Consider the following 132,244-nt stretch of genomic DNA (forward strand, 5'->3'; position numbering starts at 1 on the left):
CACTGAGGTCTGGAGTCACAAAGTGCTACAGCATTTGATGGGTCTTGATACCCTGAGCAAGGGCCCATATCTCCATAACTGATCCCTGCAGGGATGGAGGTGGCAGTCAGGGTACATCTGAATACATGGCAGTTGCCTCTGTCAATTCTACCCCCCAGGTTTGCTGTTTTGCAATATATTTCAGGAAGTCCACAGGCTACCTGGGGATGCAGTAGGAATGATGCACATGGGACTGATTCCTCCCTGGGGTAAAGTTCATTGGAGTTAATTGATTTACACCAGGCATACACTTGGTCCTAGAAAGAGCTGTGTGGTTAGGCCAAGTTGAGGTGTGATTCTGGATGGCAAGTGCTGTCAAATATTTTTCTGATTTCCTGTGCACTTCCTGCTGGTGAAGGGCTGGAGAGACAATTCTGGAAATTTAAGTTCTCCTGTTTATCCATAGGTCGGATACTTCACTGTCAGCAGGAGGGAAACTTCCCAGACACTGCCCTGCCAATGAGTCTCAGCCCTGAGCTTGAGAGATCAACCTTTAGCAGCGAAAGGCCACACTGGCCTTGAGCTCTCTGCTGGGACTGCCCACAAGGGCTTGTCTTCATGTACCGCACCCCAGGAGCACTCAGGTGAAGACACTACTATGCCGATGGGAGAGCTTTTCCTGGCAGCATAGTTAATCCACCTCCCTGAGAGGCGGGAGCTGTGGATGGGAGAAGTTCTCCCATTGACATAGCACTGTCTACACAACGGGGCGGGGGTGATTAGGTCAATGTAACTATGTCACTCGGGGTGTTTTTTACACCCTTGAGCGATGTAGTTGTACCAATGTAGGGCTGTAGTGCAGACCTGGCCTCAGTCATGTTATTCTAATGACGATAATGCTTTAGTTTCTCACTTACATTGCAACATGATTTTAGTCTCTGCTATATCCTTGAGCACCACTCAAGTTAGAGATGCATGCTCCACACCAGATGACAGCTGGAATTCCAAGGGAAGCAGCTTGGAGGCGTGACAGCCTCTCAACAACACATATGTAAGAATTTTTTTTTAACATGGGCTTAGCCTTCTTCTCAGAAATGGCTGAACTGTTTTAGCTGAAACGTTAAATAAAAACGAGGAAAAAAATTAGCTCCAGGTTGACACCCAGCATGGAAACTTCAGCCTGAATGGTTGAAGTTTGGTCAAGTTGAAAACGACTGAAAAGAGGATCTTATCGTGGAAAGCACTGGGAACCCTTACCTGTCGGTAGCGCTACCAGTTCAGTCTATAACAAAGTGCCTGGGGCTCCTTTAGGGTAGAAGCATAATCTATTTAGAGGGAAACCCAAACCTAAAGCCTGGATCAAAACATTCCTGAGTTTGAAGGTCGGCATTGGAATCCAACAACAGCTCTTCTCTAACTGGCTAGCTCTGAACATCTCTCAATTTTGAGGTGGTTGAAATCTGCCCCTGGATGTGAATTTTGCAGCGTGGACCCATTGCTGTTGTAACTATTATCAATCATAAAACAGTCAGGATGATAAGGAGACAACCTACTGTTGCCTATCTAGGCTGACTTTTCCTATGTATCCTCAAGATCTGCAATCCCCTAATGCCTGCTCCCAAGCCTCCCTCGTATTTGTCAGTGTGTTGTTTTAAGAGTCCTGGCTCTCTGCTTAGCACTGTAAAAATGGAGGAAAACAACAGGCTCTGAAAGACCTTCTGACAGTCACAACTGTCTTTCTGAGGCCCTTGGCAGCCTTATCGGAGGGCAACAAGGTCAGCAAAACATTTAAAGGGGGGGAGACACACTAACAAAATTACACTTGAATCACTGCATCAGCAACGCTTCCTTCCATCACACTGTATCAAATCTGCCAGTCTCATTTTCCAGCAACTGTAGGAGCAGCAAGAGCTTCAGGCCCAGCTGGAAATGGATACACAAGCTGGCTATTCTGCCCATTGCAATCCCCGTCCTCTCCCAAGAGGACTATGCCGCCCCCCCCCCCCCCATGATCACAGCTGAAAAAGGTGGGGATCGTTACCTAGCAGTGGATTAGTTAATAAAGGGTCCAGTCACCCAAATGAAAGGCCTCCTTTTGCCTCCCTTAAAGAAATGTTAGTGTTTTGCTGTAATAGCCTGGTGCCATTTGGGAATGTAAAATATCAGTATCAAGTTATCCTGCAGTTACCCCAGAGTGTGAGAACCAGCCCCAGGGCAGACTGCTAAGAACCAGGGCACAGACCCCACATTGGCTAGAGTTCTGTACTTAGATTTCACCTACCAGTTACCAAGTGTAAACACCTCAGGCACCAAAACAGCCTAAACATGGGGCATGTCTACACTGGCAGACTACACTGGCATGTCTACACTGGCACGCTCAGAGCGCGCTGAAGGGACACCGCTGTTGTGTGTTCACGCTGTCAGCTGCCTGTGCAATAGCATGTTCACACTTGCGTCACTTGCAGTGGTATTCGGAGTGGTGCACTCTGGTCAGCTATCCCACAGAGCATCTCTTCCTCTTCTGCCGCTAAGAGTTGTGGGAAGACAGAAGGGGTCGTGGGGCATCCTGGGTCCTGTCCCAATGCATCCAGCAATCCCTGTGCTTCCATCTGCATTCGGTGCCATCTTTCAGTGGTTTGTGTACTGCGTGCTCTGCCTCTGCAGTCTGCAGGAATGGACACTGAACTGTTGACCAATATGCTACTCGCTCTAACACGTCACGAGTGGCAGTGGAGTTACTCCTGAAACTACAAAGGCAAGAGGAGTGTGACATTGATCTCGCCACACGTAGTAGCTACGACAGGAGATTGCTTGTGGCATTCACGGAGATGCTGACCACAGTGGAACGCTACTTTTGGGCTTGGGAAACAAGCACGGAGTGGTGGGATCACATTGTGATGCACGTCTGGGATGACGAGCAATGGCTGCAGAACTTTCGTATGAGGAAAGCCACATTCATGGGACTGTGGGTGGTGAGTTCGCCCCATCCCTGCAGTGCAAGAACATGAGAATGAGAGCTGCCCTGTCACTGGAGAAGCGCGTGGCGATTGCACTGTGCAAGCTGGCTACTCCAGAATGCTACCAATCTGTCACTAACCAGTTCGGAGTGGGAAAGTCGACCATTGGACTCGTGTTGATGGAAGTGTTCTGGGCCATTAATCGCATCCTGTTCCGAAAAACCGTGACTCTTGGCAATGTGCATGACATTATGGATGGCTAGGCACAAATAGGCTTCCCTAACTGCAGAGGGGCGATAGATGGGACGCATATTCCAATTCTGGCACCAGACCACCTAGCCACCAAGTACATTAATCACAAGGTGTATTTCTCAATGATTCTCCAGGCACTTGTGGATCACTGTGGGCGTTTCACTGACATTAACGCAGGCTGGCCCGGAAAGGTGCATGATGTACGCATCTTTCAGAACACTAGCCTGTTCAGGAAGCTGCAAGCCGGGACTTTCTTCCCAGACCAGAAGATCACCAAAGGGGAAGTCGAAATGCCCATTGTGATCCTGGGAGACCCCACCTACCCCTTAATGCCGTGGCTTATGAAGCCATAGACGGGGCAACTTGACAGCTGCAAGGAGTAATTCAACAACAGGCTGAGCAAGTGCAGGATGACTATTGAGTGTGCTTTTGGCCATTTAAAGGCCCGCTGGTGATGCCTATATGGGAAGCTGGACCTGGCCAATGACAATATTCTTATGGTTATAGCCGCATGCTGTACACTTCCCTCAGGGCTGGACCACAGACGCTCAGCACCTGGAGGATAAGTTTGAACAGCCAGAGACCAGGGCTATTAGCGCAGGGCCATAAGGATCAGGGATGCCTTGAGGCAGCAATTTGAAGCTGAAAGCCACTAATATTTGCTGCTATGCTCAGGATTGCAGTGTTTGTAATGCTAGGAGGTGATTGGTGCACATGATGCAATAAGGGGGTTTAATATAATTGTGTGTTGCCTTGCAGTGCTCTTTTTGCTTTCAATTAATGGAATAAAGATTGCTTTCAAAGCAACACCATTATTTTATTAAAAGACAACAACCAGAGGAGAGAGTCAAACAAACAAACAAAAAACATCAGGAGGGAAGGGGGATGGGAAGGGAAGGTCCCAGGGGGAGGAGGAGTCCCAGGACGGCTACAGATTTGTGTCTATCCAGGGATCATATCCAACCTTCTCGTTTGGAGCACAGTGCAGCGGATACTGTACTTCAGCAGGGCTAAACTGCAGAGGGACGGGTGTTGAGTGCAGTGGGTAGTGGGAGTCCGCAGGGCTGGACTGTGACGGGGCAGGAGTGGAATGCAGCGGGTACAGACTGGAGCCAGGAGGTTGATAAGAGTGTGTTGGTGGTGTCTGGGGGGCACATGGGAAAGAGTTTTGTGGCGGTGGCTGCAGGGGAGGGTGGGTGCAGAGCTGCTCAGTTTGAAGAGCTAATATCACCTGGAGCATGTCTGCTTGGCGCTCCATAACCTTTAAGAGACACTCAGTGGCTTCGTTCTGGTGTGCCACGTTCTCCTTTCGGTCCCTCTTCTCATTGTCCCACCACTCCTTCAATTCCTGTTTCTCGGTGGCAGAGTGCATCATGACATTATGCAGAAAGTCCTCCTTAGGTCTTCTTGGTCATTGTCTAAGTCTGCACAGGCATTCAGCCGCCAATAACAAAGAGGGAGGCTGGGCTCCCAAGGTCATATCTGTGAAGTTTAAATGCAACATTTTACAGAAGCAGCATTGTTTGCAACACAGAAAACACTGATTCAGTGCTTTGCGGGGTGGGATAGCTCAGTGGTTTGAGCATTGGCCTGCTAAATCCAGGGTTGTGAGTTCAAGAATCCTTGAGGGGGCCATTTAGGGATCTGGGGCAAAAATTGGGGATTGGTCCTGCTTTGAGCAGGGGTTGGACTAGATGACCTCCTGAGGTCCCTCCCAACCCTGCTATTCTATGATTCTATGAAAATACAGCCAGTACTCACAAACCTGACACTAACTGGCTGACCCCAGGCAAGCACACATGAGCCACAAGACCCCCAAAATGGTGAGTAGCCACAGGGCAGGGTAAATCACTCTTCCCGGACCCTGCTGTACACTGGGCACGTGGCTCTTGGGGAGAGCCGGCACAGTAGGGGGGCCTGAAAATCATTCTTGTCCCCACACTTTCCACAGGAGGTGATCATTATGGAAGATATTTCGCTGCTGAGGGTGAGCAGGGAATCAAGGGAAGGTCTTCTCCAAGCCTGCGGCTTCCACCCTGGCCCCTATGCGGCTTGCCTGTGTGCAGCAATGGTCCCACCCCGTGACGGCACAGTGGCGTGGGAAAGTTACCATTAATGGGGAAAGAAACAAAGCAGCTCCGCCGAAGAACCTGGATTGCCCAGTATCTGCACGAGAGTTTCCTGGAGATCTCTGAGGGAGATTCCCGTGAAGTGAGGGAGTTAATCAACAGCCTATTCTACCTCTCAGACTAGGCATGCGGTGGGAGACAAACCTGCTTTCTGCAACCCTTCTGCCCTCCTACCCCCAACAACTCGCTTCAGCGATTCCCAAAATCAAATCCACTTACTAGGGGGCTCCTCTCCTGTTTGCACTTTGCCAAGATCCAACTGCTGTGACTGGCTAGCTTCCTCCGGGGTAGAGAAGAGCTCCTGGCTGCATGCATCTCTGGCTGCTGAGTCATCCTCTGCCTCTGGGTCCCCCTCCACATCCTTGTCCAAGATTTCCTGCTCTTGGCTTGGTCCCCTCTCAACTGGCACGTGAGCCAACAAAGTATCCACAGGGGCCTTCGCAGTGGAGGTCGGGTCGCCACCGAGTATCACGTCCAGCTCTTTGTAGAACCGGCAGCTCGTGGGTGCAGCACTGGACTGGCAGTTTGCCTCCTGCGCCTTGTGGTAGGTGTTCCACAGCTCCTTCACTTTGACCCTGCACTGCAGTGTGTCCCGCTCATGGCCCCTTTCTGTCATGAATCATGAAATCTGTCCGTAGGTGTCATAATTCCTATGGCTGGAGTGCAGCTGGGACTGGACAGCTCTTCTCCCCAAATACCAATGAGGTCATAGAATCATAGAATATCAGGGTTGGAAGGAACCTCAAGAGGTCATCTAGTCCAACCCCCTGCTCAAAGCAGGACCAATCCCCAACTAAATCATCCCAGCCAGGGCTTTGTCAAGCCTGACCTTAAAAACTTCCAAGGAAGGAGATTCCACCACCTCCCTAGGTAACGCATTCCAGTGTTTCACCATCCTCCTAGTGAAAAAGTTTTTCCTAATATCCAACCTAAACCTCCCCCACTGCAACTTGAGACCATTTTTCTCTTCTGCAGACTAAACAATCCTACTTCCCTCAGCCTCTCCTCATAAGTCATGTTTTCCAGTCTCCTAATCATTTTTGTTGCCCTCCATTGGACGTTTTCCAATTTTTCCACATCCTTCTTGTAGTGTGGGGCCCAAAACTGGACACAGTACTCCAGAGGAGGCCTCACCAATGTCGAATAGAGGGGAACGATCACGTCCCTCAATCTGCTGGCAATGCCCTTACTTATACATCCCAAAATGCCATTGGCCTTCTTGGCAACAAGGGCATACTGTTGACTCATCTCCAGCTTCTCGTCCAATGTAACCCCTAGGTCCTTTTCTGCACAACTGCTGCCGTGCCACTCTGTCCCTAGTCTGTAGCGGTGCATGGGATTCTTCCGTCCTAAGTGCAGGACTCTGCACTTGTCCTTGTTGAACCTCATCAGATTTCTCTTGTCCCAATCCTCTAATTTGTCTAGGGCCCTCTGTATCCTATCCCTGCCCTCCAGCGTATCTACCTCTCCTCCCAGTTTAGTGTCATCTGCAAACTTGCTGAGGGTGCAATCCACACCATCCTCCAGATCATTTATGAAGATATTGAACAAAACCGGCCCCAGGACCGACCCTTGGGGCACTCCGCTTGATACCGGCTGCCAACTAGACATGGAGCCATTGATCACTACCCGTTGAGCCCAACAATCTAGCCAACTTTCTATCCACCTTATAGTCCATTCATCCAGCCCATACTTCTTTAACTTGCTGGCAAGAATACTGTGGGAGACCATGTCAAAAGCTTTGCTAAAGTCAAGGAATAACACGTCCACTGCTTTCCCCTCATCCACAGAGCCAGTTATCTCGTCATAGAAGGCAATTAGATTAGTCAGGCATGACTTGCCCTTGTTGAATCCATGCTGACTGTTCCTGATCACTTTCCTCTCCTCTAAGTGCTTCAGAATTGATTCCTTGAGGACCTGCTCCATGATTTTTCCAGGGTCAGAGGTGAGGCTGACTGGCCTGTAGTTCCCAGGATTCTCCTTCTTCCCTTTTTTAAAGATGGGCACTACATTAGCCTTTTTCCAGTCGTCTGGGACTTCCCCCGATTGCCATGAGTTTTCAAAGATAATGGCCAATGGCTCTGCAATCACATCCGCCAACTCATTTAGCACTCTCGGATGCAGCGCATCCAGCCCCATAGACTTGTGCACGTCCAGCTTTTCTAAATAGTCCCGAACTACTTCTTTCTCCACAGAGGGCTGGTCACCTCCTCCCCATGCTGTGCTGCCCAGTGCAGTAGTCTGGGAGCTGACCTTGTTCGTGAAGACAGAGGCAAAAAAAGCATTGAGTACATTAGCTTTTTCCACATCCTCTGTCACTAGGTTGCCTCCCTCATTCAGTAAGGGGCCCACACTTTCCTTGACTTTCTTCTTGTTGCTAACATACCTGAAGAAACCCTTCTTGTTACTCTGAACATCTCTTGGTAGCTGCAACTGCAACTAGGTCCAGCAGCTCGGCAGTGCTGCAAGCCGGGGATCGCCTGGTGGGTGTAGCGGGCCTGGCCACCTGGAAAGATGCGTTGCGACCACTGCACCCACCACCGAGCCAACGGGACGGGGACTTTCAAATTTCAAAAGGAATTTACTGGGTGGGGCTCATGGTTGGTCACCTGAGGGCATGGCAGTGGAGTTCAAACCGATGACCAGAGAGGCAAGAACAGGCATTGTGGGGCACCTCCCAGAGGCCAATCGCAGGGCTGTGATCGACCAGGGTGTCTGTACCCCTGGCGCAGAAGGCTGCACGTCTCTCGTCAGGGTGGTGTTTTTACAGCGCTACAACTGTGCAGTTTCTGCGCACTCAGCGGCTTGGCTGCGTGACCCCTGGGGAGTTACAGCGCAGAACGCTGCTTTACTGCTCAGAAACCTGCCAGTGTAGACAGGGCCATGGAGTCACAGACAGTCCCCCTGGGGTGCTCCCATCTATCTTGTCACCTAGGCAAGCCAACCATTGTGAGAGATGGTCCCTCACAGCAGGAATCACAGTAATATTCAAGTTACTTCCAGTCCAAAGGACCAGTCCCTTTCCCCAGGTCAGTTGCACCTTAGATCTCACATCAAAGACCATGCTTGTAGCCAATCCTGTAATAAACTATTGAAAGATTTATTAATAGGAAAAAGGAAATAAGTGAGTTATTTACAAGGTTAAAGCAGGTATAGATAGATAGATAGATTGATTAGATTAGATATACATACACACACACTTACAAATGAGTTACAATCTTAAGGTTCAAAAGGTAACAGAAGCTTCGATAATAAGCAAGCTTTATATGTCATTAAGGGCTAATCCAGGCTAAGCAGCTGGGAACATCTTGCTCATTGCTAGAAAACCTTGCCCTTCAGATTCCAAGCAGCATAGAGATACAGTTCCTTCTTGTTAGGGGGGTTTTATTCCCTTCCCCACCCTTGCACTCTGAGCTGCAAACTCAGCTGATGGAAGGAATTCACTTGCATGACTCATCTTCATGGGGAGGAGGTGGGGAAGAGCAATCAAAGTCCTTTGTCTTCTTTAATGTTCCACAGTAGTTCACCTGGTGTCAATGGGCCTTTCTTGTTGGCCAGAGTGTAACACATTCTGTTGGAGACCAGCATTTCACACTGGTTAATGTCTCTCTCCTGCCTGGTGATTTACACAGTCATGGAGCCTTATACTGCAATACAAATGTTTAAATATTACCTTACAATATGGGTTACAGATGTTAAAAGGGAGATTAATGCATGCAGCAGTTTACAAACATTCAACAAAGTCTACAGAAGGGATGGGGACAAATTGGAGAGAGTCCAGTGGAGAGTAAACAAAAATGATTAGGGGCCTGGGGCACATGACTTATGAGGAGAGGCTGAGGGAACTGGGATGATTTAGTCTACAGAAGAGAAGAGTGAGGGGGGATTTGATAGCAGCCTTCAACTACCAGAAGGGGGGGTTCCAAAGAGGATGGAGCTCGGCTATTCTCAGTGGTGGCAGATGACAGACCAAGAAGCAATGGTCTCAAGTTGCAGAGGGGGAGGTCTAGGTTGGATATCAGGAGGGTGGTGAAGCACTGGAATGGGTTACCTAGGGAGGTGGTGGAATCTCCATCCTGAGAAGTTTTTAAGGCCCGGCTTGACAAAGCCCTGGCTGGGATGATTTAGTTGGGGATTGGTCCTGCTTTGAGCAGGGGGTTGGACTAGATGACCTCCTGAATCATAGAATATCATGATATTCTATGATTCTAAACACTAAGCACGTTTTTATCATCCTAATACCTATTTTAACAATACTAACACACAGGTGAGCCAGACTGATTCAGCTATGTATCTGTCAGTGTTCAGTTGAGACATGGGAGACACCTGGTCTGCCAGCGTCGCAATCGTAATACATTAGAAGGCAAATCTGGCTCAAAAAGTAATATTTTTACACTGTGGCATATGCCATGTGTCTGCATGCCTCTATGCCCACCTCCACCCATGAGCCAGCACCCACCTGCTCCTCTCAGTGTCTGAATGCCCTCATTTTCCATATCTTTTCTCCTACTGATAGTCCTCACCCCTCTCTCCTGCTCCTCCCACTCCCCCTGGAGTCAGCTCAGAGATCAATCTGTTTAGATTCTTAGGGCTAGTCTACACTGGCAACATTAAAGCACTGCTGCGGCAGTGGCTTGTGTAGTCGCGGCAGAGTGCTGGGAGAGAGCTCTCCAAAAAGCCACCTCCATGAAGGGCATAGCTACAGCGCTGGGAGCGCAGCTGCCAGTGCTGGTGTGCTGTCTACACCGGTGCTTTACAGCACTGAAACTTGCTGCTCTCAGGGGGGTGTTTATTCCCACCCCTGAGCGAGAAAGTTGCAGTGTTGTAAAGTGCCAGCGTAGACAAGCCCTTATACAGCATCCATCACCAGGAAATCTGAACCTACTCCGTGCCATCACCCATGTTCAAGAAAGATGAATTCAAATGGGAACAGGGCCACAGAAGAACTACTAGGTGAGCAGGGGTATGGAGGGCCTATTTTATGAGAGGAGACAGGAAGATCTTGGTTTGTTTAGCAAAATGAAGGCTGTGAGGGGATCTGATTGCTCTCTATTAATACACTGGGGGGTAAACACCAGGAGGGGAAAGAGCTACTGGAGCTAAAGGACAATGTTGGCATAAGAACAAACAGGGATAAACTGGCCTTGAATAAATTGAGGCTGAAAGTGAGAAGGTTTCTAACCATCAGAGGAAGGTCTGGAACAGCCTACCAATAGGAATTGTGGGAGCAAACAATTAGTTTCGAGAGAGAGATGGACAAATTTATGAGTAGGATTGTGTGGCAGGGTTGGTTGTGATGGTGGGGGAGCAGGACACAGTAGTCTTGGAGCTCACTTCTGGTTTATGTGTCATGTTCCTAAAAGCTCATTCTTCAGCGTTTCCCCCACACATAGGCAGTTTGGTTTTTGAGGGGTTTTTTTGGTCTCCGTCCTCTGAAGTATCAGGGCAAGCCACAGCTGGAGATAGGACACAGCATAGGGTGGGGGAGGGCTGTGAGGTGGCACTGAGCATTCTCTCTTTCAGGTGCTTGGTGGGCTGGTTCTTGCTCACATGTTCAAGGTCTAACTGACCATATGTGGAGTCAGGAAATGTTTGCATTCTGCTGCAGTGTGGGGTCACTTGCCAAGATTATCTGGGTGTATCTCACTTAATCATTTCTCTGCCACTGCAGGATCCTCGGGCACTCATGCACCTCGGACTCTCCTATTGTCTCCCTGTGGCACATACTAGTCTAGTCTCCTGTGGGCTGTAATACTCTGGTATAATTTGGTTGCTGGGTTTGGTGTGTGGGTGCTGGGTGGTGATGTTGGCTTGTGATAGACTGGTCAGACTGGATGATCTGGTGGTCCCTTCTGACCTTAAACTCTATGACTATATTACCTGGTCAGACTGGGACCCACACAAGAGTATCTCCAAAGGAATTTTCACCCACTAGAAACACACTAGATATGGTCTCAATAGGTCAAACTGGAGAAGATCACAATCATGGATGTCTAAGACAAGGTCTGAAAGAAATTAACATTCATTTAAGAAGCAGAGAAACTGAACACATACTATATTGTACATACCTGGGCCTCTTCCAAGCAAATCTGTAGCTTAGCTGCTATCCACACTGTTTGAGATGAAACCGCAAAAGAAACCCTCCACCTATAGTTCTGCAAAGAAATACTATGTGGACCCAGGAGTTCCTCCACCAATGGCTGCAAAGCAGAACTGGGATATTCCCCCACCACCTGCAGAAACTAGAAAAGAATATCAAACCTGGTGCAACTCTAACTAAAGCAGCCAACAATCCCCCCACTGCAGTATGTCAGAGGATCAAAAACTAAATCTAGACAGAAGCAGAGTCCACTCCTATATAACTTCAAACTAAAGACCCCCATGAACTTCACACCAACAGACTCCCACCAAACCCTTTGCCTTAACAGACCCTCGCACCCTGTAATATGCAGTCTCTGACCAAATACAGACTAAGGCCTTGGCTACACTTGCAAGTTAGAGCACATTAAAGCAGTCCCGGGTGCCCTAACTCCTGAGGTGTCCACACTGGCAAGGCATGCAGAGCGCTTGCACTCCACAGCTGGAGCGCTCCTGGTGATCCACCTCGATGAGAAGCATAACGCTTGGAGCTCCCCGGCTGGAGCTCCATGGCACCAGTGTGGACACCCTGGTCTATTAATGCACTCTGATCGGCCTCCAGAAGTGTCCCACAATGCCTGTTCTAGCCATTCTGATCATCACTTTGAGCTCTACTGCCCTGCCCCCAGGTGACGACCCATCAGACCCGCCCTTTAAATTCTCTGGGAATTTTGAAATTCCCCTTCCTGTTTGCTCAGCCAGGCGTGGAGTGCTCTCAGCGAATCTGTCCAGGTGACCATGTCTCCACGCGCCAGACGATCCCCAGTATGGAGCAATGTCGACATGCTGGCCTCATCAGTGTCTGGGTGGAGGAAGCTGTCCAGTCCCAGCTGCGCTCCAGCCGTAGGAATTATGATACCTTTGGGCAGATATCAAGGGACATGATATAAAGGGGCCATGACCGGGACGCAGTGCAGGGTTAAAGTGAAGGAGCTGCGGGATGCCTACCGCAAAGCCCGCGTGGCAAACAGCCACTCCGATGCTGCCCCCCCAACCTGCCGTTTCCACAAAGAGCTGGACGCAATACTTGGGGGCGACCCCACCTCCACTCCAAAGACCACCATGGACACTTCAGAGGCCGTAGCAGCACAGAGTTCAACAGGCCAGGAGGAGGAAAGCGGGAGCGAGGGTGCTGAGGAGGAGGAGGGCCCAGAGCCAGAGGACAGCCAGGCATCCCTAGATGCATGCAGCCAGGAGCTGTTTTCAAGCCAGGAGGAAGGTAGCCAGTTGCAGTGGATGGTGCTTGGGAAAGAACAAGCACCAGAGGAGGTGCCCAGTAAGTAGCTTTAATTTTGGGAAGGTAATTGTTCAGTGCGGGCTCTTGGGGCGAGGAGGGTTGCAGAAGGAAGGGTTAGGATTGTGTGCATGCCTAGATGCGGAATAGGGCATTGATGTGCTCTCTCACATCATGGTAATTGGCCTCAGTGATCTCTTCAAAGGTCTCATGCAGAAGCTGGGCAATCCGCTTGCGCAGGTTCCTTGGCAGAGCTACTGTGCTCCGTGTCCCAGTCAGGCTAACATGTCCGCACCACTGTGCCGGGAGGGGCGGGGGAACCACTGCTGCACACAGCCAAGCTGCGTATGGGCCAGGGCGGAAGCCGCATTGCAGTAGAAGACCCTCCCTTGCTTCCCAGGTCACCCTCAGCAGCGAGATCTCTTCCAGGATGAACTCATCCTGTGGAAAATGTGGGGACAGTGTTCAGTACAGGGGCCCCCAGCAGCTGTTGGCTCTCCCCAAGGCACAGAATCCCAGAGGACAGTACGGCCCTGAAACAATCAGTCCCCCTTGCCCCTCTGCTTACTCACCATTCTGGGGCTCCTGTGGGTTATGTGCGCTCACTTTGGGATGGGCACTGTACTTGTCTTTAAGTATGGCCGAATCATTGCTCTGTCTGGTGTGAACAATGCTGCCTCTGTTAAGTGTTGCATTTTGGCTTTACAGATGCAACTTTGAGATCCCAGCCATCCTTGTTATCAACAGCCAAAAGACTGCAAAGAATCAGGAAGCGGCCGCAAATAACCAAAGAACTGAAAATCAAAAAGTACAGGAGTGCCGGGAGAGGGAAAGGAAGCTCCACCAGCAGAATGCGGATCGCCGGCACCAAAGCACGGAGCGGCTGCTAAGCATCATGGAGCACCAAGCGGACTTGATACAGGCGCTCATAGCACTGCAGACAGAGCGGATCCACCCCCGCCCCCGCACGCAGCCCTTGTCCCAAAACTTTTTCCCTTGTGTCCCCATGTCACCGCCAACCCACTTCCCCCAACATCGAGTTTCCTATCGCAACCAGCTGCCTCCAACACCTGTAGCTTCACCACCCAGCCCTGCAAACTATGACCCTGACCCACTGCACTCAACCCCCATCACCATGCTTTTTAGCCAGCCTGAAGTGCAGCACTCATTGTGCAGCACTTCAGACATGAAGGCTGAATATGATAACAGGACATACGCAAATCTATGATTGTCCCGTTCCCCACCCTCCCCCCTTCCCTCCTCCCACACAGTACAGATGTGTCATGCCCTTTCTGTTTCCCCAGCAGTTGTGTTTCTTTTCAATAAATGAATTTTTTGGCTTTAAAAACATTTTTTATTGCATTAAGTAAAAGATACCATAACCCAGGAAAGCAACAGGCACTGCAAGTCAGTGCATCGTACGTAGCAAACATAGATGTCTACTAGCATTGTAACCACTGCACTTCACTCCCATGCAGGGCACCAGACATTACTGGTGGCTTTCAGCCTCAAATTGCTCCCTCAAGGCATCCCTAATCCTTGCAGCCCCGCGCTGGGCCCCTCTAATAGCCCTGCTCTCTGTCTGTTCAAATTCAACCTCTGGGTGTTGAACCTCTGTGGTCCATACCTGAGTGAAGCTTTCACCCTTCCCTTCACAAATATTATGGAGGGTACAGCACGCGGCTATAACTGTGGGGATGTTGTCATCGGCCAGGTCCAGCTTCCCATACAGACAGCGCCAGCAGCCCTTTAAACAGACAAAAGCACACTCAACAGTCATTCTACACTGACTCAACCTGTTGTTGAACCGCTCCTTGTTGCTGTCAAGGCTCCATGTGTAGGGTTCCATGATCCACAGCATTAAAGGGTAAGCAGGGTCTCCAAGGATCACAATGGGCATTTCGACTTCCCCTATGGTGATCTTCTGGCCTGGGAAGAAAGTCCCGGCTTGCAGCTTCCTGAACAGGCCTGTGTTCCGAAAGATGCGTGCATCATGCACATTTCCGGACCAGCCTGCGTTAATGTCCGTGAAATGCCCATGGTGATCCACAAGTGCCTGGAGAACCACAGAGAAATACCCCTTGTGATTAATGTACTCGGTGGCTAGGTGGTCTGGTGCCAGAATTGGAATATGCGTCCCATCTCTCGCCCCTCCACAGTTAGGGAAATCCATTTGTGCAAAGCCAGCCACAATGTCACGCGTGTTGCCTGGAGTCACGGTTCTTCTGAGCAGGATGCGATTAATGGCCCTGCAAACTTGCATCAACACGATTCCAACGGTCGACTTTCCCACTCCAAACTGGTTAGTGACCAATCGGTAGCTGTCTGGAGTTGCCAGCTTCCAGATTGCAGTAGCCACCTGCTTCTCCACCGGCAGGGCAGCTCTCAATCTCATGTCCTTGTGCCACAGGGTGGGGGCGAGCTCCTCACACAGTCCCATGAAAGTGGCTTTTCTCATCCGAAAGTTCTGCAGCCACTGCTCGTCATCCCAGACGTGCATAACAATGTGATCCCACCGCTCAGTGCTTGTTTCCCGAGCCCAAAAGCGGCGTTCCACGGTGGTGAGCATGTCCGTGAATGCCACAAGCAATCTCGTGTCGTTTGCGTTATGCGAGTCGACATCATCATCGGACTCCTCACTGTCAGTTTGTAGCTTAAGGAGTAACTCGACTGCCATTCGTGATGTGTTGGTGAGACTCGTCAGCAGACTCCTCAGCAGTTCGGGCTCCATTCCCGCAGACTGAAAGGGAAGACAGAGCGCGCAGTACAAAAAACGTTGAAAGATGGCGCCAAATGTGGATGGAAGCACAGGGATTGCTGGGATGCGAAGCGATGCATCACGGGGCATTGGGACAGGACCCAGAATGCCCTGGACCCTCCCACCCCTTTCCCACAAGCCACAGCGCCAGAATGGGAAGAGGTGCTCTGTGGGATAGCTGCCCCTAATGCACTGCTCCCAATATCACTGCAAGTGCCGCAAATGTGGCCATGCCACTGCACTGGCAGCTGACAGTGTCAACACACGGCAGCGCTTTCCCTGCTGCAGTCTCAGAGGGATGGTTTAACTCAAAGCGCTCTACACCTGCAAGTGTAGCCATGCCCTTAGTGACCATAAACTAGATTTAGAAATTGGCCATGTCTACACTATGGACTAAATCGGCACCACTGTGATCAATGCAGCGGTGTCAATTTAGCGGGTCTGGTGTAGATATGCTAACTCGTTAGGTAACTGAACTGGCCTAACTTAGATCAACTTACCTCATTAGTGTTGACCAGCCCTTCACAGAATACTCTTGGGGGAATTCTGTGCCACTGCGCGTGCACAAAATTCAGGTCCCCCACAGATTTCTTTGATTCCCTGCAGAAAAATGACTTCCTGACAGGGAAGCAAAGGGAAGCTGCAAGAGCAGTAATGCACCACTCCCGAGCAGAGCAGGTACATCACTTCAGGCACCCAGAGCATCTGGCAAATCACTGTAGGGCTGGGGACACCCCAGCCACAAGTACTCCTTTTCTTCATACAGCTAAGGGTAGCCTAGAATTCCTCCTTACCTGTAAGGGGTTAAGAAGCTCAAATAATCTGGTTGGCACCTGACCAAAAGGACCAATGGGGAAAGAAGATACTTTCAAATCTTGGGACGGGGGGAAAGGCTTTGTTGGTGTGTTCTCTGGGGAAAGCAGAAAAGCATCAGGTCAAAAACTCCTTCTCCTATAAACCATCCTGTACAAGTCTCTGATATTACAAAAAGAGTAAGTAAATAAGGCAAGGCGCATTAGATTACCTTTTGTTTTCAACTTGTGAATTTTCCCTTTGCTAGAGGGAGGTTTATCCCAGTTTTTTGTAACTTTAAAGTTTTGCCTAGAGGGGAATCCTCTGTGTTTTGAATCTGATTACCCTGTAAAGTTTTTACCATCCTGATTTTACAGAGGTGATTCTTTTACCTTTTCTTTAAATAAAATTCTTCTTTTAAGAATCTGATTGATTTTTCATTGTTCTGAAGATCCAAGGGTTTGGGTCTGTGTTCACCTGTACCAATTGGTGAGGATATTATTCTCAAGCCTTCCCCAGGAAAGGGGTTGTAGGGCTTGGGAGAATATTTTGGGGGAATAGGACTCCCAAGTGGTCCTTTCCCTGGTTCTTTGTCTAAATCACTTGGTGGTGGCAGCATACTGTTCAAGTACAAGGCAGAATTTGTGCCTTAGGAAAGTTTTTAACCTAAGCTGGTAAAAATAAGCGTAGGGGGTCCTTCATGTGGGTCCCCACATCTGTACCCCAGAGTTCAGAGTGGGGAATGAACCCTGACAAGCTCCTACCCTGAACTGGGATCAGTTGCTAGTCCCAGCTGGGCTGGAGGCAGGAGAGGACAGAACTTCCTCTTCCCCTGCAAGGAGCCCCTGGGGCTGTGTCAAAGCCACCCCCAGAAACCTCCCGCAGCTGCAGAAAGCTCAGCATCCTCCCCACATCACTCCTCAGCTGCGGGGGGAGGGGTCACTGTATGGGGAGCTGCTCCCCCATCCACCCAGCTCCCATGCATCTGGACCTCCCATACCCCGACATCCCCACCAAGCCTCATCACATACACCCAGTACCCCCCTAGCCCTCCATACCCAAACCCCACCCCACTGAACCTGAACCCTTGCATCTGGAGTCTCCCTGCACCCAGACCACCCTCCACTTAGCTCCCTGAACTCAAACCCCCACCCTGACAAGCCCCACCCCCATGCACAACCTGAGCCCCCACATCCACACCCCCACGGCACTGACCAACTAGCTGCCCCACTCCCCCAGCACCCAGACTCTACTGCTGAGACCCCACACCCAGACTCTTCCACTGAGCCACAACCACCTTCACCTGGAAGCCCCTGCAGAGTCCCATTGCCCCGGCACCTGGAACCCTCCCCCAATCCCACCGCAACGAGCCTCTTGCATCCAGATCCCCCCACACCTAGACCCCTCACTGAGCTGCCTGCACCCAGATTGTTCCACACAGAATCCTCTCACCCCACATCTGGATCCTCCCACTCTGAGCCCCTCCACACTTGTATCCAGCCTGGTTCAGCCTGCCTGCCCCACACCTGGTGCACAGGGGCAGGCCCAGGCCTTGTGCTGTGTCAGGGTCAGGTGCAGCCTCACTACTGAATCCATATTCTCGGGGTGGGGAGGCTGCAGGATGATCTCCCACCTTCAAACAACCAGTGGCCTGTGCTCCCCACTGCCATGCTGGGGCCTCTGCATTTATTTACTGACAAATGAAGCTTGCAGAATTTTGCAGAATTTTAAAATATTGTGCGCAGATTTTTTAATTTTTTGGCGTAGAATGCCCTCAGGAGTAACACAAAGCACAGTGCAACAGAAAGTTGAGAGAGAGTGCAGCCAGCATGAAGGAGGAAAAAATGAAGTGTAGGAGTATCAATACCATGGTGATACTTGAGCTAGACTATCCGTGTAGAAGAGAGTGTCAGAAAGCTACTTCCTCATATTTTCACTCATGAGAAGACTTTCTATCGGGGAAAATCCTAGAAGAAAGGAAAGTGATGGCAGCGATAGAATCTTGCTAGGGAGCAAGCTGCCACTGATCACGAATGGACAATAACAACCGAACCCAGGAGTTTGGGAACATCGGAGTTAATCTCCAGATACACAGGCAAACCCTGTCCTGGGCTGATGCTGGGACCGAGAGCAGAGATTTCTGCTCTTTTAACACCCCCCCAAGCTGCTGGCATGTTTGGATAGTTTGTGATGCCAGTAAACAATTTCAGGTGAACTAGCTCTCCCTCCCCAAATCCCCATGCCCCTCCACTGGATTCCCTCCGTCCTCCACTTCTCCTGGTGATCAAGAACCATCAACATGGATTCACCAAGGGCAAGTCATGCCTGACCAACCTGATTGCCTTCTATGATGAGATAACTGGCTCTGTAGATATGATATATCTTGACTTTACCAAAGGTTTTGATACTGTCTCCCACAGTACTCTTGCCAGCAAGTTAAAGAAGTATGGATTGGATGAATAGACTGTAAGGTGGATAGAAAGCTGGCAAGATCATCGGGCTCAATGGACAGTGATCAACGGTTTAATGTCTAGTTGGCAGCCAGTATCTAGCAGAGTGCCCCAGAGGTTGGTTCTGGGACCGGTTTTGTTCAATATCTTCATAAATGATCTGGAGGATGGTGTGGATTGCACCCTCAGCAAGTTTGTGGATGACACTAAACTGGGAGGAGTGGTAGATATGCTGGAGGGCAGAGATAGGATACAGAGGGCCCTAGACAAATTAGAGGATTGGGCCAAAAGAAATCTGATGAGGTTCAACAAGGACAAGTGCAGAGTCCTGCACTTAGGACGGAAGAATCCCATGCACCGCTACAGACTAGGGACCGAATGGCTAGGCAGCAGTTCTGCGGAAAAGGACCTAGGGTTGACAGTGGACAAGAACCTGGATATGAGTGAACAGTGTGCCCTTGTTGCCAAGAAGGCCAGTGGCATTTTGGGATGTATAAGTAGGGGCATTGCCAGCAGATCGAGGGACGTGATCGTTCCCCTCTATTCGACATTGGTGAGGCCTCATCTGGAGTACTGTGTCCAGTTTTGGGCCCCACACTACAAGAAGGATGTGGAAAAATTGGAAAATGTCCAGCGAAGGGCAACAAAAATGATTAGGGGTCTAGAGCACATGACTTATGAGGAGAGGCTGAGGGAGCTGGGATTGTTTAGTCTGCGGAAGAGAAGAATGAGGGGGGATTTGATAGCTGCTTTCAACTACCTGAAGGGGGTTCCACAGAGGATGGATCCGGGCTGTTCTCAGTGGGGGCTGACGAAGGAAGGAGGAGCAAGGGTCTCAGGCTGCCCTGGGGGAGGCTGAGGCTGGGTCTCAGGAGGGGGAGAAGCCCTGGCAGGGGTTCCCTGGGGGGTGGAACCTGCTCCCCCGGAGGTGTTTGAGGCCCGGCTTGACAAGCCCTGGCTGGGATGACGTAGTGGGGTTGGTCCTGCTGGGGGGGGACTGGAAGCTCCCGAAGGCCCCGCCAACCCCGATCGCCTCGGCTTCCTCTGGCCCCCTCCTGCTGCGCCTCTCCCCCGCCCCACCCTCACGGCCCCGCCCCCGCGCCCCGCCCGCGCCCCGGAAGCGCTCCCCCCCCCGCTCACTTCCGCTGGGCCGGCGGCAGCTGCAGAGACCGAGGCCTGGGCTGCGCGGAGGAAGCGGTTGGAGCCCGAGGACAGACCCGCGACTGGTAGGGAGCGAGCTGGGGTCCCAGTGCCCGCCCCGGCCCGGCTTCCGTACTGCCCCCCCCGGGCCGCCATTGCCCTGCTCTGCCCCTCAGCCCTGCTGGGTCCCCCCGGCCCGGCTTCCGTACTGCCCCCCGCTGGGTCCCCCGACCCCCCCCCCGAGCGCTGTGACCCCCCCCGGCCCGGCTTTTGCACTGCCCCCCACCCCGCTGGCCTACTGGGTTCCCCCCCAGCGCTGTGACCCCCCCCCGGCCCGGCTTCCGTACTGCCCCCCCGCCGGCCTGCTGCGTCCCCCGATCCCCCAGCGCTGTGACCCCCCCCCCCCCGGCCCGGCTTCCGTACTGCCCCCCCGCCGGCCTGCTGCGTCCCCCGATCCCCCAGCGCTGTGACCCCCCCCCCCGGCCCGGCTTCCGTACTGCCCCCCCGCCAGCCTGCTGCGTCCCCCCGCCTCCCCCAGCGCTGTGATCCCCCCTGGCCCGGCTTCTGTACTGCCCCGCCGCCAGCCTGCTGCGACCCTGACCCCCCCCCCGGCCCGGCTTCCGTACTGCCCCCCGCTGGGTCCCCCGACCCCCCCCGAGCGCTGTGACCCCCCCCCGGCCCGGCTTCTGCACTGCCCCCCGGCCTGCTGGGTTCCCCCCCAGCGCTGTGACACCCCCCCCGGCCCTGCATTGCCCTGCTCTGCCCCTCAGCCCTGCGCCCCCCCACTCCCCCCAGTGCTGTGACCCCCCCCGCAGCCTGGCACCCGCATTGCCCTGCTCTGCTCCTTGGCCCTGCGCCTCCGCCTCCTCCTCCAGCCTGCTGGGCTCTCCCCCAGCCCCAGTCCCTCTCCCCCCCCACCCCAGCGCTGCCACCGCCTTGGGCCTGGCACCTGCCCTGCTCTGTCCCCACAGTCCCCCAGCCCGAGTGCTGCAACCGTCCTGGGCCTCACAGCTGCCCCGCCCTGCTCCTACCCACTCCCCTGGCCCAGGTGGATTTGTTTTAGGAGGGCCCAGCTGAGCCCAGGAGCTCTGTGTGGGCTCAGGCCTGCTCCTGCTGGGCTAGGTGACTGGGCTTCAGGGTTCCCACGTCCAGCGGGCTTGTCGGCTGGGGTCCCCAGCCCCAAAGAGGCACTGGAGCCAGGGCTCTCATCTGTGGTTTTAAACACCTGTTGATTTTTTTCTGGTGTCCTATGTTGTTTCTGAATGGTCCCTGCCCTGGGAAAACTGACCACAGGGGATCTTGCCAGCGGGGTGAGTTGGGTTTAGCTGCCTTGTTTATAAATATGGTTGTTAACCAGCAAAGGAGCTTCTGTTTAAGACTTGTCTTTTCCCTTAAATAAGAAACACAAAGCAGTTTCTCGCTGACAAGTAATCAAGGCCTGCTGCATATTTAATACACATCTGTGGCCTGTGAAGGAAATCATTCAAAATTCAGTGATATTTCCATGTAATAAATGGCCTCTCTTCACTTACACTGTAGAATGCATGCGTCACCTCCCATTCTGCTCCTGTGTGTGTGTGTAACCAGTGGGACAGTCTTGTTCTGTTACTCCCACCTCTTCTCTCCACAAGCCCAAATTGGCATGGTACTTGCATGTGAAACTTCAAGCTAGAAGTTGATTTTTGCAAACTGATCTCCTAAATATCTTGAGGCTTCAATTTTGTGGAAAGTGACATTTTGAAGATGCAGAAACTAATCTTTTAAGTAAATAAGTTGGCACTTGGTATTTTCACAAAATGGTTTAAATTCACATTTGCATAGGTGCTCTGATATGAGCACAGTAAAAAGGCCTGGATGGACACATGGGTCTACTCTTAGCCTTCAGACACTTCTTTTGTACTGACTCTTTTCCATCTGATAATGAACAAATCCTTGAGGTTTTTGTAAGGATCCAGCTTTATGTGGGTGTTTAGAATCAGCTGACACCTTTGCTTCCTGCATAAGAGCTGACAGGTTTCAGAGTAACAGCCGTGTTAGTCTGTATTCGCAAAAAGAAAACCTGGATTTGTGTTGGAAATGGCCCACCTTGATTATCATACACATTGTAAGGAGAGTGGTCACTTTAGATAAGCTATTACCAGCAGGAGAGTGGGGTGGGAGGAAGTATTTTTTCATGCTTTGTGTGTATATAATATCTTCTACACTTTCCACAGTATGCATCCGATGAAGTGAGCTGTAGCTCACGAAAGCTTATGCTCAAATAAATTGGTTAGTCTCTAAGGTGCCACAAGTATTCCTTTTCTTTTTGCATAAGAGCTGAGTCTCTATTGCAGCAACAGAGGTGTGTCACTTCTCCGCCATTGAATGAAGCCGATGACATGAATTGTTCATTTTATGTTGGCGTTAACATTCATGCTTCCATTCCGCATGGAGCTTAGTTAGGCTAGGAGCAGGTGCTGCGGGAATGCATTTTTTCTGACTGGTTGCTATGTTGGAGTGGCTATGGGTATGTCCACACCATGGAGACAATGCTGACATAGCCCTGTAGTGTAGACACAGCCGTACTAACAAAAGAGGTTTTTCTGTAGGTATAGGAACACACACACACCCCTGAATGAAGCTGGCATCGTCAATGGAACCCCTCTTCATAGCTTTGTCTACACTGATTGGTATAGCTATGGTGGTTGGGTGTGGGTTTTTTCACACTCCTGACCAATGTAGCTTTGCTGATATAACTTGTCAGTGTAGACTGACAGTCAATTTAAATCTCTTTCCACTCAACGTGGAGGTTAGTGATCTATCAGATGCCAGCATTTTTAACCCGATTGTAACTATCTAAACTAAAAACATAATAACATTGGAAGGCAGTGCCTTCCAAATACCTTAATTTTAAATTGGATTAATTGTTGTAAGCGGTTGAATATGCTCTGGAGTAGTGTGGGTAAGTGTATTGCAAAGTGGCTCTTGAAGAGGCCTCATGCTCTTTGTCCCATCTACACCAAAGTATTACAGTGCAACCTCGCAGTTAGAGTAGGATAATATTTTGTGCAATATGAACCTTATTTGTCAATCCAAAATAAAACAGATGCAACTTGACTCAGCAGTAAGTTACATATTGAATTATTTTATATATAATGTGGATTTTTTCCCCACTTCTTGACTCCAGGTTATAGACATAGACTTCAGGCTTTGTGGAACCGTCATTATCATTGTGCAGTAGATAACAGTAACTCCACATTTAATACTGCAGGAGCCATTCTCTTCCAAACCTTATTCCCATGCTTAATTTTCTCAGGGAAAAGTAATCCTATATGGGTGAAATTTAAGGAAACTGGTGTTCTTCATTCTTCTCAACATATAAAACATCTTGTTTTGGAAGGTGCTGATGTGTGCATCTGCTCATTTCTGTCAGCAGGATTGGCAGAATTTGATTTTTTTATTTGTTTATCATTTCAACAGATTATATCAATGTTTATTTTTAAGCATTTATTTATTTAAATTCTCACAGTTGTGGGAAATTATGGCAGGGAGTCGGGCAATTATTTAATGACATGTTAAGATTCAAAAAGTTGAAGTTCGTAAACAGTTAAAGCACATTGTGGACATTGTAAATATTCTAAAATCAACACATCATACCTGTTTTTACTATTCATTTGCAAGAAGCCTAATTTAAAAGTCTAAATCACTGGATTGAGACTGAGTTCTCAGGCAGTATTTTTCTTACTTTTCCTATATGTAAGTTTATTGATAGAAATATTTTGTTGTTGGTTTGTGAGTGTGTACAGGGTGAAATCAGCACTTACTAATAATCTAATCCTTCCAAGCCTATCTATCCATCCCCAGTGAGTACAAGCTTTGTGTGTTGCTGGCTGTCAACTGTCCATCTGGAGTATGGCTTTGTAGTTAAAAAGGAGGTTGCATAAACTATTGGAAATGCTGCCTTAGTGTGACCAAAACATTGTGTTGTGATGTGGGTTTTCAGCTAGGCTGAAACGTCTGTTTGTTATCCAGAGGTTGAAGATGAGTGTTCTAGTTATGGCACTAACAAAGGGTGCTGCGAGTATCTATCTCCCTCTGAGGCTGTCTCTACATTTACTCTTTAAAATTCTTCCAATTGCTCCTACCAGTGCAGCCCCTCTGGTGGGAGCAATGTTAGCGCTAGTGTAGACTGGCTGGTGTTTTGACCACTGTATCATCTAACCTTGATCCGAGCAGTTCCAGACAACAGTGATTAAAAGTGCCAGAAGCCTTCCATGTACTAACTATACTCACTCAAGGTTTCCTCACTGGTGAAAGAGTGTGAGTGTATAAAAGCGGCTAGTGTAGCCAGGCCCTAAGAGAGCATGAGCGATGTCAGCACATCATTAGAGCTTAGGGATCTGGGTTCAGAGTTATGGAATTTCTAGGCAATCCCCTAGATCTGGATATAGCAAAGCATTTGGGCAAGTATTTCTGGCTTCATTTATGCAATTGCTGGTGGATATTATAGTCCATAAATGACATAAATTAATTTATATCCATGTACACATTTACGTTATTTTCATGGCTTATTGCCTCATTGTGCTAGAATTTCCACTCCATTTCCCCCCTCCATTTCTTATAGCTAATCTGTTTTCCTTTTGTTTTCAAATGGTATATTCAAGAAGTTGGCTATGAAAAAGGATTTTTGTTTTTCAGTGTGGGTATCCTGTCTGTTTAACATGGAATCAAATGTGCCTTTGACAGATCCAAGCATTAGGTGCAAGGGATATTGTGTTCTTTATTAATAAAATCTATTGGATCAAAACCTAGTCAATCCAAGAAATTCTGTATCCTAAATATTTCATAGCCAACACTAAAGGAACACTGCCAACTCAAAATTTAGTTAGTTTTTGAAACTGAGGCCTGGTCTACACTAAACAGTAGGTCAACCTAAAGGCAGCTTAGGTCAACCTAATTATGTCCGTGTACACACTACAGCTTTGTCCCGCCGGTGTAAGTGCACTACTGCACCGACGTAATAACTCCACCTCCACGAGGGGCATAGCTCTTGCTGGTTTAGTTAGGGTGACACAGTGTCTGCACAGACACTGCATTACAGTAGAACCCCAGAATTATAAAATGACCAATCAACCACACACTTCATTTGGAACTGTAAGTATGCAATCAGGCAGCAGCAGAGGTGGGGGGAACAATCAAATACAGTACTATTAAACGTAACCTACTAAAAAAATTAAGGGAAAGCAGCATTTTTCTTCTGCGTAGTAAAGTTTCAAAGCAGTATTAAGTCACTGTTCAGTTGTAAACTTTTGAAAGACCAACCACCATAATTTGTTCAGAGTTACAGACAACCTCCATTCTGGGTTTGTAACTCTGTGGTTCTACTGTACTTACATTCCCTATTGGCTGTCTCGTCAATTTCAGCCTCCATACTGGAGCCATGAAATTGACAAGAAAGCTGGGCAGCTAGAGCCTGGCTGCTGCCCGGAGGCTCCCCGTTCAGGGAGCCAAGAAGTCCAGGTGGCTGCCCCTTGCTCCCAGCTGTGAGCAGGGAGGCGAGAAGTAATTACTGCGGTTGGCTGTAGGTTGACCTAACACTGATGGACTTAAGTGTGTAGTGTAGACATGCCCTGAGTTAACAATACTTTCAGCCGCTGCACTTGCTACTTTCTGCGGTTTTACAACCGCGTCTTATTTCTTTTAAAAAACGGCTTTTCTCTTGCCATTGCAGTCCTCTTAGACGTTGTAGCAGCAGTAGCGAAACAATATGCAGCCGCAGTTATGGGCATTTCCTTATGCTGAATGTTTCACGCAGGATACTGAAGAGACTGTCTGTTCAGCGCTGTAACTAGTGAGGTTAAGGAGTGCTCCACTGTTCTCAGTCAGGTCCATAGTTAAGCCCTGATATGAAAGGGTTTTTTAATTTTGTTTTTACTTCATTATAATATCTTACAGTGCCTCTTACCTTAAAGTGCTTTACAAACAATAAGCCCAATTCTGAAAGGTGTTGAGCTCCAGCAACCTCCATTAACTTCGCTGGAAGCTACAGGGGCACAGCACCTCTCAGATCAGACTGTACATATAGAGGAATTGCTTCTACTGCCATGGAAATGCAGCCATGTCTGGGGTGGACGGCCGTGGTGGTGCAACAATACCCTGCAGCACTACACAGCAGTATGGGATAGGAAGAGGAAAATTCTGTATCCAACTGAAGTACAGAGGAACACCAGAAAGGCAGAAGCCAATTACCTAAAATTGAAATTTGACCAAAATAACAGGATGAACAAGCTGGCTTTGTGGAAAATGCCATAGGATCTGAAATGGCCACAGGTGTTCAGGACTTCAGGTTCACAGCTCATGTGAAAGACAGGCTTACGATAGTCTTCAAGCCCTGCTTGGAATCATGCCAGCCCTTCTATATAGAGATGTTGTAGTTATTTTAGAGCTTATGCCCAATGGCTTTGACTTTTTGCCAGTTGCTGAAGGTGATGTGGAGCGTTAGGTTCTCTCTAGCTGGCTGATGGGTTAGATGTAGTTCTGTTGAGGGTGCATGTTGTTCTCTAATACAGTGGTTCCCAAACTTGTTGCGGAACAAGTTTGGGAACCATTGCTCTAATACAATGTGCTAGGCCTAGTTTGGGTTATTTGGTGTATCCTCTCTCTCTTCCATTCCCATGTGTGTGGGTGAGGCTGCTGGCTGTGCACGGTAACTCTCTCTAACCATAAGATAATCTTCCCCCCCCCCCCCAGCCCTTCTGTTTCTCTGCTTAGCTGCGCTGATCTCCCCTAAAAGCTTTTGCATAGCTACTCTTGTTTGTTTCTTTGTCTGTCCTGGGAAGGATCTGGGATTTCTTGGGATAGTATAATAGAAATATGGTGTAGTGTACACATGTCCACGAACTCTTTCATCCCTCCTAAAACAGTTGACTTTTTTCCTGTAGTCCAAGATCTAGCTTTTTTGCTGGATTGATATTGATTAGTGTTTTGGGGGTCCCTTGAGTTAAAACGGAAGCTGTGAAGGCTTTGAGATCCCTTCTCAACTTCTAGTTAGTATGTGGATTTTCTTAGACTCTGGCTTTGTATTCTGTAATTATGGCTCTTAAGCTTTGTACGTTTTCCACAAGGCAAAGGGTTTTACTATGTAATCATCCTTTATGCTCATGAAGTAGCGCTGCTGGTCCTGGCTTACAGCCCCTTGTGTGCAGACTGAAGGGGAGGAGAGAGGTGATGCTTGTCTCACCTTTTCTTGTAATGACCCTGTACTGTCAGCTTCCTTCATTTTGGACTCGTTATTGGATTTGTTAAATGAGGCCCTCATTGCTGTGCATCTCCCTATCCTGCTTTCCTACAGGCTCATGCTCAGCATTCCCCTTTGCTTTAGACACTGATAATTGGTGCCCAGCACCCAGATTCCTAGTTGTTAGAGGAAACTGTATATCCCCATGCATTTGCTTCTCTCCCCTTCCATTTCAAGGCATGTAGTCTCTCATGAGATCAGTTCCAAAGCATGGTCCAGTACTGCCAGATTTCAATACACTGTTATGGTAAGCCAATAAACTTGCATTCCAAGCTCGCTGGGAGTCACATTCCCTAAGTATATTTCAAAACTAAACTCTTAAGAATTACTAAAATATTAATAAACACAGTGAGGCTCGCTCTCGTAATGTCGTAACCAGCTAGGTCGTTTATCATCGCTGTGATCCTGTGCCTAATGCACACAGGTTACAATGCTTAGCAGGGGCAGTGCGCCCTGAAATCACTGCAGTGCTGCTTTCTTTTCCAAGCAGCATTACGTGCTCCTGTGTCCAGGACTTGAAGGATTTAACTGATTTTTAGACACTTTTTAGAGGACTAATATGAATAGTATGAAACCTGTGCTGCCATGTTTCCTCACTCCCTTGAACTCGGAGTTGTGCATTGAATGTAACTGTAATTTGTCAGTGTGACCGGGTATTCCCAGGGTGCCGCCTAGAACTGAGGTACCCCTGAGCCTCCTGTCCCACCAGCCTGGGCTCCCACTCACACTGTACTGCTGTGACAAGCTGCAGAGCCCTCCAGCCTGCACTTCCACCAGCTGCAGTCAAAAGCAGGCTCTGTGACCAGTCCCTGCATGGAAAGGCTACTCCCAGTTCCTCAGGTGCACACCCCCTCTGGAGTATAAACCCAAAGTTATATACCCTCTTCTGCTGCATAGGGAACTGAACAGCATAAAATTCGCCCCCCTCCCTCAATGTGGAGAGGAATATGCAACAGCCTTTTGCCCCTGAGTTATGATTCCCACACACTAGTTTAGATAAAGCTAAAACAAGTTTATTAACTACAAAAGAGAGATTTTAAGTGAGTAGAAGTGATAGCAAACAAATCAAAGCAAATAAAAAATGCAAACTAAGCTTAATATACTAAATAGATAGGGTGAGAATTTGCTATTCATACCCAAAGAGGTGATACAAGCAGGCTGCAGATTCTTAAGGGGCAAGTTGCACTTGCTTACAGCTTGGAATCCCCAGGTGTTCCACTCACAGGCTAAAAATCCCTTTAGCCTGGGTCCAGCACATCCCCCAGTTCAGTCTTCCTTCCTCAGGTGTTTCCAGGAGTCTTTGCGTGTGGGGAGCGAAGAACACCAGATGGTATCACTCCCTGCCTTGTATAGCTTTTGCATATGGCGGGAACCCTTTGTTTCGAAGCTTGGTTCCCAGACTGGTCTGTGGAAAAACACTGGCATCCCAGGATGGAATCTAGAGACGTGTGGTCACATTACATGTCTTTGTAGAGTTATAGCAGCCATTACTCAGAGGCTGTCTGTAGCCTTCTCAGGAAGCCTTCCAGGTAGGAGATAAGCTTCTCCTAAGGCCTATTGTTTGTTCCTAATGGCTCATTGCCCTGAATAGGCCCTTCCCCACCCAGCGATCTAGACAGAAAGCATCTTGTCTAGTGGGTGTTACCTAGGTGTAACTACATTTGAAATACAGGTACATAGTCAATATTTATTACTTCAGATACAAAAATGATACGTGCATATAAATAGGATAATCATATTCAGCAAATCATAACCTTTCCAAGGACATCTCACATGACTTATCTTGCATAAAATACATCCTAACTATGTCATAATCATAGCATAATAGTATCACAATGAAGAATATGGGGTGCAGTGCAACAACTTTCTGGTTTAAAAACGTAACATATTACAGCTCTGGATCCCTCTTCTCATTCCTGGCTTCCCTCTGCTTTTTCTTAGTTTTTCTTTTCCTAGAACAGATACTTGTGTCTCTCTTCTGGGTTGTCTTCAGTGTCCATTTCCTTCTTCCTGCTGCAGTCTACTCTTTACCTCTCCTCCTGTATTTTTCCTCAATTTTTTGTTTCCCGCTTCTTTTCTAAATGCATCCAACAATCTCTCTGTCCCACCCACTCTCATACATCTCCACACACGCAACCGCTTAAAAGGTTTCAAAATGTTAGTAGCCAAAGAACTTAGTTTGTGAGCCCAAGACTGATAGGGAAAATGTGGAAACTCCACTGTTCAGGGAAATTCCCAAAGTAGAAGCCTGCCGCCTCCTTGCCCCCAGCTGTTGGGGAAGGTGCCTGTCCTGTCCCTTGACTCTCATTACAGGAGTGGTCTCTTGTGGTGTTCTGTGATTAGCAGGTATCTGGAAAATTTATAGTGTCACCCCAATCTGGGCTGGCAGCTGGAAAAGAGAATTAGCATCTCCGGCTTCTTGGGCGCTCCAGAGGGACGGGGGCTTTACTAGGCTTTGTTCTTCCTACCCCATCTATTTTTGAGATGCCATTGCTGCTGCTGCTCTTTGCTTTCACAAGCAGCCACAGGGTGGAATTGATTTTATTTTTCATAGAATCGTAGGACTGGAAGGGACCTCGAGAGGTCATCTAGTCCAGTCCCCTGCACTCATGGCAGGACTAAGTATCATTTAGACCAGTGGTTCTTAACTTGGGGTGCACGCCCCACCTGGGGGTGTGAGACACCCTTTCTGGGGGTGTGAGACATGCCAGATTTTTTTAGAAGGTAAATCATGGAAAACACACATTAAGCACAGGCATGTAAGCACAACTACTTTGTTTCATCAGACCTGTGTGTTTGTTAACATTATACATTTTTTAACAATTACTGTAATATACAAACAAAAAATATCTAGGTTTAAAGAACTGACCTACCTCAATTTTTGATAAGGGGATCGAGAACATATTTTGAGAGCCAAAGGGGTGCAAGCTGCAGTAAAGGTTAAGAACCACTGATCTAGACCATCCCTGACAGATGTCTGTAGTGGGACCAGTCCTGTTCAATATATTCATAAACGATCTGGAAAAAGGCGTAAATAGTGAGGTGGCAAAATTTGCAGATGATACAAAACTACTCAAGATAGTTAAATCCCAGGCAGACACTGAAGAGCTAAAAAAGGATCTCTCAAAACTGGGTGACTGGGCAACAAAACGACGGATGAAATTCAATGTTGATAAATGCAAAGTAATGCACAATTGGAAAACATAATCCCAACTATACATATAAAATGATGGGGTCTAAATTAGCTGTTACCACTCAAGAAAGATCTTGAAGTCGTGGATAGTTCTCTGAAAACATCCACTCAATGCATGGCTGCAGTCAAAAAAGGGAACAGAATGTTTGGAATCATTAAGAAAGGGATAGATAAGAAGACAGAAAATATCATACTGCCTCTATATAAATCCATTGTACGCCCATATCTTGAATACTGTGTGCAGATGTGGTTGCCCCATCTCAAAAAAGATTTACTGGAATTGGAAAAGGTTCAGAAAAGAGCAACAAAAATTATTAGGGGTATGGAATGGCTTCTGTATGAGGCGAGATTAATAAGACTGGGACTTTTCAGGTTGGAAAAGGGGGGGAGGGGGATATGATTGATTGAGGTCTATAAAATCATGAGTGGTGTGGAGAAAGTAAATAAGGAAGTGTTATTTACTACTCATAACTCATGATCTAGGGGTCACCAAATGAAATTAGTAGGCAGCAGGTTTAAAACAAATGAAGTCTTTTTTTCGCACAACGCACAGTCAGTCTGTGGAACTCTTTGCCAGAGGAGGTTGTGAAGGCCAAGGCTATAACAGGGCTCAAAAAGGAACTAGATAAATTCATGGAGGATCGGTCCATCAATGGCTATTAGCCAGGATGGACAGGGATGGTGTCCCTAACCCCTGTTTGCCAGAAGCTGGGAATGGATCACTTGATTACCTGTTCTGTTCATTCCCTGTGGGGCACCTGGCATTGGCCACTGTTGAAAGACAAGATATTGGGCTAGATGGACCTTTGGTCTGACCCAGAATGGCCGTTCTTATGTGTTTGTCTAACCTGCTCTTAAAAGTCTCCAAGGATGGAGATTCTACAACCTCCCTTGGCAATTTATTTTAGTGCTTAACCACCCTGACAGGAAGTTTTTCCTAATGTCCAACCTTAACTTCCCTTGCTGCAATTTAAGCTCATTGCTTCTTGTCCTATCCTCAGATTAAGACCAATAATTTTTCTCCCTCCTCCTTGTAATGGCCTTTTATGTACTTGATAACTGTTACCATGTCCCCTCTCAGTCTTCTCTTTTCCAGACTAAACAAACCCAATTAATTAGACCTTTAATCATTTTTGTTGCTCTTCTCTGGACTTTGCCCAATTTATCCACATCTTTCCTGAAATGTGGTGCCCAGAACTGGACACAAAACTCCAGTTGAGGCCTAATCAGTTTCCTTGCTCTCTCTAGGGTTCCCAAATAGCCCAATTGAAAACTGACCAGAGTCTACGTACTTTGCTGCAGCTGGGCAAAGCTCTGAGCAGCCTCGAAGACACTGGTATTGTATGTCTGGCAGACCTAAGGACAATGTTGAATTAGTGACTGTAGGTGACGTTTTGAAGGCTTTCTCTGTGACCACATGGGCTAGAATTTTTTTAAAGAAGGAAGCTTAGATTCTGCAGAAAATTGATGACTCTTGCCTGGGTAAGCTTCATGCTTATCATGGGTGAGAGCATTTAATAAGTCCTCCACATGTTGCTCATTTAGAGGCACATATGTTATGCAGCAAATGTAAGTCTGTGCTCTTTATCCCTGAGGAACGAGATACTTGAGAGCTATTTGCTTTGCTTTCAGAGAGTAATAAGTGATCAGCTGTTTCCAGCCGCTCTGAGAGTCAGAGATTCTAAGGCCAGAATGGACTATTCTAAGACCAAAGGGACTCAGGCTCTTTCTCTGAAGCTGGCAGCCGCCCTTGCCTCCTTTCCCTTGCTGCATTAGCATACTACCTTCACACAAAAAGAAAAGGAGGACTTGTGGCACCTTAGAGACTAACCAATTTATTTGAGCATAAGCTTTCGTGAGCTACAGCTCACTTCATCGGATGCAGAAAGTGGACTGTATGAAGTGAGCTGTAGCTCACGAAAGCTTATGCTCAAATAAATTGGTTAGTCTCTAAGGTGCCACAAGTCCTCCTTTTCTTTTTGCGAATACAGACTAACGCGGCTGCTACTCTGAAACCTACCTTCACACACGTTCTCCCACCACCTGGAGACACCTGCAGCGAGGTGAGAAGAGGCTACTGCGGAGAGTTGCTCTTAGCAGAGCTCAGGAGGTCAAGGACTTCTTTCCCCACTCCCAGTGCTGCTTTTCTGAAGGGTCAGGCCACCTACTTCTCAACAGCTTCCCGGAGGTGGGGGTATAGTAGGTGGTTGATTTGGGGAGCTTGATACTTACTGAAAGGACTTTGTCATCTCTACCTCCACCACTCAATGGAAAAATTAGTGTCTGGGCAAGGAATGAGACTTCTCATGATCGTGCGGAAAACAGAGTTGGACTTGTCCCTTGTATAGACCCATTGACCTCAGCTGAGCTTCTCCAGGCATAAATTTGGCTTATTGTCAACTTTGAGTGCTGTTGTGGTCTTCTCCACGTGCCACTGGAACATTGCACTCAGTGACTGCCTTCAGTCCGGCAGCGGAGACATGAGCTGGAAAATTGCCGATAGGATCCAACAGCAGAGCACTAGTTTGGAAGATTAAATACCCTGTGTGTTTACTCTGTGACAGATAACAGTACTAAAGAATTAGTGATGGCAGAAAATTGGCACAATCCCACTGTCTGCTAGTGGAATTTGAGTACTAGAAGCTTGCTTTCTGCTGAAGCTGGGTTCTTACCCTGGTTACCTTCTAGGATTCAGATGGCTTGGTAGATGCTTGGCAGATGTGGCCAAGCGGGTGTAATTTATTTCCCTCCCATCCAAAGACTTTCATAACTGCAGGATCTAGTGCAGCTGTTCCTTGATCTGAGGGTTTGCCTGGCTTGGCCTCTGGCTGATTGGTACTGTAGTGCTTTAGATACACTTAGACGCTACATATTTGTGGGGTGTTGGCTTTTCCTTTGGTGCCTGCCCTTTAACTTGTCTTTAAAGGCACAGATGTCAGTGAGGCCTAGTAGGCCATATTATCTGTATTGTGGTAGCAGCTTGGATGTCGCACGCACATAGTACTAGACAGTTCCTTCCCCAAAATGTTTATGGTCTATGTAGATAAGTCAAAGGATTGCAAGGGAAACTGAGGCACAGAACTTTAACGTGACTTGCTGCAGGTCAGTGGCAGAACCAGGATTCCACTTTCAATTTTTTGCTTGTTGTGTCTAGTGTGCTAGGAAAGCCGCTTTACAAGCAGTCTGATAATTGTATTTGGATGGAGACTAAACACCGTCTTGATTGTCCTCAGATGCTCTCTTTTCTCCAACTCCTTTCCACTCCTTCTCTGGAAGGTCAGCACTATAATCATTAAAATCTCGACATGGTCCACCATAAGCTCTGTTAAAGGACTGGCTATTTAGGTTAGAGCCATTTATTCAGCAGAGTGTATAGAGTGAAACCAGAGCTTGTGGTTTGTGCTGCAACCATCACGTGGTTCCCACCCCCCACTTGTGGTTTCTGTTTAGCATTGCTCATACTCTGGGTATCCCAGAGCATTTAACAGAGCATTGAGTTACCTACTGCGGCTGTTGCCACCACTGGGGATCCGGTTCAGCAGGAGTTCTTGCAGCTTGTGACATTACAGCCTGTTTATTAAAGAAACTGTTTTAACAGGGCACTGAACTTATAAATTGCTGTCATAGGAAAGGACTTTTAATTTGCATCTGGGCAGCCAGTAATGGGTAGAAGGAACCTCTGGCTTCTCGGGACTGGCTTACCTGCATCGTTAAACTTGGTGTGGTGCATTGACTCCCGGGATTCCTGACTTCATATTTTAGCGAGTTCAAATAGTCTGTACCGATTCTTAGGTCAAAGTTGTGCTGTCAGTTTTGATGCTTGGCTTCTTCGCTTCAAACACTTTTCCCTCGCTGAGTTGAGAGTCTTAAAACCTTCTAAAGGTTTTTGGGAAAGAAAAGACTGTAGGTCCACAAAAATTAGTTGCTTTAGGGTTCGGGGTCACTTTGTTGCCGTCTGAAGGCCCTGTGTGTAGTGGGTCTAAGAAAAGAAGTGTAACTGAAGAACCCAGAGCATGCGTCCGGAGAAATGGCCAAAAGACCCGACGTGACTTCCTCTTTTGGAAGTGGCAGAAGAGGAGGAAGAATGGGTCATGATATGTAGCTAGAACAAAGCCAAGCAAGAGAGGTTGCACACATAGAATGGTCAGGATTCTGGTATCAATGCTATCTGTTTCCTCAGTGCGCGTGTGTGCGCGTGCTCTCGCGCGCTCGTTCTCGCTCAATATTTGATCAACACCTGAATTTTCTAAAGACATCTGCCAATTGCCAAGACTTCTTCACAGTGTTTTTGGTAGATTGGAAATCCTTTACCCCAAAAATCTCTCCCTTGGCTGCTGGTTTCCTCAATCTGGGTAGGAGTGATGGGGGAACACAGCAATCTTAGGAAGAATGGCCAAAAGTTAGAGCACTAGGGCTTTGAAGACCCAGGTTCAATTCCCTGCTCTACCCAGACTTCCTGTGTGATCTTGGGCAAATCACTTAGCCTTTTTGTGCCTCAGTTTTGTAAAATGAAGATACTTCCCTATCGCACAGGGGTGTGTGAGGATAAATACATTAGACTGTAAAACACTTTGAGATCTACTGATGAAAACATCCTATATAACATATTTCTATATATAGGATTTCTATATAACATATCCTATATAACATCCTATTCCATGCATCCGATGAAGTGGGCTGTAGCTCACGAGAGCTTATGCTCAAATAAATTTGTTAGTCTCTAAGGTGCCACAAGTCCTCCTTTTCTTTTTTCAGTTAACATAGTGAATCTTCTCCACTGCCTTGGTGAACACATTCTACACACTGCCCTCTGCACTAAGAAATTTCCCCACACTCATTGCCTGCTCCTAGCTTCGGACCATGCCCAATGAGAGTCCTGTGGAGTTTACTTTCATTAAGGTTATATAAACTTTAGTTATGTTCTCTTCAAAATCTTTCCTGATTGCTCCCCCGAATGCCTTGTTACCAGGGTCCCTCCCCTCTTCCCATGATATAGTTTACAGGACTGGAGGTACAGCCACAGAATCCTTTGATACGGACCCGCATCCTGTTTGTTTTCCCAACCACTGCCAGATGCTGAGCTAATGGTTTTACATTTCTATCCACTACTTACGGAGTTTGGAGTCTGTGTAAGGGGTCTGGTATCCCATGCTGTGGTAAAACCAATCTATTCTCCAGCCTGGAGCTGGGAAGCCAAAAGCAAGATCACAGCATCTGATTCCAATCTGTTCATGCTTGCTCTGAAAACAGCCTCTTTCAGGATCTTGCACTCTCCTTCCCTTTCAGTATTTCTGCCCCTCTTTGCCTCTGCCAAGGTTCAAGTGAAAAAGAAAACATTAAGAGATATGGTTTGAGACTCCCCCATCCAGCTAACTCATCTTCACACTTGAACCTTATTGAATAAACTATTCATAAAATCCCAGTGTTGGCACCTTGGAGTTCAAGGGGTCCATAAGGATACAATGGATCTTAAAATGGTGGTTTGCTCTCCATTTGAGATCAGATTAAAGGTTGAATATGAAAGCATGCACTGCAATATCTGAGAGCTGGGAGACCAGGAAGCAGGAGGGAGCTAGCTGCTTTAGCTAGTGACATGACAGCCCCAGGTATTAGCCCAGGGGTGGCCAACCTGTGGCTCCAGAGCCACATGCGGCTCGTCAGAAGTTAATATGCGGCTCCTTGTCTAGGCACCGACTCTGGGGCTGAAGTTACGGGCGCCAACTTTCCCATGTGCTGTGGGGTGCTCTGCCACAGGCCCTGCCCCCACTCCACCCCTTTCTGCACCCTCCCCTGAGCCTGCCATGCCTTCGTTCCTCCCTGCCTCCTCCTCCTCCCCCCCAGCCTCCTACACTCCTCGAAACAGCTGATCGGCAGGTGTGGGGAGGGAGGGGGAGGCGCTGATTGGCAGGGCTGCCGGTGGGCAGGAGGCACTGGAAGCGGGGCAGGTGGGAGAAGCTGATGTGGGGCTGCTGACATATTACTGTGGCTCTTTGGTAATGTACATTGGTAAATTCTCGCTCCTCCTCAGGGTCAGGTTGGCCACCCCTCTACTAGCCAAACAGTTCTTGCCCTAGACACTAGGAATCATTCTTGGCGACTCTGTTCTGTTTCGGTATCCTGGCTGTTAGTGCATGATGCCTCTGACCTGGACCACTTAGCCATAGTTGTGGCAAAATTCCTCCTCCTTTTGTGTGTCTGATCCCTTGTACTACGCACAGTCCCTATGCCTGTGGCTCTTTAATGGAGTGTCTGGCAATTCCTGTGTTTCTTACAGGGTCAGACCAGTGTTCCATCTCGTCTCCAACATGGGATTGTACCAGCTGCTTCCCAGGAAGGGACAAAAAGTTCTTCAGAAAGCAGTTATGTTGCTCTACAGCTTATTTTGAAGCAAGGATGATGATGTAAGACTCGTGTGATAAGAGCAGTGTAGTCTTATGCTGACAGAGGCATTGCAGCAAATCCTCCCTATTGTCATACTGCAAAGAATAGGGTATCTGCAATAAGATGCTGCAGCATAATCTGGAAGTTAAGTGCAATTCATTGGTGAGGTTGACATTCTGTCCTCAGTTACTGAGTAACTCTGCAGAAGAACAGGTCTCAGAGTAGCAGCTGGGTTAGTCTGTATCCGCAAAAAGAAAAGGAGGACTTTGGCACCTTAGAGACTAACCAATTTATTTGAGCATAAGCGTTCGTGAGCTACAGCTCACTTCATGTTAGTCTCTAAGGTGCCACAAGTACTCCTTTCTGCAGAAGAAGACACTGATTAAATCCAAGAGAAGTTAGAGCACAAATAATCTTTTCCTCTCTTTAAACTCATAAAAGCAAGGACATCTGGAAAGGTAAATGTCCAGTCTTACCCTTCAAGAGACAGAGTAATAGCTTTGTGTGGTGTATTCAGGTATGTCTGTGCTGCAGTTAGACATCCATGGCTGGCCCGTGCCAGCTGACTCGGGCTCCCAAAACCTCAGATAAGGGGCTATTTAACTGGGGCTAGGTGTTCGTGCTTGGGCTGCAGCCTGAGCTCTGGGACCTTCCCACCTCACAGAGTCCTAGAGCCTAGCCTGAACATCTACACCGCAGGTGAATAGCCCCTTAGCTCAAGCCGCTTGAGCCTGAGTCAGCTGGCACTTGTCAGCCGTGGCTGTCTAACTGCAGTGTACGGATATCTAAGGGATTGAGCAGCCGGCCATGTGAGCTTCACCATCCACGTACAGGCAAATGAGTTAGGATTACATTGTGGCAGCCTTCTCTGAATATTCTTTGTAGCAGCTTTGCCCCCTACTAGTTTAAAAAGACATAACTAACAACAATAATAAAAAAACCCCTCTTCCTGTGTTGTTTTTGTGGCTGAAATACAAGACTGTTTGTCGGGACACCTAGGTTCTCTTCCCAGCTCTTCTACTTTGCAGTGCCACTTCCCTGCTGTGTGCTTTTTTTACCCCTCACTTATAAAACGGATGATTTCTTACCTAGTTCACAGGGAGGATGGGCCTTAATTCATTAATGTCTGTAAAGCTCTTTACACTTTTCCAGGTGGATGCTACTATCTAAATTCAAGAGATTATTAGCCTCTTAAAAGTGGGCAGGGGGAGGGGGGGATGTAGAGCCTGATTCTTTCTTATTGTAAAGCCCCTTTTTGTGTTAAAAAGAAACAGGCCCCTAATACGTCACATCTGGCTTTGTTTCTTCCTTGTTCCCCTCTTAGCTTGGACAGTGAAACTAACCCGGTCAGTTCTCTCCTGTTGGTGATGCTTGAGTTTCCAACACTGAAGTTTACTACTTGGGGAATTTTGTGTCATTGTGCGTACGCAGAATTCATGCCCCCCACAGATTTCTTTGCTTCCCTGCAGAAAAATGACTTCTGGCAGGAAAGCAAAGGGAAGCCGCAAGAGCAGTCATGTGCCCCTCCCTGGTGTAGTGCAGGCAGGTCGGTTTGGGTGCCTATAGCAGCTGGTAGAGGCGTAAATCAAGGCTCCTTTACATTGCCAGAGTGGTGTAAAGGACAGTATGGCCTTATAAATGCTTATGGTGCTTTAGTGATTAGAACTGAGGAAATTTTTTCAGTCCAAAAATTTAGACATCAAAATGTGCTCCATGAACTGTTTGCTACTGACCTTTCTGAGAATGGGCGACGGGATGGATAACTTGATGATTCCCTGTTCTGTTCATTCCCTCTAGGGCACTTGGCATTGGCTGCTGTTGGAAGACAGGATACTGGGCTAGATGAACCTTTGGTCTGACCCAGTACTACCGTTCTTATGAGACCAGTGTGATTATATTGTGGTGTGTTGATAAAATATGCATAAATATTGCAGAATTTTAAAATGTGTGCAGAATTTTTAATTTTTTGGTGCAGAATTCTCCCAGGAATAGAAGTTACACTTAGAAGTCATGTTTAAATTTGAAAAAGGAAAATCCTGGGGGAAAATGTATTAATAAAAACTCTTTGTGTGTGTGTGTGTGTGTGTGTGTGTGTGGAACCAACCTAATTTGACAGTGCCTTCTGAAGTTCTGCTTATCTAGTATATTGAGGGACTCCTGAATGTCCATGTTACATGGTTTCAGAGTAGCAGCCGTGTTAGTCTGTATCCGCAAAAAGAAAAGGAGGACTTGTGGCACCTTTAGAGACTAACAAGATTAAGAATGAGCTCTTTGTTAGTCTCTAAGGTGCCACAAGTACTCCTTTTCTTTTTGCGGATACAGACTAACATGGCTGCTACTCTGAAATTTATTTGAGCGTAAGCTTTTGTGAGCTACAGCTCACTTCATCATCAGATGCATACAGTGGGGAGATTTATATACACAGAGAACATGAAACAATGGGTTTTACCATACACACTGTAACGAGAGTGATCAGGTAAGGTGAGCTATTACCAGCAGGAGAGGAGAAAAAAACAAAACCCTTTTGTAGTGATGATCAAGATGGGCCATTTCCAGCAGTTGACAAGAACGTGTGAGGAACGGGGCGGGGGGAGAGCGGGGGAATAAACATGGGGAAATAGTTTTACTTTGTGTAATGACGCATCCACTCCCAGTCTTTATTCAAGCCTAAGTTAATTGTATCCAGTTTGCAAATTAATTCCAATTCAGCAGACTCTCGTTGGAGTCTGTTTTTGAAGTTTTTTTGTTGAAGAATTGCAACTTTTAGGTCTATAATCGAGTGACCAAAGAGATTGAAGTGTTCTCCGACTGGTTTTTGAATGTTATAATTCTTGACATCTGATTTGTGTCCATTTATTCTTTTACGTAGAGACTGTCCAGTTTGGCCAGTGTACATGGCAGAGGGGCATTGCTGGCACATGACGGCATATATCACATTGGTAGATGTGCAGGTGAATGAGCCTCTGATAGGTTTCAGAGTAACAGCCGTGTTAGTCTGTATTCGCAAAAAGAAAAGGAGTACTTGTGGCACCTTAGAGACTAACCAATTTATTTGAGCATAAGCTTTTGTGAGCTACAGCTCACTTCATCGGATGCATACTGTGGAAAGTGTAGAAGATCTTTTATATACACACAAAGCATGAAAAAATACCTCTGATAGTGTGGCTGATGTGATTAGACCCTATGATGGTGTCCCTGAATAGATACGTGGACACAGTTGGCAACGGGCTACGTTGCAAGGATAGGTTCCTGGGTTAGTGATTCTGTTGTGTGGTGTGTGGTTGCTGGTGGTATTTGCTTCAGGATGGGGGGCTGTCTGTAAGCAAGGACTGGCCTGTCTCCCAAGATCTGTGAGAGTGATGGGTCGTCCTTCAGGATAGGTTGTAGATCCTTGATGATGCAGTGGAGAGGTTTTAGTTGGGAGCTGAAGGTGATGGCTAGTGGTGTTCTGTTATTTTCTTTGTTGGGCCTGTCCTGTAGTAGGTAACTTCTGGATACTCTTCTGGCTGTGTCAATCTGTTTCTTCACTTTAGCAGGTGGGTATTGTAGTTGTAAGAATGCTTGATAGAGATCTTGTAGGTGTTTGTCTCTGTCTGAGGGGTTGGAGTAAATGCGGTTGTATCATAGAGCTTGGCTGTTGACAATGGATCATGTGGTGTGGTCTGGATGAAAGCTGGAGGTATGTAGGTAGGCACAGCGGTCAGTAGGTTTCCGGTATAGGGTGGTGGTTATGTGACCATCGCTTATTAGCACTGTTGTGTCCAGGAAGTGGATCTCTTGTGTGGACTAGTCCAGGCTGAGGTTGATGGGATGGAAATTGTTGAAATCATGGTTGAATTCCTCAAGGGCTTCTTTTCCATGGGTCCAGATGATGATGATGTCATCAATGTAGCGCAAGGTAGAGTAGGGGCATTAGGGGACGAGAGCTGAGGAAGCGTTGTTCTAAGTCAGCCATAAAAATGTTGGCATCCTGTGGGGCCATGCGGGTACCCATGGCAGTGCCGCTGATTTGAAGGTATACATTGTCCCCAAATGTGAAGTAGTTATGGGTGAGGACATGTCACAAAGTTCAGCCACCAGGTTAGCCGTGACATTATTGGGGATAGTGTTCTTGACGGCTTGTAGTCCATCTTTGTGTGGAATGTTGGATGTAGAAGCCCTCTACACCACAGTGGCCAGGATGGTGTTATCAGGAAGATCACCGATGGATTGTAGTTTCCTCAGGAAGTCAGTGGTGTCTCGAAGATAGCTGGGAGTGCTGGTAGCGTAGGGCTTGAGGAGGGAGTCTACATAGCCAGACAATCCTGCTGTCAGGGTGCCAATGCCTGAGAGGATGGGGTGCCCAGGATTTCCAGGTTTATGGATCTTGGGTAGTGGATAGAATATCCCAGGTCTGGGTTCCAGGGGTGTGTGTATGCGGATTTGTTCTTGTGCTTTTTCAGGGAGTTTCTTGAGCAAATGCTGTAGTTTCTTTTGGTAACCCTCAGTGGGATCAGAGGGTACATGGTTAACTCTCAATTGAAGGGTTAGTAAAATACCTCAGAAAAAGACACAAATCTGGAACTTCCCAACCAACCTTCTAAAAAGGCCATCCACTGCATAGATGTTGGACTCCTGCAGAGTGCCAGACTGTAAAGCTTACCTCAGCTGCTAGGGATTATATAATATGGCCTAAAGCACTTGGAAGTACTACGTTTGAACTTAAAGGAACAGTGCTTGAGAATTGGTGCCTAGTGTTGGTGACATGGAAAAGGACCATGTCTTGTGAATACATAGAGTACGGAGGTGAAGACTTGCACTATGTTCTGAGCTGCGATTATTCCCTTACATTTACCCTAGAGGGAGGCTTCCTTGGGACTAGTTTCATCATCAGTTTTGCCTTGTTCCTCCTCTCTTCTAAGAACCACTTCCTATGTGGGGTAGGAGAAGGGCTCAGTGTGCGTCTTCACTGGAATAAAACTTTCTTCCTGGAATGAAGTTAATATTGCTCTAGTCAAGCTACTTTTGGTTAGTCCCCAGCAAAACTGCTGCTCTCCCCTTCCCGTGCTACTCCGAGACTGGTTTGGCTAATGTGCCCCATAAAGCTTTGCAATGCAGCAGTTTGTCTAAGAGCCCCAGGTTGTGTGGTGGTCATGAAAAGTGCTGACATGGCAGCACTGGATGCAGAAATGCTTGCTTGTTCACAGAATAAACACAGCAAAGGCAGTACAAACTTCCCTCCACAATGCCCCACTGATGTGCCCGCACGCTCAACTGGGGGGAGGGGATCATCATGTTAGAGATGAGAGGGGGAGTTGAATCTCTTCAGTCCAGTCCTCTGAGGCTTTTGATAAGAGACAGTTAATACCAGTTGGGATGGACTGTGTGGTGGACATCTCCCCATCACCACTGCCCAGTCACTGCAGAACTGCAAGTTGGTATTGAGGCTTGGTCACTATTGAGGTACATCAGATTTGAACCAGGGTAGCAGCAGTGATTACCCTCCAGTCCAGCTGGAAAGCCACCAAAATGGACCAGCTGGGATAATGACACATTAGCTTTCCTTCACTGCCCTGGTGGGGGGAATACACTGCGACCTACCTCACTGACCCTCCTCTGAGGGTTAGGAGTACCTAGGCACCCTGCCGTGTGTGTGTCTCCCTGTCCGTGCGTGTGCTTTTCCTGAGGGAGAGCAGAGTTTCTTTCCCCTTCTTGTTTTTTCCCTCCCAGTGCTTCCTCTGCTGTTGCTGCTTCAGCAGAAAAGCAAGGGGGTTATCCAAGTGTCAGCATTTTGTGTGTGTGTCTGTCTCTCTCTCTCTCTCCTCAGAGACGCACTACAAACCAGGGACCAAAATGACAGACTCCAAGTACTTCACCACCACAAAGAAAGGTAACTGTGAATACGCGGGCTGCTTTACCCATGCTTCCCAACATCTCTCCTTGCCCTCTCAGCTATTCCCAAGGAGGATGCCTCTGCATGGGCTTGTTAGCACAAGTCCTGATCACTTCCACAATGAGGGGTGGGTCTGACTCTGTGCCCAAATCGGGGAACCTCCAAAATCCTGATGATTAGCAATTGCCCACACCCCACTTTAGCATTCTTTGCCATCCTAAAGACAGCTGAAGATTTAGACACAGAAGGAATTTTTAGTAACAGGAACTGTGTAGTATGAAATGGGGGAAAGAAACTGGTTAATGGTTAAAAGCTTTGAATAACTCTGTTCCTGCTTGCATGCAGTGTGCTAAGCTAGATGACTGGCGCATGTGCAGTTCTCTCCCATCCTTTGAGCGAGAGCTGCAGGATCTCCATTTTGTGAACGGGCGAAGGAGCACTGTGCATGCAGGTGGGGTTGGTAACTTGCTCATTAGTTGCAGACAAACCTATCCATCATTCAGGCTTCCAAACCCCTGACGGATTCCAGATAATATTCTAGCTCCCAGGCTGCTGGGTGGCAAAAACAGTTTGTCACTCGGACTCATTGGCCTGGCAGTGAACCAAGACAAGCCTTTTAACTGTTTTATCAGCTTTTGCAGCTTAGTAACACCCATCAGTGCAGCTGTCAGACTGGCCCTTGCAGATGGCCTGTTTCTTTAATGCACTTGTTAAAATGGTTTGGTGGAAAATCCCAATAGGCCTGAAACCTTCACTAACCACTGAAGCAGCAGTGCAGGTGGCTCTCGGGGTGCTAAATTTAAGTATCTGCCAAACCAAGGAAATAATGTAAATGAGTGGAGTCATAGTGTCTTGCTGTTCAGTCCCCTCCACCAGAGGCTGTAGTTACCCCTTGTCAGTGAAAGGTGGGATGGTTGAGTTAAAAAGAGGGCTTGGGAGGTTAGCTGTGATCCCAGCAAAACATTGATAGCAACAAAACAGCCCTCTACCCTGTCATATCATTGCTGTGACAACAGCATATTCTTTCTGTTGCTGTGCATACACATTTGTATCTAGTGCATATGACTGCACCATTTGGTGATGGTGGAGGTGTGGGGACAATGGTGTGTCCATGTCCTCTGACTCTGAATTTTGAGTCAATGGACTGTGGGCCACAATGAATTTTCTAGATCACACCCCACTGGAGCCCTCTTCCACACGCCTAATCCAATCCCTGTCCCCACTTTCCGTCCTATAGAGTTTGGCATAACGTGTTACTCTTTGCTGAAGAATGAGCTGGCAGAGATACCACAGGACCCAGAGCACATGGTGCTGTCAGGCTGGGTTGGATGAGTGGGAAAATATAGACTTGTATCCTTGCTACTTTTGCCACCTGTCAGCTAGCACCAGTGTGTGGCTCTATGAGAGATGGACAGCTAATCAGAAATGAATGGTCTAGCAACCTTAGTCAGACCACTGCACTTATCCATGCAAGAACTGAGCATGTTGCCTCGGAAACTCCACTCCTTCAAAACTGAGGAGGAGAGTGTGAGCTGGCACCCAGCAAACCATTGGTAACCATCTCCTGCCTTAGTCTGGGGACTGTGTTCTCAGAATGCGCTTGGTGTCTGTGTAGGACTGGCGTGCTCTGATCATGTGGGGTGATTCTGCTACTGGAGAAAAGCCTTAGCCATAATTATGACTTAGAGCTGACTCAGGAAGAGTGGGTTCAAGCTTTGCAGAACTTACCAGACAAGTAGTAATTGTGGGGGAGGGATAGCTCAGTGGTTTGAGCATTGGCCTGCTAAACCCAGGGTTGTGAGCTCAATCCTTGAGGGGGCCATTTAGGGATCTGGGGCAAAAATTGGGGATTAGTCCTGCTTTGAGCAGGGGGTTGGACTAGATGACCTCCTGAGGTCCCTTCCAACCCTGATGTTCTCTGATTCTATGACCTAGTTCAGCTGAGGAAAGGTTGGATGGGCATTGACACTCAGGGATAACACCTTGTTAGAAAGTCCAGCCTCCTATAGTTGCTGGGATATGAGAGATTCTGGGATACACACCAAGTGCTATGTCTGCCAGACAGACTCGGGCAGCCAGTGCTGTGACAGGTCAGGTTCAGAAGGTGTTCTTAACATGATCCCTAGAAATGTTTTTATTATAATGAGAACTTGAATTCTGCAGTAATTGATGGCATAGTGCTTTCCCCTACCAGCCCTCATCTGTTCATAGATTCTTTCCACTGGTGAATGGATTTTTCATGCCTTGCCTGGTTTGTAGCCATCGTGCAGTTAGATTTTTGTCTGCTCACCTCTGTTTCCCTTTCTGAATAACTGGGATAATATCTCTTGCACAAAGATGTTGATGCTTAATTCCCTAATGTGCTTTGAGATCCCTAGATAGTTGGTGCTAAAGAAACACACAGATTTGTAGAAGCCACAGTGAAATGTCAACACCTTTTCAATTCCCTTCTGAAAGTGCTGGCAGTTCCCATTTCTGCATACACGAAACAATACTGACCAAAGAGTTACTGTGTGTTGTGTATTTCAGTGAGCTGAAGGGGAACGTCAGTGAAGAGCTACCCATTGGCTATTGCCAAGTTCCCCCTTGCAGATCCTCTCTTTGTAGAAGAAGTGCCAGGCCTGATTCATAGATTGGAAGGCCAGAAAGGATCATTGTGATAATCTAGTCTCACCTCCTGTATAGTGCAGGCCAGAGAACAGCGCCACAATAATTCCTGGTTAAGCATATCTTTAAAAACAAAAGTCTAATCTTGATTTAAAAATTGCCAGTGATAGAGAATCCACCACAACCTTTGGTAAATTGTTCCAGGGTTGATTACTCTCTCTGTTTAAAAATGTGTACCTTGTTTCCAGTCTGAATTTGTCTCGCTTCAACTGCAACAGGATCTTGTTATATTCCCCCCTCTACTTCTTCCTCCTTTGTGTTGATTTTGCTTCCAGCTAGGTGCCTCTCCTTTTGGATCCCATTGACACTGATACTGAGCTAGCCAGTAGGGAACTGGCAAACGCAAGCTGTGCTCTCTCTGAGCACACAGATTCTGAGGCAGTCCCAGCCTGGGGCAGCTATCGAGCCCAAACCTTAAACTCTCATCCCATGAGCTGGTTAGTGCATTGTGTTCCCACTCCAGCGGGCCCGTCTGCTTTCTGCCAAGTTATTGTAAACTCTTGTTGGCCCAGGCAGTGTAGAGTACCTGATGGGAGAGAGTAGCTTGGCTGTGGATGTGTTCCTGGCTAAGACCATTACCTAATGTGGCATCTTGAGATGTTACTCTGACTGGGCTCCCTTGCCAGCCTGGGTTGAAGAGAGCTATTTGCCTTCATTTAATAGAAACAGGCAAGCAATTGCTTTTAATTCCTGTGGGTAATTGAAATGGAGCATTCATCTAAGCAGCTGACTGTACCTTTCTACCAAAACCTGCTGCTTGCCCCAATCTGTCCAGGGCAGGGAATGTTAACTCCTGAATTTCTTTCGCCCTCTTCTCCAGGGGAGATCTTTGAGTTGAAGGCAGAGTTGAACAGCGACAAGAAGGAGAAGAAGAAAGAGGCAGTGAAGAAGGTGATCGCATCCATGACGGTTGGCAAAGATGTCAGGTGCGCTGCCATGCACAGGGTGGAGATGCTTTTGGGGTGCCATCTATTGCTGTAGGATTGGGAGTGCCCAAACTATATCCAGCTGCAGGGATGCACTGGCAGTGTGCCCAGCACCAGAGAGCTGCACCTAATGCATGTTAAACTAGTAGATTATAGCAGCCCATGTAAACTACAGGTCCCAACAACAAAGCTCCTTGGATCGAGACCAAATGTTGCATAATGGAGCCTATGGCTTCTTGACAGAAGCCATTTCCATGACAGAAGGCTCCTTTTGGCTCTGTGGGTTGGTCTGCATGTCAGCTACCCTTTTGTCTTGTGTGAGAGCTGGGTGAGAGTTTGCCTGTCACTGCAGCCTCTGCTCTGAAAGATGAATGTTATATTCAGGTCAAGTAGCCTGTCAGCCGGCAAGCTTGACTTCTTTTTAGTAAAGAGAAAAGGAGGACTTGTGGCACCTTAGAGACTAACACATTTATTTGAGCATAAGCTTTCGTGAGCTACAGCTCACTTCATCAGATGCATTCTGAGCTGTAGCTCACGAAAGCTTATGCTCAAATAAATGTTAGTTTCTAAGGTGCCACAAGTCCTCCTTTTCTTTTTGCAGATACAGACTAACATGGCTGCTACTCTGAAACTTGTTTTTAGTAGTAGTCTAGCTAAAGGAGGACTGGGCTGGTTTCCAGATTAGTTTATTGGAATTATTGCTGCTTTCTTAAATTTCACCTGGGGGGGGGGGGGGGGAGCAAACAAGCCCCTTTTGGCAGAGGACAGATATCTTTGTTTCATAGATCTTGTTATGATGATCCAAGAAGAAAACGGAAGAGCTCAGCTTAATATTTTACACTCCCTTTTACCCCATCAGGTAGTTGTGTTGAAGAAATATGGCCTGCCTCCCTACACAGGCAGTACCCCAAATGGTGCTTCTGCCCCTTCCTCTATTCGGAGTGGTGACCCTGGTCTCTCGCACATCCATATGCACCTTTTAAAAAGGATGCATTCAAGATGGAGATAGATCAACTTCTACGTTTAGCTAGTAACTGTACAACCACCTAGCACCCTTCATTGTTAAATCTGTGCTTTACAAAGGTGGCTAAAACTGTTCCCATTTTACAGACGTGGGAAACAGGCACAGAATGTTTAAGTGACCTGTCTAGTCTTGCACACTGAGTCAGTAGCAGAGCTATGACTAGAACCCAAGGGTCAGGACACAGGTCAGGGCTCCAAGCACCATTGGTTTACATGGCACTTCCCATAGACCTGTTCTGTGCCATGAAGAGCTCACAAAGTAAAACAAGATAGGTCAGTGCAAGACCCAGGAGGACAGTCTAGGAGAGTGAGGAGGGTGGATCTGAAGGAGCAGGATGTAAGGATTGGATGGAGGGTTCCTGGCATGGGAGCACAATGATAGAAGGCACAAAATACAGAAAGGGGGCAAAGGATGTGTCTGTGTGAAGTAAGGTGAGGCGCATAGGGAGCAGGTGTCTGTAGCCAGAGTCTGATCCGTACATCTAACCAGAGTGAAGTTTCTGTGAGGTCTGAGATAAGTAATGACTGATTCCTCAGAAGGGAAGCAACCTTCTTGACCCACAAATTCAGAGTAGGGTTTCAAGCAGAATCCATTTGAGTTCAGGGGAAGGCTGGGAGCCTCAGTCATAGATTCTGGAACTTCATCGAGTGTTAATAGAGATTAAGTCAACTGAAGAAAAATATTTAATGTTTGAGCACTTTGAAGATCCTTTTCCCATGCTTGAGAAGGGTTCTGCTTTCTAACAGCTTTGTTGCGCCTCATCAAATGGCTGGGAAGTATCAGGACAATGGTAGCTTCAGAGTCCATTCCCATCAATGGAGAGCATGACTGCGATTTAAGAAAGGCTTTAAACACAGTAAATATTTACTGTCTGGCAGATAACTAATCACTGCTATGTTCCATATGTATGTGTTCCCCCTTAACTGATCCTTGATGTAACACCCACCCAGAGGTGAAAGTAAGCTGGTATGCCCTGGTACGGCGTACCAGTAAGAGCCGGTGCGCCGTACCGGGATCGGCTTTCCCAGATGGCAATTTAAAGCCCTGGGGTAGTGGCGGCGGGGCTGCAGCGGGGATTTAAAGGGCCCCGGAGCTCCAGCCACCGCTACCGCCCCGGCCCTTTAAATCCCCACCGGAGCCCTGCTGAGGAAGCCCTGGGGTAGCGGCGGCGGGGCTCTGGGGTGGATTTAAAGGGCTGGGGCGGTAGCGGTGGCTGGAGCCCTGGGGCCCTTTAAATCCAGGGCTCGGGCAGCAGGACTCAGGCGGGGATTTAAAAGGCTCGGGGCTCCGGCAGCCACTACCACAGCAGAGCCCCAGGCCCTTTAAAGCTCTGCCAGAGCCCTGGGGTAGCGGTGGCAGCCGGGAGCCCCCAGGGCTCCTCAGTGATTTAAAGGGCCCGGGGCTCCACTGTGATAGCGGCAGCTGGAGCCTGGGCCCTTTAAATTGCCCCCGAGTCCCGGGGCTCCCAGCCTCCTCTGCAGCTGGTAGCTTGGGGGTGATTTAAAGGGCCCCGGGCTCCCAGCTGCCACTACTGCAGCTGGAGCCCTGGCCCTTTAAATCAAGATTTAAAGGGCCCGGGGATTTAAGGCCATGCCTCTTCCGGTTAAGGCCACGCCCTCTGCTCAGGACTCCTGCGTACCGATAAGTCCTCTAACTTACTTTCACCCCTGCACCCACCCCCGCATATTGCATCGTATTGTTATTAGAATCATAGAAGATTAGGGTTGGAAGAGACCTCAGGAGGTCATCTAGTCCATCCCCTGCTCAAAGCAGGACCAACCCCAAACAAATCATCCCAGCCAGGGCTTTGTCAAGCCGGGCCTTAAAAATCTCTAAGGATGAAGATGCCACCACCACCTCCCTGGGTAACCCATTGCAGTGCTTCACCACCTTCCTAGTGAAATAGTGTTTCCTAATATCCAACCTAGACTTCCCCCACTGCAACTTGAGACCATTTTGCTGCTTGTTTTGTCATCTGCACCAGTGGGAACAGCCGATCTCCAGCCTCTTTTTGGAACCCCCCTTCAGGTAACTGAAGGCTGCTATCAAATCCCCCCTCACTCTTCTCTTCTGCAGACTAAACAAGCCCAGTTCCCTCAGCCTCTCCTCGTAAGTCATGTGCCCCAGCCCCCTAATCATTTTCGTTGCCCTCTGCCGGACTCTTTCCAATTTGTCCACATCCCTTCTGTAGTGGGGGGACCAAAACTGGACGCAGTACTCCAGGTGTGGCCTCACCAGTGCCGAACAGAGGGGAATAATCACTTCCCTCGATCTTCTGGCAATGCAGCTAATACAGCCCAATGTGCCATTGGCCTTCTTGGCAACGAGGGCACACTGCTGACTCATATCCAGCTTCTCGTCCACTGTAATCCCCAGGTCCTTTTCTGAAGAACTGCTGCTTAGCCAGTCGATTCCCAGCTTGTAGCGGTGCATGGGATTCTTCCTTCCTAAGTGCAAAACTCTGCACTTGTACTTCCTGAACTTCCCGATTTCTTTTGTCCCAATCCTCCAATGTGTCTAGATCACTCTGCAATTAACCCCATCATCCAGATCATTAATAAAGATGTTGAACAAAACCAGCCCTAGGACCGACCCCTGGAGCACTCTGCTTGATACCAGCTGCCAACTAGACATTGAGCCGTTGATCACTACCCATTGAGCCCAACAATCTAGCCAGCTTTCCATCCACTTTGAAGATGCTCTTACATCTATTCCTAGCAATCCTTCTTCCCGGAACAACCTCTCATGGTCGAAAAATCCAAAGCACTCTCTCCGACGCCACGTGTGTAACCGTGCGTTCACCTCCACAATTTGACGGTCCCTACCTGGGCCTTTTCCTTCAACCGGGAGGATGAATGAGAACATGACTTGTGCCTCAAACTCCTTTATCCTTCTTCCCAGAGCCACATAGTCTGCAGTGATCGGCTCAAGGTCATTCTTGGCAGTATCATTGGTGCCCACATGGAGAAGGAGGAAGGGGTAGAGGTCCGAGGTCTTGATCAGTCTCGGCAAACAGTCCGTCACATCCTGGATTCTAGCTCCAGGCAAGCAGCACACTTCTCGAGTCTCCCGGTCTGGTCAGCAGATAGATGACTCCGTCTCCCTTAGGAGGGAGTCCCCGACCACCACCACCCGTCTCCTCCTCTTGGGAGTGGTGGGCATGGAACCCCCATCCCCAGGACAATGCATTCAGTGGATTTGCTGGGGTATGCATGTTAGCTAAAACAATGAGAGAACTGGCCAAGTAGACAGGTTTTTGAGAGAGTTAGGTGTCTGAGTCTTTTTTTTCTAAACTCTGCCCAGATTCAATCCTGAATTGTTCTAGCCTCATTCTGCTGTAACTTGGTGGCCTAACAAGCTTTTTTAGATGTAACATCGTTGCAAGGGAAGACTCACTAACAATCAAGTGGATCTGGGCTCTGCTGCAGCAATAGCAAAAGCTGAGCTTGTGTCCATTCATCCAGCTCTGATGCTGTCAATGGGCTCTTACACAGGGCTATTACTCCATACAACTTACCTTGCATACTGCAGCTCTAGAATATTTTAACTCATTCACTAGGATCAGAGACTTAGAAAAATAGACTTCTTTTCTAGCTGCACTCTGCTAGGGAACTGTTACAGCTCTGGAATTCAGTGCTGTCCTTGTGAAGCTGTGTTCCTGATAAGAAGGGTACTGTGTAAAGGGAAGTGTCTGCTGTCTCGCTTTTTCTGTTCTGTCTTTGATGCCATGAAGTTTCCCTTCAACACCGTGGAAAGCTGTGACTATACAATCTTTTTGACTGAGCGTCCTGTCATGTCTGAACAGCCATTGGATGATTACTTGTGGTGCAGGTATTTTTGTTCAGCACACAGAGTTTAGCTCTTAAAAGAATTTACTCTTCACTATGAAATTGGCTGTGTTGAAGCATGGTTGCTCAACATGGCTGCAGGTGGAGGAAAAGCAAGTCTCCGCATTTAACCATGGTTCTTTTAAAAACTGTATGTGACTAAGGGTATGTCTACAGTACAAAATTATTTCAAAATTATTCTATTTGAATTTTTGGAAGTGATTTTATACATTCGGTCTTGTGTGTCCCCACTAAAGCACGTGAATTCGGTGGTGTGTGTCCACAGTACCGAGGCTACCATTGAATGTCAGAGCGGTGCACTGTGGGTAGCTATCCCACAGTCCCTGCCGCCCAGTGGAATTCTGGGTTAAGCTCCCAGTGCATGATGGGGCAGAAACATTCTCGTGGGTGTTCCTGGGTGTGTGTCGTCAGTCGCTCCTCCCTCCGTGAAAGCTACGGCAGACAATCGTTTCGTGCCTTTTTGGCGTGCCGACACCATACTGCTTTCAGCAGATGGTGCAGTACGGTGCACTGCTTCTCTCCTGATACTATGAATCCACCTCACATTTCCTCTCGTCTTTCTATGTAATTCCTATAAGTATCTACTCTTTCTCTTCCTCATTGACCGCTTCCACTGCCAACTCTGCTTGGCCATCGTGAACCGAGCAGCACAGCTTCTGCTGCCAACTCTGCTCTCCCGCTCTTGCCAAGCTACCGAGCTTCTCCATGTTGTCTGTCCTGGGCTCCCGCCTCCGTGAAAGCTACAGAAGACATCCATTTCCCGCCTTTTTTCGGCTATCGTGAACCGAACAGCACCTCTTCTGCTGCCACTCTGCTCTTCTATGTTTCGCGCCCATTTTCCAGGATTACCCGTGCAGGCGCCATAGCGTGCAAGCATGGAGCCCACTCAGATCTCTGCTGCAGTTTTGACCATTGTAAATACCTCGCGCATTATCCAGCAGTGCGTGCAGTACCTGCAAAACCAGGCAAGGAAGCGATGACAGCGCGATTACTATACTGATGAGGACCTGGACACAGACGTTCCTAGAAGCACAGCATGTGGCGATTGGGAGGTCATGGTGGCGTTGGGCCAGGTTCATGCCGTGGAATGCCGATTCTGGGCCAGGGAAACAAGCACAGACTGGTGGGACAGCATAGTGTTGCAGGTATGGGATGATTCCCAGTGGCTGTGAAACTCTCGTATGCGTAGGGCCACTTTCTTGGAACTTTGACTTGCTGTCCCCTGCCCTGAAGCTCAAAGACACCAAAACAAGAGCAGCCCTCACAGTTGAGAAGTAAGTGACCACAGCCCTGTGGAAGCTTGCAACGCCCAGTCAGTCAGGAATCAGTTTGGAGTGGGCAAATCTACTGTGGGGGCTGCTGTGATGCAAGTAGCCAATGCAGTCATTGACCAGCTGCTATCAAGGGTAGTGACTTTGGGAAATGTGCAGATCATTGTGAATGGTTTTAATGCGCTGGGGTTCCGTCTGTCGCCCTGCTGCAGTTAGGGAACGCATATCCCTCTCTTGGCCCCGGAACAGCGGGGCGGCCAGCACATAAACTGAAAGGGGTACTTTTCCGTGGTGCTGCAAGCACTGGTGGATCACAAGGGATGTTTCACCGACATCAACGTGGGATGGCCGGGAAAGGTGCATGATCGCATCTTCCGGAACTGTGGTCTGTTTGAACAGCTGCAGGAAGGGACTTACTTCCCAGACCAGAAAATTACTGTTGGGGATGTTGAAATGCCTATAGCTATCCTTGGGGACCCAGCCTACCCCTTAATGCCATGGCTCATGAAGCCATACACAGGCCCCCTGGACAGTAGTAAGGAGCAGTTCAACTATAGGCTGAGCAAGTGCAGAATGGTGGTAGAATGTGCTTTGGACATTTGAAAGCACGCTGGCGCAGTTTACTGACTCAGTTATATCTCAGCATAACTAATATTCCAATTGTAATTGCTGCTTGTTGTGTGCTCCACAATATCTGTGAGAGTAAGGGGGAGATGTTTACGGCGGGGTGGGAGGTTGAAACAACTCACTTGGCGACCAGTTTCACACAGCCAGACAACAGGGCGATTAGAAGAGTGCAGCAGGGCGTGCTGCGCATCAGAGAAGCTTTGAAAGCCAGTTTCATGACTGGCCAGGGTACCGTGTGACAGTTTTTTTCTCTTGAAGTTACCCGCTCTCTATATGTATATATGAAAGGAAATAAAGTCACAATTGCTTAAAAACCATTCTTTATTATTTGTTGCACAACACATTGAGAGAAATCAGAAGATAGACAAGGGGAGGAGGGGGGGTATTGGGTTAGGGAGATGGAGGAGGAGGGAAGAACAAGTCCAGAAACCAAATCAAAATTTCGGATATGCCAGCTTTCTGCTGCTTGTGCAGCCCTCTGGGGTTGAGTGTGTGGGTCCCCATAGCGTCCCCGCCCGTGTTCTTGGGCACCTGGGTGAGGAGGCTAGGGAACTTGGGGAGGAGGGAGGGCGGTTATACAGGGGCTGCAATGGCGGTCTGTGGTCTTGCTGCCTTTCCCGCATTAGATCGACCATACAGTGGAGCATGTCAGTTTGCTCCCCCATGAGCTTGACCACAGCATCCTGCCTGCTCTCATTGCACACGTCCCTCCTCTCTTCGTGTTCATGTAACGCTTTATGGGACTCTGCAGTTGTTTGTCAGTGCGGGAGGACTTCATGAGCTCAGTGAACATGTCGTCCTGAGTTCATTTTTTCCGCCTTCTAATCTGGACCAGCCTCTGGGATGGAGTAGATAGGGGCCGCGTTGAAATATTTGCACCTGTGGGAGGAGAAAAAGGGAGGGTCATATTTTAAAAGATACATTTTAGAGAGCAAAGGGGACACTCTTTCTCAGTGAAACAGGCAATTCACAGTACACAGCACATGTTCTTTCTGTACAAGGTCGCATCTTGCCTCTTATCCTGAAGTGCCTGCCACTTTGGTGTAAGCCCCCACATGCGGCCGGGCAACAGAATTCAGCTTGCAGGCAGCCATGGTAAGCCCTAGGGGCATGCGGGATTCTGCTTCTTCCACATTCTTTTCAATGTTTTCAAACTGCCGGGTCCCCTTTCCCATAGCAAGCAAAGCCTGGTGGATTTGCCATATAAAAGGAGGGCCTGCAGGCTCTCTGGGATGATCGCTTCATACAACACCCCCTGCCCCCGCACCCACCACATGGCTGCGATGAGGCTCTGAGCAGGGATGAGCTCTTTAAACACCAACAGCCCAGCGTGGCTGGGTTTCCCCCTACTCCCCCACCTCGTGGCTCCGATCAGGCTCTCACTCACCAGAAGTGCCTTCTCCAGGCTCATGGTCCGGGAGCCCGCCTTGGGAGTGGGGGAGGCTGTTGGCTCCAGCGTTAAGACTAGTTCCTGGCTAGGGGGGAAAACAGATTCCCCACTTGCCGCCTGTGCACTGTTGTTGTCCTCCTTCTCCTCTTCGTCCTCCAATAACTCATCCTCCTCGCTCCGTGCAACTCCCCCCTTGCAGGTGTCCACGGACAGTGGTGGGGTAGTGGTGGCGTCACCCCCCATAATTGCATGCAGCTCATGGTAGAAGCGGCATGTATGGGGCTGTGACCCAGAGCTCCCGTTCGCCTCCCTGGCTTTTTGGGACGCTTGCCTGAGCTCCTTGATTTTTGTACAACACTGTTCTGTGTCCTTGGAGTAGGCTCTTTCCGTCATGGCCCTGGAGACTTTAGCGTAAATATTTGCGGTGGTTTTTTTGGAACGTAGTTCTGTCATAAGATTCATCTCCCCAGCATGCAATGAGATCCAGTACCTCCCTTTCGGACCATGCTGGAGCTAGTCTGCAAATCCGGGACTGAGTGGTCTCTTGCAATGATGGACTCTGCATGGTTGCCTGTGATGGCGGACTGTGCTGATGGTGACCAAACAGGAAATTAAATTCCCAGGGCTTTTACTGCCTACCTGGCTAGTGCATCGGAGTTGAGTGTTGTCCAGAGCGGTCACAAGGGAGCATTCTGGGATAGCTCCCGGAGGCCAATAACGTCGAATTGCGTCCACAGTACCTTTAACCCGAAACTGCGATCTTGATTTTAGCACTACTCCACTTGCCGAGGTGGAGTACAAAAATCGGATTAAAGAGCCCTTTACATCGAAAAAACCAGTTTGGTCGTGTGGACGGAATCAGTTTTACTTTGAATTAACTCAGCTAATTCCGAAATAACTGCGTACTATAGGCCAGGCCATAGTCCACAACGCAGATTTAACCTGGTCAGTTTCATAGTGTAGACTGATTCTAATTGCTGAAGTCACTGATAAATGGTTTTCTGGATTTCTTTTATTTCAGAACATCAAACAAATTTTTAGGGAAAGGGGGGTAAAAGAAGGGGAAATGGCTACTGAATATAAAAGTGAGGACAAAGTCCCAGAATGAAACAACAAATACTTGAAAAAGGGAGACTGCCAATGAACAAGTCTTTAAAGGGAATAGCTGCTAAGCAGTTAGTCTGGAGCCTAGTAGAGAAAGCACAGAGGTCGAACAAGGAGTGTGGCTTTAAATAGAGGACAAAGTATGTATTTGATATCCACTCTCTTCTGTTTGTGCTACAGAGCTGTGTAGCTGTCTGAAGATGATCTGAGGGAGATTTCCTTGGCTATTTTACATAAAATTGATGTAGGTTTCTTTAATTTAGTGTTCAGAGTAACAGCCATGTTAGTCTGTATTCGCAAAAAGAAAAGGAGTACTTGTGGCACCTTAGAGACTAACCAGTTTATTTGAGCATAAGCTTTCGTGAGCTACAGCTCACTTCATCGGATGCATACTGTGGAAAGTGTAGATGATCTTTTTATATACACACAAAGCATGAAAAAATACCTCCTCCCACCCCACTCTCCTGCTGGTAATAGCTTATCTAAAGTGATCTCACTCCTTACAATGTGTATGATGATCAAGTTGGGCCATTTCCAGCACAAATCCAGGTTTTCTCCCCCCTCCCCCTGCGCGCGCGTGCACACACAAACCCACTCTCCTGTTGGTAATAGCTTATCTAAAGTGACCACTCTCCTTACAATGTGTATGATAATCAAGATGGGCCATTTCCAGCACAAATCCGGAAAAAGCTCACGAAAGCTTATGCTCAAATAAATTGGTTAGTCTCTAAGGTGCCACAAGTACTCCTTTTCTTTTTAATTTAGTGAGGGTCTATTAAGACTGGATCAGCTTTCAAGTAATTGGAGAACCAACTTTGCAACCAAAATTCCAGGGTAGAGCATTCTGGGGTGCGGAAGATGACCCCAAACTTTATCTGTTAGGGACTGCTTTGTTGAGCTTATGTTTGTGGAGATCCATGAAGAAATCCAGATGTTGGAATAGCTCCTTCAGAGAAATCAATGGAGTCTCACGCTTAGGTACAGAAAAGGTTTTGGAAATACTGTGGCAGCTGGGAGGGCCAGAGGAGGTGATATGTGACTAGGTACATGCATGCCTCTGATTATAGAAATGAAAGTTGAACATGCCCCAGCTAACTCTCTCCTTCCCCTGTCTGAGTCGCAGTGGGATAGTTTATGCTGGCACTCTGTGTTTCAGTGCACTCTTCCCAGATGTGGTGAACTGTATGCAGACCGATAACCTAGAGCTGAAGAAGCTGGTCTACCTGTACCTGATGAATTATGCCAAGAGCCAGCCAGACATGGCCATTATGGCTGTCAACACCTTTGTAAAGGTGAGATGGGAGTGCTGCTTACGGTGGCAATGTACACCCGCGTCGTGGAGGGCTCAAGCTTGGTTTGCCATGTGTATCCAGAACCTAAATCATTCAGCAAAGACCCTGACTGAATTTCCACTCCTCCTCCTCAATGAGCTTAGAATTGCTCTTCTAGGGGAGGAGGAAACGGGACACCCATCACCCAGTCCACCCTTACTTGTGCACCATATTCCTTCAGTCCTGGGCTTCCCTTTTCACCACTCCACCTAAGGAGATCCTGCCAGGTCAGGATTAAGTTCTTATGAGTGGGAATTCAGTCTCCATGTTCATTGAGTGTTCCCCTCACATCATTCCTACACACTGCATTTGATGGGAAACCAGTATTGGGCGTGGGAAGCCTGCAGACCAAATTGCCACTTAACCAGCTCCAAAGAAGTGGGCACAGGTTGGCTTTCTCAGCCTTACCCCTCTGGTCTTGGGTAAATCAGCTGTGATTCCCTGGGGCTTGAGCACTGGATGAAGAAACTAAACTTGGCCTTTATTTTAGCTCAGAAGAAATACTTCCATGGCAGTTGTAGTTCTGTTATCCTCTCATAAATAGAGGAAGTTCTGTCCCCTCCACGAGTCTCCCATGGCTAATGTCTGTCCTGGACCATCAGCAGAGTTCACCAGTAAGGATGGCTGCAGCTGAGAAGGTCTTCATGTTCTTGCTGTAGGAGTCTGCGGCTGCAGAATGAGAATGTGTTGGGAGCAAAGATGCTGCCAAAGCAGAATTTTAAATGGTTTTGGATTTGCTAGTTCTAGTTCATGCTGGAAGCCGAATACCCTTTGTGTAGGGGTGACTTACAGGTGAAGAAAAAGGTTACACTTGATGGCTTTTGCAGAAGGAATGTAAGCACTTGGCAGAGTTGGCATTCAGGTGATACCTAATAGGTATCTAAATGAGAAATGATGTCAACATCTAGACAGCTAGCATTAAGGGATTAATATCTGCAATGTGGCCCAGGCTGTCAAACTCATGTTCCTGAAGTCCTAAATCCATATTGAGGCACCTAAATGAGTGACCTGATCTTAGCACTCAATGCATGGCACCACTGGAATTCAGATCACTTTCATTTGGTTCCTAAATATGTACTAAGAGCTTCAGCCCCCCAAGCCTGAAAATTGTGGCCCAAAGAAGTGACTGGAATCTAACTTCCCTTTTTAACCCCGTAGGACTGTGAGGATCCCAACCCTCTGATCCGGGCTCTGGCTGTGCGGACAATGGGCTGCATCCGGGTGGATAAGATAACGGAGTATCTCTGTGAGCCCCTGAGGAAGTGTCTGAAGGATGAGGACCCCTATGTGCGCAAGACAGCAGCCGTCTGTGTTGCAAAGCTTCATGACATCAATGCTCAGCTTGTGGAGGACCAAGGTTTCCTGGACACACTGAAGGACCTCATCTCGGATTCCAACCCTATGGTGATTGTTCTTTTCAGCTTTCATTCACTGCTCTATGCCGTCTTTCTCTCTTCTCCTCCAGAAATAGAACCTAGATTTCCTGACACCCAGGTCCCCATCCGCTATCTCCCGGGCAATACTGCCTCCTTGCATGTATGTAACTATGAATGGGAAGGTGTTAGACATGCAAAATGGATGTTAATTGCCTGCCTGTCCTCTCTCAGGTGGTGGCTAATGCAGTAGCAGCCCTTTCGGAAATAGCAGAGTCTCACCCAAGCAGTAACCTGCTGGACCTGAACCCTCAATCTATTAACAAGCTGCTGACGGCCCTGAATGAGTGCACTGAGTGGGGCCAGATCTTCATCCTGGATTGTCTGGCTAACTACATGCCCAAGGATGACCGGGAGGCACAGAGGTGAGGAGGTCAGGGGAAGCTGTGGATCTCGCTGTTGGGAGGCCCGGAGGTGGGGCCGGGTGGAAGGTCTGTGGATCCTGCTGTTGAGTTGCTGGGGCATCTGGACATTAGCCAATCAGCCTGATTTCTGGATCCCTAATGACTTAGCATATTTAACATCCCTGTGGTGGGAAGAAAGCCTCACAGCCCAGCACTGGGGCATTTAATTTCAGAAAGGGGAACGATGCAAAAATGAGGAGGTTAAACAGAAATTTAAAAGGTACAGTGACTAGAGTCTCTACGTAAAAGAATATGCCCCTCTGCCATGTACATTGGCCAAACTGGACAGTCTCTACGTAAGAGAATAAATGGACACAAATCAGACGTCAAGAATTATAACATTGAAAAACCAGTGGGAGAATACTTCAATGTCTCTGGTCACTCATTTACAGACCTAAAAGTGGCAATTCTTCAACAAAAAAACATCAAAAATAGACTCCAGCGAGAGACTGCTGAATTGGAATTAATTTGCAAACTGGATACAATTTAACTTAGGCTTGAATAGAGACTGGGAGTGGATGGGTCATTACACAAAGTAAACCTGTTTCCCCATATTTATCGCCCACCCCCCCACCCTCCACTGTTCCTCAAATGTTCTTGTCAGCTGCTGGAAATGGCCCACCTAGATTATCACTACAAAAGGTGTCCCCCACCCCCACCCCCACCCCCACCCCGGTCTCCTGCTGGTAATAGCTCACTTTAAATGATCACTCTGGTTACAGCGTGTATGGTAACACCCATTGTTTCATGTTCCCTATGTATATAAATCTCCCCACTGTATTTTACACTGAATGCATCCAATGAAGTGAGCTGTAGCTCACAAAAGCTTATCCTCAAATAAATTTGTTAGTCTCTAAGGTGCCACAAGTACTCCTTTTCTTTTTAGTGACTAGAGTGAAATCCCTGCAAGCTGCATGGACACTTTCAAAGACACCATAATAGAGGCTTACCTTAAATGTATACCCCAAATTAAAAAAACACAGTAAAAGAACTAAAAAAGAGCCACCGTGGCTTAACAACCATGTAGAAGAAGCAGTGAGAAATAAAATGGTATCTTTTAAAAAGTGGAAGTCAGATCCTAGTGAGGTAAATAGAAAGGAGCATAAACACTGCCAAATTTAAATTTAAAAATGTAATAAGAAAAGCCAAAAAGGAGTTTGAAGAACAGGTAGCCAACAACTCAAAAGGTAATAACAAAATGTTGTAGGTGACAAATCTGAGGAATTGTCACAGATTGAAGTGTCACGAGAGGTGGTTTTGGAATTAATTGAGGAACTTAACAGTAACAAGTCACCGGGACCAGATGGCATTCACCCAAGAGTTCTGAAAGAACTCAAATGTGAAATTGCGGAACTATTAACTATGGTTGGTTTGTAACCTGTCCTTTAAATCAGCTACTGTACCCAATGACTGGAAGATAGCTAATGTAATGATAGCTAATGCCAATATTTAAGAAGGGCTGTAGAGGTGATCCTGGCAATTACAGACCGGTAAGTCTAATGTCAGTACCGGGTAAATTAGTTGAAACAATAGTAAAGAATAAAATTGTCAGACACATAGAAGAACACAAATTGTTGCGCAAAAGTCAACATGGTTTCTGAAAAGGGAGATCATGTCTTACTGATCTATTAGAGTTCTTTGAGGGGGTCAACAAACGTGGACAAGGGGGATCCAGTGGACATAGTGTACTTCGATTTCCAGAAAGCCTTTGACAAGGTCCCTCACCAAAGGCTCTTACATAAATTAAGTTGTCATGGGATAAGAGGGAAGATCCTTTCATGGATTGAGAACTGGTTAAAAGACAGGGAACAAAGGGTAGGAATAAATGGTCAATTTTCAGAATGGAGAGGGGTAACTAGTGGTGTTCCCCAAGGGTTAGTCCTAGGACCAGTCCTATTCAACTTATTCATAAATGATCTGGAGAAAGCGGTAAACAGTGAGGTGGTAAAGTTTGCAGATGATATTAAACTGCTCAAGATAGTTAAGAACAAAGCAGACTGTGAGGAACTTCAAAAAGATCTCACAAAACTAAGTGATTGGGCAACAAAATGGCAAATGAAATTTAATGTGGATAACTGTAAAGTAATGCACGTTGGAAAAAATAACCCCACTTACACATACAATATGATGGGGGCTAATTTAGCTACAAGTAATCAGGAGAAAGATCTTGGCGTCATCATGGATAGTTCTCTGAAGACATCCACGCAGTGTGTAGCGGCAGTCAAAAAAGCAAACTGGATGTTAGGAATCATTAAAAAAAGGGATAGAGAATAAGATGGAGAATATCTTATTGCCTTTCTATAAATCCATGGTGTGCCCACATCTTGAATACTCTGTAAAGATGTGGTCCCCTCATATCAAAAAAGATACACTGGCATTAGAAAAGGTTCAGAAAAGAGCAACTAAAATGATGAGGGGTTTGGAACGGGTCCCATATGAGGAGAGATTAAAGAGGCTAGGACTTTTCAACTTGGAAAAGAGGGGATATGATAGAGGTCTCTAAAATCTTGAGTGGTGTGGAGAAAGTGAATAAGGAAAAGTTATTGTTCCCATAATATAAGAACTAGGGGCCACCAAATGAAATTAATGGGTAGCAGGTTTAAAACAAATAAAAGGAAGTTCTTCTTTACTCAGCGCACAGTCAACCTGTGGAACTCCTTGCCTGAGGAGGTTGTGAAGGCTAGGACTATAACAGGGTTTAAAAGAGAACTAGATAAATTCATGGAGGTTAAGTCCATTAATGGCTATTAGCCAGGATGGGTAAGGAATGGTGTCCCTAGCCTCTGTTTGTCAGAGGGTGGAGATGGATGGCAGGAGAGAGATCACTAGATCATTACCTGTTAAGTTCACTCCCTCTGGGGCACCTGGCATTGGCCACTGTCGGTAGACAGGATATTGTGCTGGATGTACCTTTGGTCTGACCCAGTATGGCCATTCTTATGTTCTTAGTTTCTTGAGCTATATGGGACCTATATGCTTCTTTAAATGAGTAGACCATATAGACCACATCCCTCCAGTGCCAGGTCTCCCTGCAGAACCCTGGTTTTTTATACCCTGGCCAGTGCAAGGAGTAAATATCACTAGTTCCCTGGGGCATATCTCTTCCTGTTCTTTATCTGAGAATCCACTGTTATGCTGTTCTGTTCAATCAAGGAGACCTAGACTCTGCTTCTTCCTGAGTGTGTTTTGGCTTCTAGGTCACCTCGAGGTGATGGCTCAGAAGTGGCATGAGATACTTTTCTTTACTGGCTGAGTTAGTTCACCAGCACTGGCAGTGAGGGCTCAAGTTTAGGACCCTATCTCTGATCCATTGTTAGGTTTGCCCCTCCAGCAGTACTGTGAGCCCAGATTACTTTCAGGGCAGCAAAGCATGAAAGAAATGGTTGAAAGTAGTCCCTAATGTGAACCAAATACTGGCACAGGCTTGTAACCTTGGTGGTACTTGCAAAGTTTTGTCTTAAGGGTTAAAACTCTTTTCTATCCAGTGGCTTTGTATTTGCCTTTCTTGTTCTCCCTTCTCCCCGCACCCCTCCCAGCATCTGTGAACGGGTGACCCCCCGGCTGTCCCATGCCAACTCTGCTGTGGTCCTGTCAGCAGTGAAAGTGCTGATGAAGTTCATGGAGATGCTGTCAAAGGACCTGGATTATTATGGCACCCTGCTGAAGAAGTTGGCTCCTCCTCTGGTCACGCTGCTCTCGGCGGAGCCTGAGCTGCAGTACGTGGCTCTCCGCAACATCAACCTCATTGTGCAGAAGAGGTGAGATGCAGCCGTCTAATGCTGCAGGGAGGCAGGGTAGGGAGGCATAGTCAGCTCCTCCTCTATGCCAGGCCTGGCTGGCCTCAGGCAAACCCTTCTCCCTGCTCAGACCTCAGCAGTGGGGCCTTAACCACCCAGGAATTGAATGCCCTGAATATAAATTACTTTGTAAGCTACACAGCAGAACACAATATATGTGGCCCAGCCCCTGTTGTGATGGTTCAGTTACAGATGTACAGCTTGAGCTTTCAGAACAGTCAGTGATGACAATCGCTGGCATGGGCTTGCTTTAAATCCCAGTAGAATCCTGCCTCTTTCCTCGGCAGTGTTGGAATCCCAGAGACGCTGTGAATCGAGAAATGAAATGGACTAGAAACTAAGGGTTTGTCTACACTGCCATCACAGGATGCCATTGCAGCTCACGGGGCAGAGCCAAGCTCTGACTGAGCTATTTCAGGGCCTGGAGCAGGGAACCACTAAAGCACACGCTGTCATGGCTTCACTGCGGTGGTATCTGAACTAGCCAGATCAAAGCTAGGTCTGAACCAGCTCTAATGGCACCCTGTGATTGCAGTGTAGATATATCTTTAGATACAAGCGTCACTCTCCAAGTGAAGTGTCTACTGTTGGTTGCCTTCTCATGTTTTTATGCTGTACATGATACAACTGTCAAATTCTTTTTCAGTTATCAAATGTCTAATGACTTAGGGAAAAATCATTTTTGTGTCGCTCTTTAAAACGTAGCTGTTCCTTTTCAAATAAAGGAATATCTGAAAGCGCCCTTTCCTACTTCATGCAACTTCTAAAATCTGCCTATGTCCAATGGGGCATTACAGGCTACAGGTATGTAGACAGCGTCTTCCTTCAAGTTCTACAAGACTAACCAGCCACTGTAAACCATAACTAGATGGTGAGTTCTGTCCACCAGTGGTTAAGGGAGAGTCCAGATCAGATGTTTACATTTCTTTCCTAGCCATTATTGCATGTTGAAATTAGAAGCTTCTTCTGGAAGAGGAGAGCAAATAGAACTGAGAAAGGTGGGTCAGCTAATAGGTTGTTAATCTAAAAGCCAGTCCCATTCTCAGTTTGGAGAGGACTGATGGTCTAGTGCAGGGGAGCGCAAACTTTTTGGCCCGAGGGCCACATCTGGATGGGGAAATTGCATGCGGGGCAGGGGGTTGGGTGTGGGAGGGGGCTCAGGGCAGGGGTGCGGAGTGAGCAGGGAGCTCAGGGCAGGGAGTTGGGGTGCAGAAGGGCTTTGGACTCTGGCCCAATGCTGCTTACCTGGAGCCGCTCCGGGGTGACAGCGGCGCACACTGCTGCCAAGGCAGGCTCCCTGCCTGTCCTGGCCCTGTGCCACTCCCAGAAGCAGCCGGCACCACGTCCCTGCGGCCCCAGGGGGACGGGGGGCAGAGGGCTCTTCTTTTGACTGCCCTTCCTTGTGGGTACATCCCCTGAAGCTCCCTTTGGCTGCTGTTCCCCGTTCCGGGGCAATGGGAGCTGCCGGGAGGCGGTGCCAACAAAATAAAACCACGTTGGTGAGAGGCATAGAGCTTTTTGCAGCAAAGTTAAAGCGAGAAAGCATCAGTGTAGATGCTGCTGTTCGTTATGTCGCCGTAACTGGCCTCCCCCAGTATCCCACAATGCCCACCATGACTGTCCTGCTCACTGTTCTGAACTTTGCTGCCCTGCAGGCATGCACCCCTCCCCTTTCAAAGGTCCAGAAAGCTTTGACATTCCTCAGCATGGAGAGCCCATATGCTGAGCATGCAGCTTCCAGCAGCAAAACAGTCCAGGCTGGAGAGCTTTTGCTACCTTGGTCTGTGGGCTGAGGAGGATGTAGGAGAACTGGGAGGGAATCTCAGAACCATCCTGCTCTCCCCAGCACTAGGAACACAGCGGCAGGCAGAGGAGGCTGCTGCAGCTCAGGGATAAGAAGAGAGACTGCAGAGCTGTGTTGAGCCAGGGAAGGAGGCGGGGGCTGATGTGAGGGTGGGTGTCCCTCTCCCCCTGCCTCAGGTTTGGTTGGTTCTGGCTGCTGTCTGAACTTAGAGACAGCATGCTGACACACTCATGCTCCCACAACACACATGTACTCTGTCTCTCCCCCCACATACACACACGCTCCCTGTCTCACACACTTCCCCACCCCACACGTCCGTTGAAAAGCAGCTGGCAAGGCAATCTAGTAGGATGCCCATGGAATGATGGGTTCAGAAATCTGCATCATGTGATGCTGTACCTACTCCATGAGGCATTGCAAACCCTTCCCAAAACACTGCAGCCAGATAGAGTGGGACAGCTACCCACAGTGCACTGCTCTGTCGATGCAAGAGCTGCTAGTGTGGATGTGCTCTGCCAACACAAGGAGTATAGTGTGGACATGAAACAGCGGTTTAATTAAAGCGGTTGCTGTATGTTGGCTTAACTTTTGTCTACAAAACGCTAATGTAGACAAGGCCTAAAGATTGATTGAGCTCAGATGCTATGGTAATGGTGGCCATACAAGTCCCCAAGAGTTTTCTATCCTCAGCCCTTCCATGTTGCCCTGTGCAAACCCCAGAAGCAGTTGCTGCTGCAGAAATAACCCTGTTGTCCTTGAGAAAAGTGTGTGTTGGGGAAGGAGGGGAGGATTGTATAAATTATCTCCAAACTTGTAGCTGTTTTTCCCCCCAATTGCGATACTCTTCCCAGCCCTGCTCAGTACTGTTCTTGAGCGCTGATATCGAGATGGAGCCTAGTGGCCAGCTAGATCGGACTCTCCTTGTGGTGGGCACTGTGCTACTCAAGGCTTTCAGGAAGCTTTATTGTGCTGCCATCTGTGGTTAAGATCCTCTATCACAAGGTCTTGGTCAGTTCTTCAGCCCTCTCTACACACCAGCTACAGCATGTGACCAACACTTCTAGCTAACTCAAAAGGGAATCAGTTTTATGTTTCAGGATATCAGATGATTGCAGGGATCAGGGCATATTTCTCTCTTTCTGCCTCCCTCCCACATGAACAGCATTGTACAATGCAGCTAGCTGCATTAGAAGGGAGAATTGGGGGGGGGGTCACTTATCTCAAAAGATTCAGGTACTGCCACTGCCAGAAGCAGGATATTGGACCTGAAAGATGAATGACCTGATCTAGCAAATCCCATGTTCCCATCCAAGCTGGGTGTGCTCCTTCAGACTTGGAAAGTTGAGGGGAGGGTGAAGAGGAGCAGCATGTGGCTACAACCATCGAGTCACTCCCAACCTCACCACGAGGCTCTGAGGTTTGGGAAGCAGTTATGTTGACACAGGTGCATGTTGGACATCCTCAGCACATGGGGGTGGGGGGATCAGCACTGGATTTTAAAATGGCTCTTTGCTGGTTCACATGATAAAATGTAAAGAGTTAGAGTGCCATTTAACACTGCCTGTCTCCCCCTCCAGGCCTGAAATCCTGAAGCATGAGATGAAAGTGTTTTTTGTGAAGTACAACGACCCCATCTACGTAAAACTGGAGAAACTGGACATCATGATCCGTCTGGCTTCCCAGGCCAACATTGCTCAGGTCAGCCCTCCTCCCCAGGTGATCCAGCCCACTTTGTGCCTGCTGAATGGAGCAGGCTGTGGGAAGGTTGTTCCCCACGGTCACCCCTTGGCCTGGTGTAACAATCTGCAAGTTCCTGAAAGGTGTAAACTGTGACTAGAAAACCGATTCTGGCTGGTGAAATGGGGGAAGGGGGTGATGATTGTGTGACACTAAACCAAGGAGTTGACAATGTTACTAGTGGGAGTGGGAATTTCATAGTGGAGAGCTCTGGTAGGGTCTGAACCAAAGCCCACTGAAGCCAGTGGAACAACTCCCCTTCTGAGTTCGGCCTTAGACTGGGGACTCTTCTCCCAAGGGCAGTGATAGAAACCCCAGGGCTGGCGATATTTAAAGTGGCCTGGACTAAGGGCAGAGCCCTGTCTCCCTCCCAAGGAGGGCTGGACTGTCCGCCTGGTAAAAGTCCGTTTTTCCAGCACCAGTTTCAGGGGCGGGGGCTGAGTTCTCTAGCATTGCTGCCCTCCAGCATTCTCAGCAGGCACTGGTCTGCAGAGAGAGCTAAGCAAGTGCTAGAAGGATCCAGGCTCCCGATCCCCTTTGTCTCTCACGTCCCCTGCCATACGAGCATCAGCGCTGTACCTTCACTATTACAGTGGGAGAGCTGGAAATTTCTGCTTCATGCCTGTGCCCTGCCTATGCACACGCACACCTCAGTAGCATGTGCTTTCTTACCTCAGTGCCTCCTCATTACCTAAGAGTAGCACTGCAAGCTTCCTTGCTTTCAGCCAGCATTAAATACCAAGGGGGAGCCTTGTCAAGCAGCCATATCTGGTTAGCATTCTGCGAGGGTTTTACTTAGCCTCGGCTTATGAATATTGTGGCTAATGAGATACTAAGGGTGTGTAGCTCTTCAGAACATTGGCAAACTGTGCCTCTCTGAAGCCAGCAGACCACGATGCTGTCAAGAATGTTTTGTCAGCCTGAGCCTCTGGCTGTTTAGCAGCCCATTATCACATCCCTTTTGAGGGATCCTGGCCCCCTACTGCCAAAGGGCAGGGGCATCTGCTCCAGTGACTCCTCCCTGGTGGGACAGGGCTCACCTTTCTGCCCTCCCTGGCAGGTGCTTGCTGAGCTGAAGGAGTATGCAACAGAAGTGGATGTGGACTTCGTGAGGAAGGCAGTCCGAGCCATCGGCCGCTGTGCCATCAAGGTTGAGGTGAGTGGCAGGATGTGTTGGCCAGCATGATAAGGAGAAGCCTCTCTCTTGTGGGGAAAGCTGGGGCTGGGTTTAGTTTAAAGAAATTCAAGCCTGAGCTGTGTAACAAACCAAAGCTACACCATCTGGGGGAGAGGGGAAGGGTGATCTTCATACATAGTTCCTCTAGATGTGCCCTCATGCATCAGCTGTTCCTCATGTACTGTGTTTAATTGTGTCCTAACTGCAGGAGGCCAGATTCAGAAGTAGGGTGCAAAAAGGTGTAACTTCACATTTGGATTGAATTAATCGTCCCATGCTTGATTCCATACGTCCCCTCTTCTTCTCTCCTCTGCTCAAAGTGCTAAGCACTTACAGCCTCAAGGAACAAGATCTAGAAGAATCTTTGCTTTTGCTTTTGCGAGCTCGAGAGAGGTGGGGCTGCAGTTGTTCCAGGAGGTATATTTCCATCAGTACTTCTAGAGAGGGGCATGGAATTGATTTAATCCATCCATGCAGTAGTCTCAATTGTCAAGGCTTGTGCTCTGGTACTACTGCATCCTTGGGCCTTTTGACCCAGAGCTAAGATGGCTATTGCTTGTGACAGACTGGACAGGGAAATATGTATTGACAAGCTTCGTCAGTGAAGCAAGTGATTAACAGTTTGACTTGTTGAGAGACTGTAGGAGACTTGGGATTAAGTTAAGCCTTCGCTTGGGTGTGTCGGAGGCCTTTGTTCCCACTCAGGAGTAATTTGGAGGAAAGGACTATTGAACCTTCCTGAAATTCCGGACGCTTCCCCATGGCTTTGTGTTGTCTCCAAGCCACCTATTTATAGACAAATTCAGGATGAATTTGATTTGACAGATGTTAAATTATGTGTATTAATGCCAAATACTCTAAAGCAAATTAGAGAAATAGCTTGGCGATAGCAACCCAGCCATGTTGGAAATAAACTGTTAAACAAGGCATAACTGGAGATAGCTTGGCCTTCCTTCACTCAAATCCACCGTGAGTGTGTGAATCTGAGTGAGAACCTAGTTAGCCCAGGCTGGAGCTCTCGTTACACAAATCCAATCATTCTGCGGCTGCGAGATCCTCTTCTGAACTGGGCTTCTTACCGTATGCAGTATTTGGCTCGGCGGCTGAACTTTTTCCCCTTGTGGTTGACTCTTCTCTCAGTGATCTCAGATGAACAATGTTAATAAAATTATAGACTCCCAGCCTTTGCCTTTAACATAGACATCTGGCAGGCTTCAGAGTCTTCCATGGCCATTGTGGTAGTTGGGACAGGAAGCCTCTGCTGGCACAGAAATGTGAGAAATGAACAGATTACATCATTTATTAAGAAGTGCCACATATAGGCAACATGTTGTGGCTCAGGCTTAAATTTTGTGTTAAAAGTGAGATGAAGAAAAGATTAATATTCTCTTTCCCCATAGGTTTCAGAGGGGCAGCCGCATTAGTCTGTATCAGCAAAAACAACGAGGAGTCCTTGTGGCACCTTAGACGAACACATTTATTTGGGCATAAGCTTTTGTGGGCTAGAACCCAAGTGGATTCTTTCCCCATAGAGAGGGCAACTGTTAAACTGAGTTTGTTTGCTAATGATCGGGACACGCTCTGCTTGTTTGTGTCATTAGTATAGTGCTCTACCTAATGTGGCTGGAGTCACTGCCGTAGCAAAGCAAGGCCCTACACTTAACTTGTAGGCATGTATCTGTCATGTGATAACTTTGGAACCCTGTATCTGATCAATTTCCCTAGAATGCTTCTTGAAATTTTGGATTTTTAACAGAACAGGGACTTAAATGATGGACTTAGTGATGGGGGCATGGGGAGCAAGGATCTGCAAGAAAATGGTGGCAAGGGAGTCTGGGAAGTTGACAGACTTCCCTGGAGTGCAACCCGGAACTTGGGTAGCGCTGAGCCTTCTGTCACACCAGACTGGGCTGCCTTATTCACTGTGATTCTGTGACAAGTTGCAGACCTCTCCCACTCGGACACTCACACAAGCATTTACACAGGCAGGGACACACCCAGCTGCAGTTACATTAATGCCTTTGCCAGTCACTCAACAATAGAGAGGCTTCAGCCCCCAGCCTATGACCCCAGAGCTGTACCATCTTGCCCTGACCAGAGTAAGTTTATTACCCAGTCCCCCCTCCCTCCCTCAGTGTGGAGAGGACAATGCACCCGCTCCTGTTAGTGAGCAGATTTTCTTTTGCACTTCAAACAACACTATTTTAGGTAAAAAGTATAAAACAGATTTATTAACTACAGAAAGATTTTAAGTGATTATAAGTAATAGCATACAGATCAAAGTTGGTTACCTAAGAAATAAACAAAATCACAAGCTAAGTTCTATACACTAGACAGTATTTGAATCAAGCAGTGTCTTATCCTGATGGCACAGGCAGTTTACAGATCTTTCATACACAGGCTGGGATTCCTACTTGTCTGCCTGGGACCACCTTCCCCAGTTCAGTTTTTGTTTCTAAGGTGTTTCCAGGTGTTGAGTTGTAGGGGGAGTAAGGCCCAGTGGTGGTGTCACTTCCCCCTTTTATAGCTTCTTCCATGTGCAGGGACCTTCTTTGTTCCAAGCAAAATTCCCAGCACGGTTAATGGAAAAGTACAGGCATAAGATGGAGTCCAATATCACATGATGTAGTCACGTGCCCTTGTATGCTTCGATTAGTCATAGCAGTCATTACTCATATACTCATTGAAGTGTCCACAGGAAAGCCCATCAGATGAGGATAAGCTTTCCCGATGGCCTCAGGGGGTGCTGGAACAATTTTTATAGTTGTTTGTCGATCAAAGGGGCCCTGGTGTTTATAGTGAGGGTCCTGAGAGCTATTGAACCAAACTGTAAACCCTTTATATAATGGAAACCACTTCAGGCCAGGGGGTGTGGTAGTACTCCCAACACCCTTAATTCCAGCATTTATGCATGGCCCACTGTTTTTGTTGATAGGCCATTACCTTGAATAGTCTGTTTACAATGTGCTGGTTAAACTGCATGTAAAGTAACTTGTGGGAGTTATCCAGGAGCAAGCACCTTTGAAATAGAGATACATAGTCAATATTCATTACTCCAGATACAAAAATGATACGTGCATACAAATGGGATAATCCTATTGAGCAAACCATAACTTTTTCCATTGATGCCTCACATGACATATTTTATATAAGATACATCACAATTATATCACAGTTGCCTCATAATTATATCATTTTGGTGAATATGGGAGTACTGAGTGTCACAGAAGTATGGGGAGGGAAGCAGAGACCTGGAGTGGAGAATTGGGGAGGGAGAAATGAGGACCGTGTGGGAGGGGAAAAGTGGAAACTTTGGAAGTGAGGAGAAATGCGGGGAGCAGAGACCCTGGCATGGGAGGAAAAGTGCTGACCCCTGGTATGAGTGTAGGGGAGAAATGGGGGCACACGGAATCCCTGCCGAGGGAGTGAATGGGGGGCAATGGTATGGGGGGAAAGGGTAATTAAGAGAGCACACAGCCTCTGGTGTGTGGGAGGAGGAGGAAATGGGGAGCATAAGAGCCCCTGGCTGTCGGGAGCGTGGTGGGGGGAGTTGCAGGGAGTTTTTGCAAGAGAGGGGGATGGGAGGGTGACCTCCAGTGAGCTTGTAGAGTGGATGGAGGCTACAAGGAGCTCCTGGTATGTGTGAAGAGCTCCGCTGAAACAAGCTGAGGTGTGCATCCCTCTAGTGTGTACAGGAGCTGTCGGAGGGGACACAAGTGCCTCTGCTTTCTGTGCCCAGAAGTTCTGCCTTGCTGCTGGTACCACTCTCACTCCATCTCCAGGGACGCACCAAACGCAGTGGGACTCCCTGGTGGGGCTGTCAGTTCTCTGTTCTCCTCTGCTGCTGATCGATCATGTCCCTCTCTTCTCTGAACAGCAATCAGCGGAGCGCTGCGTCAGCACGCTGCTCGACCTCATCCAGACCAAAGTCAACTATGTGGTGCAAGAAGCCATTGTGGTTATCAAGGACATCTTCCGCAAGTACCCGAACAAGTACGTGAGCACCACCTGCTGACCGCTCCTCTGAGTGCTGCTCCAGTGAGCCTGAGCAACTGCTCACTGGGCCAGGCTTGCTAGCTTGCTTTGCTGCTCAGTCTAGCAAGCCTTTCAAGGGCTTGATAGAAGGGAGGTCATGTTCTGGGGAAATCTTTCTGCACCTGCCCCCTTTTTTTCCTATTTAGGAAAGCAGCTAAGCGCATGCTCAAGTTCCATTGACTTCCATGTGACTTAAGCACGTGCTTAAGTCCTTTGTGAAATCGGAGCCAATGCAAACCCCTTGTGTGCCAGCCATACAGTTATTCCCAGTGACGTGAGGGAGGCCGCATGAAGTCTGGGATTTGCAACACACTAAGACATGGATGGCTGTCAGTTATCTGTGAGGCTGACTGTCTTTGTGCCTGAATCCCTGGCCTGAGCTGGACTGTACATGAAACACGGGTGGTGTCTTTTGTGAGAATAAAGTTGGGGTACAGGAAAGCCAGCCACGGCTCTGAGCCTCAAGATCCAAAGATGGGATGAAGCCCCAGAAGAGAGGTCAGATAACCAGGCAAGAAGTTTAAAGTGATTTTTTTGGATCCATGCATTAGCATATTCAACTGGCTCTAACCTCTCTCCTCATGACTCAGCTTCTCTGATGCTAGTATGTGACAACATCCATAGATGGAGAGAACAGTAGGGCTGAATGAGACAGGATTCTCGAATGAGCAGCGTCTTTAGTGAAGGGCCCTTGGCAGGAGGGAGAGCTAGGCTCCTTGTTGCATTGTAATGTGCTGAAGTCCCCTTCCTTCTTGTATCTCGGCATAGCAGGGAGGGGACTGTCACAAACAGGAAATAATGGCATCTCTGGCAGTAATTGTCAGCTAAAGGCTGCTGTGATGGGTTGGACCCTCCCCCTTCCCCTGTTCGGGGTGCCACCTGATGTGCTGGGGTCCCACTGAGCCCGCCTGTCCCACTAGCCTGGGTTCCCCTTATTCTGTGCTGCTGTGACCGGCTCGGAAGCCCCCTTCCAGCACACACACAGGTAGGGACACGCCCAGCTGTGGAATCACACACAGTCTGCAATCAGCTCTGTGTGGGAGGATGGGGGACACTTTGGTGCACACCCCCTCTGGATTGTAAACCCAAAATTATATTGTCTTGTACGGTATAGAGATTTATACAGCATAAGCTCATAAAATTCTCCCCCTCCCTCAATGTGGAGGAAGATATGCACAGCTCTCTGCCCCTCCTCCCCCAGTCATGAATTATACAAACTGGATTTTGGAATAGACAAAAAACAAGTTTAACTACAAAAGGTAAATTTAAAGTGATTATAAGGGATAGCAAACAGATCAAAGCAGATTACTGAGCAAATAAAACAAAACATGCAAGCTAAGCTTAATAGACTAAAGAATACTGGCTACAAAGAATAATTTCTCACCCTAAATGTTGTTTCAAGCAGGTTGCAGAGTTTCTTGAAGGTAAACTGCACCGCTTGCAGCTTAAATCTCCAGGGATTCCTTTCACAGGCTGCCCTTTCTCGCCTGGGCTCAGCCCCTGCCTCCCCCAGCTTAATTCCCTTGTTTCTTCAGGTGTTTTCAGCAGTCTTCCTTCTTGTGCGGGGAGACAGTAGAGAAGAGCCCAGATTAACTCACTCCCCAGCCTTAAATAGGATTTGCATATGGCAGGAATCCTTTGTTTCCCATCCTGTGGAAAAATACCAGCAATTTAAGATGATATCCTGTACCAGGTGACATGATCACATGACCCTGCAGTGTCAAAGCAGCATCCCAGGAAACTTCTCAGGAAGGAGGGAGATTAGTATCTTCAAAGCCTTATTGTCCTTCCTAATAGTCCATCCAGGCTGTTTGCATACTGTCTGGGCACTCCCCAGGTGAAAACACGGCTGTAATTACTACTTAGTCAATATTTCTAATTCCAGATACAGAAATGATACATGCATACAAATTGGATAATCACATTCAGTTAATCACATTCAATAAATCATAACTTTTCTCATGATAGGCTTCCAACCCATCTTGCACAAAACATATCTTAGTTATGCCATATTCATATAATATTTCTGTGAAGAATTTGGGACGTAATGTCACAGCTGCCACTGAGCTGGAGAAGATAGCAGAGGGTGACCAGGATGAGTTGCTTATGACTTAATTATATAGAGAGGCTAGAGGATCCAGGCCTATACTCTCTGAAAAGGCGATGACGTGGCTGAAGTAGACCCAGCCCTCGTGCACGCTGCAGACTCGCACTATACAATTTCTGATTTTGTCAAAGGCAAGAGCAATGGGCACAGACTGCTGCTAATAATGAAGGGTCTGTCTCTAGATGCTGTCTCTGAACAGAGCATAGCAGAGACTCCCCAAAGGCAGCGGTAGGAGCCAAGAGCTGGAGAAGCATTTGCAGGAGAATGCGCTTGTTGGAGCCCTTGGAATCTCCTGGCTTTTGTTTGACTGTACCGTCTCCGAGTACAGTCAAACAAAGGGAGACGAGGGGAGCTGAACTAAGGGAACCTCCCTTCTGATGGGCTAATGTGAGTCCTACAAAGGGCTTCCTATATTCTTTGGTTTCAGTTGATCTAAAGCAAAAATGTTGCTTTCTCAATATCTGACTCTCCTCACAACCTCTCCTGTTCAGACTCCACCATCCCCTTCTCCATGGTCCCAACCTCCCTTCCTTTCTTTTTCATTCACTCACCAGTAGCTTCAAGGATCTAAAACCCAGAAGCAAGGGCCTGTAGTAACTCTCCTCTTCCCCCACCCCCAAATAAATCCCTAGGCCCCCGCTGGCCATGACACAATGGAATAGACCTGACTGAGTCTCAGTTGCGCTGAATCTAGTGGGAAGACTCTGACTGCATGCACCGAGACACTGTGTGTAGATGCAGGGTGTGTTACAGTCATGCTAGAAGGAACAATCTTAACTCTTATCAAGATAAGATCATGCTCTGGGGCATTCATTCACTGTAGCTCAGACTTCCCATAATCTCATCTCTACTGGAAAACTGCCCTGAACTTGAGAGTAGCCTTTCAGGCGGTGGGGGGTATATGACATCACCTCACTACTTACCACCGTTGGGCACAACATGCCAGTTCATGCACCACAAAGAAACTCCTCCAGGGATGGTTGGATTTGTCTGGTTCCCCATGAGCTGCTTAACTCTGTCTACACTGTTGTGAAGGTACGAGAGCGTGATTGCCACCCTGTGTGAGAATCTGGACTCCCTCGATGAGCCCGAGGCCCGGGCTGCCATGATTTGGATTGTGGGAGAATACGCTGAGCGAATTGACAACGCGGATGAACTACTGGAGAGCTTTCTGGAGGGCTTCCATGACGAGAGCACCCAGGTGATGGGATGGAGCTGGAAAGTCAGACGGACAGGGCTGGGGGGAAGGATGGCTCGAAGTACTGATCATGGGTCATAGAGCTTCTCTCTAGGTCACTGCTTCACCTTTACAAAGGGACCTGGATCTTGAGCTATCCTTTCCCCAAAGATCTATGCCCCCAAGATGAGGTTTGCAGGGCCAGCATGGGGGAAGCTTTCCTTGCTGCTGCTCATGCTGTTCCTGTTCTCTGGATGAACTGAGGACTCTGATCTGCAGAGCTATGCCTGTGTTACCTGAGACTGTGCGGTGTTTCAGTTATCCATTAACTTGTAAACTGCCTCCAGAGTTCTGTGCGGGGTCCCTGTGTGAATGTCTGTGCTGCTCATTTACAGGAGACTTACCCAGTAAGCAAAGATGTATTTTTAGCTTGTGTGCTGTGCTGGGCGGTTGAGCTGAGCTGAGCAGTGTAATTACTTTTTCATTTCCCTAAACGCTTTCACCCCATGGGATGCTCTTGAGAGCATGGCTCCTGCACCTTGTCCCCAGGCGATGGGATCTCAGTCAGGTCTCAGATCAGGACATGCCCACGTTCACTTCTGCTGTGGTAAACTAAGGTCAAGGCAAAACCATTGAAACACTGGGTGTAGCTCTAGGTTCTGCCCCTAGCCTAGAGGAGGCAGGGAGTGAGTTTGTGAGGCTGCCCTAACCCTCGGATTGTTTTGGGATTAAGACAATGAACTGGGCCTGGGAGATGTAGATTCTATTCCTGCCACCGACTTCCTGTGTGACCTTGAGTAAATCACTTAGTCCCCCTGTGCCTCAGTTTCCCGTCTGTAAAATGAGGGTAATACTTCCCCACAACACTCTCAAAAGGCGGGATAAGCCTGTTCATGTTTATAAAATGCTCTGAAACTGACATGGGGAAGGGGCCTGGAGAAAAGCTTATAAATAAACATAAAATATCCAAATAAACTTTATGTACCATAACATTTAGATCAAGGGGAAGAGGGAAATTGACCATCCTCATGTGGGTGTGACTCATAGGCTTTCTTTTTTAAAGCCAGGAGAGACAGTTCAGCTCATCCAACTTGACCTCCTGCATACGCTGATTCTAGAATTTCACCCCAGTCGTTCTCCCATTGAACCTAATAACCTGTGATTGAACCCTCTGACATTGTGAGCCTTAGCAGGTTTAAATAGGAGTGAGTGGTTAAGGAGGCTGCCTATCTGGCCTATGACGGTCTTGTTGGTCTGTTGGCTGATGACCCTGCATTAGAGTTTTCAACTGGTGCAGGCTTGTATCCGTGCATGATGGGAGTTGCATTTGCTGGTGGGGTGCACGTACTTGGCATTTAGATGTGCACGTGCCACCTATGGTCTGCCTGCTTCCTAACTCTCTCTTGCCTGCACTGTGCAGGTCCAGCTGCAGCTGCTGACTGCCATTGTGAAGCTCTTCCTAAAGAAGCCCACTGAGACCCAGGAGCTGGTGCAGCAGGTGCTGAGCCTGGCTACTCAGGTGTGTAACAAGCTCTTGACCATGAGAAAGGGGCACTTTGCTTTCTGGGGTTTGCCCACCACCTCTAAAGCCAGCAATGCTTTCGGACTCGCATTTATGGAGATTGTGGGGCTTGCTGTGTCAGAATGGGGAACAGCCTGGGCTATCCTGTTACAGAATAGAGAGGGGCAAATAGTGGGATGACTAGATAGAGGGAATCCCCAGCCATTTACCTATGCTCCAGAACCAGATGATGATAGTACAGATTATTCTAGAGAGCAGGTCTGCTGACAGGTCTCTGGACTCTTGAAAGCAATGGAACAACTGTGTGATTACCACACAGCTACATTTGATCAAACTTGTCCTGGTGCCAATATAGCTAGGTTGCCAATTAGAGTCCTACTTCCCAGGGCTGCCTGGACTATAAAATCCCTCCAGCAGTAGGTCTTGGCCTTTGAGGGGGGTGGATGATTGGACGGTACTGAAGAACCACTGGGTATGGCTGTGAGGTAGCGGTAATGAATTTACATGGGGTGGTGCTACCACAATGAATCTTAATATTGCACCTTAATAATAATAATAATAATCTTAATTGCACCTTAATATTTGTTGGTTTTGCCCTCCAAGGACCCCTCTTCTGTTCTACACCCCCACAAAGAAAACATCAATCCCTTATTTTCTCATTGAGTTGAGCCTATTGGTGTCAGCTCTGACGCTGTAAACCCTTTGATCAGACTGCCCCAATAGGAGCTTCACGCTCAATGACATTCTGAGACACTGAGATTAGAGCATTGTTCTGAATCATAGTAGGGTTACTGGAGGAGAGCTAGTGTGAGCACCAGACGTTTGCCTTTTCACCTTGTTGAGTCTCTTCATTTTTCAGAGGATGAAGTGCTCCTTCCAGCAGGAGAGGCAGAGCCAGGGCTTGTCCTTCACAGGGAATCAGTGGAATTAAAGGGAAGACTGGTGTGATAACTGCTATGAAATGTTCAGCAACTATCCAGGGGCAGCAGTAAAGTGCACTGACTCCCAGAGGGAGATGCTCACTCAGTCCCTCGCCACATGCTTGCCAGCGTAGACTGTCACTTACTGTGTGCTTGGACCCCACTGTGCTAGGTGTTATAGAGTCTGATTGTTGCCTTTAGGTGCTACTGCAGTAGAAATGTTTAAACATGGATCCATGTTTAGGGCCCTACCAAATTCAGGGTCCATTTTGGTCAATTTCACAGTCATATGATTTTAAAAACCATAAATTTCATGATTTCAGTTATTTAAATCTGACACTTCATAATGTTGTAATTGCAGGGGTCCGGACCCAAAAAGGAGTTGTGGGGAGTCACAAGGTTATTGTGGGGGGGTTGCGGTGCTGCCACCCTTACTTCTGCACTGCTGCTGGCAGCGGCGCTGCCTCCAGAGCTGGGCAGCCGGGGAGCGGCGGCTGCTGGCTGGGAGCCCCTCTCTGAAGGCAGAGCCCACCGCCAGCAGCAGGGCAGAAGTAAGGGTGGCCTGGTCTGGGATTGCCACCCTTCCTTCTGCACTGCTGCCTGCAGATCTGGGCCCTCAGTCAGCAGCCACCGCTCTCCGGCCTCCAGCTCTGAAGGCAGCAGGGCAGAAGTAAGGGTGGCATGGTAGGGTATTGCCACCCTTCCTTCTGTGCAGCTACTGGCAGTGCATTGCCGCCAGAGGTGGGTGCCCAGCCAACAGCCTCTGCTCTCTGGCCACCCAGTCCTGAAGGCAGTGCAGAAGTAAGGGTGGCAATACCGTGACTCCCCCTAAAGTAACCTGGTGACGCCCCCTGCAACTCCCTTTTGGGTCAGGACCTCCAATTTGCGAAATGCTGGCCTCCCCCATGAAATCTGTGTAGTACAAGGTAAAAGCACACAAAAGACCAGATTTCACGGTCTGTGCCGTGTTTTTCATGGCTGTGAATTTGGTAGGGCCCTAATCATGTTAGTTGGAAGGGCTTTATGGAAACAGACGGAGGGTTTTCTTGGCTAGTTTTACGTGTATGATGGGGATAGCTTAGAAACCTCTCTACATGCAATTAAATTCTTTGGAGATTATAATTTGTGCTAAATACGTCACTAATTAAACCTTTCAAAGCTTTCCAGTAATTCCCAGTTTTGATCTCCTCTTGAGCCCATTTTGCTCTCTGCTGCAGCCTTACCACAAAACTGCTTGCGACCAGACTTCTTAAGAACAGGGAGGAGAGCTGCCTGTCTTTCTCTATCCCATGTCGTTTCCCCACTAAAGAACACGCACCAAAACGCTTACACCCTGCAGCATGTGTACAACTGGCAGGCACAGCAGAGTTGATTATATTTTCTATTCTGCCCCCATTCCCTGACCAAATGCCTGCAGCAGGATTTCATAGAATCATAGAATATCAGGGTTGGAAGGGACCCCAGAAGGTCATCTAGTCCAACCCCCTGCTTGAAGCAGGACCAATTCCCAGTTAAATCATCCCAGCCAGGGCTTTGTCAAGCCTGACCTTAAAAACCTCTAAGGAAGGAGATTCTACCACCTCCCTAGGTAACGCATTCCAGTGTTTCACCACCCTCTTAGTGAAAAAGTTTTTCCTAATATCCAATCTAAACCTCCCCCATTGCAACTTGAGACCATTACTCCTCGTTCTGTCATCTGCTACCATTGAGAACAGTCTAGAGCCATCCTCTTTGGAACCCCCTTTCAGGTAGTTGAAAGCAGCTATCAAATCCCCCCTCATTCTTCTCTTCTGCAGACTAAACAATCCCAGCTCCCTCAGCCTCTCCTCATAAGTCATGTGCTCTAGACCCCTAATCATTTTTGTTGCCCTTCGCTGGACTCTCTCCAATTTATCCACATCCTTCTTGTAGTGTGGGGCCCAAAACTGGACACAGTACTCCAGATGAGGCCTCACCAGTGTCGAATAGAGGGGAACGATCACGTCCCTCGATCTGCTCGCTATGCCCCTACTTATACATCCCAAAATGCCATTGGCCTTCTTGGCAACAAGGGCACACCGTTGACTCATATCCAGCTTCTCGTCCACTGTCACCCCTAGGTCCTTTTCCGCAGAACTGCTGCCTAGCCATTCGGTCCCTAGTCTGTAGCGGTGCATTGGATTCTTCCATCCTAAGTGCAGGACCCTGCACTTATCCTTATTGAACCTCATCAGATTTCTTTTGGCCCAATCCTCCAATTTGTCTAGGTCCTTCTGTATCCTATCCCTCCCCTCCAGCGTATCTACCACTCCTCCGTTTAGTATCATCTGCAAATTTGCTGAGAGTGCAATCCACACCATCCTCCAGATCATTTATGAAGATATTGAACAAAACCGGCCCCAGGACCGACCCCTGGGGCACTCCACTTGACACCGGCTGCCAACTAGACATGGAGCCATTGATCACTACCCGTTGAGCCCGACAATCTAGCCAGCTTTCTACCCACCTTATAGTGCATTCATCCAGCCCATACTTCCTTAACTTGCTGACAAGAATACTGTGGGAGACCGTGTCAAAAGCTTTGCTAAAGTCAAGAAACAATACATCCACTGCTTTCCCTTCATCCACAGAACCAGTAATCTCATCATAAAAGGCGATTAGATTAGTCAGGCATGACCTTCCCTTGGTGAATCCATGCTGACTGTTCCTGATCACTTTCCTCTCATGTAAGTGCTTCAGGATTGATTCTTTGAGGACCTGCTCCATGATTTTTCCAGGGACTGAGGTGAGGCTGACTGGCCTGTAGTTCCCAGGATCCTCCTTCTTCCCTTTTTTAAAGATTGGCACTACATTAGCCTTTTTCCAGTCATCCGGGACTTCCCCCGTTCACCACGAGTTTTCAAAGATAATGGCCAAGGGCTCTGCAATCACAGCCGCCAATTCCTTCAGCACTCTCGGATGTAACTCGTCCGGCCCCATGGACTTGTGCACGTCCAGCTTTTCTAAATAGTCCCTAACCACCTCTATCTCCACAGAGGGCTGGCCATCTCTTCCCCATTCTGTGATGCCCAGCGCAGCAGTCTGGGAGCTGACCTTGTTAGTGAAAACAGAGGCAAAAAAAGCATTGAGTACATTAGCTTTTTCCACATCCTCTGTCACTAGGTTGCCTCCCTCATTCAGTAAGGGGCCCACACTTTCCTTGGCTTTCTTCTTGTTGCCAACATACCTGAAGAAACCCTTCTTGTTACTCTTGACATCTCTTGCTAGCTGCAGCTCCAGGTGCGATTTGGCCCTCGTGATATCTTTCCTACATGCCCGAGCAATATTTTTATACTCTTCCCTGGTCATATGTCCAACCTTCCACTTCTTGTAAGCTTCTTTTTTATGTTTAAGATCCGCTAGGATTTCACCATTAAGCCAAGCTGGTCGCCTGCCATATTTACTATTCTTTCGACTCATCGGGATGGTTTGTCCCTGTAACCTCAACAGGGATTCCTTGAAATACAGCCAGCTCTCCTGGACTCCCTTCCCCTTCATGTTAGTCCCCCAGGGGATCCTGGCCATCTGTTCCCTGAGGGAGTCGAAGTCTGCTTTCCTGAAGTCCAGGGTCCGTATCCTGCTGCTTACCTTTCTTCCCTGCGTCAGGATCCTGAACTCAACCAACTCATGGTCACTGCCTCCCAGATTCCCATCCACTTTTGCTTCCCCCACTAATTCTACCCGGTTTGTGAGCAGCAGGTCAAGAAAAGCGCCCCCCCTAGTTGGCTCCCCTAGCACTTGCGCCAGGAAATTGTCCCCTACGCTTTCCAAAAACTTCCTGGATTGTCTATGCACCGCTGTATTGCTCTCCCAGCAGATATCAGGAAAATTAAAGTCACCCATGAGAATCAGGGCATGCGATCTAGTAGCTTCCGTGAGTTGCCGGAAGAAAGCCTCATCCACCTCATCCCCCCTGGTCCGGTGGTCTATAGCAGACTCCCACCACTACATCACTCTTGTTGCACACACTTCTAAACTTAATCCAGAGACACTCAGGTTTTTCCACAGTTTCGTACCGGAGCTCTGAGCAGTCATACTGCTCCCTTACATACAGTGCTACTCCCCCACCTTTTCTGCCCTGCCTGTCCTTCCTGAACAGTTTATAACCATCCATGACTGTACTCCAGTCATGTGAGTTATCCCACCAAGTCTCTGTTATTCCAATCACGTCATAGTTCCTTGACATCACCAGGACCTCCAGTTCTCCCTGCTTGTTTCCAAGGTTTTGTGCATTTGTATATAAGCACTTGAGATAACCTGTTTATGTCGGGGCAGTTGGCCTCTGCCCTGGAGGGATATTATTAATGCTGCTTCCTAGGCCAGTGAGTAGTAGTCTGTATCCTCTTCCCCGGCTAGATTCAGCCAGCCCATGAATTGTTCTAATTGCTGCATTTCCCAAAGGACTCTGATAATCCGGACCTGCGGGACCGTGGCTACATCTACTGGCGTCTGCTCTCCACTGATCCTGTAGCTGCCAAGGAAGTGGTGCTGGCAGAGAAGCCCCTCATCTCCGAGGAGACGGATCTGATTGAGCCGACCCTGCTGGATGAGCTGATCTGTTACATTGGCACGCTGGCCTCTGTCTATCATAAGCCTCCCAGTGCCTTCGTGGAGGGGAGCAGAGGCATTGTGCACAAGAGCTTGCCTCCACGGACAGGGTCGTGAGTACCTGACATCTCTCTAGCTGCAGCTAGCCGCCTCTTTCTGTTCCTTCTGTTGACTGTATCTGACCCCTGCAGGCTCTGCCTGGAAACTGCCAGCACTTGTTCAATTAGGCTGAGCAGTGCTGAGCCACACTCAGTCCCCCCCCTCCCAATGGTGGGCTTCGCCATGGGGCCAAGTTACCCCTCCATGTTATCAGCAGTACATGAGCCCCTTGCAGGGTCTGCAGAGGCCACTGATGATCTGGGCATTGAACTGAAGATCTTTGAGGTGCCGTCTGGTGTTGGCTTCTGGTGCATGGCTTATGTCTCTCCACTGGGGAGAGAGTCCCCCTGCAGTAGTAAGTCATAGAATCATAGAATATCAGGGTTGGAAGGGACCCCAGAAGGTCATCTAGTCCAACCCCCTGCTCGAAGCAGGACCAATTCCCAGTTAAATCATCCCAGCCAGGGCTTTGTCAAGCCTGACCTTAAAAACCTCTAAGGAAGGAGATTCTACCACCTCCCTAACCACCCTCCCTAAGTCAGCATAGATTGAAGTAAGTGGCCCCCTTTAGATCCAGTGTTCAGGGTACACTTGCGAGTGGAAGACAAGTCTCTCTCTGATTGGTGTAATAATGGCGAAATATTGGCCCTCTGGCTTGGGTTGGCTCTGGCTGGGAGAGAATGTCTCTCAATATTCCTTGCCCTGGCCCATTGGAATGAAATATATTCCTTCTACAGTGAGGCCCGATGTCTCTGTTAGGTCACCCAGATCTCCCTATGGTGTCACACGTTTCACCTTCTCTAACTCCCTCTGCAGGAGTGAAAGTGCAGAGAGCCCTGACGCAGCCCCATCAGGAGCCCCACCTTCAGAACAACCAGCTGTCATCCCAACTCAGGGTGACCTCCTTGGTGACCTTCTGAACCTTGACCTGGGCCCCCCAGTGAGCGGACCTCCTGTTGCTACATCCTCTGTGCAGATGGGGGCTGTGGATCTTCTTGGAGGTGGCTTGGACAGCTTGGTAGGTCATGGGTCTGCATGCTTGATTTCTAATAGACAGTGCGTTGGTTGTGAATCCAGGTATGTCCCTCACTGACAGCTGTGCTCACCTGTTGTCTGGCTGTGTTAATAACCCAGATCACTATGGAGCATCCTGCTAATGGTGCACTAGGCTCCCATCATAACCTTAATGGTGAATCCAGGCCCACGTAGTGCATACCTTCCATTCCAGTTGTATGTGCTCTAGCCTAGGCTCTTACCATCTTGAGGCTGGGATTTGGACTTCGAGCACGCACAACTTAATGGGAAGCAGTGGACACAGCATGGTCTGGCTTCCCATTACGGGCACACTTTCCCAGCAAGGCTGGAAATCGCTGACCTAGGCAGTCAGTATGTTGGCAGGGCACCCAGCACGAGAGGCTTGGGAGTTGTTGGAGAGCCAGGCTGATGTCAAAATGGAATGCTGGCTTGGCATGAAAGGCGGCTGGATTCCAGAGTTTCCTCTGAGCTATAGGCCTGTTACTGGTCTGGCGTAAGGGCTGCTCACCTCTTCGTTCTGTCACTAGCAATCAGGTGCCATGGTCGTCCCTCCCTGACGTGGGAGGAAGGTCCCAGAAGGTCTGTAGTAGCCTGTTTGTGAGCTGAAAAATCAGTAACCAGAGAAATAACTGGTGGTCTGCTAGGGGCCCTGGAAAGGGGTATAGATCTGGCCCAAGTAACAAGTCAGAACTGTTCAGGTTCCTGGGCTGGTGTCAGCAACGTAGGCTCTGCTCGTAGGTGCTCTAAGCTGGCAGGAACCTGTGGTGTCATCCAAGATGCGGGTTCCAAAGCTAAAAAGCACCAGCCAGCATGGCACCTCCCTGCCTCTGTTCGTGTCCTGGGGTAGGGGCTCTCTGGGCACCTGTTGACTCCAGTGTTTGTGGCCCTCTGAATACTAATGCCAGTCGGATGTACTGAGTGGCAATGAAGTTGGACTAACTTCTGTTCCTTCCCTCCCTCCCCTTCTCTTGTCTCCCTGTTTGTCTGTCTCTCTTCTCTCCTGGCTTGTGTCTCTGTGCATGTGGCTGGCTCTTCTCTTCACCTTGCCTGCTTCTGCTTGGAGATGGGGGACGAGTCTGAAGGGGTATGGATCAGCCCTTTTTACTAGCTCTCTGGAATATACCTAGCCAACCTCCCGTGTGCTCCCCTCACCCATCCCTGCTCCCGGTCACTGTAGCATAGAAGGAACAGCTGGAGTTTGTGAACCTACTATCGTGCCTAGAGTGGGGTGTGAAGAAATGCCATCAGTTTGGTGCAAGGCCATCAGACCCATGTTTCATATAGTGCTGTCCCACTCAAATTGTATCCAACCACCTTAGACCCTTTGGGGCTCCCACTGGGAACCTGCGCCATACCCCAGTACCCCACCTCCAAGACAGCAGAGGAGAGAGAAACTTTGTTCTATAAGTAGTGTCTGTGAACTCCCCATCTCTTCTAAACTATCAGTCTCTCAGGCTGTCTCCGTCCTTGTGTCTGCTCTCGGTTGATGTGTATGATGCTTAACTTGTTAGATGTTGGGGAAAAAGAGCAGATCTGAAGCACAGTGAAATAACAGATGCGTCCCAATGCCTCGAAGCTACAGGGCCTGCTAAGTGGTCTTGGAACAGTTCCTGACCCCACCCTTTGTCCAGTGCTTTTTAAAGAGCCATTGGTAAAATGGGTCATGGCTGTGTGTGTGTTGGAGATCCCCCATCTGGCCTGCTTTTTATTCACCTGCCACTGCTCTCAGTGATGTTCCTGTTTCTTGTCTCTTTGCAGCTGAGAAGCGATGTAGGAGGCAGTCCTGCAGTGAGTGTGCATCTTCCATGTTTACCAGTCTGTCGCATTTTGCACCTTCCTTTTTGTTCTCTCGTTTCTTTCATGGCACCCAGAGTAACTGGCTTCCTTGCTTCATACAGATGAGTGGTACTGGCTTTACAGCTCCCAGCACGGTGATGCCTGCAAACCTCGGGCCACCCCCCAGTAGTGGCTTGGGAGACCTCTTTGATCTGGCCGGTGGAGTGGGCACACTGTCAGGATCCCATGTGGCACCCAAAACTGTGAGTGGCCCTGCCTGTACTGACCTCCCACCCAAGGCTTTGGCTCTAGCTATCTGGGCTCTAACATTGCCAGGTTGTATGGACTGCTGCTGTTAAAGATCAACATGGGGCGGGGATCCATGGGCAAGCTTTAAGCTGCCCCAAGCTGGTAGAATTTGGGGATGCCCCAGGAAGGTGGTGAAGTGTAAATCCTCAGGTGAAATTGTGGAGCGTCGTGTCCTGCCCAGTGACACATGGAGGATTTTCAAGGGTGACACATACGTTTAATGTGTCTTAGATATCCTCTGTTTCCAGGTGGGTAAGTCTATTAACAGGGCGCCTCCCCACCCTAGGACTGCTGGTGGTGGGATGGTCTGGAGACCCCTCCTTTGAGGAGGGGCTGCCACTTGTTAGGCCTCAGAGTGAAGGAGAGAATGAGGGCTGATCCCAGAGAAACCTGCGTCCCTAGAAACCTGAGCCTATCTGTGCATAGAGGCAGCTCTAGTGAGCTTGCCTGTGTTCTCACCTGCAGTCCCTTGCAGGGATTCACACCCTGGCCCACATTAATGACTCCTTCCAAGAGCCAGTCAGTGTACTGGGAAGATGTGACGAAAAGGGCCTACATCCCCGTGGGCTAGAAAGCGCCTGTTCCTTCACAGTGAGGTCACGTGCATGTCTGGTATGTTCCCTGCCTTCGTGAGCTGGAGGAGAGCCAGGGAATCTTGATTTTAAAATCCCTAACTTCCTACCTGTAGCAGTAAAATGTTAGACTTACAGGTAGATTGTCTGACTCTGTGCTGCCAGGAGCTCCTGCTGCTGAGACCTGGACTCCTAAGTCCAGTTTGGCTCCTCTATGATAGCCAGTTCACCTTGTGTTTCAGATCAGGTCAAAATCATCTTTTTCTGTCTTCACATAATGTAGGTCTGGCTCCCAGCCATGAAGGCCAAGGGCCTGGAGATTTCTGGCACATTCAGCCGCCAGGTGGGCGCCATCTCCATGGATCTCTTACTAACTAACAAGGCCTTGCAGGTCATGTCTGACTTTGCCATCCAGTTCAACCGTAACAGGTAAAATACCTGCTGGCCTGCTAGTGCAGCACGCTATGCATCAGGTGATCTCAGGGGTCTGCTCAGCTTGGGAAGGGATGCCGTCTTTGGCAGTGTGGGATATGGTTGGAAGCAAGGGGTGAGCTGTCTCCAGAGCTCCTGTTGGCCCGTTCATTTGGGAGCACAGTTGATTGAACTTGGCAGTGGCATAACCTATAAGCCCCTGGCCTGGCAGGTGGGTCTGTTGCTAGTTCTGGAAGATCGGTGTTGCTGAACCAGCCATATGCTCATGAGATCTAGGCTCAGAAAAGACCTTAGGCAAGCTCTGGCAAGAGAAGTGCTGGTGTGTGCCCTGGATGCTGTCGGGGAGAAAGGGTCATGTGCACTGCACAGGGCATATCTCCTGCTGACCAGCACCTGTCACTTTACAGCCTGTCCTCTTGGGGTAGGAGGCAATGGTGGATGTGTGTAGGGAACGGGCAAAGGGCAGTGATAGCGCTAAAATTACTGTGGGCCTGTCTAGACACACACATAATTCGCTGCGAGTGGGGGGTGTAAATCTACCCTGCACTAGCCTGCTGCTGCGCACTAACGGCTCCGTTTTCACTCTGGTGTGTACTCACGTTTCAAAGTGGAGTAGGTCTGTGGTGAGCTCTGATCTACTCTGCTTTGAAGTGGGAGCAGATCAAAATGAAAAATGGGACTTTTAGTGTGCTGCAGCAGGGTCCATGTGGACACTTAGAGCACGGTAGGCTAGGGCAGAGTAGATCTACGCCCCAGCTTGTTACGAACGAAGTGTTCCTTTAGACAGGCCCTAAAGGAAAACCAGTGACCACGTGTCCACCAACCTCTGGGAAGCAGAGCCTGAGTTTTCCCTTCAGTCATTCTAGGGCCATCCCTGCTCCTTTTGCCTTACAGCCTGGGGGAGTCCAACCCTCGAGGGAAGCTAACCCTCAGAGGCATCATGGTGCTCAGCAGAAGGTCAGGCTGGACAAGCAGTAGAAGGACATGGCTGTGGAGCCAGGGGGCAGGGGTGGCCACATAAAGCCAGGGCAGATAGGGCGTCCTGTAGTCCCATCAAGGTAGGAACAGCCTCCCGTGATGATCCTTCTCTCCCTGAGTGCCCATGGTGATGAGTAAACCTGAGCCTCTAAGAAGTTGACTGAAGAGGCTGATCCTCAGTTAAGAACAGAGATTGAATGAGGCCTCCACCCCCATTGCTGGTAACGGGTCCTCCTCGTTAACCGTGTGTCTTCCTGCTAAGCTGAATAGCGCTCCGTGTGTTCAAAGGAGCGAAAGGCACTCCAGCCCCAGCTCACAGGGGTGGCTGAGGGCTGTGGAGTTGTCCCTACTAGCATCATAAAGACCCAAACCGTAAGATTCTGAGGCCATTTGAGACCCAGCATGAGGTTGCCTAGAAATAAAGATGCAGGGTCTCCGGGCTTGGATACTTGCCAATACCCCATACCCACCATGGCTGAGATGTAACGGGTTTGAATCAACAACCTGTGATGGTCAGACATGCCATGCTCTGCTTTGACTGTGGATGATCTGGTGTGTGGCTGTTGAACGTGCTGCTCCATAGTTTGGGAGGAGGATTTGAATGAAGTGTGTGTGAGGGGTAGTGATGCCACGTGAGTGCCCAGCGTAGGCAGAGAGAGGAAGGAAGGAGTTGCGGAGTGGGAGCAGACAGACTATCGGTGTGGTTTAGTGTCCCTGAGCACATCACAGGCTGGAATTGCGCAGGCCAATCTGCCACACTGCCAGATCAGCAAGGTGGAAATACTTACCAGTTGGTGTGTCCACCATCCAGGGAAGGAGATTTGACACGTGCTGCCATTAGCATCCTCCCACCACCTGGCAGGAAACTTACAACAAGCAACAGAAATCCTAGCAGCTCCCTTTCTCTTTCCACTAACCCACCTACTCTCTTTGGGTGTCCCCACAGCTTCGGCCTGGCGCCAGCTGCTCCTCTTCAGATCCACGCCCCTCTTGCTCCCAACCAGACTGTGGAGATCTCCCTCCCTCTGAACACAGTTGGCTCTGTCATGAAGATGGATCCTCTCAACAACCTCCAGGTGAGGCTGTATGGAGGAGGCAGCTGAAAGGACACAAGTGTCGTTAGTGGACCGGTCTAAATGGCACAGTGAGGATGGGAAGGGCAAGGAGAGCCACAGTGGAGAATCTGAAACTCGTACCAGCAGCTGTGCATGTAGGGACTGGCCAGTCCTCTGAGGGAGCTGGACTCTACAGATGGAGTTTAGTTGGGGGAGCAGGAAAGGAAGCTGAGGTGAAATGGATAATGCCAGAATATTGAGATGGGACATGGAGAGATGCAATATTTCCCTGATGCCTTCTCTCTCCGGGAAAAAGGAAACCTCGTTCTGGTCCAGTGTCGAGCTCTGACGCAGGCCTGGTTTCTCTGCTTACAGAACAGGGAGCCCTTTTCAGCATATGGCTAGGCCAAGAGATGCCACTGAATACACTCTCCCAGCTTCACAGAGTGCTAGCTCAGTACCCATGCTTGGCTTGAGGAAGGAGACGCAGCTGATCTTTCTGCTCCAGCTAGTGAGTGGGAATGGGGTCTAAGAGGAGGATAATTACAGTGGAGCATAAGATTGTAGGTTCGGGACTGGCTGCTGTTCATTTTATCACTGTTCTGCTCTTCAGTTAAATAATGCTGGCAGTACTTAGCCACTGTGAGCACCATGCGACCAGTTTAACTCTTTGCCTAGGAGATTAAAGGCTGGGATTGGAACTCAGGAGTTCTTGGTTCCCAGCCCTGTGCTGATTCCACTAGACCCTGTGCCTTGCATCAGATACATCAGTACATGTCGTGTCGGGTTTCACCTGTGAACTGCCTTCCTGGGCTAGATCAGGAAGAAAAGCTAACACCCTCTGTCCCCTTGGTACCAGGTTGCAGTGAAGAACAACATTGATGTGTTCTACTTCAGCACCTTGTACCCACTGCACATCCTCTTTGTGGAAGATGGGAAGATGGGTGAGTTGATGGGATTCTCTAGCCTGGAATTGGTGGCGGAGATAGCCAGACAGGGTGTGGGTGAGTGAGTAAATGGAAGAGGGGAGGTAGTATAAGAACTCCCATAGGCAGTTCAGAAATGTTGCCTGTATAGATGCAATTCCACCGTTGGTCCTTGGATGATGCTGTGTCCTATTCAGATGGAATCCTTACAGTGTGGTATTTCTAGCCCTGTAGTTCATGACTCTTGGAACTCCTTTTAAGAGAAATGAGAATGAATCTGGGAATGTCACACCGCAGGGCTGAGCTCTGATGAACAGGATGGGAGGCATCAAAGCCAGGTTAACCTCTGCCTTAGTAAGCCTGGAGTGAGGGCTGAATTGCTCCTTATCAAGCTGTTAGTCCTCGCTGCTTTTCTCTTCCATCGCTTTCCACAGCAGGGCTTGGGAAAGGACTGGAGACCGTTACTGAGCATAACTAGAGCCAAGCCCCACTTTCATCTAATTCTGACCCTTCTAGGAGTCCTCTAGAATGCGACTTTTGCTAGCGTGCGTATATATGAAAAATATACACGTGTGCGCACGCACACCTGTCTACACAAGACACTACCACCATGCTTAATTTTGCGGCAAGTCTGTAGTAGAACAGTGCTAAATTTAGCTGTTTTCCAGTACAGTTCTGCCCCCATTGTTCAAAGCCTTGATCCTACAGTCATGTTTTTCTTGTATCCATTGCTATTTTTCTTCTTCTAATTAAATACTTTAAACAGGGCTGGACTATGCTTTGGTAGTTCATTTGGTTTAGTTTAATTAAAGCCACTTTATTCTGAATGGGTGCCCACACAGGGGTTTAACGCAGTTTAGCTAATCCACTTTCAATTCACACCTTTAGTTAATCTGGATTAATTTTCCCAAGTGTCCCCATGTAGACAAGTCCTAAGGGAATAAAGTACTGATGCTGACCACCTTCCACAGATTGCTGGAGGCTGCTCCCTGTGGGTGTCTGTGGGAAGGAGGGGAGCCCTTCTTTAACGGGCTTGGGCAGAGTTGTTTGTCTGGAGTTGATATGCATGTGAGGTGGCTAATCCCCCAGGGTTCATGCCGTGTACCTACTTGTCTCCTCCTCCAGAGCGGCAGATGTTCCTGGCCACCTGGAAGGACATTCCAAATGAGAATGAAGCCCAGTTCCACATCAAAGATTGTCCTCTCAGTGCAGGTGAGTTCCTGTAGTTCAGCTCTTTCAAAACGGGGCCCAAACTCATTTTAGTGTTGAGTTGGTTTGGGCCGTACCTAGTGTCTGCAGGCTGTAGAAGCCTCTTGGCTGGAATAATCCACGTCTACAGCGCCAAAAGCAATACTTTTCAAGGGCAGCACCAATACTCCTGACCCTCTGGCTCTGATTTCCTCTGGAGTGACAGCAGGTACTGCCAAGCAGAGGTGGCTTGACTTGATTAAGAGTCAGTGGAGTAGATCGCTGCTTTGTAATGCACCTGTGGAGCCCTGTCAAACCAGGGTGCTCACTGAATGCTCCAGTGCTGCCCCTTCCTGCAGAGAGGTTGTGGGCAAACATGTCCCTGCCATCTTAGTTCCTCCCTGCTGCCCGGTGAGGTTCTCTTTCTGCAGCAACCCATTAGCGCCTGAATGGCCTTCCCTTGCCAAAGCAGAGCCCATTAATTGCTCCGTAGGGCTGTCGCAGAGTTCTGGATCAGATAAACTCCTGCTGTGTAATCAGAGAGCAATTCTTGTCTCATTTCAGTTCCTCCCACACCTCCTTCTCCTCTTGTTTCCAAGCAACTGTGGCTGCCTTGACTGGCTGGGATTGTTAGTCCTTGTTGTCTGCCTGGGGTCAGATGTCAGGTTTGAGACAGTAGGAATCAAGAGGGTGGAAAACCAATGCAGACCAAATCCGTTTGTACCAGCTGCTTGTCCCAGTGCAGCATAATGTACTGACCTTTAAGAAACAAAAGATAGAGGAGACTGAGTGGCTGAGAGACTTGGTAACAAGATACAGAGCTCCTGCTTCGATTGCTTGTTCACGTCCATAGGTGTGCGCGCACCACTATAGCTACCTGCACCGGGCCCCGGACAGCAGGACCCTCAGGGGAGCTGGCAACCCCAATGGGGGCCACTAGGCCATTGGCCCTTCTGGCCTATCAGGAGTGCCAAGGGGCCCCATCCAGGGCAAGTTACTCGGTGCAGCGTTCCTGGTCCCCGCATCGATGCCAGACGGTGCCAGAGACCATAGTATCCAGGCCTCCAGCATCCCCCCAGCATAAACCGGAGAGACCGGCACTGAGCCCAGGAAAAGGGACTCCTGCCCTGGCCTGAGCCGGAGGCCACTCCCATGGAAGAAGGGGAGCAGGAGGACCAACCAGAGGGGGTCGAGCAGCAGCTAACCTCCTCGTCTTCCCCCGATGAGGCGGTGGCGGGTACAGAGGTGTCCAGCCCTCCGCCAATAGACCATCGAGCCCACCAGGAATTGCTGCGCAGGGTCGCCCAAAACTTGGGGTTGCAGGCCAAGGAGACGGTTGAGCAGGAGAACCCCATGGTGGACATTTTGAGCCCCGAAGGTCCATCCAGAATAGCGCTTCTGCTCATTAAGACCATTCAGTCTAACTATAAGATTATATGGCAGACCCCGGCCTTCAACGGCCAAAGGTGTGGAGCATAAATACTTTGCCCCATCTAAGGGCTATGAGTTCCTGTTCTGTCACCCGAGTCCATGCTCCCTGGTGGTCTCGGCGGTGAACGAAAGGGAGTGCCATGGACAGCAGGCCCCGGCTCCTGAGGCCAAGGAGGCGAAACGCCTGGACCTTTTTGGTAGGAAGGTGTACTCGTTGGGGGGCCTTCAGTTGAGGATTGCGAACCAGCAGGCCATCCTCAACAGGCACAATTTCAAATCCTGGGCGGCGGTGGGGAAGTTTAAGGACAGCCTCCCACAAGGTTCCCAACAGGAGTTCACGGCCCTGGTGGACGAGGGCAAGGCAGTAGCCAAAACCTCTCTCCAGGCCTCCCTGGATTCGGCAGATGCAGCGGCTAGGACAATCGCGTCGGGGTGGTCATGAGGCGCTCGGCGTGGCTCCAGGAGTCAGGCCTGCCGCCCGAGGTCCAGAATACACTCCAGGACCTCCCCTTCGAAGGGTCCGGGCTCTTCTCGGACCAGACAGATGTGAGGCTGCACAGCCTCAAGGACTCGCGAGCTACGCTTAAGTTGCTGGGTATGCACACCCCGGTGACCCAGAGGAAGCCCTTTAAGCTGCAGCCTCCCGCTCAACGCCAGGATCAGCCTTGCTGTAGGCATGAGTCTTACCGTAGGCGAGGCAGGGATAAGAGGCGACGGCGTAACAATAATGCGCCAGGCCAGAACCAAGGCCAGCACAAACCCCAGCTGGGCACTAAGCCAGGCTTTTGAAGGTGCGCTTGAGGACAGCGTACCAGACCAGTCACTGGATCCGTCCCTTTGTTTCCTGAACCGCCTGTCCTGTTTCTCCCGTGTGTGGTCCACCATTGCGTCAGACCGTTGGGTCTTATGTATGGTGCGGAATGGGTACTCGCCTCCCTCCCACCCCCCTTCCCTGTCCCTCTTCAGGGACCCCCTCACTCTAGAGAAGGAAGTCCACTTGCTGCTAGACATGGGGGCGGTAGAGGCGGTGCCGCACAGCCTAAGGGGAAGGGGTTCTACTCCCGGTACTTCCTCATCCCCAAGGCCAAAGGGGGCCTTCGCCCCATCCTAGACCCGCGCGGGCACAACAATTTCCTTGTCAAGGCCCAGTTCTGCATGGTCTCTCTGGGCACCATCATCCCTTCCCTGGATCCGGGAGACTGGTATGCTACCCTCGACATGAAGGACTCATACTTCCATATCGCCGTCCACGCAGCACGTTGGCGTTTCCTATGCTTCACCATGGGCCAAGAACATTACCAGTTTGCAGTTCTCCCGTTCGGTCTAGCTGCGGCCCCAAGGGTGTTCACGAAGTGCATGGCAGTGGTGGTGGCCTTCTTACGGAGGCAGAGAATCCGGGTGTACCCGTACCTTGACGACTGGCTCCTGGTGGGCCGATCTGCGGCGGAAGTGCGGGGCCATGTGGAGGTGACCCTGAGGTTGTTCCACGAGCTGGGGCTCCTGGTCAACGTCCCCAAGTCCACGCTTGTCCCCACACAGAGTGTGGAATTCAGAGGGGCGGTCCTGGACGCGGTGCAGGCCAGGGCAAGCCTTCCGGTGTCCCGATTCTGGGCTATCCAGCAAGCGGTCACCTCCCTGCGCCAGTTTCCAACGACAACGGCCAGGTGCTGCCTGCAGCTGCTGGGCCACATGGCAGCATGCACGCACGTGGTCAGGCAGGCCAGACTGAGACTCAGGACTCTGCAGGCGTGGCTCGCTCGGGTGTACCGCCCAGGCAGGGCCCCCCTGGACTTGGTAGTGACAGCCCCAAGGGACGTGCTGGACTCCCTGCTGTGGTGGCAGTCCAAGCCTGTGGTTTGTGAAGGCATCCCCTTTGCCGCCCCACAACCGGACCTGATGCTGGTGACGGACACGTCAGACCACGGATTGGGGGCTCACCTGGGGGACCTCATGACACAGGGGTTGTGGTCTGGAGCAGAGCGGTTGCTCCATGTCAATGTGAAGGAGCTCAGGGCGGTTCGTCTCGCCTGCCAGACCTTTCACACCACTCTGAGTGGTCACAGCGTGACAGTTCTGACGGACAACACTCCTGCCATGTTTTATATAAACAAACAGGGCGGGGCTCGTTCCTCACCACTCTGTCACGAGGCTCTCCTCCTCTGGGACCTTTGCATGGCCCATGCAATTCACCTAGAGGCGTCCTATCTCCCAGGGGTACGAAACGAGCTGGCGGACTCCCTCAGCAGGTCATACCGCATGCACGAGTGGATGCTCAGGGTGGACGTTGTGCTTTCGCTTTTCTGCAGGTGGGGTTTCCCCGGGTAGACCTGTTTGCCATCAGGGCCAACACCCAGTGCCCATGGTTCTGCTCATTCCAGGGTCACAGCCTGGGCTCGCTCCCGGACGCATTTGCGATCTCGTGGAGAGGGGGCTTGATGTATGCCTTCCCCCTACTCCCCTTGGTGCGCAAGGTCCTACTCAAGGTGCGCAGGGACAGGGCGGCGGTGATCCTCATCACCCCAGCCTGGGCTCGCCAGCACTGTTACACGTCGCTCTTAAAGCTGTCGGCGGAGGCCCCAGTAGTCCTACCCTTACACCGGGACCTCGTTACACAGGACGGCGGGTGGCTTCTCCATCCCAACCTACAGTCACTGCACCTGACTGCATGGAGGCTCTGTGGCTAAACACCCTTGAGAGCCAGCGTCCCTTCCCGTGCAGCAGATTCTGCTTGGCAGTAGAAAGCCCTCTACCAGGACGGCCTATATGGCCAAGTGGAGAACGTTCTCATCTTAGTGTGAACCCCGACAAGTGCGGCCGTGCCAGGCCCCGGTGCAGGCCATCCTGGAGTACCTCCTGCACCTCAAGCAGCAAGCGCTAGTCCCGTCCTCACTCAGAGTGCACCTGGCGGCCATCTCCGCCTTCCATCCGGGGTTCTTGGGGGACTCGGCGTTTTCCCACCCAATGGTGGGACAGTTTCTTAAAGGGTTGGAGAGGGTGTTCCCGTACTCCCGCCCACCAGTCCCTCCATGGAACCTTAACCTGGTCCTCTCTAAACTCATGGGACGCCCTTTCAAGCCCCTCGCTTCCTGTTCCCTCCTGGACCTTTCCTGGAAAGCGGCATTTCTGGTTGCCATTACCTCGGCCAGAAGGGTGTCTGAACTGAGGGCCCTCACCTCTGAGCCACCGTATACAGTATTCACAAGGACAAGGTGCAGCTCCAGCCGCACCCCAAGTTCCTCCCTAAGGTGGTCTTCCAGTTCCATTTGGGCCAGGACATTTGTCTGCCGGTGTTCTTCCCAAAACCCCATGCGGACACGAGTCACTGCAGCTTGCACACCCTGGATGTGCGTCGAGCGCTGGCGTTCTATTTGGAGCGCACCAAGCCCTTTCGCAAATCCGCGCACCTGTTTGTGGCTGTGGCCGAGACATTAAAAGGCCTCCCAGTGTCGGAGGATTCGGATTACAAGCTGCATCCGGGCGTGCTATGAGCTCGCAGGTGTTCCGGCCCCGGCCGTCACAGCCCACTCGACCAGGGCGCAGGCAACTTCCACAGCGTTCCTGGCACAGGTCCTGATCCAGGAGATCTGCAGAGCAGCCACCTGGTCCTCGGTGTACACCTTCATGACCCACTACACGGTCAACCAGCAGGCCAGAGAGGACGCGGCAGTTGGCAGAGCGGTCCTCCGAGCAGTTGTTCTGTGACTCCTCCCCTCCTCTAGAGGTAAGCTTGTGATTCACCTAATGTGGAATGGACGTGAACAAGCACTTGAAGAATTAAAAACGGTTACTTACTTTCTCGTAACTGTTCTTCGAGATGTGGTGTTCACGTCCATTCCACCACCCACCCTCCTACCCCTCTGTCAGAGTCGCTGGCAAGAAGGAACTGGAGGGGGTCGGGCCGGCGGGGGTATATATGCATGGCGCAGTGGCATCACTCAGGGGGCCCCTGCCGGCCCAACGGGAGCCCCTAAGGGAAAAAGTTTCCGACGCTCGTGCACACAGCGCGTGCACACCTAATGTGGACTGGATGTGAACAGCACATCTCGAAGAACAGTTAGGAGAAAGTGAGTAACCGTTTTATTTCACCTCTGAGCTGTTTGTTGCAGTCCAGCTTGGGACAGAAGTGAGCAAATGCTACTGCCGCTCAGTAATGGTTACCTGGAATGAGCTGCCCTTGCATTCGCCTAGGGACTCATGCCTCTGTCACAAAAGCCACAAACCCCAGGTGGTGTTTAAATGGAGCCCTTGTCAGGGTGCTAGGAAATAGTGAATTGACCCTGTCTGTGGGAGGCCCAGCTAACCTAGGCCCAGCTCCTCCCTTTAAGAGTCACTATATGGCATAAGGATGCTGGCTTCAAGGGGAGCTCATCTTTAGCAGGAGTCTGTTAAGGAACTGCTGGTGAAGTCTCTGCTTCTTCCACCATAAGTCTGCAGTGAATGATACAGAGGATATTTTTATGTATGTAGTAGTGCTGTGGATTTGCTTGGACAGTATATTTGCCTATGAGTCACAAATATGGGGGGGAGAAGGCTGGCTTACAAGCTGGGGGGAGCAGAGCAGCTGTTTTTGCAGCTTAGTGCCATGTGCTAAGAGAAACAGAACCCTGAATTTGGGTTTTGGCAGGTAAACAAGAGGAACAGCTTGTCACATACTTGGCTTTAAATTCAAAGACTTCACACAGACTCTTACTGATCTGGGATCTCAAACCTCTTTTAAGCAAGGTGTGTATGTTCCAGGCCTTCTAACCAGAAACAGCTGATTCCTGCAGCACACTGCATGGTGATATCCAGTTGACATAGTACTTCCAGTGCTCCTATCCATAGCAGCTCAGCTGTGTCTGTCCACACAGATGCTGTTAGCAGCAAGCTTCAAGGCAGCAACATCTTCACCGTTGCCAAGAGGAACGTAGAGGGCCAAGACATGCTGTACCAGTCTCTCAAACTGACCAATGGGATCTGGGTCCTGGCAGAGCTACGAATCCAACCCGGCAGTCCCACTTTCGCGGTAAGACCAGCTCCTCCCTCTTGTTCCAAAATAGGCTAGCACGTGGGGTTGCCAACATTGTATTTCAAAAATAAGGGACTGTTCTCTTAGCACTCCTGCCCCGCCCCACCTCCCAATTTTATTAGTATTAATAACAACACTAAGCAGGACTCACCTCCACTGGCCAGGGTTATTTCATACCACTTTATGCATCACTCAGCAACTCCCCATCTTGTTGGTCAGAGGTGAAGAAATAAGGGATGTCCCTTGTAATTAGGGACTGTTGGCAGCCCTACTAGTACCCCTCAAGACACCAGGCTTGTCCCCCCACCTCCTCTGCTTGGAAATCTGAATCGGGGCAAACTTTCTCCTTCAGTAAACATTCCTCTGTGTTGTTGGGAGCCCCAAACACAGCAGCCTTGTGTTAGTATGGGTGGTGTCATTGGCCAGTCTGTCTTGTTGTTAAGATGGGTGATCTGCAGTGGCACTTCATAGAATCTCAGGGTTGGAAGGGGCCTCAGGAGGTCATCTCGAAGCAGGACCAATCTCCAATTTTTGCCCCAGATCCCTAAATGGCCCCCTCAAGGATTGAACTCACAACCCTGGGTTTAGCAGGCCAATGCTCAAACCACTGAGCTATCCCTCCTCATGAGCTACCTCCTGATAAGCAAGGAGTTAACCTGAGCTCAGCTTTTCCTGGCCCTTGTACAGGTGCTCTTTGGAATGGGCTGTGAGCTGGCTGGTGGGAGAATGTCTTCAGGAAGACAGGACTCCTACTTGGGCCTATAGGACTGGAGTGAGCTGCAGGCTTGGAAGTTTTCTGTTCCCCTTTTTATTGTGTTAACTCTTTGATTTCTGGCTATAAGTATATATAGCGGAACCCTTCACTGACTGCACCAGCTGAGTTGTTCGACAGTTTATAGGGACACAGGATAAACGCTGCGGAAACGTATTAGATTAAATCATTTTTACTGTGTTAGTAACTAACACAAGTAAAAAGAAAAGGAGGACTTGTGGCACCTTAGAGACTAACCAATTTATTTGAGCATAAACTTTCATGAGCTACAGCTCACTTCATCGGATGTAGCTCACGAAAGCTTATGCTCAAATAAATTGGTTAGTCTCTAAGGTGCCACAAGTCCTCCTTTTCTTTTTGCGAATACAGACTAACACGGCTGTTACTCTGAAACCTAACACAAGTAAAGAAAATGCTTATTTTCATAGTGTTCCTTTAAATTCAGACTGATTCCTTAAAAAAAAAAAAAAAAAAAAAAAAAAAAAAATTCCCTTGAGCATGCATCCTGGACAATAGAGAGAGCCAGACAACAGCAGCTGCAAAGAATAAACCCGAACGCTGATGATTGCAGTTTAGCCCTGCATGTACCTTGTCTGAGACATGAGTGCTCAGTCATCAGAATGTGGTTTCCTGAGCTGTTTCAGCCAGCCCCAGCTGAAACTGGCTGCAGAGGTTCCCCTGGCAGTTTTTTTGTTCTGTTGTATTCTGATGAGCTCTCCGTTTGCATCTGGGTTCACATTTCTCTGTATGTTTTGTTGCTGCATGCCCACCGCTGGCCTGCCCCTGATGTTGCAGGATTTGGAGGTTAGCAGAGTATTTCCCCCCCCCCTTTTTTCGCTGTATACAACTGCCCTCATAATTTCACCCCTGCTGTTCCCTCCCCCGTCCGCCTCATTTCATTTCTTTCCCTCCTGCTGTTGCTGCCTCCGGCACACGCTGAGTAGCATGGGATGGCCTGGGGCCGCTGATGCATGGTAGATCCAACCACAGAAGGAGAGTTTGGGTAGGGGGCTGGGGGAAGCGAGAACCACAGCTCTGAGAACGTGAAATGCCCCCCACACACACCCCCACACCCTTCTGGAAAATGCTAGCAAAGCATGGCTTGGCCCAGATTTTCAAAAGTGACTAGCCATTTTGGATGCTTAACTTGAGTAGCCTTAAAGGGGCCTGCATCTTAAGTGCCAAGCACCCACCCTCTGAACATCAGGCCCATTTTACGTTGTCTCCAGACAAATACCCCAAAATGGATGTACCCAAAATCACTAGTGACTTCTGAAAAACTTTGCCCTAATGACTGTACCGTGTGTCCAGCCCCCAAGTGGACCTTGCCAGTCGTGTTCTGGATTTCTCCTTTCCTGTTCATTTCTGGTGTTAGGGACTAATTGAGCTCAAACCAAAGAGAACTGTGTACATTTAAATCTTATCTGGTAAGTAACTTCAAGGCATTAGTTTCAATTAAAGATGAGACCTAACACTTCAGGTTCCTGCCCAGGTGAATAATATATTAACAGACAATTCAAAGCCCCGAACAGGCAGAGGTAGGGAGTGTGCATGCATGCGTGAGTGACTGTCTCTAGCTCTTTTGTGCTCCCTACAGCTTTTGTGCGCATAGATCACATGCATATGGCTTGCAAGGGACTCTGCCTCTCAACCTGCCCTGGGGAATGATGCTGGGTGAGGGAATGGATGGACGGAACCCAGATCGGAAAGGGAAGCAAGTGGGTGGTGATAAAAAAAAAAAAAAAAAATGTGGGAATCAACTTCTTTAGCCTAAATAACTTTGTCTCTAACCTTAGTCTCATGACTCAGTATCTCTGAAGTCAGTTTTACAACAATGAGGGGAGACGGCTGGTCTGTGTGGGATGGAGGTGAAGTTTGGCCCATGGAACCCAAGGCCCGGTTGAGTGGCAGGGCATCGGAGGCTTGGCTTTGCTGCACATCCATGGCACCGAAAGCTTTCGAGGCTTTCTTCAAAGGCTTTGGATGACCATTCCACTAGGTCATGCTTCTCTTCACCCACCCCAAAACCTTTGCTAGAGGTTCCGATCCAGTGCCCTAGTTACTAACAGCTGGCGAGTCGAAGGTGAGTGCCTCCCTTGCAGTGCTGAGTAAGCTGCCATTGAGTTGTGTTTCCCTCTTTCCGTGCAGCTGTCTCTGAAGTGCCGAGCGCCCGAGGTATCCCAGTATGTTTACCAAGCATATGAAACCATTCTGAAGAACTGAGGCACCCACCTCCTCCTCCTCTCTCTCCCCCCGCATCCCAGATGAGGAAATGGGGACCAGAACCTGTGGGCATGTTTCTTCTTGACCTTGGAAGGAACAAATGCAAGATCAAGATACTCTGGAAACTTCAAACTGGCGTCCCCCGACGCTGAAAATGGTGTGAGCGGCAGTGCCTAGCATTCCATCTTCAGCTCTCTGGGGATGGGGTGGGAAGAGGGGGGGGCAGGGGGACGGATCTTGTTGCAATTCAGTGCATCAGTGGAGAATTTTTTCATGTGAAGTAATGCAGTGTCCTCTTTGCTGACGTTGCCCCTTTAAGAGCCCTGTTTTTTGCCCTTGTACTCTTACTGAAATTAAGAGCGTGCGTGAGAATCTGGGTGGGAAGGCAGTGCCCACTGAGTCTCATTACTATCTTCAAATCCATCTCCCCTGACCTTCCCAGACAAATAAATGAATTGACACTTTGGTGCTTAAATATGGCTTGTGCTACGTCGCCAAGCCCAGCCCTGGGAAGTCGGTGGTGATGAGTCTCTTGCATTTGAATGCATGTATTGTCTGGTGAAGAATTCATTGCTAATAACCCCTCTTCTGATGGGATAGCTATGCTGAAGCACTGCTTCTTCCTCCTCCTTCCATGGTGACCTGTTATTTGGGGTGGATTTGCTTCCAGTCCTGCTTGGGAAAAATCCAGAAGCATCACTTGTGCTGATCTGTGCTTAATGTGCCTCTGAGCCTCCCTTATTTCTAGGAGTGGACAATAAAAAGGGACTCTTTGCTGAAGCTTGGCACAAGTTCTCAGCCTGGGGGGGATTGTGGGAATTTGGGGGCAGGGGAAGGTGTAACAGGAGTAGGAAATGATTTGGGGCTCTTTGCCTCCGCGGATCGAGTTTTTTGTAACTTGCCGAAAGCTTTGTGTCTGCAGAGTAGACAGCTTCAAAGGCAGCTTGCTAATGATGAATCGTTGCCTTGAGTATTTTTTCAAGGCGGCAAATCTTCATTTAGACCTCTCCTTCCCCCTTTGAAATTTAACTGACCAAGGAACTTGCTTTTCTTTGTTCTGCGGATACAAGCTTCATTCCTTTCCCTCTGCAAGCCCTCAGGTTCCATAAGGGATAGTGCTGTTCCAGACCTGGTGCTCTTATACCCTGAAACAGAGAGAGCTTGGTAGATATCATCTGCTCCTTTAAAAGGCTAGTTTGAGTTTACCCCCAAACACTGAGGTTCCCTTAAGCAGAGGGCTTGATCGCTTCCTAGGCTGTAGGGGTTTAACAGGAGTAATCTGTGTCTTGGAACAGAATAGCCCTTTTCTTGCGCTGCAACCCCCCCCCCCCCCCCCCCCCCCCCCCCGTTCAGCGTGTATTTCCTCAGTCTGGTTGGGATAGTCAAAGAACCTAGGGGGCTAGGTACCACTGGAAGTCACAACCTGTACCCACAACTACTGTGAAGAGGGCTGTTACCATTTCTGGGGGACATAATGCACGCTCAGAATTAACACAAGGAAGGACAAAATACACACTGTTAGTATTAGGGCCACAGTGAGTCCATAGGAGATGGCTCTGAAGACTAATAAGGGATGTACCAAACTAATATTCATTATAATCCTTCCATCACCATGGAATGCTGGTCCTTGAATTGAGCTTTCCAGGAAGGAGTTTCGTCATGTTTATCACTAGTTCGCTAACTGCCCTGGGACACATCAGGCTTCTGTTGCTGTTTCTGTGAGGCTCCCCCTCCTGTCTGTGCGCCGTTCCGATTCCTTAACCACAACAGCAGATGTGATCAGCCATCCGAACAAACTCCCTCCCCATCGCTGTTCTCAGTATAGGTTTTGGTGGGTCAGGGGAGTGGGTGGCATCTGCATTTTTGTGCCCTTAGGGCTCGTGTAACTCTCCTGTGCTCATCAGCTACAGCAATCCCAGCGGACGTGGGGCCCGGCTGGTTTTCTGCTGAGCATTTAAGGCTTTTCCTATTTGTTGCTGCTGTAGTGGGGAGGGAGGGGAAGGGGATACTGCCTTTGGAAATCAGTGACACTAATGTTTTCCCCCTCCAGAAATAATAAAAGCAATTGACCGCCCTTAAATAGAAGTGTTTGGTGCGAGTTTTCAGATCCCTACAGTAAATATAGTGTGTGTGTGTGTGTGTGTGTGTGTGTGTGTGTGTGTTTTAAAAGAAGTAACATTGAATAAAGGTGACATATTCCCATCAATCTGCTCTGTGTAGAGGACAGGGTCAGGGAAATAGATGGCTCCGAGTGAGAGATGCTCCTTCTATGCTGGTCTCTGCTGTCCCTGATTGCTTGGTTGCTAAATTGCCTTGCTACTCACACACACTTCTTCCACCTCTGGCATCAGTTCAGCCCTTTCCCCTGAGTTTATTGCTGCTGATCAGCCATGTGGCCTGCAGGGGAGGAACTGTCCTATTGAGAAATCAGAGCAGGGTTCTGTCCCTGCCAGCAGAGGTTTATACAGGTGCATTTCCCCCCTGCGGGACCCCAAAAGGGTTGTTTGTTACTAAGTGGCAGCCAAGGATTCCAGCAGCTTGAGCTTCCTCAGGCTATGTCGACACTACAGCTGGATCGATGCACCGGGGGTCACTCTCCAGATCACCCCAGACCACTCTCCGGTCAACTCCGGTACTCCACCCCGAACGAGAAGAGTAAGGTAAGTCGACTGGAGAGCGTCTCCCATTGACCCAGCGTGGTGTGGACACTGCAGTAAGTCAACCTAAGTTACATCAACTCCAGCTATGTTATTCACGTAGCTGGACTAGCATAACTCAGGTTGGCTGACTGCATTAGTGTGGACATAGCCTCAGTGTGGTGCCTGGGCCAGCCTAAGAGAGTGGCCAGCAGGAGCTATTAAAACTGGATCAGCACTTTCCGCTCAGAGCAGCGATCACAGGGTGTGTTATGTATCTGAACCGTCTGAAGACTAGCTGATCACATCACTCCGCACTGGCTAGCCACAGCTGGTGTCGCCCATATGGCCGTCAGCTCAGGTGGTCATTGGTATCCATGCCATCCTCTCTCTCTCGCTGTGTCAGCCACTGACCTGAAAATCCAACCCCCTTCCCATTACTGCAGCCTTGGACACCTGCTACCATTGCTTTTCAGTCTGTCTTTGAACTTCCTTCTGCTTGAAAGCCTGTGGAGGAGTAGACAGCAATAATCTCCCCTTCACTGAATAGAGCAGGAGCTGATGCAACACACCCTTCTGAACACAAGAGGGAGCTCAGAAATGGGAGTAGAGGAGAGAGTAAGCTGGGGAAAGCTGTTCCATTCCTCCTGTCCTAGTCTCAGGTATGTACTGCATTTACTCCTGTTCTCACTTCAAGTTGAAGTGGAATCCCTTTCCCAGCCTCTGCTGTGTCTCCAGGGGAGTAAAAGCTTATATACAGATACGGACTTTATGGCTCCAGGTGGTTCAAAGTGGTTGGGTTGGAGGTAATGGGGAGAAGGTCTGGACCCCCATAGTCCTGCCCACTTTCTCTCCCTATCCCTCACTGCTGTGTGTAGAATATGTAAATGCTAAGGGTAAAATCCATGCCTCATTGAAATCAATTGGGAGTTTTCCCATTCACCTCAGTGGGGCCAGGATTTTACCTTCAATATTTTAATATGGGACTACCAACAGGTAAGCAGTCTCCTGTCCCAGTGTATTTTAAGAGTGGATTAGGAAAGGTCTGCAACAGTCATTTACTCTCAGCATTGGTAGACTGAGCATCAGCTGCCGATAAACCCTGTGGAATAGAAAGAGCCAAGGCTGTAATGCCTTGTAAGAGAGCACTGCAGTGGAGCTGGAATGTGCTGCTTAGCTGAGCTATTAACTGCGGATTGCTGAGGTCTCTTAAACTTCCTTGCTCCTATGGAAGCCAGCTCTGTTTACATCCCTGGAAGGAACAAGAAGCTGTAAAACGGTTGAGTGGAGTAGACTCTTAGGTCAGGATTGTGTGTTAATGGGCCAGTGGCCTCTGTCTCGGATGTTACAACAAGATTGTTGCTGAAGATTTCATTCTGTACTGAATCTGCCGAGCAGAGGAGTTTGTCACTGGCCATTGGACACGTCTCTTCTGCTGTGTCATAACGCTTTGGCTTCCCCTTTGTCCACACAAGCAGGACAAGAGGGGATTTGATTTAGTACACTAGTTTTGTGGTCGTTGTAGCAATCATTTGAAGTACATGGAGTTCAAAAGTATGCTGCTCGGATCCCAGTGTGAAAGTTCAACCTGCTCCTGGCCCTCTGATCATCTAGCCTGTGTGGGGAGCCGAAGGACAGGCCTTTTATAATAGCTGGCACTTACAGCACCCTTCATCCTAATAACACAAGTTTCCCAAAGGTGGTTAGTGCTGCTTTCATTTCCTCTGCCCCCTCGAACATAGCACATCCAACACTGGAATAGACACACGGAGGTGAAGTGACTTACAGTGATCACACAGCAAGTCCCTTCCTAGTCCTCTGCTCTAACTATTAGACCTGCTACTGCCTCCTATCAGGGTAAAACTATCAAACACCTGTTGGCTTATTCTGTTTGCTGCACTGGCTGAGGCTTAATGGCTCATCAATCCCTTCCTTTGCCAGCGGGCAAAGATGAATGCATTCTGCTGGTCTCTGCACCCAGTGGGGCTGTACTTGGGCTGGAGCTGGCACTGTCTCTCACGCAGGTCACTGCTCTCCAATCTGTGCAATGACTGCCTATTTCTTCTTAACCATAATGGAGTTGGACAAATTCCTTCTCCCTGGCCTGCTGCTTTCACAGCTCCTCCCATGCCCAGTCTGACCTAGCTGCCTTCACCCCATGTAATCCATTGATAACACCAATTAAATTAAAAGGAGGCATTAGCCGTTTTGCCAGGGAGACTGAAGAACTGGTGGGGGGTGGGGGGGTTGGCTCAGGGGGCAGAAAGTATGCCACGGTGTTTGTTGTGGGTGTTTGCCTGCTGACCTTGTATCTCCTATCCAATCGGCACAAGATTGGTTTACTCAGACCCAGTCTGAACACATGGTTGGCCCGGTTAAACTGACAGGGTAATGGGGTTTTTGTACGGCTTATACCTGGTTTATATCCGCTTAGCTAGTATCAGTAAACGTACAGGTACCGGTGAAGCGGAGAGAAGCCGTTCTAGACGGCTGTGAGAAAGGGGCCTGCACAAAAAGTTGCACTGGTTTAACTAAACAGATGGAATTTAAACCAGCACAGCCGCTTGTGTTTGAGCGCTCGGTGATCATTTATCCCGGTGACAGCTGTTCTTAGCCTAATAACTCCTTGGCATTGGATCGCTGTATAATTCAATCCAGGCAACAGGTAGGTAAAAAAAAAAAACCACTCAGGAGCTTCCTCCCCCGGGTCCGATCAGCTGTGAGGTAGTTGTGCCCAGAGGGATTCAAAATGCCCCTGCCCTTGTAACTGGCTGCTGGGGAGGAAGAGGGGAGTAGGACGGTGGCTGCAAGTGCTCCCTGCCATCGCTGTAGCAGGCCCAGTGTCATGGGCAGGATGGGAACCAGGAGCTGGTTTGCTTTTCAGAGGCTCGTTCACCTGCACATCCACCAATGTGATATATGCCATCATGTGCCAGCAATGCCCCTCTGCCATGTACATTGGCCAGACTGGACAGTCTCTACATAAAAGAATAAATGGACGCAAATCAGATGTCAAGAATTATAACATTCATAAACCAGTCGGAGAACACTTCAATCTCTCTGGTCACGCGATTACAGACATGAAAGTTGCGATATTACAACAAAAAAACTTCAAAACCAGACTCCAGCGAGAGACTGTTGAATTGGAATTCATTTGCAAATTGGATACAATTAACTTAGGCTTGAATAGACTGGGAGTGGCTAAGTCATTATGCAAGGTAACCTATTTCCCCTTTTCCCCCCCCCCCCCCAGGTTCTTGTTAAACCCTGGATTTGTGCTGGAAATGGCCCACCTTGATTATCATACACATTGTAAGGAGAGCAATCACTTTAGATAAGCTATTACCAACAGGAGAGTGGGGTGGGGGGGGGAGAGAACCTTTTGTAGTGGTAAACACCCATTTTTTCATGCTTTGTGTGTATAAAAACATATTCTATACTTTCCACAGTATGCATCCGATGAAGTGAGCTGTAGCTCACGAAAGCTTATGCTCAAATAAATTGGTTAGTCTCTAAGGTGCCACAAGTACTCCTTTTCTTTTTGCGAACACAGACTAACACGGCTGTTACTCTGAAAGGCTGTATAAAGTTCCAAGTCTCTGCATGAGCTAACTTGTGTTCCATCGGATTAGAGCCTAAATGTGTCTGAATCAAAGCAGGGGGGATGGGGGCAGGCTGTAGGGGGCAGCTCTGTAGAGGGAAGGGAGGTGGAGGGGGCTAGATAGTTCTGTGCTTCGAGGGAGCCCTTTTTGATTTAGGACTTGCTGTGGCAGCTGTCTGTGGAGCACTGCACACATTTCAGCGTGACCTGCTGCTGTTGGCTGCTTGGAGAGGAAAGGTTGGTCTGGTGGGTAAGGCGCTGGCCTGGGGCCTGAATCTCTGTCCCTCAGTTCCTCATCTGTAAAAGGGGGGTGGTGATTTTCCCTTTGTCACGTCTGTTTAGACTATAAAGCCCTCAGGGCAGGGATTGTCTACGCAGCACCTTATCTCAGCTGGGACCTCCAGATGCTCCTAGAATACAAATAATTGATCCTGGCCTGGAGCATGAGGAGTGACGTGTCCCTAGGCTGACTTGTAAATCACTCTTGCTGAGCCTTTTATCCTGCAGGCAACTTTCTCTGTGCTGGGAGCCCTGTCCCCTTCATCCAAAGGCATGAAGGTCCCAGCAGTCCCAGATGACACCTTCTCTTTCTATTCACAGCCATCCTCACCCTCCATCTGTTGCAGAAGAGGAGCAGTATCCTCCCCATTAAGCCCATGAAAGGCTCTTAGCACTAAAGCAAAGTGCTACCTACCACTGTCCTCTGTTTCAGTGTGCTATGGCTCTTGTCTGTTGATCCCTTCTGCTGAGAAATTGAAGTAACTTATAAGTGGTGTTCGTCTTGGTGACGCTGGCTTCTTAGCTCATGGCGGAGAGACACCCTCTTGATGCAGAGTTATGTCAGTCATATGTTGGAAACCCCTCTCCTCACTAAGCAGGGCTTGCATTGCCCTCTAATTTTATAGATGGGGAAACTGAGGCACAAAGGAGGTCAGCCAATGAGTCCGTGGCAGAGCTAGGAATAGAACCCAGATCTCTTGGGATTTGGGGGTTAAAAAGACTCCTTTCTGTTACTGCCCAATTGATTTTATTTTTTTAGCATGGGACTAGAAATAGATCAAACCAGATTTGAAGTTGGCTACATTGAAAATGGTGTTTGTGCCCTTTTAAAATGCTGGGGGGAGGGAGGGCAGTGGCTGGAGCACAGGAAGCATATTCTGAGAATTCCCCTTCCCTTGGGGGATGCTCAGAAGCCAGGGCTGCTGCAGATATTCTCGAGGGTCAGCATCCCCAGGTTAGCTGATTGCTTCACGATGTGCCTTGAAGGGGGTGAGGCTGCCCCGGTCATGCTCTACTTCAAGGCGTGACTCACTGGTGGTGGTGGTGTGGGATGCTAACTGGGCTGTGAGATGGAAATCTCTAATTTTGTTTGTCAAACTCCAGCTGGCTGCTCTCCATCCTGCTTATGAAAAGCTCTAATTAAATTCCAGTGGCTGTGATTGCGTCTCCGGGTGCATTGTGGGGCTGGATGGCAGCACTGCTCTCCTTTCGCACCCAGAGGATGGTTCGCCTGACTGTAACTTCCCTTAGGAATGCAGGAAGTGCTGTACCGGATCAGATTCATGGCCCATCTTGTCCAATATCCTGTCTCTGACACTGACTGGCACTAGACGCTATGGAGAAAGGTGTGGAGAAATCTGCCTGCCAGTGCAGTTAGAGATCAGGTTAAGCCACTAAGCAACAAGGTTAATATTCTAAAACCTCTTACATTTTACTCTATCTCGGGCTGTTCTACCCAGTGTATATGTCCAAAGCTTTTGACACGGTCTCCCACAGTATTCTTGTCAGCAAGTTAAAGTAGTATGGGCTGGATGGATGCACTACAAGGTGGGTAGAAAGTTGGCTAGATTGTCGGGCTCAACGGGTAGTGATCAATGGCTCCATGTCTAGTTGGCAGCCGGTATCAAGTGGAGCGCCCCAAGGGTCGGTCCTGGGGCCGGTTTTGTTCAATATCTTCATTAATGATCTGGAGGATGGTGTGGATTGCACCCTCAGCAAGTTTGCGGATGACACTAAACTGGGAGGAGTGGTAGATACGCTGGAGGGTAGGGATAGGATACAGAGGGACCTAGACAAATTAGAGGATTGGGCCAAAAGAAATCTGAGGTCCAACAAGGACAAGTGCAGAGTCCTGCACTTAGGACGGAAGAATCCAATGCACCGCTACAGACTAGGGACCGAATGGCTAGGCAGCAGTTCTGCAGAGAAGGACCTAGGGGTGACAGTGGACGAGAAGCTGGATATGAGTCAACAGTGTGCCCTTGTTGCCTAGAAGGCTAATGGCATTTTGGGGTGTATAAGTAGGGGCATTGCCAGCAGATCGAGGGACGTGATCGTTCCCCTCTATTCGACGTTGGTGAGGCCTCATCTGGAGTACTGTCCAGTTTTGGGCCCCACACTACAAGAAGGATGTGGATAAATTGGAGAGAGTCCAGCGAAGGGCAACAAAAATGGTTAGGGGACTGGAACACATGACTTATGAGGGGAGGCTGAGGGAACTGGGATTGTTTAGTCTACGGAAGAGAAGAATGAGGGGGGATTTGATAGCTGCTTTTAACTACCTGAAAGGTGGATCCAAAGAGGATGGATCTAGACTATTCTCAGTGATAGCAGATGACAGAACAAGGAGTAATGGTCTCAAGTTGCAGTGGGGGAGGTTTAGGTTGGATATTAGGAAAAACTTTTTCACTAGGAGGGTGGTGAAACACTGGAATGTGTTACCTAAGAAAGTGGTGGAATCTCCTTCCTTAGAAGTTTTTAAGGTCAGGCTTGACAAAGCCCTGGCTGTATGATTTAGTTGGGATTGGTCCTCCTCTGGGCAGGGGGTTGGACTAGATGGCCTCCAGAGGTCCCTTCCAACTCTATTATTCTATGGTTCTATGAATTCCTTTTTAAATCTTGCTAAATTCTTTGCCTCAGTAACATCTTAAGGGAATGAAGTCCACAGTCTAATTAGGCCCTGTGTGAGAGATTTTTTTTTCCCCCTTCAATCCAGTTTTGTATGTGCCCAGTGGGATACTGTTTTCCCTCTGTGTTGGGCTCTCTGCACTTAGGTGCCATCTTTCATGGTTGAGTGGCTCATACAGAAAACTGCAAGCTGCAACTCCGGGGCTCTGCCTCTGACTGGGCGCATGATCACAGGCAAGTCCCATCACCTTTCTTTTACCTCCATCTCTGAAAGGTCCCTGAGGGTGTTTGAAGGGTGTTTTGGGATTCTCCGGTGGAAGTTGCTATTGAAGCAGTATTGTTACCCATCTATGTGCTATACGCTGTGTGAGCAGGAGCTAGACGCTCACTATCCATGTCCATGCAAATTATCTTCAGTAGTTACAGCTCTGGTTAGAAGTCCTTCACAGCCTCTGCCAATATTTTTTTTTTTTTCCCCTCAGTGCCAGGGGCAGAGAAATTGCAAAAGCTTTTTTTCTGCTTGCCCAGCAAAGTAGGGCCACCAATGATGGTAAAAGATGTAAAGGATCGCGCACACCCGCTTTCTGAGTGTGACCTCGGGGTAAGCAGCAAAGTGGGGGTTGCTGGAGTTATGTTGCGCCTCTTGGGGGGTTGTCTGCAGTATGGATTGAATCTAGGACGTCCAGATCTTAGACACCGCTAAGGCTGCAGTCGCCCATCAACCTAGCCACTGGTAGAGGGGGACAGAGTGCGACAGTGGAATCCACTCGCACTAGGCCTGACAGGGCTCTCCATCCACAACCTGCTCTGAAGGGCACCAAAGCCCATCCTCCTTCTAGAGCTTTGAGGAGGGCTGAGCTGCATGGTGGGGCAAGTCACTCTTAGGGAAGCTTGGGCGGGAGGGGGTGGATTTTGGGGCTGGCTATTTATAAGCATTTGGACTGTGACAGTCTCTCTCTAGTGAAGAATTCATTTCTGGCAACTTGGACCCTGCGTTTTCTTTAAGCTGTCTGGGGGTCGAGTCCTCACAATAGACTGCATTATTCCTTGACTTTAGCAAAGCTTTTGATTCGGTCTCCCACAGTATTCTTGCCAGCAAGTTAAAGAAGTATGGGCTGGATGAATGGACTATAAGGTGGATAGAAAGCTGGCTAGATCATCGAGCTCAAAGGGTAGCAATCAATGGCTCCATGTGTAGTTGGCAGCTAGTATCAAGTGGAGTGCCTCAAGGATCGGTTTTGGGGCCGGTTTTGTTCAATATCTTCATTAATGATCTGGAGGATGGTGTGGATTGCACCCTCAGCAAGTTTGCAGATGACACTAAACTGGGAGGAGTGGTAGATACGCTGGAGGGTAGGTATAGGATACAGAGGGACCTAGACAAATTGGAGGATTGGGCCAAAAGAAATCTGATGAGGTTCAACAAGGACAAGTGCAGAGTCCTGCACTTAGAACAGAAGAATCCCATGCACGCCTACAGACTAGGGACCGAATGGCTCGGCAGCAGTTGTGCAGAAAAGGACCTAGGGGTTACAGTGGATGAGAAACTGGATATGAGTCAACAGTGTGCCCTTGTTAGACTATTCTCAGTGATAGCAGATGACAGGACAAGGAGTAATGGTCTCAAGTTGCAGTGGGGGAGATTTAAGTTGGATATTAGGAAAAACTTTTTCACTAGGAGAGTGGTGAAGCACTGTAATGCGTTATCTAGGGAGGTGGTGGAATCTCCTTCCTTAAAGGTTTTCAAGGTCAGGCTTGACAAAGCCCTGTCTGGGATGATTTAGTTGTGGTTGGTCCTGCTTTTGAGCAGGGGGTTGGACTAGATGACCTCCTGAGGTTCCTTCCCACCCCAATATTCTATGATTCAAACTTTTAATTCCTCCCCCCCAGCTTTTTTTTCCCCCTTCAGTTTATTTTCTGATGCTTTATTCCAGAAATACACTCCACTGACCAACTCGTTTATAGCATGCTTCCTCCTCCACTTTCTGCTGTCATATGCTATAGATTTCCACCATCTGTTCCAGTACTCTGCAAATCTACCAATCCTTCTTGAACATGTCCGCATCTCCTTATGGAGAAATGCTGTAGAATTTACCATGGAAAAAACTACCTATAGATAGAAATGACTGTAAAAACCAAAACACGCACAGCATTTGGACATGATTCCCAAAGCTCTGTGAAGTCCATAAAAAGACTTCCCTTTGGCTCGATCACCTTACCACTAGCCTTCCACTGCTGGGTTTTGAACCAGCCTATACAATTCCATAGGACAGTGTCCGTTTTTGTTAACGGAAATAGTGTGATCTAGTGAATAAACAACTGGACTGGGCCTCACGCCCCGGAATCTAGTCCCAGTTTGGCCACTCACCTTGGGCAAGTCCCTTCACGTCTCTGTGCCTCAGTTTCTCCATCTGCAAAGGGGAGATAATGACACTGACTTCCATTGTAAAGAGTTTTGAGATCTCCTGGTGAAAGCTCTAGATAAGAGGGTAGGTGGTATTGCGCTAGAAGAGTTCTGCTACGTCTGGTCTAGCCAAGGGCCCACCATGTATAACCTGACCTACATTTTGTGACTCTGGTGTGACAGACAAGAAATATTTGCAGCAGCTTCTGGTCATTTTTTGAATAGTTCCTGTTAAATTAAGTATAAAAATGAATGACATGGTCCTGACAGCAGCTCTTCTCATTCAGGTTGATATTAAATACAATTAATTTGCCCCTAAATCCATTGGGCATTGAAAATGTAGAGCTGTATTGGAGATGTTGCCAGGGAAAAGCCAGGAGGTCTTGGCCATTGGCTGGAGGACAACTGGAGCCCTTAAAGTCCAGGAAGGTGTGGGAGACGGTTTGGAACTGGACTAAGCTCATAAGCTCATGATCAGCAGTAAAATACTTTTAAAAATTTGATGCTGGAACTTGCATCATTACTTTTGAGTCAATGACTCATTGACATGAATGGAGCCATTCACATCCCCTGCAGAGCTGTTGTTTCAGGCTCTCTGCAGCCTCTGACAGCTGTCGCTGCATCAGACCACTCTGTTCAGTTTCAGAATGTTTCCTCTGCAATCGTAAGGGCTAGAAAGTTATTTTGAAATGAAAATTTAGATTCTGGAGCGCAGCTCTGCAGGAAAGGGTGGATTTTATGGCAGGTTCCTGGGTTATGAAATGGTGGAGTCCACAGGCCTTGGTTATAAGCAGTAAAACCTACCCTCTTCCTCAGTTATTGCAAACGCTGCGCCAGATCTCTCGTTGCTAAAAGCAGCAGAGCTCCACTGACTTCAGTGGAGCGATACCAAGGTACAAGATCTGGCCTGATCTGTCTCCGTCCAGGTTTTCATATCAAGCTTATCCTCATGATGTCTGAGCTTCATCCAGCTCCCTCTACTGTCACCCTATGGCTCTCCTCCTATTTATCCCTTCCCCCCTCCTGCTCTTGAGAATACTCACAGGCCTCTAGTTGTCAAACATGAATGGCTTTTGTTACTGAGCTTATGGCCTCCCAGCCATGGCACCTTCCTTGTATGCAGAACTGAAACATACAGTTTAGGCTGGGATCAAGCCGCTCAGACCTGTGGCAAGAGGAGGGAAGTGGCACGTGGCATGACGGATGCATTCCTCAGGCAAGTTCTCCAGCTCAGTGATGTTCCTGCTGCTTGGATTTCTCAAGGTGGCAGACAGGAGAATGCAGCATCATATTGGCCTTACTCAGACACAGCAGATTAATGTAAAGCTCTCAGGTCCCAGTTAGACATTGGCTACGCTGAGGATCTAATCATGTTACTGCTCATAGCTGCATCAGTACAAACGCCTCATGGAAATAGGCAAACCTGATGCAGAAAGTAGAGGGTGTGTTTCCTGCTTGAAACCCAGTTAAGATGCACTGCTGCCATTCATGTCTTCCCCTCACTGCACTATGGGTTTGCATTGGGGCAGCTGCATCCATGTCTGGAATTGGGGACATGCAGACAATGTCCTCATTTGATCCCAAGAGCAAGAGAGTTGGCTGGAGCCTGCTTTCCCCTAGCCCTGCCATCCTTCAAGACCCTCATGTGAAGGATTTGCAGAACTGGGCCTTTAGTGTTGATCATTCTGTGGACACCTGTCCAGCAGGAGCTAACTTGGCACCCGCTGTACACTCATTTCACTCAGGCCCCCAAATAACCACAAGCTAGTTCTCCAGCCTCCTTACTTTCTGCAGGTGAGGCGTTTCTCTTCGGGATGCTGTTCCCAGCCATGCAGCTTTGCAACAACACAGACCTGCTGTCTGACAGACAACCTTTGGCAGGGGCTTCCTTTGCATGGAACAATCTCACGCAGTGCTGCTTGGAGAGCCTCTGTGCATGAAACAAGCACAGTTGATTATTCCTGAGAAGTGCATTTTAATGAAGGGGTTTCATTTACATCCCTCTCTGTTCTTGATGGAAGCTCTTAGCTTTCAGAGTCCTGTCCTAACTCCAAGAGCAGGCTGTAGGAAAGCCCTTGCTATTCAGGAATAAAGCCACTTGCATTCCCATGTGATAATTGCCACCTGCATTCCCGGGTGATAACAGATGGGGGGGGGGAATAATTAAATATTCAGAGGTTTTTTAATTTTGAAGTGATCCACGAATCACTGGTTTTTTTGCAGACAACTCTGGTTTGCTTCCCTTGACCCACTCTGTCCCTTTGTAGTGTAAAGACCCATGGGTCTTTCAATAAAGGATCGGTAAAGGCCATGGAGTGGTTTAGTTCTCTATTTTATATGATTGATATTTGAGTGGTTCCTAGAGCCCAGCTGGGAAGATTAAATTCCCCTTCCCTGGGCCTTCTGGCAGCTTGCTGCAGTCCACAAACGCTGCTTTTGGTGCTGTGTGCGGCTGGGTTAGTACTGCCTGCATGCTGGCAAGAGGGAGAGCTGCAGCTCTTTAAAGATTCAACAAAAGAGAGCCACTAAATATGCTGCTTAATTCTTCTCCCCAGAGAGTTTTCTACACACTCTGCCGCAAATGGTTCCCGCAGAGAGGGGCACATGAAATATTCATGCATTTAAAGTGCACATTCAAAGCTTTGTCTGTGTTGGTCTCGTGCTATAATGTCAGCTGCTCCATGGCTGCTTTTCTCCTAAGGCAAAAAGATGACCTGCTCCAATACTCTCCAGCCCCACTGGTGGTGTCAATAGAGATGATTCCTAGGGGGTACTTCTCATCAAGAGATCTGTCTCACAAAGGACAACGTAGGAGCCGGCAGCCTCATTATACTCACCAGGAACCATGTCACATCGACTTGCCCAAGGTCACCCGATAGCTCAGAGGCAGGAATTGAGCCCAAATCTGATTCCCAAGCTAGTTACCTTCCTTCTGGACCACACTGTCTTTTTCTCCTCTGTGAAGACTGCGCAGTGAGTGAGCCTGCCTACCCCATTTCCCTGTGTGTGGAGGGATGGCTCTTTAAAATGGCTTTAGTCGATTGTGTGACAGGATTTCTCACTGCTTATTTCAGATCTTTCTGATTGTGTTAGCCTCATGGGAGAGCTCTCTCTCGCGTGCAGTCATCATCTTAGCGTCAATGCAACACAAACAGAATCATACAAGCCATTCACTCTGAAATAGCAGGTGATGCTCAGCTGTGATTAGTTTCAGCTCATCTTAACCCACCAGCCATTCTCACAAAAAGGGATGATGAGAGACAGAGCCCTCCTGAGACCAAACAACCAAAGTGCAAGCAGTGGGGGAATGATTCCAGCTCCTAGGTAGTGCAGGATTTAGAAGCCTGGCCTAGCCAGGTAATTTAAAACTAACTGACCAGCTGTAGAAAAGGGCACAACGGTAGTCTCCAGTGGGTAAATAAGCCATAAATACTCCGGTACCAGAGTCTGAGCACACTTATGTGAGGTCATTAAATCCTGTCACGGGGCCTTATCCCCATCTAAACTGACTGCGGAGGTCACAGTGGTGGCTCATGGATTCCAAAGAAGGTACAATCCTGCGCAGTATCTACCCACGGGCAATCGGAGATGGATTGCATTCCTTCTTGGCAGCTGTCGGCAAAGACGATATGAAGACTATTGTCCAGGGAGCTAATCCTGCAGTCCTTGTGCATCCAAATCCAGGTGAGTTCTCAGTACATGAGGTGAAAGGGACCAAGCCCTTGGCTAACATTTTACAAAAGCAATCAAGTCCCATTTACAAAGGTGACTTTTATGATCAGCTTGGCAAAAGTCTTTAGGCACTTCAAGATGTAGCTGGGCATTTTTGTAGGTCCCACTGAGTGCCTAAATACAAGTGTAAATCTGGCTAGTCTACACTACCAAGGCTCTCCTGGCAAGGCCCCTACCTACAGTGCCGCTCACACTGCAAGCAGTCGTTCTTTGGCTGGTGTAAGCTGCCTCTCTGTGGAGGGTTTTCCAGCCCAGCTATGTCAGCAAGGGGAGGAGAGGGTTCTGCACAACACAGCTATGCCAGCAAAAGTTTGTACTGTAGAGCTGGCCTTAGGCTCCTAAAGCACACTTCCGAAAACGTTCCCCTCGATACTAGACCCACTCAGCAGAATGTTAAATCGCTGTCCCTTGGTCCGTGCGTCTCCTGCCTTGGAGAACTGCTGCCTAACTTAGTTTGCCAGAAAACACCACAAGTAGCTCAAGAAAAACCATAGAATATCCAGGTTGGAAGAAACCTCAGGAGGTCATATAGTCCCTCCCCCTGCTCAAAGCAGGACCCATCCCCAACTACATCATCCCAGCCAGGGCTTTGTCAAGCCTGACCTTAAAAACCTCAAAGGAAGGAGATTCCACCACCTCCCTAGGTAACGCATTCCAGTGCTTCTCCACCCTCCTAGTGAAAAAGTGTTTCCTAATATCCAACCTAAACCTCCCCCACTGCAACTTGAGACCATTACTCCTTGTTTTGTCATCTGCTACCACTGAGAACAGTCTAGAGCCATCCTCTTTGGAACCCCCTTTCAGGTAGTTGAAAGCAGCTATCAAATCCCCCCTCACTCTTCTCTTCCGCAGACTAAACATCCCCAGTTCCCTCAGCCTCTCCTCATAACTCATGTGTTCCAGCCCCCTAATAATTTTTGTTGCCCTCCACTGGACGCTTTCCAATTTTTTCACATTCTTGTAGTGTGGGGCCCAAAACTGGACACAGTACTCCAGATGAGGCCTCACCAATGTCGAATAGAGGGGAACGATCACGACCCTCGATCTGCTGGCAATGCCCCTACTTATACAGCCCAAAATGCCGTTAGCCTTCTTGGCAACAAGGGCACACTGACTCATATCCAGCTTCTCATCCACTGTAACCCCTAGGTTCTTTTCTGCACAACTGCTGCCCTAGTCACTTGGTCCCTAGTCTGTAGCGGTGCATTGGATTCTTCCGTCCTAAGTGCAGAACTCTGCACTTGTCCTTGTTGAACCTCATCAGATTTCTTTTGGCCCAATCCTCTAATTTGTCTCGGGGTCTCTATATCCTACACTCCAGCCTATCTACCTCTCCTCCCAGTTTAGTGTCATCTGCAAACTTGCTGAGGGTGCAATCTACACCATCCTCCAGATCATTAATGAAGATATTGAACAAAACCAGCCCCAGGACTGACCCTTGGGGCACTCCGCTTGATACAGGCTGCCAACTAGACATGGAGCCATTGATCACTACCTGTTGAGCCCGGTGATCTAGCCAGCTTTCTATCCACCTTATACTATAGTCCCTTCATCCAGCCCTTACTACTTTAACTTGCTGACAAGAATACTGTGGGAGACAGTGTCAAAAGCTTTGCTAAAGTCAAGGAATAACACATCCACTCCAGGTGTGATTTGGCCTTCCTGATTTCACTCCTGCACGCCTGAGCAATGTTTTTATACTCCTCCCTGGTCATTTGTCCAATCTTCCACTTCTTGTAAGCTTGGTGAGACCCTGCTGTGTTAGAAACCCCCTAACACATCTCCATTCATGTCATCATCGCAGCCCTTCCCTTAGTGGTCCGTAGCGTGTGTCTGAAACCAGAGTTCATTCCTTCAGCCCTCCAGTGCACCTCTGTATTTCCCTGTAAAACCTTCATCTCTGTTCATCGCATTTTTACACCAGGGATGGATCCCTGTATTTGAGAAATCAGGGGGCTTCATAAGTGCTAGATGGCTGCTAAAGGATCCAACTTAGATCAGAGCTCTGTTGTGCTGAATGCTGGACAGAACCATAAGGTGTGTCGACACTTCCAGCTGCACGTGTAATCCCCAGCTCCAGGAGACATACTCACAGCAGCTCCAACTGAGCTAGTACCTTACAGATAGTGCAGCCAGGGCAACGGTAGGGACTAGCTGCCCCATGCACATGCCTTGGGTTTGATCATACCTGGGGGGCCAGCCACTAGCGCACTGGCTCGCTCACAGCTAGGTCGAGTGCATCTCCTCAAGCAGGGAATCTCAGCTCCAGCATGAAGCAGACATGCTCAGAGGGTGACGGGCCCTGTGCAGTCAGTAGAGACAAGCAAGACAATAGGGACAGGAAAGTGAAAAACAGCCAGGTAGGAATTGCCACACCAGCTCAGATCTATGGTCTGTGCTTACTAGTCTGTAATTCCAAGATCACCCCTAGAATCTTTTTTAAACAGAAGGATAGCATTTGCTACCCTCCAATCCTCTGCTCCAGGAGCTGCTTTTAATGAGGGATCTTATGTTTTTGCTAGCAGCTCAGACTCTTCATAGTTGAGCTCTTTCAGAAGTCTTGGATGGTCCAGCAAACGTAGTGCTTTTTAATGTGTCAATCTGTTCCAGCCCTTCTTTTTCTGACCCCTCATTCTCTGAGTGTAACTCGTATTTATTACCAGAAAAGAGTAAGTCCAGGTTAGGAATCTCCCCACCTTTATCAGGGGGTGAAGACTGATGCAAACAAATCATAGCTTCTCAGCAGTGTCTTTGTCTTCCATTTGCTCCCTTTAAGCCCTGTTGATCGAACAGACCACTGATTCTTTTGCAGGTTTCCTCTCTCAGATATACTTACAGTATCTCCTGTTAGCTACTTGCTCTTGGAATTCCATTTTAGCTCTAGACCCTATGGAATCCTTTCGGTAGTGCTGCTCCCCACTTCTTCCATCGATCTGTCTTGGATAGCTCGAGCCAGGCATCATTCTTCCACTAATTTTTGTAATTCCACCATGTTTTTGTAATGCCTGTCATAGTAAGGCCCTTGGCCAGTGAGACATTTTAGCACATCAAGTTTTTGCTTTTAAGTGTCTCACTTTTATATAGACATTTACAGTATTTATTGTGGCCAGGAGCCTGTATGAGTGGAACTGTCTATTTAACTCCTTAATCTGACACCTGGCACACCAAAGAGGAGCTTCCTCTCAGTTCTTTTCCAGTCTCTGCTCTACATCAGTAGTGTTTTGCATCCTACCTTTTACTGGATACAGAGTTACTATTGTATTATCAACATCTTTAACAAGTGTCTGACTTGTGTGCTCCTCAGCACCTGTCACACTTCCCCAGCTCCTTATTTAAACATTCACCCAAAATCTTACTAATGTGATGTGCCTCTAGTCTGTGTCTGGTTTTGATTAAGGTGCAGCCTTTTATCCTCTGTACAGGTTTCCGTTTCTCCAAACAGTGCCCTAGCACCTGATAAATGTAACTGACCCTTCGCAGAAATCAAGGCTCCTATTCAGGAAGCTCCCTACGCACATGCCGAGCTGTGAGCATGTGCATGATCACATTATCACCTCTGTTTAACACACCCTTCACTATCTCTCTGAAAGGGGGCCTAAGTGACTTGCTCAAGGTCATACAAGACAACTCTGGGCAGAAGTGGGAACTGAACCCTGCTCTTTTGAATCCTAGTCAAGGGCCTGAAGCCGAAGGCCCTCCTTTCTCTCCTCTAGTGATTCCCTCCCCAACCAGATTTCACACTGTGGGAATCAGGGTCTGAGGAGGAGTGGAGAGGGAGTTGATAACTCCTTTCCTTAATAGCAACTGGGAGAAAAGAAGTTCTTCGAGTGCTTGCTCATACCAATTCCAATTAGGTGTGTAAAAAGAAAAGGAGTACTAGTGGCACCTTAGAGACTAATCAATTTATTTGAACATAAGCTTTCGTGAGCTACAGCTCACTTCATCGGATGCTGTAGCTCACGAAAGCTTACGCTCAAATAAATTGGTTAGTCTCTAAGGTGCCACAAGTACTCCTTTTCTTTTTGCGAATACAGACTAACACGGCTGCTACTCTGAAACCTGAATTAGGTGTGTGCGCGCTGCATGCCCAGTTGTCGGAAAATTTTCCCCTAGCCGCACCCGTTGGGTCGGCTGCGCAGCCCCCTGGAGTGACGCCTTCATGATGCTCAATGTGTGACCCTGCCGACCCGGCGCCACCTCAATTCCTTCTCACCGCCAGCGATGGTCGTTGGACCTGTGGTGTCTTGCTCCGCAAGCTCTCCACATTTCCCTAGCATTTCGACTGTACTTTGTAGTTTTTAATTAATTCTTATTTACTAGAGTTAATAGTTAGTTAGCTGTTGAATGGGGGGTTACCCTCTGTCACGGGGTCCCTGGGCGATGCTCTGGAACTGTTCCCCATGAAGCCAGTCAGGACTCTGGGGCAGTCTCCTCTCTGGGAGCAGCCTGTCTTCAGGACACACAACTCATCCAGCTTCCACCCTCCTGGGTCTGTCCTTGGAGCATTCAGCATCCTCTGCCCCTCCATGCGCTTCCCACAGCGAGTCTGCTCAGGCGGGGCTCCTGGGGAAGCCAGAAGTTCCTGCCCCCCAACTCCGCAATCAGACGTGACTCTCAGCCAGCCGGGGAAACAGAAGGTTTATTAGACGACAGGAACATGGTCTAAAACAGAGCTTGTAGGTGCAGAGAACAGGACCCCTCAGCCGGGTCCATTTTGGGGGGCAGTGAGCCAGACAACCACGTCTGCCCTTCACTCCATGTCCCAGCCAGTCCCAAACTGAAACTCCCCCGCCTCCCCTGGGCTTTGTCCCTTTCCCAGGCCAGGAGGTCACCTGATTCCTTTGTTCTCCAACCCTTTAGCTCTCACCTTGCAGGGGGGAAGGGCCCAGGCCATCAGTTGCCAGGAAACAGGGTGTTGGCCATTCTCTGTGTCCAGACCCCTGCACACACCTGCCCTCTAGGGCTCTGCAATGATCATACACCCTTATCCCACCCCCTAGATACTTAAGAACTGCATAGGGAAACTGAGGCACCCCCACACTATTCAGAGGAAACATTAAGAACAGTCCCACTTCATCACACCCTCCACCCCGACTACATTCTCCTTGGGGGGCTTACATGTGCAAGTCCCAGGGGTTCAAATCTGCAACAAGCCCATGCCAATGGGCAACCCCCACGATGCTTGTTTAAAGTGTCTGGGGGAAGCACACCAAGCAGACAAGTGCAGGATTTGTAAAGGGGTTAACCCCAAAACAAAACAGGAGTGAGACTTTCACCACAAGCACCTCCTTATGGAGGCGGCACTCAGACCACAGCCTACATCGCCACGGCAAGACCCGGCACCGAGCTCACGGGTGGCAGCGCCCCGATGGCTGTGGTAGAAGTGGCACCGCTGAAAGACTCTCTGGGAGAGACCCACGGCACCACCTCTCCCCGGGACCAAAACCGGCAGAATCGACTCGGCACCAGTCCTAGTCCCTGGTGCAAAAGCAGGACCAGAAGCAGGGAGGAGTGGATCTCCGGCTCAGAGACCCACCCCTTCGGAGCCAGTCAACGGGGTGCATCCCAGGGAACAACACCCAGTGCCGAAGGCTTTGGAGATGGCACTGTCGACTTCAGCCCTGCAAGGGGGACCGCTGAGTCCGGTGCCGTTGGACTTGCCAGGTCAGTGAGGAGATGGAATTGCCATCCACCCCGGACACTTTTGAGACCGCGAGGGACCTCACTGCCATGACAGCGCCAAGGTCAGCCCCCTTCGCACCAAGCTGCCGGTATCACGATGTGCGGCACTGTCTCGAGGCCTCTGGTGACGCTGTCCCTTGGCACCGCTGGTGGAGCCCTGGCACCAGTTGCACTCGTGGCACCGCTCCAGGTCGCGCCAGCGCTCCCACTGGCGATGCAGGTCCTGCTCCTGGCACCAGTCAGTGACCTGGCACCGCACCAGATCGCAGCGCCGCTCCCCAGCATCACGGTCCAGCTCTGCTCGGCACTGCCCTGGCCATCGTGGTCTCGGTCCCTGTCTTCGGACTCGGGGACTGGGTCTAGATACTCGGAGCGGGGCCGGCACCGGTCGGGCCATAGAAGGCCTGAGGTGGGGGCAGGGCCTTGGCCTGTGCAGTGGCCATTTTCGACCCCGTGGGCTTACCACCAGGCCCAGGGCACCCAATCAAAGGTTCCTAGTCAGTGACCTCTGAACCGCGGGTGCTGGAGGCTTCTGCCAGTCACCCCACCACTAGGGTGCGGAGGAGGTACCGGTCGCACTACCTCCCCTGGAACCAACCCTAGTTCCTGAGCCTGATCCAAGTGTGGCTGGCCCAGTCGGTGAGGTAGGACAGGAGGACCCTGTTCCCCCATTAGCTTCTTCATATTCCTCCCTGGATAAGGCAGATGCAGCCACCTCCATCTCGGGACCGTCCCCCATTGACAGCCATGCCCCCCAGGACCTCCTTTGCAGGTTGGCGCGAATATGGGCTTTCAGGCTGAGGAGGTGGTGGAGTTGGAGGACCCAGTGGTTGACATCCTGGCCCTGGAAGATCCACTGAGGGTGGCTCTACCCCTCGAGACCATACAGGCCAATGCTAAGACCATTTGGCAGACCCTGGCCTCCATCCCTCCCACTGCAAAGGGTATGGAGAGGAAATATTTTGTCCCATCTAAGGGGTACAAATATCTCTTCACACACCCTCAGCCTTGCTCGGTGGTGGTGGCTGCAGTAAATGAGGAGGAGAGACAGGGACAAAAAGACCCAGCACCTAAGTCCAAGGACACCAAGTGCCTGGATTTATTTGGGTGCAAAGTATATTCTACAGTGGGGTTGCAACTCAGGATTGCCAACCAGCAAGCAATTCTGAGTAGATATAGCTTCAACTCCTGGAACTCGATGCTCAAGTTTAAGGAGCTGGTGCCAACTGAGTCCAGGGAGGAGTTTGGAGCTATAGTAGAGGAGGGCAAGGAGGTGGCACAGACCTCTTTACAGGCCTCACTGGACGCTGCAGACTTGGCGGCGTGCACCTGGTATCGCCATGAGGCATAGCTCATGACTGCAGGTCTCGGGACTCCTGCCCAAGGTTCAACAGACCATGCAGGATCTGCCTTCTGATGGGGCAGGCCTGTTTGCAGAGCAGACTGACTCCCAGCTGCACAGCCTAAAGGACTCCAGGACTCTCATGAAACCCTTGGGAACGCGCTCCCTGGCAACCCAACGCAAACATTTCAAGCCGCAGCAGCAGGGCGCCTATCCTCCTCGGCTGAGGCCGGACTTTTATAGGAGAAGGGGCAGGAACGGCAGACGAAAGCCTTCAAACCCCCTGCCAGGCAGGGCCAGGGCCCGACTAAACCATTGTCAGTTTTCCAAGGAAGCCTTTTGAAGGGGCGCCTGAGGAGGGCTCACCATCCTCATTTCCGAATCCTTCCCTGTGTTTTTTTGAATAGTCTGTCCCACTTCTACCGTGCTTGGTCCCAAATAACTTCAGACCGCTGGGTTCTCCGTACAGTGGAAGTGGGATATTCTCTCCAGTTCTCCTTCAACCCTCCCCCTTCAGGGACCCTTCTCATGAGCAACTCCTTATCCAGGAGGTGCAGGCACGCCTCGCCATGACAGCAGTGGAGGAGGTTCCTCAGGGGCAAGGGATTCTACTCCCGATACTTCCTAATCCCCAAGGCCAAGGGGGGGTCTCAGACACACATTAGATCTGCAAGGACTCAAACAAGTTCATGCTAAAGTTGAAGTTCCTCATGGTCTCCCTGGGCACCATTATTCCCTCCCTGAATTCGGGAGACTGGTACGCCACCCTCGACATGAGACGAGTACTTCCATATAGCAATTGCACCTGCACCCTGGCAATACCTACACTTCGTGATCCACCACAAGCGTTACCGATTCACTGTGCTTCCATTCGGCCTCTCGACAGCCTCCCGAGTGTTCACCAAGTGCATGTCGGTTGTGGTCGCTTTCCTGTGTCGGAGGCATGTGCAGGTATACCCCTACCTCGGGGCCACACCAGGGGGCAGGTGGAGTCTCAAATCCGCTGAGTCAGATCCACATTCGAGTGACTGGGTCTCCTCCTCAACTTGGGGAAGTCGACTCTGGAACCAACCCAAAGAATAGAATTCATCAGGGCGGTGTTAGACTCGGTACGGGCAAGAGCACTCTTGCCAGAGCCCCGCTTCCAAGCCATCACAGACGTCCTTCACGGCCTCCAGCAATACCTGACCACTGCAGCAAGGGGATGCCTGAGTTTCCTTGGTCACATGGCTGCCCGCACTTATGCGACCCGGCCCGCCAGACTGAGAAGGAACGGAGGAGGTGCCGGGTCGGCAGGGTCGAGCGCCATGAAGGCGCCACTGCAGGGGACTTCACAGCCGACCTGACGGGTGCTGCTAGGGGAAAACTTTCTGACGGCTGCGCACACGGCACGGACGCGCCCAATTGGAATGGACGTGAGCAACACATCTCGAAGAAGAACGGTTACGAGAAGGTGAGGAACCGTTTTTTATTCATTTAGTTAAAATGGGATTTTCTTAAACCGCTACCTAGGCTCCTGTGCGGGCTTGATGCAGAGGGTGGGATTTTCACTGAAAGACTGTCATTTCTTTTTATAGCCCCCATAATCACTTCATACGGCGGAGTCTGAAGCTAATGAGCACTCTTAACAAATTGCATTTACACCACTTAAGCGTACGCTGTGTTGGGATCTGTCATGAGTTCTAATGGAACAGCTGTTGCAAACTGCAGAATATTAGCTGATCATTCGAATGAAGCTCTCAATATAAACAGTTCAGTTTTCTCAAACACGGATGTTTCTTAAACAGGGCTCTTCTTTCAACTATAGCTTCAAAAGCCACTATTTCCGCTAAGGTCTGATCTAGTTTTTTAATGCCTGGGCCTTTTTGTAGGTGTCTCCATGCAGTTTGTCCTCTCTAGGCTGTGAGCCTGCTGCAGTTTCCACACAGCAATAGCCTCACTAATGTCCATTGACTACTTCAGCTGCATGAAGTTAAGCAAGTGTTTGCAACACCAGGCCTATAGTTTGTAAGCGCGTGTGGATAGGGGCCCTACTCAAAAATTTCAGACTGGGGAGCTTAAAGTCACATTCCTCAATCTCTAGTTAAGCCCCTAAATAAATGGCCTGATTTTCAAAGGTCCTAAACAGCCCACACCTGAAGGCCTTGGGCACTGCTGGGTGCTCAGCACTTCGGCTGATCAGGCCTTTCCTGTGTAGGGAGGTGCCTAAATAGAACTTGACCCTGCCACCACTCACCCCCCTGCTTAGCTCACTGTCACGCAGTCTGGAGTGGCTCACCACCTTAGGGCAAAAAGAAAAGGAGTACTTGTGGCACCTAGAGACTAACAATCCGATGAAGTGAGCTGTAGCCCACGAAAGCTTATGCTCAGATAAATTGGTTAGTCTCTAAAGTGCCACAAGTCCTCCTTTTCTTTTTGCGGATACAGACTAACACAGCTGCTACTCTGAAACTTGTCAGCTTAGGGCAGACTGTTAAGAACCAGAGCCCAAACCAGCTGTGTGAACTAAGGGCTTGGCTACACTTGCACGTTATACCGCAATAGAGCCTCCTAGAGCGCTCTACCTTACTCCCCATCCACACTGGCAAGGCACGTGGAGCACTCCTGGTACTCCACCTCCCCAAGAGGATCAACGGCTGTTGCGTATTGGGTGAGCCCTGCAGGTCCAGAGTAAATGAGGAGTTACAGCACTCTGACCTCCGGAAATGTCCCATAATCCCATTAACTGACGCGGACGTGGCCCTTTCGAAGCTCCGTTTCGGAGTGCCAGCTGCTTATCTGGTCTGAGAAGAAAACAAACTGCAAATGTTTGCTTTGAGTGAGTGGGGGGTGGGGCAGGTCGGGTCTGAACTTACAAGACAACGTGCTGACACACTGTCAGCACCCCAAAAACCCACTCTGTCTCCCCCCACATACACACACCACCAGTGATTTCCCTACCCCCCCCCAAATTTCTCCAACACCCCCCCCCCAGTTTTGTGAACTAGTTACATGCTAATTTAGTGACTGTTTGGACATTTGAATTGAAATTTAAATACACTGTGTATGCTTTTAAAGTGTTTATCTGAAAAAGTATCATAGATTTGAAAAGTACGAACATGGACTAGCTTCCTTGTACAGCCATTGTTTATGACCATGTCAGTTCCTTCATTTCGGTGATGTTGGCCAACCTAATACTTTCAAATGATGATTTGTAAGCAAAGTCTAAATGAGCTCTCCCTGACAGCTAGTGATGAGCTGGGGCTGGGGGGATAGGCTTCAGGACCAGATTGTATTTACATTCACACCTAATTATCTAGGTAACCAGCAATCAGAGCTGTGTTGCCCAAGTGACAGATTTTGGCTGGGGTTGGGTTGCAAATCACTTGAATGGGGGGGGGGGGGAATGCAATGTTGTTGGTTGTTGTTTGAGTAAAGGACAGGAGAACTGTACGTAGCCTGTGCTGATAGAGGGCATCGAGAGAGAGGGTGGGGACCTGCCCCTCTCCACTGTTTAACGACAGAGCTGATCAGGCTCCATAGATAGTCTTTTGTTCTGTTAAGTGACCACTGCAGCTGATATCACTGATGATCAGGTCGAAGTGCTTAGTCCTGCTGTGGGACACTGTTTCTGTGGAAGACACAGCCCAGCCTGCCCTAGCTGTGAGGTTCCCCCACTGAGAGCTCGGCTGAAATCACTGAGAGCTGGTGGAACCTCAAGAGACCAACTCACAGAGGTCACAGTGGCAGGTGGCAGCAGAAGGTGACGGCGCAGGGCCATTGGCAACAGAGGGATGGAGTGAACGGTGGCACAATGAACAGTGGCCAGAGCGAACAGTGAGCAGCTGGAGGAATAAGCAAGGTGCCTTCTTGCCCCCCACCTGGGACCTGAACTCATGTGAAAGCACCTCTGAACTCCTGAATCTCCACTGACCAAGGACAACACTGGTGAGTGGGGTGCAGTGGAGGGAAAAGTGAGGGGCACGTTAAATAAACATTGGTTTGTTGGACTATATTTTAGTGACTTTGCTCCAGAATGCTAGATTTGTGACTGGGAATGGAAACTTATATAAATGTTTCCTGGTAGGCCAAGATTTTTAAAATGCATTATTTGCCAAGGTTGTTATCTCACATCGTTGCTGTCTTGAGAGGTCATTATGTTGGGGAGTTTCTGTACTAAACATTTTTATTATAATTAATTTTTACATAAGAATGGTCATACTGGGTCAGACCAATGGTCCATATAGCCCAGTATCCTGTCTTCCGACAGTGGTCAAGGCCAGATGCCCCAGAGGGAATGAACAGAACAGGGAATCATCAAGTGATCCAGCCCCTGTTGCCCATTCCCAGCTTCTGGCAGACAGGCTAGGAACACTCAGAGCATGGTGTTGCATCCCTCCCCATCCTGGCTAATAGCCACTGATGGACCTATTCTCCAGGAATTTATCTTGTTTTTTTTAATCCTGTTATAGTTTTGGTCTTCGCAGCATCCCCTGGCAAAGAGTGCCACAGGTTGACTGTGCGTTGTGTGAAGAAATACTTCCTTGTGTTTTTTAAAATATGCTGCCGATTAATGTCATTGGGTGACTGCTAGTTCTTGTGATATGTGAAGGATTAAATAACATGTCCTTATTCACTTTCTTCACACCAGTCATGATTTTATAGACCTCTATCATATCCCCCTGTAGTCATCTCTTTTCTAAGATGAAAATTCCCAGTCACTTTGCTCTCTCCTCCTGTTTCATACCCCTAATCATTTTTGTTGCCCTTTTCTGAACCTTTTCCAATTCCAATATATCTTTTTTGGGATAAGGTGACCAGACCTGCATGCAGTATTCAAGATGTGACCGTCCCATGGATTTACACAGAGGCAATATGATATTTTCTGTCTTATTATCTATCCCTGTCTTAATGATTCCCAACATTCGGTTCGCTTTTTTGACTGCCGCTGCACATTGAGTGAATGATCTCAGAGAACTGTCCACAATGACTCCAAGATCTTTCTTGAGTGGTAACAGCTAATTCAGACTCCATCATTTTGTATGTATTATGTTTTCCAATGTCCATTACTTCACATTTATCAACATTTGAATTTCATCTGCCATTTTGTTGCCCAGTCACCGAGTTTTGTGAGATCCTTTTGTAGCTCTTCGCAGTCTGCCTGGGACTTAACTATCTTGAATAGTTTTGTATCATCTGCAAATTTTTCCACCTCACTATTTACCCCTTTTTCCAGATCATTTATGAATATGTTGAATAAGACTGGGCCCAGTACCGACCCCTCAGGGATACCACTATTTACCTCTCTCCATTCTGAAAACTGATGATTTATTCCTACCCTTTGTTTCCCATCTTTTAACCAGTTACTGATCCATGAGAGGACCTTCCCTCTTATCCCATGATGGCTTACTTTTCAAAAGTCAATTTAAATTAAATACATTTTTTTATTTATATTTTTTTTAGAAATCTAGACCTGTTATGTGTTTTGGTGAACTTGCGTTATCCTTACGTTAAATTTGCATTATCATAACAAAACATTTAGTTTATTCATATCTCTTTTATATGTTGCAGGTCAAAGTGAAAATGAAAAGACAAAAAACAATACAACAATTTTTCCACTCAAAGGCCTCAAAAACTAACCAAGCTGAAGAACACGTCAAGAACCAAGAACATATCAACATGTCATCTGACGGGTCAAGTGGCGTATCTACATCCAACCAGCCTGAAGCACAAATACAGCTACCTACTGAAGAAACAGTGTCTCCAAAACCTAAAGGCAGTTCCCGATGTTTGTCGGTCAAAGTGTTCCCATTTATTGAAGTTACAAAAGATGGCTACTGGTGCACCTCTTGCAAAAAAGCTTACGAAGAAGGAAAGCTTCCCAATGCTATAATTGGTAAAAGTGGAGGAGCTGGGCTTGTCAGACCGATCAGCAAAGCCAATGCTGACAGACTACGTGAAAAGGCAGCAAAACACCAGGCCTCTGGACTGCATCAACATGCAGAAAGCCTCATAAGCCTCCTTTCAAAGCCAATTTTAGAAGTACTTAATGAGGCTGTTAAGAACGCTGGAGACACAACACAGTTCATGCGAACAAACATGGCTGTGGCATCCTACTTTCTATTTAGGCAAGAGATACCGCACACTGCAAACTGGAGGCCAATGTTAAGTGCATGGTCACTTGTTCATCCTGAAGTTGAACACTGGTTCCGAACAAGACCAGAAAATGCTCACTGTCTTTCTGCAAGAAACTCAGCTGACTGGCTAGACGCATGTGGTGCAACAGTGAAAAACTCAACAGAACTCTCTCACCACATGCAAAAAATTTGCACACATGGCTGATGAATGCACCGATGCAAATAGGCATCAAGTATTACATCATTGTGTACTTTGATGTCAGGGTGTCACGGAGTGTGGGGGAGACCAGGCCCTGCACCCCTCTTCCTGGGATTCACTGAGACTCTCAGCCAGCCAGTAAAACAGAAGGTTTATTGGACAACAGGAACACAGTCCAAAACAGAGCTTGTGGGTACAACCAGGACCCCTCAGTCAAGTCCTTCTGGGGGAGCAGGGAGCTTAGACCCCAGCCCTGGGGTTCCCTGCATTCCTCCACCCAGCCCCAAACTCAAAACTAAACCCCCCCAGCAGGCTCTCTCCTGCAGCCTCTGTTCACATTCCTGGGCAGAGGTGTCACCTCCCCCTCCCCCTCCTGGCTCAGGTGACAGGCTCTCAGGTCTCCCATCCCAAGGGCACATTCCCAGGTCAACACTCCCCTCTCCCTGCTGCCTCACATCGTCACACAGGGGTAGGCCAGTAGATGCATTTCTAGATGTTCAAGTTATAGAAGACGAATTGGCTGCATCTGTGACAACCCACATCTTCCAAGAGTTAAATGCTTGTTAATTGGATCCCAAACAGGTGGCTGCTTATGCATTTGATGGAGCTGCAGACTTCTCTGGAAGACATGGTGGAGTACAAGCTTTGCTCAGAGAAAAGTGTGACCCTAGTCTCTCCTATACACACTGCAGGGGCCATCTACTCCAACTAGCGCTAGTACGAGCTGCAGAATCTTCAAAAGACATTTAAAAAGCGATAAATTGAATGTCTTCATTATATTCTTTTTTCAGAAGAGTCCAAAAAGACTGAATATCTTGGAAAATATAGAAGATCAAATGAGTCCAACCTGGGAAAACCCACTGGCTTTCTCATGAGCGATCCTTGGCTGTTGTCTTAAACTTACTCCAGCTGTTATTACTGGCTTTGGAAAGTATCTACCAAGATGGGATGGATCTAAGTAGTGAGGCTGGTGGATTCCTTTTGCTACTACGTTCAGAGAAGACTACTGCCATCCTCTCTCTTGTAAGTCTACTGTTGAAACCACTTGGGTCATTGAACAATGCCATCCAGGCATCTGCTAGGACAGTAGTAGATCTTTGTCCAGCAATAGAAGCTACATTTGGATCAACCAGAGAGCTATCCATTGGAAAAGTACTGGAAGAAGCAAAGACTTCAGTCCAGAAGTTGACTAATGAAGGCATTTATATTGAATCCTTAAGTGAAGAGGACAAGAAGTTTGTTAAGACAACTGAAAAAGTACACAGACTTGATTCTTAAATATCTACAACAGCGACTTCTAGATTCTACTCAGCCTCTACGCAGCTTTTACAGATCCCTGTCCTATAAAACGCTGACAGTTGAGTGGAGTGAGGCACGACCAGCAATGGGGCTGCCATGTGCTCAGGACCGAATAGAGAATTTGAACACAGTGTGGAATATCACACGACGAATGAATGAAGATTTGACTTCAACCTCTTTATCATCACCACTAGTGGCTCAACCTGATCTTTGTGCTATGTTTCCTGGGATGAAAGAAGTAGGAATTCATCTCTTGCTCCTCCCAGTCACAACGGCTACAGTCGAGCGTTCTGTTTCATCATTGACTAGAATGTTGTGTTCTGAAAGAAGTCGCCTTCTGCCTGATCATGGGAATGAACTAATGAGCATATCAGTTGAAGGAATGGAAGTACCGGACACACGAGAAGCCACCGAAGATGAACGCATTGCATTCAAGAAGTTCATTAACAGAGTTCATTAACAAAATTACAACAAGAAATCAAGAAGGATGTCGACGTAGTGCTTCATAGAAGGCTTGAGTAGCCAACTTTAATTTTATGTGGTGATTTTAAAACATGAGTTAAATCTAATAAAAGTCATAAAACATTTTTCAGTTTTTACTATTTGAACACACCCCCGCCTTCAAATTTCAATTCCTGGGGAAACCACTGCACAACACACTCCACCCCCCCCCTTTGAAAAGCATGTTACAGCCACTTGAATGCTGGGATAGCTGCCCCTAATACACCGCTCCCAATGCAGCTGCAACTGTGGCCACACTAGTGCCCTTTCAGCTCTGTGTGGACAGACTGGAGCACTTTCCCTAGCGTGCTCTCCGAAGGCTGGTTTAACCCCAAGCGCTCTGCAGCTGCAAGTGTAGACGAGCCCTTAGATTTCACCAGCCAAGTATCCAGTATGACCTCCTTAAGCACCACTAGCCTCACTATGGAGACACAGACAGTCCCCCGGGGTACTGTGGGCAGCCTTGCCACCCAGACGAGCCTGCCTTGGTGATAGATGGCGCCTTGCACCAAAAATCACAAGTCAGGTTACTCGCTATCACTTACCCCAAGTCAAGTTCTTTCCTATCAAGCCTTTCTATTCCCTTCCCCCAGAGTTCCCCCGGGTGCAACACTTGTTCCCCCAGCCTCCTCTTCATGAGTGTGGGGTTTGTCCTTTGAGGTTTCATAAGGGCTCATTTGGTTTCAATGGGCCTCCTGTGCGCTGGCTGAGTACTTTACATTAGTTAATGCTGCTTTCGTGGTTGGTGAGTTACACAACTGCAGCTGTTTCTGATGCAAACACTCCCCAGAGGGGGAGGGATAGCTCAGTGGTTTGAGCATTGGTCTGTTAAACCCAGGGTTGTGAGTTCAATCCTTGAGGGGGCCATTTAGGGATGGGGGGCGAAATGGGGGATTGGTCCTGCTTTGAGCAGGGGGTTGGACTAGATGACCAACCCTGAGATTCTAATCTATGTCTTAGAACGGCTGTAGCCCATGGTATAAAGTGAGATCACACCAAGCGTTTCATCAAGTGTAAATACATTCTTGCCAACTTACCATCTTTTTTAACAATGCCAGCACCCAGGGTAGCCTGCCAGCTCTGCATTTTCAGTGAGGCCTAGGGCCTTCGGCATGAGCTAGCAGCTGGCCTGCCCGCAGCCTCACCTTGAGCCTAAGGGGTCTACTCAGGTGCACCCAGGTAAGCATGGATGTTGGCAGGATGGGGGCTCCAACCGGTAGGTAGCCCTGTCTGAAAAATGTAACCTTGTCTTCTCCGCTCTGACAAGACACAGGGGCTGGGTTCACCTGGGTATGTAAGGGGCTTCTCTGCCATGGTGATTGAGAGAGAAGGGAAGACCAGTGATGCTAGTGACATAATTTTATCAGCTTCCTCCTCCTGGCCTATTGCTTTGCCAAGCGCCCTGTTCCCAGGTCCCTGCCCTGCCCACGCTGCGAGGGTCTACAATTGCTGGGGGGGGGGGGGTCATGTTGCTGTCCCAGTCCCGCTGGGCTTATCAACCCAGCCTGGGCTTTTTGCAAGTTTCCCTCTCTCCATCAGCCTGCTTGGATCTCGGGGCAAAGGCGCTGTGGGGCGGAGAAGGTGCCAGCGGGGCTGGGTTTGGAGTCGCTCCAGCAGAGTTTTGCATCACCATTCAGCTGGTGCTTCCCCCCGCTGTGCCAGCCCCCAGCTTTCCCAGCCGGCTCCTCGGATCCCTTCCCCCTCGCCGGGAACGTGCTCCCAGCCCCAGCCCCAGCCCCAGCCCCTTGCGCATTTGGACTCGGGCTGGAGAGCAGCAGGCGGCTGTGTTCCGCAGCATGCCCCCGATCCGGGCAGTAGCGCTGGGAGGGAGCGAGCCACCGGCCCGTGGAGCTGCGCTACCGAGCCCAGGAAGGAGGTGGGCTGAGTGGGGCTGCTTTGGCCAGGGGGCTGCAGGCGGAGGGGTTGGAGCTCGCTGCCGGGGCGCTCCAGAGAGCGGAGGAGCCCGCGGCGCTGGAGGGGCCGAGCGCTCAGGAGGACGCGGGTGTAACGCGCTTGGTTTGGTGACATCCTTGTCCGGCGTCCGCGTCTCCGGGGGTAGGCCCGGCCTTGGGCGAGCTGGGCCTTCCCTGGCTGAGCTGATGCTCCTCTAAAGGGGGGAGCCGATGGGCACATGCCCTGAGCAAACTTCCGACCAGCACGAGCGGGCAGGGCCATGCAGAGAGCGCCAGGATCGCCTTGCACCGTTGGGGCAGGAACTGCAAAACTGCCGGCCCGAGGGCTGGGGGCCTCCCGCGCCGGACGCATGCCCCAGCGGCTCCCGGGCGTTGTGGGACCATTTTACGGGGGTTGCTGTTTTCCTGGGGGGGACTCCGGTCTGCCAGCCTGCGGCGAGCAGGGCCTCCGCGGGCGCGGTGGGGAGCTGACGATAGAGGTGGAGATCACTGCTCCTGCCGTGGGATCTGCGGTGACACTGAGCGGAGGTTCCCCGTCCCCTCCTGGCTCTGTGTCGGGACCCTCTGGGCCACTCGCTGCAGCCTGCGACGCGCGTTAGTTACCTAGATGCGCCCTTCGTGGCGGGCCGAGCAGCGCCGCTGGCCGTTCCAGCCCGGCTCTGGTGAGCCCCTGGGCCGGGAGGGGCTGTA

General features: G+C 49.0%; 1 protein-coding gene, 1 long non-coding RNA gene and 1 other non-coding gene across 7 annotated transcripts; 2 read left to right on the plus strand and 1 right to left on the minus strand.

Annotated features, from left to right (window-relative positions):
• Positions 1–8,668: 8,668 nt before the first annotated feature.
• On the minus strand, positions 8,669–16,322 carry LOC141999438 (uncharacterized). Its single transcript, XR_012642009.1, has 3 exons — positions 16,242–16,322; positions 11,386–11,559; positions 8,669–8,964 (listed from the first exon to the last, which is right to left on the minus strand). It is a non-coding gene; the product is annotated as an uncharacterized LOC141999438 (long non-coding RNA).
• Positions 16,323–19,800: 3,478 nt separating this feature from the next.
• Positions 19,801–99,419, plus strand: AP1B1 (adaptor related protein complex 1 subunit beta 1). Of its 5 annotated transcripts, XM_074973094.1 has the most exons (24): positions 19,858–19,915; positions 21,123–21,139; positions 42,486–42,548; positions 46,039–46,144; positions 56,565–56,700; positions 57,898–58,143; positions 58,347–58,537; positions 62,113–62,334; positions 65,755–65,875; positions 66,975–67,070; positions 70,969–71,084; positions 74,269–74,434; positions 75,831–75,929; positions 81,272–81,531; positions 82,334–82,535; positions 83,616–83,636; positions 84,311–84,340; positions 84,451–84,591; positions 85,493–85,638; positions 87,566–87,695; positions 88,534–88,618; positions 89,726–89,812; positions 96,070–96,224; positions 99,148–99,419. In XM_074973094.1, exons 3-24 carry the CDS (start codon positions 42,512–42,514, stop codon positions 99,220–99,222), a joined length of 2,868 nt encoding a protein of 955 aa, XP_074829195.1. In that variant the 5' UTR covers positions 19,858–19,915; positions 21,123–21,139; positions 42,486–42,511; the 3' UTR covers positions 99,223–99,419. The 5 variants fall into 5 exon arrangements, with proteins under 5 accessions (XP_074829197.1, XP_074829198.1, XP_074829199.1 ...); XM_074973098.1 differs by lacking the exon at positions 21,123–21,139 and having other exon boundaries at positions 19,816–19,915; XM_074973095.1 differs by lacking the exons at positions 19,858–19,915; positions 21,123–21,139 and adding an exon at positions 38,477–38,581.
• Positions 86,699–86,798, plus strand: LOC141999665 (small nucleolar RNA SNORD125). The gene has a single exon (XR_012642055.1). It is a non-coding gene; the product is annotated as a small nucleolar RNA SNORD125 (small nucleolar RNA).
• Positions 99,420–132,244: the final 32,825 nt, after the last annotated feature.

Source organism: Natator depressus, chromosome 15 (assembly GCF_965152275.1).
Source record: "Natator depressus isolate rNatDep1 chromosome 15, rNatDep2.hap1, whole genome shotgun sequence".
In the NCBI taxonomy this organism is placed as follows: Eukaryota; Metazoa; Chordata; order Testudines; family Cheloniidae; genus Natator; species Natator depressus.

What these genes read in the sequence shown, in the direction of transcription:
- AP1B1 (XM_074973098.1), top strand. Translation starts at nt 42,512, where the DNA reads ATGACAGACTCCAAGTACTTCACCACCACAAAGAAAG. An exon ending in ATCCAGTTCAACCGTAACAG is followed by an intron (nt 85,639 to 87,565) that starts GTAAAATACCTG and finishes GTGTCCCCACAG; the next exon opens with CTTCGGCCTGGCGCCAGCTG. An exon ending in TGTGGAAGATGGGAAGATGG is followed by an intron (nt 88,619 to 89,725) that starts GTGAGTTGATGG and finishes CTCCTCCTCCAG; the next exon opens with AGCGGCAGATGTTCCTGGCC.